Source organism: Martes martes (assembly GCF_963455335.1).
Source record: "Martes martes genome assembly, chromosome: 6".
In the NCBI taxonomy this organism is placed as follows: domain Eukaryota; kingdom Metazoa; phylum Chordata; class Mammalia; order Carnivora; family Mustelidae; genus Martes; species Martes martes.
Window position 1 is genome coordinate 24,019,241 of NC_137893.1, and position 132,099 is coordinate 24,151,339.

Sequence of the window (132,099 nt, forward strand, 5' to 3'; positions counted from 1 at the left end):
CTGTTTGAAACCATCTCACAGGGGCGCCTGGGTGGCACAGTGGGTTAAGCCTCTGCCTTCGGCCCAGGTCATGATCTCAGGGTCCTGGGATCGAGCCCCGCATCGGGCTGTCTGCTCAGCGGGGAGCCTACTTCCCCCTCTCTCTCTGCCTGCCTCTCTGCCTATTTGTCACCTCTCTCTCTCAAATAAATAAATAAAATCTTTTAAAAAATAATTAATTAATTAATTTTTAAAAATTGAAACCATCTCACAAACCATGCTAACGCTGTGGATCGGGATGCACTGTCAGGCATGAGATTCATTGTCCACATCATTGAGAAGGACAGAATTACCTCTAGGACACTGAGGGCCTGAATGGACTAAACTTCTGTTCTCAGAGCCTACTTTTTTTTTTTAATGAAATAGTTTTGTTTTCAAGAAAGCAAAAGTTAAAGAGGTAAAACAAAAAACAAGATTGACAATTATGAAAGCCATAAAAAGGAACCAAATCCCAAATAAAAAAAGTATGGTAGCTGAAATTAACTTAGTAGAAGGGTTTTATGGCAAATGAGACATCGTTAAAGAGTTAATTCAAAGTAAGTTAGAAGAGTTTCTCCAGAAGGAAACATAGAAAGAGAAAAGTTTAGAAATATAGATTGGGTAGGGGGTGGATAAGAGGTATAGAGGGGATGCATTAAGAAGATTTGATATAAATGTGGTTAAGAGTCCCTGAAGCAAAGGAGAAAGAAAATGGGATGGAAGCAATTTTTGAAAAGATAATAGCTGAGAATTTTCAAAACTGGTGAAAAACATGACAAATTAAGAAGGCTGAACAGAATTTAAAATAAACCAAAAAACCTGGTCATATTCATAGCAGATGAAAACCAAAGCGAAAATCTTATAAAACAACTAGAGAAAAGGTAAGTTACCCTTAAAAGAGCAACAATTAAACTTACTGCTTGTTTCTCAGAAGAAATAATGAAAGCCAGAAAGACAAATAGAATATTTTCAAAGTGCTAAAAGAAAGTAACTGACAATTTAGAGTCATATGCCCACCCAAAAATGTTCTTCAAAATTAAAAGGGAAAATAATGGCACGTCTGGACATAAGGACAGACAGAAAATTCTGTCCTTATGTCCAGACGTGGCCTACATATTCAAGGAAATATTAAGAACAGTTCTTCAGACAGAAATAAAGTGAACCTAGATGGAAACTCAGAGGAATTGGAAGATAAGATTGATGTAAAAGGTAAAATATATGGATAAATTAAAATAATAATGACTGCATACAATAAAAATATTCTTTGGGATGTCTATACTCTATATATTCATTTTCTATATGAGAGAATGAATAGAATAAAAACAGAACAACGGCATAAAAGTCAAGAGGGGATTATTTTTGGAGTCAAAATGTTTTAAGGTCTTTGCATTAGGTGAAAATTTATTTCTTTAGGCCGTTCCTGGAAGTAGAATGGATTGTCAACTAGGCACTGGTCAAGAACTTGGTTTTTAAGTTGGACTGAAGACACATTCTGACCTGGATCCAATTCCATTCCTTTCAATCCATCTTTTAGGATTTTCTTCTGCTCTTGACTCTTCATATTTCTTAAGGAAGCAGCTTGCCATGAAAGAAAAAGCAAGGACTTTAGGATCCATCAGACCTGGGCTGAAACTCTCGTTTTTCCCCTGACTTGGGCAAGCAATTTTCTTCTCTGAGCCTTCACTTTGGGAGGGCTGTGAAAAAGGGAGGTAGTAATACTGCCCTCGCAAGGTTATTGTGCAAATTAAATGAGAATAAGTATACCAAGAGCCTACAGTCCAATGCCCAACATACAGTACGTCGTATCACTCAGTAGGCACTCGTGTTTTCCCATTATGGATGGCACTGTGCAACTGGCACTCGATTGTACACCCTCTCCCATGGTTTCCTTGGGGCCTTATATTGATGACTATTATCCCTCCTCTCCTGACTCAATTGTAATCTTCCCCAGTTCCAGGACTATATATCTCCCTTTCCTCTCGTCCCCCTGGTTCAGTGAATGGTGTTTGGAGGAAGAGTAATACTTGCTTGAGGAAAACACATGTAAATGAGATGAAATGCATTCCTGCACTATACGTTATGTTGGAAGATGTCTTCGCAGCAGTTCTACCCAGAAGGATATTTGAGACCTTAAAGAAAAGTCCTTCAGCTGCCCGGGAGAAGCATAAATGGTGAAAACATATTTAATGGAAAGAGAGAACTGCCATTGTACCATTCAGGAACCTTCTAGTTTAAACCCTGAAGATTCTAGGCTGGAGGCAGTTCTGAGTATCATGGATTGCTGCCCTTAAAACTAGCATCTTAAGTTGTATATAATACCTTTTCTGGGCAAGGGTTCCATCTACTTACTCTCTGCTAGATGAGTATATATTAGATCTGACTGTTGAAAAATACCAAGTTAAACCAGACAGTTAAAAAAAAAATCAACATGATGCCCATAACTGGCTTAATTTATCTTTCCTTTCTGTAATCCCACATATTACCTACTTATTTGCTGTAATGAACATGCCATTCAGCTAAAATAAGATTAACTGCTTAAACCGTGGCATTACAGGCAGAGAACTTTAATGCCGCTTTGTGTTTCATTGTAAAGTTCAGCAGTTAAACGATACGGTGTTGTCGTTTCTTCCTTTGTAATCAAGATGGTTTCACTTAGGATTAGTGCTCCCCAGCCGATTCTCCTGATGGAACATTCGAAGCAGCAAATTTATATGTCTAGTTAGAGGCTGGCAGCAATAATAACCTTCAGAATCAAACCTGTTGGCCTCATCAGCTCTCAAATTGCACTGCTCTTTGTGAGGCCTCCCTCTGCTCTAATGGTGATGGAAATCTCGCCTGCCACGCAGACTTTGGTAGGCAAATTGGAAGGGGGCTTGGTCATGCATCTGGAAAATAACACTGTGATGACTCAGATGGGATCAGAGTTCAGAATGTTAATCCAAGTTCCTCCCAAGTCAATGAACATTCACCTGTTCTCTGCATCAAGGTCAAATCCCACTTCAGTGGAGCTTTTCTAGGCTGTTCCAGCCCCCACTCATCTCTCTTTTCTTTGACGTTTAATTGCAATTATAGTTCTCCCTACATAAGGCTATTTGTCAATTTATATGGTTCTTATCATTGTTCTATACGGGCTAACACTGTCCCTTTGGTTAGGAGAAGTCCAGGACTAGCATCTACGTGGGCCTGGGCCCAAAGGGGCATGTTATTTTAACAATTGCTTATTGACTGAAGGAAACACCCTCTGTGTGATGCGACCCATTATGACTCTGCCTGGATATCCACAGTGGGGACTACCAGCCCCAGCCGAGCCTTCAAGGGTCCCCTGTCTCTATCATGCCTTCTCTTCCATGGAGCATATTGCAGAGAGTGAACATGGAGACCAACAGATTTGTCCACCTATTCATTGATTTTTTTTTTTCACTCAGTAAGTATTTATTAAGCGCCTACTGTCTACCAAGTCTTTTCAGAACTCTAAGAACTGAGAAACATCTTCCTGACCATTTTGGTGGAGATGGAGAAAACAGTTTAAAAGAATTAGAAGAAAACCCCTTTCTTCTCACAGAGTACCCTTCAGCCCCAATGTTTTGGGCAGGAACACCTTCTATAATGCTTCCTTTCCCTGTTTGTTTATTTACCTCTTCTGCCCATTCTGATTTCTCCTTCTCCCCTCAAACCGCTGTGATAGATGGGACGGACAGCCCCTCCCACTGCCTCCCTAGCTGTGATAATAGCAGGCTATTGAATTTTCCTGTGTGAAACTGGTTTGCTCAGGTCTCTGCCAAGCAGGCTGCACTTCCTAGGTTGGATGGATTCCAGGTTTGCCCCTCTGGATAGGATTTAGTGTGGGTCAGAATTCCTCAGTGGGTAGGAAGAGGGTGGGGAGAGAAGAGGGAGACTAGGTTGGTCCTGCCCTCTCTGCCTAAGGAATTAGATGAATTATTTAATGAATTATAAACAGGGCCCCCTGCCTTGGATCTACTTCCACCCTAAGTCCAATAATTGTTGACCATGTTTTGTCCCCTCCAAGGGAAAGCCAAAACCTCAATTGCCCATGGGATGATCTGAGATTGTTGTGAGTGTGTCAGCACAGCTGACATCCAAGCTGGACTTCTTGGGAAAACTGAGGTCATTCTCTGGACAGCTGTGAATCCAATAGTGAAGTACCCTATTCCCCTGCTTGTGAATCCAATAGTGAAGTACCCTATTCCCCTGCTCCCTTCATTTTTCTGGCAGAAATAGGGGCTATACTAGAATGTTAAACTGTTAGAATCCAGGGGGCCTTCATCATCCTTTATTCCAGGCTTCCTTATTTTTCAGATGTGGAAATTACAACTAGTCAAAGTGGTTTACCCAAGTAGATGGAACTATAGTGGCAAAGCCAAGGCTGGGACCCATGTCCCCCGACTCCCAGACTATAGCCGGGGCTACACCGTGCCATCTCTCCACATTTCCTTTTGCATCACTCTGTTCCCATACCTCCTTTTACTGCCTCTCATTCAATTCCTTCTCTCTTGACTGACACATCTGTTTTTCTTCCTCTTAAAATTTCAAAAGCAAAAACTACCAGTGTCAGAATGGAAAAAAACAAAAATGAGCAAAACTGGTTTCTTGGACATTCTCCTAACACCTTTGATTTGTCCATTGTTTGCTAGTAAATATTTCTTAGACACTAATGTGCTTAAGCATTCATTTCATTGAATTTGCTGTGAACTCTTAAGTGTTTATTAAGTCTATTTCTAATAGGAAGAGCATACTTTCTTTCTTTCCTTCTTTCTTCCTTCCTTTCTTTTTTTCTTTCTTTCCTTCCTTCCTTCCTTCACACTCTTTTTGATTACAAGTGGCAGAACCCAACTCAAATTAGCTTACACATAAGAGATTTATTGGATTCCATACCAGGAAAGTCCAGGAAGTGATGTCACTTCCAGTTTGACTGGACTCAGGAACTCAACTGGTTGCCCTATGCACCCTTTGTCCACTTATCTATGTTGCCATCATTCTTTCCCACTACAGACAGGTGCTCTCCATGCAGTTAAAAAAAAAAAAAAAAAAGCTTGCTGGCGGTCCTCATTCACATACTTCCAAAAAGTTACACTCCTTTTCCTCCAGCTCCAAATTGAAGTCCCAGAAAATGGCTCAAACTGGCCCAGACTGGGTCACATGTTGCCCATCCCTGGGGACCAATCACTGTACCTAAGAGAACGAAGTACTATCATTGGACCTAAGGGTCTACGCTTGGTGGCCCCGACCGCTAATGCACACACTCATGTCCTTGCTCATCTGTTCCAAAGGCAGAGTCCTGCGACTTGGCAGCCTTGCCAAAAATCCTATGGAGCGGCAGAGGAACAAGTATCTACAAAGACAACATTGAAAGACAATTATCTGGAATGACGAGTTGGTAGATTCCGACTTTAAACCCCTTCCCACTGAAAGCAATCTACTTGCGAGTTCTTTGGAGTAGACCTCTACCTGTCACCTGCTTCCCATTCCCGCTTTATACCTCACCTGTCATTAGCGCTGCAGTATCTGCTCACTGATTGTCAACTCCCTTCTCTCTCTTTCCTGACCACTTAACACATTACCAGGTTAATGCTTTTGTACTGCAATTCTGATCTTATTTGCACATTACTCAAAAGTCTTCTTGACGGGGAATCTCAGTAGTCAAGATCTACTGATTGCTCAGGTTTGGAAGTTGTGATCTGAGTAGAGCTTGAGGTGGGGCAAAATAAGAGTCAGCACAACTTTCTGGTTTCTTTTTGATTTCACACTACCTGGAGCTAGTGTCAGGTCCCAAGGGTTAAGGGCTTTTTTCCATAAAACTGCCCCCAATTTCTCACTTCAGATGCCAATCACAAGTCTGGTGTTGTCCCCTATACTTCAGACTGACTGACTATATAATCAGGGTTCTCCCAATCTTCTTCTCGGGTTTGATAATTTGCTACAATGACTTCACTCAGGGAAACACATATTTATCAGTTTATTACATAATTAAGAATGTGATATAGAATACGGATGAACAGTCAGATAAAGAGATACATGGGAGAGGTCCAGGGTCCTAAGTGCAGCCTGTGTGGTTGGGGGACATCACCCTCCCCACATGTTGATGTGTTTACCAACCCAGAAACTCTCTGAATCCCCTATACTTTGGAGATTTTTATGAAGGCTTCATCATGCTGGTATGAGCAATTATTAACTCAATCTCTAGCCCCTTCCCAAAACTTCCCAGAGAAGAGGGGGTGGGATTGAAAATTCCACGCTTGTAATTATGGTTTGATCTTTCTGGTGACTGGCTCCCATCCTGAAGCTATTCAGGAGACCACCAAGAATGGCTTCATTAGAACAAAAGACACACCCAGGATATTCCAAGCAATTTTGTGTCCGAACTACAGTCAAAGACCAAACATTAGAACAAAAGATGCTCCTAGTGCTCTTATTACTTAGGAAATTAGAAGAGTTCTAGGAGCTCTGTGCCAGGAACTGGGAAGCAGAGACCAATATACATATTTACTATTATTATTTCACAAAGTCCTTTATCTTTCCCCTTTCCCACCATCCTGCTGCTTGGAATACGGCTCTAATGGCTAGAGCTCCATCTTGAAAGAAAGGACAAGGGCTGTGCAGAGCAGAGCAATGAGCCTGGGTCCTTGACACCATGGGGCCCCCTACCACCTCAGGACTGCCCACTCAGATTTTATGTGAAGGAATAATAAGCTTTCATCTTGCTTAGACTACTATTATTCTGAGTGTGGGGTTATTCACAGTTAAACCAACACCAACTGATTCAGTATATTTCAAGTGAACAGATGAAAAGAGGAATTCTGTTTTGTGCTAAGGGACAAGATAATGCATTATGTCGCTCGTCCAGGATGGGGTGAATATGTGGTAGCCTGGTGTGAAAAAGAGTGAAAAACTAGGTATATGTTTTGGGGGACTTGGTAGGAGCAATGTTACGTCCTAAAAGTAACCAAGGGCAAGGCATTGAACTCCTTTCTTTCTCTGCTGTTGGTCCTTAATCTACAGATACAAATCCCTTGAGCATCCAATGTCCGAACTGGCAAGATAATAATAATGTTCTATATTGCGTTTGGCTCTTTATCTCATAAATAAGAAATGCTAAGCAATTAATAGAGAGATAAAGATGCATTCTCAAATAGTTTGAAAATGGAAATATACTTAATAAAGATAAAAAGGAGAGCTCCAACTTATTGACAGTCTTTGATGTTTTAAGCACTGTGCTAAGTATTTCACAAACATTATGTCAATCTAACAACAATCTGATGTGTTAACTACTGTTTTATCTCCATTTTCTTGATAAGAAAACTGACATTTAGAAAGGTGAAGCATCTATAGAATCACACAATAAGAATGGATCTGCCTGACTTCGGAATCCATACTCCTAAGCGATCCTCTGAAGCTGTGAAGAAAATATGTTTTATTAACTCAAGATCTCTTTTAACAGCTTCATTGTGCAAATGAGTGCCAGTTGGTTTATCAGTCAGGTTCCCCACAAGAAACAGAATTCACCCCCAGATAGCTCGATGAAGAGACTGGAACATGGGGCTACCTTGAGAGGTACAGCCAGGGTTGAGGAAATGAATAAGGGATTTTGAGTCTGACACTCGAAGGAAGCCACTATTTCCCCCAGGGTAGAAGGGGTAAGGGGAGGAAAATGGTACTGGAGCCTGGTGAGAGCTAGAGCATGAGAGATGGGCCACGCGAGGGGAGACATAGGTGTGGAACTTCATGGCTGCCAACAGAGACACGGCTCCTAAGCAGGGAGGGCAGACAATAAGGCCTGATCACTCTCTCCTTCCACCCTCTCATCTGAGGGGATCCATCTCCTTGGGCACAGAGCAGGGCAGGGAAGGATGGAGAATGAGGTGGACTGGCTCCTCATGCCCAGGGGGAGCCTTTCAATGAATCTTGAAGGCAAGCAGAGGAATGATAACCAGCACATCCCATCTCTGAGCTACAACAGCTCTGTAATCCAGCCATCATTCAGACTTTGATTAAAAATGGCCTCTTTGGGCAATTCTAGGTACAAGTCCCACAGGATCAAGGGCAGCTCTCAGAGCTCAGTACCCCTCACTCCACTTATGCTGCTTTGCAAGGATAGCCCTGCAGAAGGCAATCTGCTGGACGGTGTGGGCAAGCTCATCTCGCAGGCCCAGTGTCTTCTCTTCCTCAGTGTGGCCTCTCCAACCAGCCTTTAGCACACTCTCAGCCTTCATTGCTGAATTCCTTCACACAAGAGGGAGGAGAAGCTCCTGTCAGAGTGTAGAAGTAGATGACGGTCAATAAGAAGCTGTTTCAAGGATTAACATCTATTTCTTATTTGGGCGTAGTGTGGTCATTTATTTTTTTGAAAAATCTATGAATATTTTATCAATAGGAACCAAAAGTTTGTTTCAAACTGTGGTAGTGGACACTTCTTCTTCTTCTTCTTCTTTTTTAAGATTATTTATTTATTTATTTGAGAGAGAGTGAGTGAGTGAGTGCTTGCTAGAGGGGGGGCAGGGACAGAGGGAGAAGGAGAGAGACTTTCAAGGGACTCAGTGTGAAGCTTAGAGCCAGAGCCAGGGCTCAATCTCACGACCCTAAAATCAGGGCCCTGAGCTGAAACCAAGAGTTGGACACCTAACCCACTGTGCTACCCAGGCACCCCAGTAGATAAACACTTCTTAAAAGACGCATGACAAGGCCCGTTCCACTCTTAGTTGTGTTTATCTCGTATTATTCACAAATTTTCTATTAAAAGGAAGCAAGAGAGGTGAGAAAACATTTGGCGTGAAATGAAGAATAAATACATTGGTAATCTACTGTCTTTTGACTGTTTAAGAAGGAAAAATTCTACAATTTTTAGATTTCTTCAGAGCATATTTTCTAGCCATTGGCTAAGAAAAAAATTGGTATTGCAAAGAGAAGGAAAAGGTAAATTCTGATCATAAAAGCCTCCAGGAAGCACAGGTGATTGATTCAGTGACACTGCCCACCTGGGGTACAATCTAGTTTTCATGAGAAAAGGTCTGGAAAAAAGTCAGCAGCCTGCACTTTCCGGTCAAGGCTTTTGTAAGCACTTATTACCACCTTTGGGGCCACTAGGACATAAAATCAAATCATCAGGCAAATTATAAAATGGTACTCTTAGGGATTATGAAGATAATGAGTAATTCTACTTTCAGATGTATGATGAAACCACATTATAACTCAGTTTTTTGTGGTTGTCTTATTTTAAAAGCATTTTTTAAAGTTATATTTTTCTAAGTTGTGTTTTTAACTTTGTGTACTTTCCCAAAACAGTTTTGTCACATTTTTCTATTTACGATGGTCCCTAAAGGGCTAGTTTATTCATAAAAAAGGAGTAACACCGATTCTGGCTGTAATAAGCAGAACACCAAAACTTAGGTGGAAAACTATTTCTTTCTTACTGAAAAATATGTATTTCAGGTCTTTAAGCTTTCATCTGGGCTTCTGCCACGCTGCACAAAAAGTAAATGAAGATCTCCGAAGAGAAAAGTGTTGACATTGATGGGGAATTTCTTCCAGCAGAAGAGTGTTTAACAGGAAGGTGGGATTACTCACTAAGTCAGTATTTTCCAAAAGCACCCTGCAGAATTCTAATCTTAAGAGATTAGTTTTAAGATTAGTCTCTCTTTTGGAGACTTCTAATGTACATTAACACATTAAAGGCTCTGAGAATTGCGACAAGAAAGATATCTGCTTAACATTTGTTTTACTCACTCTTTTTTCCCCCTTCCACAAAACCTTATTAGTCCCCCATGTAAGTTTTTAAGAAAAATTTAAAATGATATTTTGGGGAATGTGGTCTTGAGCTAAGGTGTCTCTAACTAAAGTATAATTCCCTGTAAAGATTTTTGTTATCAAATTATTTTGAAATTTTAAAGCCAGCCCAGGCTTAAGCTCATCCCAGGAAGAGTCTGGTTTCAAGAAAATTTCTTTGGGGACCAAGGCTAATCTTTTATTAAGCTGGGGGACCTGCCCATATATCACATGACCGGCCAGCACCAACACGAAGGACATCTGGGACCCCTGCTTTGTTCTTTGCCCTGTTCACAACCTGAGTTTCTGAGAAATTCCTGATCTCCTTGGCTTGAACTTTCCTTTTATCTCTTGTTTTTGGCCTCATAAAAATCCATCCGGGGAAAACCAAAACAAAGTACATTCGATACTCCTCTGATGTTGGCTTCCTTCCCTCTCTGCTTTGATTCACAATTACTCCTTAAATTCTATCTCCTTCCAGCACTTCAAAAATAATCCAACCAGATCCAGTTTATCCTAAAGGCCTGGTGCTGGATTTTGTCCACTCATTTATTCACTGAAGAGAAATTTCTGGTTCCGTAAGAGAGACAGGCAATGCGTCAGGAAATGGGGCTCCAGCAGTGACCCAGAGGAATATGGGCCTGACCTCACAGACTTTCTGATCTAATGACAATGTCAGTGAGGTGGTCTAGTGCCCAGGCCAGGAACAGGCAGGTCCCAGGTGAGAAAACCAGGAATTACTAACTTAAAGATAATGGAGACTCGACCTTAACTGAAAATAGGCAATTGCAATTTTTTAAGATTTAAAATTGTATAACCTTTTTAATAGGTTGGTTATTGTTTCTTTGGCTGGTTTAATTTTATATGAAAAGCAAAATTCACTATAAGAGCATGATGATTTCCCTCTAGATTAACTGATCTTGTAGATAATATAACCATAACCAAGTGTGCTTGGTAGCTGCATATTCTAACTTCAGTAAAAGAAGTGGAGACCAATAAAAAGCTTCTTCGGAGCTGGTGGTATAACTCAAAACATTCTTTTTTTTTTTTTTTTTTTAAGTTTTGAGTCATTTTATTTGTTTGTTTAAGTAATCTCTATGCCCAACCTGGGGCTCAAATTCACAGCCCCAAGGTCAAGAGTTGCATGGTCTGCCAACTGAGACAGCCAGGAGCCCCACTCAAATTTTTTAAATGCTAAGGGGACGAGCCACGAAAGACTGTGGACTCTGAGAAATCAACTGAGGGTTTTGGAGGGGAGGGGCGTGACAGGTTGGGAGGGCCTGATGGTGGGGACTGAGGAGGGCACGTATTGCGTGGAGCACTGGGTGTGGTACATAAACAATGAATCTTGGAACACTGAAAAAATTAAATTAAATTTAAAAAATGCTAAGTGAATGGAGGGTATTCATATGTGCCGAAAAAAAATTATGAAGAACTTTTTTATGTTCAAATTCTTTTGAACTGAAGAATGGTGATTTTTTCGCAAGGTGCTCCTCAGGATGGGTTTGGAACCACTGGGCTTGGATAACTGGAGGAGAGCGAGGTTTTGAGACTCGGATCAGAAAACCTGGCTTCAGACACAGTACAGTCTCTTTCTCTTCCTTGTTCTCCTTTGTGAATATGAAATTCTACCAATCCCTGCTTCTCTTTCTTCTCCCTGGTTTTGAGATGAATTGAGCTCCTTTTCCAGCTCCTTTTCCAGAGCGGCTTTTTGGAAGCTTGAGCTGTTCCCTGCCTCAAGGTGGATGGGTTCAGAGGTGAGGCGGCCCTTTGGGAAGGGAGTGGTGGTCGCTTTCTCATCAGCCATTGTGGGTGACACAGACTTTTGGATCAAGATGTACTCAGGAGTAACTCAGGGGAAATTCTCTACCAAATCTCATGTTCCCGGCACCAGAACCAAAAGAAAAATATTTTTAAGAACGCTTTCTCCTGGATCCTCTGTTCATCTCCAAAAATGTGGTTATTATGCCCCAGCTAGCCTTATCCATAGGCAGAGTAGGTAATTCTTCATTAAAAAATGACAACCCATACATAAGTCCTGGGGATGTAATGTATAGCATGAAGATTATAGTTAATAATATGGCATTGTATGTTTGGAAGGTGCTAAGAGTAGATCTTCAAAGTTGTCATCACAAGAAAAATAATTTTGTAACTATTTGTGGGGACAGATGTTAACTAGGTTTATCGTGGTAAGTTTCACAATAATACAAATATTGAATCATTATGTTGTATACCTGAAAAACTAAAAGGTTATGTATGTGGCAGTTATATTTCAATTAAAAACAAATACACAACAACAACAAACCCTGTCATGTGAGGGGAAAAGCTACCTTCACATCTGGGCGGACTGTGGGCTAATTATGCTAACGATCATTCCTGTTCGTCCAGTTCCTGCCTTTCTCCAATGTACTGTAGTACCTATTTGCACTTATACCAGCAGATGCGTTAGAGAAAAGAGAAAAAGCCCAGAAAATTAATTCAGCCTTGCTGATGTTTAACGAGGAGTGGAATGACTATAGGTCATGTCCAGATTCTTGTTTTTTTGAACCTTAGTTACCGTCCGTCTCTTCTTGCTTTTCTCATCTTTTAAATATTTCCTTCATCTTTTCTCAGAAACGTTTCCTTGCGTTCTAAAATCACAGACTCGTAGAGCTAGAAGATCAGGAGACTCCCCAGTATCTGGTTTGATTTCCCCTGGAGGGAAAACTGAGGCTCAGAGAGGTGAAACGGTTTGCCCACAGCAGTTGGAAAGCAGCTCTTTGACCCATGGCCCTAAATTCTTCCTCCTGTGTAATGCTGCCTTGCCTCTCTCAGAGAATAACAAGGAGAAAGAAGACTCCGGTGCTTGCAGAGGAAGGAAAAAAGTCTCTTTTATCTGGAAAAAAACCAATAACAATATCACATATGCATTTGCGCTTTCAAAAATATTTATTTTCTGAGCTACACCCATATAAAAGAATAAAAGAGAAATCCCAATTAAACTAGAAAATAAAAATACTTCAGATATAAATTTATCATTAGATTTCTGACTTGTTTCTCCAGTTAACTAATTAGCTGCCCCATATTTCTTAAGGACAAGGCTCTAATAATGTCCTCCTAATCACACTCTATTGAGCAGTGGGCACCCTCAGCCCTGGATGAATTAATTCGAGAGGCTTAGAACTCTCTTTCATGCCGTACTTGTTTCTTTACTTTCTTTTCATGGATTTGGTTCACTCTTTTTCTTCTTCTACATTTTCAGGTGTTTGAAAGGTACCCACTCCAGTGTCTCTTTGTTTAGGTATGCTATAAAAATTAAAGTTGACACAAAAATGAAAGATCAAATAGATTATACTCAATAGAAATATTCCTAGGGAGGGCTGCTTCCAATTCGGTCCTTAAGTCTAAGTTGAGAACGTAGGACCTATGGCTCAAAGGGGTTGACAGAGAAGGGCTGGAGAGTCATTGCTCACAGTATAATGGGGTTCGTAGAGACCCAGAGCGCCTTCTTAGTACCCTGCAGAAGAGCCGGCTTGTGTACAAATGGAAAGTATCCCCCAAACATTCAACAAGAGAATCCCGAAACCATGTGGTTAGCCTAAAGCCCTCCCTTTGTTTAGCCTGCATGGCCCTCATGCCTTGACCTCATCTGCTTCTCCTAGGCTCCTGGCGGACCACTGTCCTCTCATTCACCATGCTCCGGCCCAGCTGTTTTTCCATTCTACTCCTTGAATTCCGCCTGCTCTTCTCTGCTTGGGGGCCCTGGCGCTGCCCTCCCCTGTGTCCTTGACCTGGGATGCTCTCCCTTCTCAGGACTGGCTCCTCATCCCCAGAGGAAGTCTTTCGGAAGCACTTAACCTGCAGGAAGCACTGCCTCTATCCAGTTCACTTCCAGCCCATTGTCCTATTTGTTTCCCTTATAGTACCTCCTGAAATTGATTTCATGATCTGAAATTATCGACTTAAGTTTTAACTGTTTGTTGTCTGTGCCATTCCCCTCTTCCAAGAAGAGGGGAATCTGCTTGTCTCGTTCACCCTGAGTGTCCCCAGCATCTCGGATAGCACCTGGCATGTTGTAGACACTTGACGAGTATTTGTTGAATATCTGAATTAATGAATCCAACAAGCTGGAGGATTGTGGATTATTGTTCAGATAACAATGGGCTGTGCAATTACAATGTCAGCCAGACTCAGAATTGCCTGCCAGGCTCGAAACCTCCAAGGACATCCATGTGGGAAGTAAGACACGTAGACTCCTCAGCCTAAGCCTGCTTCTCATTGGAACTTTGTCTAAACCTGAGCTGTACCCTGATGGCTCTTTGTACTGTTTCTATCACATATCAGGTTAAATTCCTCAATCAAAAAAAGCCCAAGCTGTATCGGGGGGTGTGATGCACCTATTAAGGATGGGTTCTGAGGACACAGAGATGAGGAAGGCTCTATCCCTTTCCTGAAAGATCTTGTAGTCTAACAGGGGGAAGACATGAGGGGCTTCATTGTTTGTAAATGGCCTAGACCAGGCAGTTTCATTAGCACATGAAGCAGTCTTAGTAGTGCTGTACTACGATACAAGATGTTGACAAGTTTCCCGAATCTGTCACCTTTTCAAGCCTAGGACACTTTAGATTCCGCTAATGTGTCCAGTGTTTCAAAACTAATTATGATTTTTTTTTTAAACCTACCCACTACTGAGCTCCTATTATATGCTAGACCTTGCCCTGGGCATTTTTTTTTTTTACACTTTTTCTCCCAAGGTAATTCCAAAGTTGTTATACTCATTTTTACCTATGATGACACTGAAACTCAGGAAAATTCAGTATCTTGTTCAAGGTCACACAACTAGAAAGCAAAAGCTGTGAATCACATCCAGGTGTTTCTAATGCCAGAGCTCAGGTTCCCCATGCTACGCTAGAGGCTCTTGTTTCAAATATTGCAGGATGCAGTTCCCCCACTTTTCACCGACCCTGGATCTCTTCCCAATTTCCCTTCTCTGCTCATGTCAAAGAACATCTTAATACATACCAGGTCACAATTTCGTAGACCCAGTCCATCTTTTCACAAAAAGGGTGCAGTCCATTGTACTGATAGAACCATTAGAGAAGGCTGTAGGAGGGTTTTTTTTTTTAATTAATTAATTTATTTATTAGACACAGAGAGAGAAATCACAACTAGGCAGAGAGGCAGGCAGAGAGAGAGAGAGAGAGAAGCAGGCTCCCCGCTGAGCAGCTGAGCAGAGAGCCTGATACGGGGCTCGATCCCAGGACCCTGAGATCATGAACTGAGCTGAAGGCAGAAGCTTAACCCACTGAGCCACCCAGGTGCCCCGAAGGCTGTAGGAGTTCTAAGGCTACTTAGAAGACATGGGGTAAAAATGACACTAAATAATCCATTGGAGATGTGACTGACACAGACCCATAATGGGCTCAGCTTCTGCTTCCCCTTTTGTAACCACAGAGCCTTTCAGGGTGACATCATTTATCCCCTACATCTGTCCAGATTCTTCTCATCTCTTGCCTTAGCATAGGTATTTTTGGTCCTTAACAGTTACCCAGAAAGTATTCACCGATGAAAAGTAGCCGTATCTTCCAAGGGGTGTGACTTCCCCCAATGAATGGGCAAGTACTGAGCGCTTGTTTCCCGGTGAAGCCAAACTCTTCTCCACTTCAGGGATGCGATTCCACTCCTCCCAGCCCCCGTGGATATGATTTTCATAATTTACTTGGAAAAATTGTGATTTTACTCCTTCTCATTAAGTCTTATAAATATTGTGATTTGCATGTCACATCCCCCAGCGAGTTTCCCCTTTGTAAACTCTAAGCTGTTTGGACAGGTGCAGAAATAGGCAGGAAGGTTGGAGTTGGTGGGAATGAAGACAGTCACTCCCTCTCCCTTCCCCATGCCAGTACCATCGGGCCACAGGCAGGGCACTGCTGAGAACATACAAGCACAGGGAGGAAAACTTGTAAGAGTAATTACTATTCTGCTGAGGAAATAAAATTGAATTTCCTTAAAACCCCCTTGGAGCATCCGGCAAATACTAAATTGTCTTTCAGCCTCTTGAGTCTGAACTAGTTTTGCAGGTATGTGTGACAACAGATTTCAAAACAAGGGCTTTTAGAGGAAACAGGTCTCTAACAAGCCGCTCTCCTCTCTAAACACGCTTCTAAAAAGGCATATGCCAACAGAGGAAGGGGGGAAGATTGGGGATGAGGAACTGGGAAACAGTGGAAGAGAAAATGAGGGGAGATGAAGAGGGAGGAGAGGAGATAGGGAGAGTCAGAAACAAAGGACACATTGGAGTTTAAGGGTTCGGCTTCCCTTTCTCTTTCGTTAGCACAAGTAATGGGGCGACCCATGGGTTTTAAATCCACTTAAGCTCTTCTTGGGAGCTGGTGGTGGCCCGAGGCACAGGCTGACTCTCAGAGGAGAGCCTGGCAGGGATGGAGGCAGAAGTCAGACAGCGAGGTTCTGACACGTGAGCGGTCGGGTGATGTCAACAACAGCTGATCTGTCATAAGACCTTAGGAAGAAAACCAATGAGAACTTTGTTTCAGAGCAGCGAGGGCCCGGCCAGCTCCCTGCTAGGTGCTTAGAAACAGATTGACTGGCATAATGGAGTGGTTTTGTAATCTGTCATAATACCATAAGCCACAGACCCACAGACTTTGACCCCTCACAGGTATAATAAGCTCCTTTATTCAGCCGCACATGCTCTTCCTATGGGGAGGGAGGAAGGGGGCCCTTCTTCTAATTACATATCCACAGCAGATGTTTTGCTAGAGAACAAAGCATTGTATTCATTAGCAACAATCTTATAAACCAGATTCTTTTTACTGGCCCATCAACTAATTGACAGTTAAGAATTCGTATTAATAACATGCTGCAGCCAGGCATGGCTTAAGCTGACAGTTTTATTAAAAATGTAGGCAAGGTGTACAAGCTGCCATGACCATCGGTCCTCCCGGAGGAATCCCGCTTACAAAGGGTCTTAACGTGCCTGTGAAGCCATGTCACCCCAGCCGAAAATTGTTCTCTCGGGTCCAAGCCTCCGAGTCAGCAGAGTTCCTCGCTTGGGTGATTTTTTTTGTTGTTCTTCCCTTTGCCGACACTTCTGAACAGGGAAGTGATTTCGTCTATGTTTTCTTAAAATCTTGTTGGTATGGTTCACTTGTTCTGGACCAAAGTACCTGGGTGGTGAATTATTCTGAGTCTTCCTTCCTTCTTTTCTGTGTCCTCTTGTTGAAAATGTTACCTTGGGTATAAAAAGAACTATTTCTCAAGTCATTAGCAACTCCATCCAAAGTTCCGTGGTGGTAGAAACAGAGAAATCCCACACTTACCCTATCTCTGCCTTTTTCCAGTCTCTGCCTTTGAGCCTTCACCCATTTTCCAAGACCCAGTTTAAACACTCCCTCCTCCGTGACATCTCCAATATCCTTCATGGACGGAAACCAAGTATTTTCCTCTTCTACGTTCCCAGCATGTGCACCCAACTTGTCTCATGCCCTTGACTCACTGACCATCACCCCCTTGGCACACAGCCTGTCCCATGTATGCCCTTACCCTTATCCTCCTTCCCGTGATCCTTTGCCTAAAGTAAATACTTACTATTTGCTGGGTCTGATTGAATTTATTCTTTACTGCTTGCTCTCATCTCAGTCTGTCAGTCTGTAAACGCTCTTTCGACCTCTGTTGTCTTTATAACCGTCTCTAGAATCTAGTCCTTTTCTGTGGCAAGACTCACATACCTCTTCTCGTCTCCCTACTTCGGTCTCAGCCTCCTTGACTTGGAGCCTTTTTTTTGTTTTTTTAAAAGATTTTATTTATTTATTTGACAGAGAGAGAAAGATCACAAGTAAGCAGAAAGAGAGGGGGAAGCAGGCTCCCCGCCGAGCAGAGAGCCCGATGCGGGGCTGGATCCCAGGACTCTAAGATCATGACCTGAGCCGAAGGCAGAGGCTTTAACTCACTGAGCCACCCAGGCACCCCGAGATGGAGCTTTCTAAGACATGCATACGTCACTCCTCTGCTCTCAGTCCTTCCACTAGTCTTCCTTCTGTCATTCATCCCCCCAGACACTTACAGAGCCTGCACCATGTGCCATGCCCCGCGCTGGGAGCTGGGAGTTCAGCAGTGAACAAACCCTCCGAAATCCTGTGCTCGGGGAGCTCACACCCCGGTGGGAAGAATCACAATACCGAACAAGAATACCGTATGTCAGATGGCAACAAGTGCTACAGGAGAAGGAGAAAGAGGGACGGACAGGAATGAGAGATGGGAAGGTGCTATCCTGGGTCAGTCAGGAAAGGCTTCTGCACTAGGGTGACTCGGAGAGGGGGCCTGGTGAAGGGAGGGGGCAAGCCAAGTGGGAACCTCAGGGGAGAGCTCTCCAGGCCTAGGGAACACAGGGAAGGAGGTCATCTGGTGGGAAGGGGCACACCAGTGTGGTTGAACAGAACGAGGCTCAAGTAGGAGGGTGGGTAGATAATGTTGGACCTTGGGGGCATTTTGGGGACTTTGGGTTTTACTCTGAATGAGGAGAGCTTTGAAGGTTTCAGCAGAGGGCTTTGATTTAACTCGTATTGTGGGCTTTTGCTTTTTTTTTTTTAAGATTTTATTTATTTGAGAGAGAGAGAACCAAAGAGAGAGCATAAGCAGGGGGGGGAGGGGAAGAAGCAGGCTCCCCGTGGAGCAGGGAGTCGGATTTGGGACTGGATCCCAGGACCCTGAGAGATCATGACCTGAGCAGAAGCCAGACGCTTAATTAACTGAGCCGCCCACGCACCCCCTGATTTAACTTCAGTTTGTACAAGCTCCCCCGGTCTGCTCTGTTGTGTGGAGTACTAGGGAGCACTGGGTACAGACAGAGGTAGGGACACCTGGTCAGAGGCTTATGCCGCCATCCGACCGAGAGATGGCAGCCACCTGGACCAAGGTGGATCCTGCAGGTGGTGGGAAGAGGCTGCACTGGGTGTTTCTGAAGGTAGAGCCAAAAGGAGCATTTGCTGGTGGTATGCATGGAAGGAGAGAGAGAGAGGGACGGGAGGAGAGGAATCAAAGGGGACTTCAAGTTTTAAATGTTATTATTTATTTTGAGTTACTGGAAGCATGGCTTAGGATGAAGACAATGGGTTTTCCACTCTAGGACTCTCTTTGGCCCACCTCTATGTGGTGTTCCCTGCCTCCCTCTTTCTGTGTTCTGTGCTCTATTCCCACTCCGCCCTCACATTCTTTCAGATGCCTGGGTCTTTTTTCATGCTAATCCCTCCTACTGGGCAGCCAACGTGTGGACATCTGTCCACCAGGCAAACTCCTACTCCTTCTTTAAGACCTCTAAAATGACGCATCTTCTGTGAGGTCTGCTTGCACACATGCACATGCATGCACACACTCACATAACCCTAAGCAGGTGCATCCACACCCAGGTATCTTTCCCATGGCTCTTTATTATTACTTCTGTGGTACTTGGCTTGCTTATTCGGATTTCCTGCATCTGGGGCCTCCTGGAGAAAGCATGCTTCCAGAGGGGGAACCCTACCATGTTTATCCCTCCAACCTACTGCATGCAGTAAGTGAAAAGAGGTGGGGCTTCATTAATTGTTTACTAACCTAGTGAATGAACAAAATCATGGAGGGATGTGCCTCTCCCTTAAATCTCTCCATCTCCACCCCTGCCCTTGCACAAAATGTTTGGGTTCCTCCCCCCAGCCTGTAACCGCATGACCATTCGTGCTACCTGGCAGGGCTGGGATGAAGGGACTTGATGAATAAGCACTGATTTGGTTGGGAAAGGCAGGAATAAAATTTCTTTTGCACTTAAGTATGCACTTAGGACTGCTTTAACTGTCCCCCAAATTAGGCTGCGTTGCAAGGAATGACAGCTTTCAAGTTCACTCCCAGGGAAATCTCACAGGTCTTGGAACAGAAAGACTCATGGACCCAATTAAATAAAAAGATGTATTGAATCTATTTAAAACACAAGATGGAAAGCAGGGGGACAGAGATGGGGTTAGTTAACACCCTTTTGGTAGGGTGCCACCCCACCTTCATACACCTTTTGTAGGGGGCAAGCAGCATGGAAGGAAGATGATCTTTCTCTCTCTGCTTATGTTGTCCTTAGGCAGATGAGGGTTGGGGTTGCACAAGGTGGGGTGGGTCAGCAGAAAGAAGGTGCCTGGAACTACCACATGCTTGCCTTATGGGAAAGACGCTTGGCAAGTAGATCTGCACAGACCCGTAGCTTGCCAATTAGCGCGCTGAATAGTTACGTGGTTTTTTTTAAAGATTTTTTTATTTATTTGACTGAGAGAGACACAGTGAGAGGGAACACAAGAGTGGGAGAGGGAGAAGCAAGCTTCCCACTGAGCAGCGAGCTCAATGCAGGGCTCGATCCCAGGACCCTGGGATCATGACCTGAGTCAAAGGCAGATGCTTAAAGATTGAGCCACCCGGGCGCCCCACAGCTCTGGATTTTATTTGCATTTCTGGGTCAGAGCATCCATGATGCCATAAAGAATAAAACCAAGATCAGTGGCAGGTGGTTGATTTTATAACTGTCAGCCTTCACGTAGCATAACCCATACTCCATGACATGTCTTTCCATCCTTTCCTGTCTAGAAGTAACACTCTTGTTGTTCTGTCCTTTTAAATATATAGCATATTTTCCAGGTTACCAATTTACTTACTACCTAATACTGAGCACATGTTATGAATTCTCACTATGTTTTGTAGTCTCTTTGCTCACTCATCTACATTTAACAGATGCTGGGAGTTCCAGCTCTCATACCTACTCATTTACTTTCTGTCTATGCGGATCCATTCTTATGAGTTTTATCTATCTTAGGTGTTTTGCTTTCTTTTATAGCAGAATTGGATATTCTTTCTTTTTTTTTTTTAGATATTTATTTATTTGAGAGAAAGTGAGAATGTGAGAGAGAGAGAGAGAGAGAGAGAGCAAGCATGAGTGGAGGGTTGAGGGGAGTGGCAAAGAGAGAGAGAGGGAGAAGCAGACTCCCTGCAAGGCAGGGAACCTGACACAGGACTCGATTCCAGAATTCTGGAATCATGACATGAGCAGATGCTTAATGGACTGAGCCACCCAGGTGTCCCAGAATTGGATATTCTTTTTTTTTTAAGATTTTACTTATTTATTTGACAGAGAGAGACACAGTGAGAGAGGGAACACAAGCAGGGGGAGTGGGAGAGGGAGAAGCAGGCTTCCTGCTGAACAGGGAGCCCAAGGTGGGGCTCGATCCCAAGACCCTGGGATCATGACCTGAGCCAAAGGCCTAAACGACTGAGTCACACAGGCACTCCAGATATTCTTAAATAATACAGCAAACACACGCGCTTACAGGCTGGAAAAGAGAGATTCTAAAATGCCAGTTTTAGTGTATCTGTGCCCCTAATACAACACCTAGGGAGGTAATTATACCCAGTAAGTTATGCCTCTCACTCCCTATGGCGCATTCCCATGATTGGCTTCCAGAAAAACATGTTTAAGGGCAAAAGAAAAATGAAAGTCATAAGAACCTCTGGGATCATTAATTATGGAAACCCATGCTGGCTGGTTAATAATCATAATAGTTAATTGGAAAATTTTGTTTCCACTCACTTTGTAACTCAAAATCTTTTTTTTTTTTCTTTTCCTGCTTACTTCCTGATGGTCCTAAACTGTTTCCAAAATGGTATTGCTTAGCTGAAAGGAAGGGAGACCAAGGGCAGTGATGAATATTTGCATGCATGGATTATATGTATGTCTGTGTTTATAGATTCACTCTGATGTTTTTTATTGTGCAATTTGCTTTTTAAAAATAATTTTTTTGAGGTATACTTCACACACAATAAAACACACCCATTTAAGGGTGCAATTCAATGGGTTTGGACAAATGTTTTCTCCTATATAAACACCACAATCAAGACAGAGAACACTTCTGTCATTCCCCCCAATTTTCTCATCCCAGCGGCAATTTGACACAAAAGGTAAAAGGCTCTAAAATGTCCATTTTTAAAGGATTTCATTTTCCTTAAACCCCAATACTTGCCTCCGTGAGCAAATTGAGATAAATTTAGAAAAACCTCACCTAGTGGTTTCTTTCCAATAGGCGCTGGACAACACTTATCCAATTCACGGGTTTTTGCTATTGGTGTCAGGAGAATAGGGTTTTTAGTCACTGATGTCAGTCTGGTCTTCTGCCATCATCTTGAGAAATGGCCCAACCATGGTTCCAGCCTGAATTCTTCCTACTTCTGGACCCTCAGCCATGGTCTGACAGAATGCAGAGCTGCCTTTTAAATGCACCACATTTAACACAAAACAGAATGCAAACTCTATGCATTTGTTTATATGAATTCCCGGTCTGTAAAGCCCTTTCCAGGGACCAGCTCAAGCCCTGCCTCTCTGAGAAGACTTTCCCAGCCCACCGACACTTTTCAAGATCCTCTTCCATCCAGAGCATCCATATTATGTGCTGTTCAGCACCCATGGTTACCGTCATCAGTTTAGTGTTCTGAGGGTGTCTGTCTCCTCCATACCTGGGCTGTGGACTCCTCAAGGACAGGAACTTTCTTCTCAATAGCAGTGTCCAGTGCCCAGTGAATGATCAGTGAATGACTGAGCTCATGAGATTTCCTTTGGTAGAATACATCACATGAGAACAGGTCTCAGAACCCTTCTTGACTCACAACAGATAACTGGATTTTTATCCCATGTCCAACCTAGCCAACAACCTCAAAGGGACACCATGGGAGTGCTGGGTCCTGCACTTGAATGTAGAAGCCATTCTGCCTCAAGGAAACCTGATGTGTAACCATCCAAACTTACAGAGTATATAAAGCATGTGCATTTTTTGGAGAGTAGGAGGAGTGTTGCAGGAAGGAGAGGGAAGGGAAAATATCCATGATTACTTTTCTTACAAATATTGTTTCACTGTATGGGAAGCAGTCATCACCTGGCTCCCTGAGTGCTTGATTCCTTCCTCCTTTGGTCTCTTTAGTTCCCTTAATCATGCATCCTCATTGTCTCCAATTTCTTCAAACTTCTCCCTCATGCCATGAACAATTCCAGTTTTCTTGAATTAAAAAGAAAAAAGAAAAACTATGTTTATCTCTCTGAGATCCTCCATCTCCCACAGCTGCGACTATACCTTCTTCCTTCCTTTCTCACCCAGTTTTCAGAGTCACCTACCTTCATTGTCTTCACTTTCTCTGTCTTTTCACTCCTAAGCTTGCTCTAGCCTGACATCATCTACTCACATTTCTCTTGCAAAGTCTGCTGAACTCGTAATTGCCAGGACAAAAGATCAATTTTCAGTACTATCTTTGTTTCATTCACAGGGCTGATCATTCTTTTTCTCTCTCTTTCTTCCATTTTCTTCCAATTCTCCCCAAGTTTTTCAGTCTCTTTCTTGTGAGCCTCTTTGTTTTTATCTTATCTTCCAAAATATTGCCATTACTCACAATTCTCCCCCTGGCCTGTTTTTCTTTTCCTTTAGACAATCTCTTTTCCCAGTTGCATGTATTTCCAAACTTGAACTGTTTCCCGTATGATGATAACAGTGGAATGTGGTTTTCCAGCCCAGCCCAGATTTTTCATCCAAGATTTAAGCATTGTCTATCAAATCTTCAAAGTCAACATGCCCCAATTCTACTCATGCTGTTTAAACGGCACCACTATCTCTGACCCAAGTCAGAAACCTGGGTAAGTAACATCTTGACTTAGCTCTCTGCTTTCCTCCCACCCTTCATTCATGCAGGTCGCACTCCTGGTAGAGTAAATATCTTTTCTCTCAGATTTCCCATATAATGTACGTTGGAGTTGCATTTTACTTGGCAAGGACTGGGTCCCAAAGGCAATGGGCGCAATAACAATTGGGAGAGTTAAAATCAAACTGAAAGATTTTTGTTTTGGTCTATGAAGGATTAAATGCTACAGGAATGTCCATTCTACCATAAACTACTAGAAAACCGGATAACATATTTGAAACAACAGTGTCCAGACATTGGGCAACAGGTCATGCGAGATTGTAATCCCTGAGAAAAGGTAAAGAAACAAGGGAAGACTTACCAGTACTATAGCTCATTGTCTGGAGGCAAATTCTAGGCTGTAGGGCAAGAAGAAAAAACTAAACAGAGCCTGTTGATCTTGCTGAGTTGAAAGGCAGAGATCCGAGTTTGGGGAATCTGAGGTGTAGAATACAAAAGTCAAGGGAGGTGAACTTCAGAGAGCTACATAGGAGTTCCTTTGAGTCTTTGGCTGAGTACTGATCTGAGCATATATAAGAGGAAACTCCCCAGGCCTGGAAATAAACCACTCTAAAAACAGTAGGATAATAAAATGCTCAAAGTTCACGCAGGGATGAGAGTAGTTTGCATTTCTGCCAGCCGGAATAGAGGCCTCATATTAGATAAAGCACTTGTTCTTATATCGGGCTTAACTTAGTTCTAGAGTAAAGGGTCCTCTACCGTGCAATTCTTCTAGCGATGAATTCTTTCAGCTTTTCTCGGTCTAAAAGCATTTTATTTTGTTTTGTTTTCTGAAAGATATTTTGCTGGGTATAGAATTGTGGGCTGACAGGTTTTTGTTTTTTTAAAGTGTTGTTCCACTATTTTACTGCCAATGAAAAGTCTGTTCTCATTTTAATGAGAACATCTATATATAATGTGTATTTTTTTCTTTCCTGCTTCTAAGGTATTGAAAGCAATTTGAGTATGATGTGCCTTGGAGTAGTTTTTTTCATGTTTCTTGTGCTTGGGGTTTATAAATTTCTTGGACCTGAATTCATAGTTTACAAGAAATTTTGAAAAATTTTCAGCCATTATTTCTCCAAGTGTTTTTCTGTTCCCCTTTCCTTTCTTTGGAGGCTCAAATTGTTATATGTTAATCATCATATCAATATGTAATGTAAATATAATATATTCATATTTTGTAAATATGTCTATATTATATTATTATATTAATATAATAATAATATAGTAATATAATATGTATACAAAGCTGCTTTGAGTTGTCCCACAGATCACTAAGGCACTGTTTAATTTTACATTTCTTTTTTCTCTATTTCATTTTGAATATTTTCTTCAATCTCACTAATTTGCAAAGTTGAATTTGCTATTATCTTATCCAGTGTATATTTTATCTCAGACAGTATAGGTTTATTCTCTAGATTTTTGTTTTAAAAAATATTTTCTGGCAGTGCACCCAGCAGTTCCAGGGATCTGTCTCTCGCTTCAACAGTATTTGGATGGAACAGAGCCAGGAATGCTCCTTCCACCAGCCTCCAAACACCCTCCAAACTTTTTTCTAGTTGCAACTTTTGGAGCCATCTTTTCAGCCACTGTCTGCCTCCAGGTCCAGCCAATACCCTATTTTGAACTTAGCTTCTTATTACAGATCAACCATGAGCTCCCAGATTTGTCAGAATTATTCCACTGAGGTGGAGGCTGCTGTCAGCCACCCGGTCAACGTCCATGTGTGGGCCTCCTATACTTACCTCTCTCTGGGCTTCTATTTCAACTGTGAAGATGTGGCTCTGGAGGGCGTGGGCCCCTTCTTCTACAAGTTGGCTGAGAAGAAGCGAGAGGATGCTGAGCATCTCTTGAAGATGCAAAACGATGGTGGTGGTGGTGCCCTCTTCCAGGATGTGCAGAAGCCATCCTAAGCTGAGTTGGGTAAAACCCAGGATGTCATGGATGTTGCCCTGGTTCTGGAGAAGAATCTGAACCAGGCCCTTTTAGAGCTGCGTTCTCTGGGCTCTGCCCACACAGACCCCCATCTCTGTGACTTCTTAGAGAACCACTTCCTGGGTGAGGAGGTAAAATTCATCAAGAAGATGGACAACCACCTGTCTAACCTTTGCTGGGCTGGGTGAGTATCTCTTTGAAAGGCTCTCCCTCAAGCACAACTAAGAGCCTCTAGAGCCCAGCGGCCTTTGAGGGGCCCCTCAGGCATCTCCCTGGTGCCAGCGCTTCTGCCTGAGCCTCTTCCTGTAGCTACTAGGCATCTTTTTAACCACCCTGGAGCCCTCTCCCAAGCCATGGACCAAATGGAAACAATAAAGCCTTTTGCAGCAGCTGGTAAAAAAAAAAATCTTCCTTGTTTCTACTTAACGTTTTGAACATACGGAAAATACCATTTTAATACTGTCTGCTAATTCCAACATCTATACCAGGTCTGGATTGGCTTCAATTAGTTGATTGTCGTCTCTGCACAATGAAACATATTTTCTTGCTTCTTTGTGTACGTGGTCATGTTTGGATGGCCGACATTGTGGACTTTACCTTATCGGGTGATGGATATTTTTAAATTTTTATAAATATTCATCAGCGTTGTTCTGAATATACTGAAATCATTTGATCCTTTTGGGCCTTGCTTTTAAGAGGTTATAGAATAAACTAGAATAGTGTTTAGTTCAGGGGTAATAAACATTCTCCATGGTTGAGGCAATACTCTTTTGAGGATTCTACAAATGCTGTGAGCAGGAGGGACAGAAGGAGAGGGAGAAAAGGAATCTCCAGTAGGCTCCATGCCTAGTGCGGAGCCCTCCATTGGGCTCATGATCCTGAGATGATGACCTGAGCTGAAATCAAGAGTTGGAGGCTTAACTGACTGGGCCACCCAGGCACCCTATATCCCGTAAGTTCTACATCCTAAATATTTACCTGTCTCATCATTACTTCCTAATCTTCTCTCCCTTTAGACTACGACAAATCTCTCCTCCTAACTACCACCGCACCTAGTCCTTTTCTCCCACAACATAGCCAGAGAGATTTTTCTAAAACGAAAAACAAACTATGGCTCTCTTCTGGCCTCTCACTACCCTTAAGATAAAGCTCACAGTCCATATTGAAGACTCAAGGCCCTTCTTGGTCTGATCCCACCCTGCTTGATCTCTTGAATCTTTTGGGAAACCATTCTTACCTTTCCCTCCTGGTTCCACTCCTACTCTTTCATCCTGGGGCTTCTTGCCTGGAACACTTCTCCCAGTGATTTTTCACTCTGTTAATGCCTGATTCTTCATTAAGCTCCCAGTTTAAATACCACTTCTTCGGGGAAGGCTTTCCTGACCACCTTCGTCCCTTCCCCACAACTCTGGTGCCGTTCCTGCCATGCGCTCTCATATTTCTTTGCTTCAGTGATCATAGGATTTATCTCACCATATTATTAACCGTCTCTCCCCATCCCAACTGCTGTGCCTATTCCCCATGGTGTCCCAGCACCTACCCCAGTGTTTGGTTCTAAAAAGAACAAGTATTTATCCTGCATAACATATTGCACGTCTGCTCCTTCCATCCCATTCCCAGAGCCCTGTTCTAGGCCATGCCCCTATAACCCTGGCTTCCTGAAAGAGCCTCAGATCAGCCTCCCTGCCCGAGGGTCTCCTTCATCTAATCCACTCTGCTCGCAGCAGCAAGAACCATTGTCCTCAAGCATCATTTTGATCATATCACTCCCCTTCTTAGAAGCCTACAATAGCTCCAATTGCCTCTTGAATTAAATTAAAACTCCTAATCATGGGTCTCAAGGGTCTCTACCAATTAGCTGCCTCCCTTCCCCCACACCTAGCTGCTGTCATCCATCCATAGTCTCTCCAGCATGGCTTCCCCTGCTGTCCTGGAAATCTGCGGCATGCCCACCTCCCCCCTCGGCTAGGCCCTGTGGCACTCTCTCCTCCTTTCTTAGCTGCTCTCTTTCATTCGGCCAGATCATATCCTTTCCCACACTGAAAAAACATACGGCTTAATAATAATTTTCTTCATGGCTATTTCCTAAATCAACCCCAAGTGGCTTTGTCCTTTCTGGCATAACCTGTTTTCAGGTGTGTAAAATATTTGTACTTAGTGATATGTTTTCAGTGTCTCATGCCCTATGGCTCCTGCTAACTTATTTTGGGTCATGTCTTCCCTATTAGGGTCCAGCAGCTCCAAGGACAGGGATGATGTCTTTTCATCCCTTGCAACTCCCTGTGATCCTCAGGCAGGTTCTGTGCCTGAAGTCCTTGTTTACCTTTGCAGAGGTGAAGGGGAGACTGGAAAGTGGGAATTCCTAAAGGAAACTGGTTTTCCTTTCGGTCTGCCCGACCAGACTCTAGTCAGTCTGACGGATGCACCCCCAGGTAAGCAACACATAGTTTGTGCTCAGCATCCTTGTTCAGGGGGGTGGGGGGTTGGTGGATCTTAGTGTGGTGGTGAGGAACAGGGACGAAGACAAACCTGCGGGCTTTATGTATATTATTTCATGCCTGCCTCCCAATAACCTGACAAATCACAAATGATCATCCCTGACTTACAAATACATTAGGAGTCAGAGAGGTGAGTATAATCTGCTTGGTCACTGATTCAGGTCTTCCTGATCCAAAATCACCTGCTCCTGGCTTCATATCAAGGAAGACATGTTTCTGGATGAGTAGACCTTCTAGCAGGGGGACCCAAATCTAAACCATAATTAGAATATACACTCTGACACTGTTGTGTCCACACGACGTATATCCAACATATGCCACAAGGTTGTCTACCCCTTTATGTCTGAATAAGATGCTCACCAAGGCTGAGCCACAGGACTCTGCTCACCCTATTTACATGTCCAGCCCTTGCGAAATAAGGTTCTTCCGTAAGTGATGGCTTTTTCAATTTTAGTCAAAGATTTCTTTAAGAATTTGATGAAAGACAGGGACTCTCTCCCCAGAAAAAATACATAAGCATGATGGCTCCATAAGTCTTGACTTATTCAAAGATGCAAAGGCTAGCTTCAACATGGAGACCTATGAGAAAACCTGGGGATTGAAAAGAATTTAGAGAAGGGGTTTTTGGGAAAATATATTACATGAACCTTCATGTAATAGGCACAAAACTGGTTGTGCCTATGTTAATCTATGGTCCCTACTGGTAGGTTTTAATCACACCTATATTTCCAGATCGGCTTTTGTTGTGATTGTAGACAATACTAACCCGCTATCTTAGCAGGTTTGTTTGACGCTCGCACCAGTCTGCTCTATTTTCAAGGGGAGAAGCTCCTTCCCAAACAGCAAACTCATTTTCCTGGGAAACTCTTCCCTTTGTAGTTGAGGAGAAAGGAAAAAGGAAAAAACTGGAGGTTTGGGGGAGGCTGTTTGAGGCTGAAGAGTGACATCTCTTGGTGGAGAGAAAGAAGGGACTTTTATTTAGACCGTTTTTCACTGGGACATGTTGGAAAATGAGTGTCCATGGCCTCAGAGTGTCCGTGAACCCCTTAAAGTCGTATGAGAAATTTGGGATGTGAAATGTGTATTTTTCTGAAAAAACAACGGTTCAGGGCTTTCATCAGATTCTCAAAGAGTTCTTTGCTCATGAAAGTTAAAGCATACTGTGTTGGCCCTGTATTTTCTGTGTTTGAAGTCAGAAGATCACCTGCAACAGAAACACTGCAGGGTGTCCGTTAAAAAGTCAAATTCCGGGGCCCCTACACTTCATCTTCTGAATTAGAATCTCTAGGGGGTATGGCCTGGACTCTGAATCTTTAACAAGTTGTCTAGGTGATTTGGTTAAATTTCTGAATATGATAGGAGGGTTCAATGTATAACATCACCTTTTAGAATATGGCCACCAATTATTGTGTAGGGAAGTGCTTACATTTACCCAGAGGCCTGGGTTCGAATCCCAGCTCGTCTACTCACTAGATGTGTTAGCTTGGCAAATGATGAATGCCTCTGAACTTTAGTTCCCCCACCTGTAAATATGACGCTAATTTATCTGTCTTGAAATAATATTGCTCAACACATAGTAAGAGTCCAAAAAGTATTATTTCCTGTTCATAGTATTTTCCCCAAACTGTCTAGGTCTAATGTTTCTTTTTTAACATGCTCTGTGAGGCTTTTTTCATGGAAGTATTGTCAATAAACAAAACGAAACAGGTTAATCGTTTTCTACAATGTATACCCGTGTATAAAGGGGCTTTGTTATACCATCCAATATGCCTGAACTGTAAACTATAAACTTTTCTTTGCCTTAACAGACAAGTAAACAAAATTCATATTTTGCAGGCTCTATGGACTCTCTCTGTGGACTCATGGTGATTTTAGAAAATGAAAAGCGTACATGTCAGAATTTACCACAAGGACAAAGTCGTCTGTGCTTGATAGGCACATTATTGAGAATGTTTGGTTTTATTGAGAATCCATTCACTAGAACATCCCCAGAAGCAAATAGCAAAAAGAGGAAAGAAGAAATTCCTGTTGCTGTACAACCAGTCCTACAGTCCTCCGTTTGGTAAGAACACTTCCCGCCCCCAGACTCATTCCACCTCCTTACACTACCTCCTGCCCCCCACCCCCCACCCCCAGGGACATTGGATTGTTTTAAGCAAATTCCTTATGATTTTGTAGTTCTGTCCTACTACAGCTGGATGTCTTTTATCATTGGAAAATTTTTTACACAAATAGCCATTTTTACATACCAGTGAGCGGTTATCCCCGCTCATGATGTAAGCAGAAAATATGAAGGAGATATAATGTCGAAATAAAAACAACAAATTCTTTGAACTCATTTTCACAAAGAGTAACTGAAGTTCTCATAGGATCAACTAAAGAATTTCAGAATTTGTCCCTGGTGCTTTTTTTTTTTTTTTTTTTGAGGTTAGACATTTATTTCATTCAATGGTGGAAGAAGACTTGTTTGTTTGGAACATAGGAAATTCTGACTCTGTGAAGAACTGGTATCCAAGAGGTCTGCTTACCTTAGACTTACCATTTCTCAGTCCCAAGTCTATCAATGCCTTCTTGAAGATTAGCTTGGGTTTTGTATTCTTTGATTGCCATCTGCTGGTGGTCTTCCATATTGGAAAATAAAAATGTCCAGGAAGATTCCAACAACTCGGTTGTTGCTTGATTGTAGCAGTTCTTGCCATGTTACAGAGAAGACTTTTAATGTCCCACAAAGACCATGATGACACCAGAGAGCCACGCCGAAGTTCCAGAAAACATGTCTCTCGGAAACATTCCGGGTGTAGTTGTTTCCTGGGAAGATGCTTGCACAGCATCTAGGAATCACTCTGTAGGGCCAGTTGCTCATTCGTTTTTTAAAAAAATACATTTTATTTTCTAGAGCCGTTTTAGGTTCACAGCAAATTGAATAGAGAGTACGGAGATTTCCCATATATCCCTGGCACCCACACATGCACAGGTCCCCCTACAAACATCTGGCACCAGAATGGCCCATTTGTTAGGGTTGACGAACCTGCGCTCACACCTCATTATCACCCGGAGACCATAATTTACATCAGGGTTCACTCTTTGTGTTGTCTATCCCATGATTTTTGACAAACGTTATAGTATCGTACAGAATAGTTTCACCGCCCTAAAAATCCTCTGTGCTCTGCCTATTCGTCCCTCCCTAAACCCTGGCAACCACGGATCTTTTTATGGTCTCCATAGTTTTACCTTTTCTAGAATGTCATGTAGTTGGAATAATACAGAACATAGCCTTTCAGATTGACTTCCTGCAGTTAGTAATATGCATGTAAGTTTCTTCCTTGTCTTTTCATGGCTTGGTAGCTCATTTCCTTTCGCATTAAATAATATTCCATTGTCTGGGTGTAACACGGTTTACCTGTCCACCTGCCCAAAAGATATCTTGGTGGCTTCCAAGTTTTGACATTCATGAATAAAGCTGCTTTAGGCATTCGTGTACAGATTTTTGTGCGGACGTAAGTTTTCAACTTATTTAGGTAAATATCCAGGGATGCAATTGCTGGCTGGTATGGTAAGACATGCTCGTTTTTAAAGGACTAAGTGGGCAGAGTTGGCCTTGAACATTTATGACAAGAATGCTTTTTTTAACCTTTAGTCCCTGAGCCCGCGGTGGGGTTCAGGTGTTCAGGAATCCTGCCAAACTCACACACAAGCTATTGGGTAATTAATGTGAGTTTTCTGGGGAGATGCTTCACTATTTTCATGAGATGCTCAAAGATGGCTCTGGTTCAAGAAACACAGATCCCTGGAAAGTTTGAAAGGAGTATAATTGAGTTGGAATTAGAAAATAAGAAAACTAACATTCCTGGAGAACTTAACACGAGCACATGTTAAGTTCTCGGTAAGTAATAAGTAAACAGCTCCCACATTAAAAAAAAAAAAAAAGAAAGAAAGAAAGAAAGAAAACCCAAAACAAAAAAGCCATTATGCTGAAAACAACAGCTGGATTTATTGAGAATCCAGCAAGTTAAATAGTTTATCTTTATGACTCTATCTCTCAACTTATAACAACCCTATGTTTCCAAATTATTTCCGTTTTATAAAAATGACCAGGGATCAGAAATACTGCATTGCTCACGTTTGTGCAGCTAAATATGAGGCTGAAACTCAAATGCAAACCAGTTTAGACTCTGTTCGCCAATAACAAAGACAAAAACACAAAACTTCTGCTTCCAGAGCCTTTCATGAGAACACAGGAGCTGCCCCCATCTGTGGTGAAGACTAGTTACTCCCAGAGAGGAGGAGGAAATATTTGAGCGAAGTTTTGAAGGACAATAAAGACTTGGCTAAGCAGCGGAGATGGGGCAGAGATGGAATTCCGAGAAGGAAAAAGCACATGATTCTGTGGCATAGAACATGAGAAAGAGGCTGATTGAAAGTTCCAGAGCTGGTGCCATGATCCTTAGGAAGGATGAATCCTTGCCAGCTCTTGAAGCAATAGGGCCAAGTCTAATCATCTCTGGCCTTAAAAAGAAGAAATTCCAAAAGTGAATTTAAAATAGATAAATTGGACTTCATCGGAGCTATAAGCATTTGTACTTCTGAGGACACCAATAAAAAAATGAAAAGACAACCCACGGAATGGGAGAAAATACTTTTAACTCTCCTATCTAATATTGGATTTTCGTCAGAGTGTGTAAAGAACTTTTACGACTCAACAATAAAAAGACAAATAACTCGATTTTTGAAAAAGATTTAATTTATTTATTTGACAGAGAGAGGGAGCCAGAGAGCACAACGGGCAAGGGGGTTGGGGGGGGGGGCGGCGGAGGGAAACAGCAAAGGGTGAGGGAGAAGCAGGTTCCCCACTGAGCAGGGAACCCGTCGCAGGACTCCATCCCAGAACTCCATCAGATCATGATCTGAGCTGAAGACAGATGCTTAACTAACTGAGCCACCCAGGGGCCCCATAACCTGATTTTTAAAAGGACAAAGGTTTTGGATAGACACCTCTCTAAAGAGGACAGACAAATGGCCAATAAGCCTATGACGAGATGACCCACATCATTAGTCATCAGGGACATGCAAGTCAAAACTACAGTTTCATACCACTCAAGTCCACTAGAATGACTAAAACAAAAAAGACGATAGGGGCGCCTGGGTGGCTCAGTGGGTTAAGCCTCTGCCTTCGGCTCAGGTCATGATCTCAGGGTCCTGGGATCAAGCCCCCCATCAGGTTCTCTGCTCAGCAGGGAGCCTGCTTTCTCCTCTCTCTCTGCCTGCTGCTTTGCCTACATGTGATCTCTTTCTCTCTCTGTGTCAAATAAATTAATAAAATCTTTAAAAAAAAATAACAAATGTTGATAAGGATGTGAAGAAATTGTAACCCTCATACCAGATCACCACTTTCCAATGTTAGTGGGATTTTTAATGGGGCAGCCACTTTGGAAAACAGTTTGGCAGTTCCTCAAAATGTTAAACATAGTTATTGATGACCTAGCTCAGCTAGGTAGGTTCAGCTCCTAGGTACATACTCAAGGAAATGGAACGCCCACCTCCTCACAGACAACCTGTCCCTGAGTGCTCATAGCCATATTATTCATAACAACCCAAATGTCCGTCAGCCAATGACTGGATAAACAAAACGTGGAATGGCCATATTCTGGAATATTATTCAGCCATAAAAAGGAATGAAGCCCTGATGCAGGCCACAATGTGGATGAACCTTGAAAACACTGTACAAGTTGATAGAAGCCAGTCATAAAAGACCACATTAGGCAATTGTATTTATTTGAAGTATCCAGGGTAGGCAAATTCACAGAGACAGAAAGGAGGTAATAGTGGTTGCCACAGGCTGGGGGTAGATGGGGGGGATATCAGTGGCTGTTCTTGGATACAGGATTTCTTTTTGGGGTGATGGCGAGTTCTGAAATTAGATAGTGATGATGGTTGCACAGCTCCGTGATTATGTGAAAACCTCTGAAATTGTATACTTTAGTAGGATGAATTTTATGGTATGAGAATTATATTTAGAGAAAGCTGTTGCTCCAAAAGGGGGTGTATGGGGGTGGGGGGATGGGAATCATATTCGTGAAGCAGAGTTGTCCTATCCATGAAACTGTATCAGAAAGGGCAAAGTGAGGGGGGCCTTAGGGAATGACAACAATAACAATTATAACCCCTCACTTCATTCACTTAACAAGTAGCTGTTAAGGACCTATTGTGGTCTAGATGCTGGGGATACAGAGAAACAGACAAAATCTCTGTCTTCATGGAGGTTCTATTCTAATGGGGAGATAGGCAGTAGGCAAATAAGTCAATGCGGTCTCGGATAGTGCTAAGTGTTACTCAGGAAAAGAAAGAGGGGCAGGAGCTAGAAAGGGATGAGAGAGGGAGATGCTATTGTAGATGAGAGGCCTGGGAAGAGGTCTTTAGGGAGTGACACATGCACAGAGACTTGAATAATGTGAATTTTGTCAGTATTTCTCCTATGCGGCACTGAACTTAGATGTGCATGTTATTTGATCCTCTTAACAACCTACAGGGTAGGGGTACCGGTGGCTCAGTTGGTTGGGCGGCTGCTTTTGGCTCAGGTCATGATCCCAGGGTCCTGGGATCGAGTCCCCCATCAGGCCCCTTGCTCAGCAGAGAGCCTGCTGCTCCCTCTGCCTGCTCTGCCTGTCATTTCCCCTGCTTGTGCTCTCTCTCTCTCTCTTTGATAAATAAATAAATTAATTAAATCTTAAAAAAAAACCTCTATAGGTTAGATACTACTGTATTCCCATTTTACTGATGAGAAGATTGAAGTAGAGCAAGCTGGAGCTGGTGTTCATACCCAGGTTTGTCCTTTTATAAGCACTTTATAACTCTTCAAAGCTCTTTCATGCAAATGGAATAATGTATGCAGAAGTGCTTTGTGGATGATAAAGCACTATGCAAATGCAAGTAATTATAACTATTTTAATGTAATCTGGTTTGACCTCCATGGCATCCCTGGGAGGGAGATAAGGTGTGTAATGTTAGATCATTCTTAGACAAAAACAAACACACACAGCTGTGAAGTGCAAAGTAAAGTGACTTGCCCAAGGTCACCAAGTTAGTTAATGGTATAGTCAGAACTAGCACCTGTTTTTAAAGTTTTGTATTTTTGTCTCTGGGGTAATAAATTCCCTGCATTTTTCTTGCCAAGCCTATTTATAAAACTATACTAATTATTAGAGCAAAAAACAGTTTAGCAGTCCGAAGTCAGTCTTCAGATGATCTTTTCTTCTGTATCTTTGATTCCACTCACTCTACAGGGTCCTTCTTTCTCCCTATCTTTTCCCATTCCCTAACTTTTCCAGACACTGACACCCTCACATACAGACTCCAGGCATTAGAAAGAAGCCATCACATGCCTGTTAATTACCACAGGGAAGAGGCACTTTCTGTCTCAGCTGAATGAGACCAAGTCATGAGCTCTCAAGATAGAGAATCAGAGTGTACTTAGTAAGAGAAATATGGATTTCTTAAGGTGACTACATGGGGTTTGAAAATTACTCTTCAAAGTGATCATATGTGCTTGATTTTAGATGCTCTAGGCCAGAGGGAATTGACAACATCCTTTAATGTTAGGTCTGTTGAGAACAGGTAGTAGCATTTATTCTTTGCTTCATCCAAGGGAGTAGAGATGGGCCCTTCCCCTGGCTATTGAGGACCAAAACCAGAGGCTTTGAGACTGTAGGATTTCAGAAACCCCACCCCAGGGATTTTTTTCTGTGAATGGTGTCTTGAAGCTAAGGATCTGGTTAGGGACCTGAAGATACTCACCTTGACCAACTTCCTCCCCATCTCCCATCCTCTGTAAAGTTTGGTTCTGGACCTCTTTTCTGAACCTTTGGATAAATTATTGTTTAAACCTTCTGTAGGGATCGAAGATCAGGCTGTATCTAAAACTGAGGACTCAGACCCCTTCAGAGTGGGCCTAGGAACGTCATGGCTGACCAGGAGGGGCCCCGCCCCAGAGGAGGGCAGCAGGAGTCATTTCTATTACCTTCCACTTGGAAAAGCAGCTAGGCGCAAACTATGAGGGAAAGAAAATAGAAGGGCTGAGAGCATGTTATATGAACATGGCACAGTCATCTATCTTTAGAAAGAAAGAAAAAAATGCAACCATCACTTCTCCCTTGACATTGCACACACCTCCCTCCTGTGCCCCTTCCTCCAGTTCTCATTCCTGTTCCTTCTCTTCCTGACAGAATATTCCAGCTGCGGAGCACCTAAACTCATCCCTGTCTCTCCTTTCCCTTCGAATTCCTACACCCCTGGCTTCCCCCACCCCAACTATTCCATGAAATTGCTCTTCCTAAAGGCATCCAGCAGGGGCAGCCATCTTGCAGTACCTACTAAATCAACATTTCCCAGAATGCATTTCCGCAGACCCTTGTTATGCCCCTTTTTTAAAAGGGGAGAAATGGCCAAATACTTTGGGAAACCTCACATCTTATCCTTCATCTTAGAGATTAACATTCCAGTTAACATATCAAGAGTTTAGAGTTTGGGGTGTGCTTCAATCCCCTCTCTTCTCTTTGTTCTCTCCTCCTGCCTGATTCCAGTTCAGCACACCTTCGTCTGATACCTGCAGGTGAGGGGTGGGTCACCGCAGCTATAGCACGGGATGTATGACTGGTAATAAGGCAGCCCGACAGCTATTCATTTATTGGAGATGGAACTTTCCATCTGAAGCACTGGGGCTGCCCTCATCCTAGTTTTGGAACCCAAATCTGAGTCATTGACAACCTGAACAAATCAAATTGAGATTAATTTTTTTCTTCCTTTTGCCCTTTCTAAAAATCCTCTGTACCCCCTGACATTATATTAATGATATAGTCTTAGAATTTGACTATGAAGTCCAGATTCCTTATTCTGATCTTCCAAGCCCTGGTGATACTGGCTTCACCAGTATCATCTTAATCCCATAACCAGTGACTTTGCCGGAAGAGATCTAAGATTCAGATGCCCTAGGAGAGTGGAGCCTGATGAACTTCTTTACTTTATAACTATTTGCATTTACATGCATCAGAACTGAGGAGACCTTGGTAAAACACTTGAACCCCGTCCACAACTGGGGCGAAGACATGTATAGACAAGTCTGATTGACTGGGGGTCCCAGGTGGAAGCTGAGAGAGCACATTGGTAAGTAAGGGGAATCTTGGTGCCAGGAGTGGGGTAGGGAGCAGAAGCACAGAGGAACATCTCTGTCCTGGATTTCCACTGCCTGGATTCCAAACTCACCTCCACTGCTTCCCACCTGTGTGTCCCTGGGCACATTTCTTTATCTCTCTAAACCTCCTGTTCCTTGTGTTGAAAATGGGAGCTGCTCTAGTGCCTACTTCACAGAGTTGTTTGGGAATGAAATGAACTAATGTATGTAAAGTATTCAGCAAATATCCCTGTTATCAGCAATAAGGCTTTGGCATCAAGGCATTTATAGGAGCAGTTCTGGAGAGAGTGGAGATTGACCTTGGAACTGCCCTTCATTTGTGTGCTCTGGGGAGAAAATGTCTTCGTCTATGAACTGAAGGTTCTGTGATTCCTTGGCGCCCAAGAATCCTTTCTGTGGACTTCTCCATTGGGTCTTCTATTCCCCAGCCCCAACTTCAAAGAACACTCTGCTGCCATCACCAAGCAACATAGTGATACTGGGGCATATTCTTTTTGCAAGGGCAATGACATGGACTTCAACAATCAGATGCAAAGGCTGTAGCACTTAAGCAGTGGCAACAATGATGGTGAAGGCTGGGCAACGGCCTGTCTGGATTCCACTGTAGTCTGAGCCTGTAGGGTTGTAACCTACTTGGCCATGGAGGACAGCAATTTGCAAGTTCAGGATGGGCACATGAGAGAGCTCCCCTGGTCATTTGTGCAACTTCTGTATGAGGCTGGATTTCCCACAGCCTGCCAAGCAGGGATGGAGACCCATCAAAACTGGGTGAATGAACCTAAGTCTGGGGAAGCTCTAGACCCTTAGGCTACATTTATACACTAGTAGCAATCATTTATTGAGGACCTACTGTTGCCAAGCCCTTTCATTTGCCAAGCATACATGAAAAAGTTATTCCCTTTTTACAGATGAAGTTAAGCCATTTGCCTAAGATCACGTGGGTAGAAAGTAGTAGAGCCAGGTTTTGAACTGTAAGCTGATTTGGAAGCCCAAACCCTTCCCTTCTATGCTAGTCTGCTTTTCTCTATCTATACTTCCAGCCATATCTTCCAGTATTGCTCACACACTCTCTGTCTCAAATCTATCTCATCAGTTTGGTTTACAGTTCTTCTTACTTTTGTTTCCTAAAGTACTGCTTCTTTGAGGTTCAGTAGGCATATAGTGCCTTGCCTACATGGGAGTCATAGTCACCAGTGCCTTCTCTTCTAGCCATCACTATATACTTCTGCAGCTTTTATCTACTGACAGTAGATTTGGGGGAAAATCTACAGCTTTGCTACTCAAAGTGTAGTTCATGGTCCAGCCACATAAGCACGGCCGGAGTTTGTTAGAAATGAGGAATCACAGGGGTGCCCGGGTGGCTTAGTCAGTTAAGTGTCTGACTTTGGCTCAGGTCATGATTTCAGGGTCTTGGGATCGAGCCCCACTGTGTTCCCTGCTCCACGGGAAGTCTATTTCTTCTTCTCCCTCTACTCTTCCCCTGACTTGTTCTCTCTCTTTTTTTCTCTCAAATAAATAAATAACATTTTTTTTAAATTAAAAAAAAAAGAAATGAAGAATCATAGATCCCACCCCAAACTTACTGAATTAGAACCATCATTTAAATAAAGTCCCCAGGGGATTCATATGCACACCAGATTTTGAGAAGCACTAGTCTATAGCTTTGAGCAGAATCCCTGAAGTCACCTAGCTCTGGGGGTAGTTCCTGATTCAGTACAGAACTTTCTAAAGCAGATCAAGAACCCTCAAAATCATTTGATGGGGTATCACCTACTCCAGCACTTAAGCAGGCTGTAGGTTTTCATGGTGATTGAAGGCAATTCCCATGGTAAAAGATTGTGAAAGATGCTTCAACATGAAGAGGAGCTTACCTTTTATAAAGGACAGTAGTCATTCTAAAATACGGCTGCCAACTGGAATCAGAGTGGGAGGTGGGGAGAGCAATTCTGATGTAACTGGTATAGAGAACGGCCTGGGCATTGGAAATTTCTTAAGTTCCCCAAGTGGTTCTTATATGCAGCAAAGTTTGAGACCACTGACCCACTGTGAATACCTTCTTCCAGTTAACATAGTTCTAGGGTCTATGTTATATTCAAAGGTAACACAGGGTTTCCCATATATGATTTTAAGACTCACCTGGAGAAATTGCTGAAAATATAATATCAGGCCTTATTCCCACCTCACTGAGTCAGAATCACCAGGGGCCTGAAAGTTGTAGTGTTAGCCAGCCCTTAGGTGCTGTTCTCCCCCTCACAGAGGAGATTTGGAGGATACCGTTTCCAAAGACCAGTGGATTAGAAGCTCTAAAACCTGCAGCAGTTCCCCGCTTTTATCGTTTTCTTATTTCTGGAAGAGCACCTGATCTTTGCCCATCAGGAGCTCCTTGGGTTTAAAAGTGTAAAAAAATGGTCTTGGCATCATTCTACAGCTGTCTAAAGGGAAATGTTTTCTTATAAAATGCTCAGGCTGACTGTAGTCTAGAGCTTTGCACAGGTCTTGGCACAGGGTCTCAAATATTTGTTAAATAAATTTATGAGTGGTAAAATAACTCTACAAAGGAGCACCAGAGTGGCCAGGAGAAGGAACCAACAAACAGACTAACTCCCTTAATTCCTGACTTTTGAGTTGGGAAGTTTACTTCTGTAAACTTGACATATGACAAATAGATAAATTAGGAAGTGGTTCTTCACTGCACAAAAGGGTGATTTGATTTACAGATGATTCATTAGAGCAGTATGGTTCCCAGACTAAGCAGAATCAGCATCACCTGGGAATGCACGAGAAATGCAAATTTTCAGGCCACACTGTACAGCCTGAGTCAGAGACTCTGAGTGATAGGGCCTAGCAATCCGTGTTTTAACAAGCCTCCCAGGGGATTCTCTTGCAACTAAGGTTTAAGAACTACTATACCAGAGTTCTTCATAGGACACATTCCCCACCACAATGAGACAAAGGATGTCTAAGGACACACTTGCTGTCAAAGGGGACTTTAGCTGTATTCTGGGATCAAGTATCCCTATGCATCTTCAGGAAGCTTCCACACCGTAGTTGAGAATATCTTTAAGAAAGCACTTTATAAACAAATTATGCATAATTTGCTTCCATTTATGCATAATTTGCTTGTATTTAATCTGAATAGTTTTATAGGATAAGACAGGAAAATATCACAGCTCTACTGCTCAGGATGAGCTCTTTTTTGACCTTTTTTCCAATAATACGCTGAGCCGTAATGTAAAATATATTTCTTGCTATGAATAATGGTCAAAAGCAGTTTGAAAAGCACAGCTGTATATGGTACATATGCATGTGAATGGAGAGTGTCATGTAAAATAAGTAGGCAGAAGGGCTCATTATAAGGATCAAATCAGTAATCCCTGCAAAGAAAGAACATTCCTCACGTTCTAAAAAGGCTTTTGGGGCACCTGGGTGGCTCAGTGGGTTAAGCCTTTGCCTTCGGCTCAGGTCACGATCCCAGAGTCCTGGGATCGAGCCCCACATCGGGCTCTCTGCTCAGCAGGGAGCCTGCTTCCCTCTCTCTCTGCCTGCCTCTCTGCCTACTTGTGATCTCTGTTTGTCAAGTAAATAAATAAAATCTTTAAAAAAATAAAATAAAATAAAAAGGCTTTTTATTTCTGTGGTCCTGCCTCCAATTTCAAGCAGCAAGCTGCCTTCCCAGGTTGGTCAGTTGTTTTTCCCAGAGTGTCTGGGTGTTGGTGAGAGGAGATGTAGGCATTGACAGATGATTAAGACATGTGTGCTAGGCTACTAGTTTGTGCGCACTACTGAAACTAACAATTGTTAAAAGCAATTCATTTAGCATTTACCTGATGTGGAAATGAATGAAGATCATCCAACTGAGAACAAACAGAGGCTGTTTATTCAGAGTTTGCCATAGCAAGGGACTCTGCCACCATCACTTGGGTTTGGCAGAGACTTAAAGCCAGGGGAATGGGGGAGCTTTATAGTGCAAAGAAGGGAAGCCTTCGTGTATGCTCTGATTAGAGGTTGTGGGTTTGGAGAAGCTGGAGACAGGCCAACTCAGAGCGGGTCATCCTGTGTGATTGGCTTAGGCAGTGTATTTGGCTGGTTGATCCTGATTTGAAAATGGGGGGCAAAAAAACCTGGGAAGCTGGCAGTTTTTGCCCTACTCCTGATGTTCTGAGCTGATTGCTGAAGAGACTGTGTTTTGATTTCCCGAACTGGTTGCTGTAAAGTTTATGTGTTAGAGTTCTATTGTCACAGAGGTCTCCTTACCTATCAAAACAAGGCAAAGACTTAACCTGTAGGGCAAGTTTATCCATTGATTCTACACTTAGGGTCTCTTGCCAACTTGTCCAGTGAATCGGAAATGAAAATGAGGGTTGAATCTAGGCAGCCTAAAGTCCAAGTTTCCCTCCCTCTATCTGAGTAGTTAGTAGTTGCCAGGGATGACTCAGGGAAATGTGCTTTCGGTGGATTGAAAACGCCCACTGATGTGGAAATATCTTGGTTCATGGTCATTCAGCTCAAGGGTGGCTACTCTGAGTCTGTGCTAATCTGAGTGAGCCATGAGAGCTGCGGACCCCAGAGTGACCATAACCATTCACCCCTTCGTAACCCAGCAACAGAGCAGGCTCCCAATCCAGCTGCTTGCCCTGGTCTTAGGCTGCCAGGCAAAGGTTGCCAACCTTAGCAACCCAGGCAAGTCGAACTTCCAGTATCTTCTTATCTCAATTAAGGGTCTCAGCCAGATGCCAATTGAAGCCCAGGAAGTAATGGCTAGAGGATCTCACCATTTAACTGCCCACTTTCTGCAGCCCTTCCAAAGGTTGAGAATCTCCCATCTCATGAGGCAGAACCTCCATCACACCATAGAAGATACTCACTTTCTCATCTCACCAAATGATCTCATCTCACCAAATGACTGGGACTTTCCCAGTCCCCCCCACCCCAACTGCCACACGGCTGTTACCCAGACCCACCCAGACCCACCCATTACGCACAACTGTATGGCTTAACCCTCCACTCTATACAAATGCAAAAATCCCACAACACACTCCTTCCTATTTCTGCTGTTCCACAGGGTGAACCAAATAAAGTGGGGGAGAAACAGGAAAGGACAAAAAGGGGAAAAAGAGTCAGTGAAGCTTGATTTATTTATTTTTTAAAATATTTTATTTATTTATTTTTCAGAGAGAATATAAGGAGGGGCAGCAGCAGAGGGAGAGGGAGAAACAGGCCCCCCCCCCAACTGAGCAAGGAGCCTGATGTGGGGCTCCATCCCAGGACTTTGGGATCATGACCTGAGTTGAAGGCAGACCCTTAATCCACTGAACCACACAGCCATCCCAGTGAAGCTTATTTAATTATTATTACTTTTATTACTTTATTACTTTATAGATTTTATTTATTTATTTATTGACAGAGAGAGAGAGAGAGAGAGAGATAGATCACAAGCAGGGGGAGTGGCAGAGGGAGAGGGAAAAGCAGGTTCCCAGCTGAGTGGGGAAGCCCCATGTGGGGCTCGATCCCAGATCTCAGGATCTGAGCCAAAGGCAGATATTTAACTGACTAAGCCACCACGCATCCCTGAAGCTTGTTTTAAATGGAAGATTTTGATCAGGCTTTTGCTCAAGTTTAAGCAGAAAAGTTTCTGAGATCATAATAATTAACATGAATTTACATAGCAGGTAGGAGATAGAACATATAGAATGTAACAAAAATAATTTTAGGGGCACCTGGCTCGCTCAGTCAGTGAAGCAAGTGACTCTTGGTCTCAAGGTTGTGGGTTTGCACTCCACTGTGGGTGTAGAGATTACCTAAAAATAAAATCTAAACTAAAAATAAAAATAAAAATAATTTTGTCAAATAGCAGGGGAAGAAATTCAATAAACAAACAAACCAATATAGATATATTACTTGGTAAGAAATGCCCTAAAGAAAAATAAAGCAAATAAGGAGATAGAAAATGAAGGAGAATGTTACTTTATTTTTTTATTAAGAAGGCTCCACACCCAATGTGGAGCCCAACTCAGGGCTTGACCTCATGACCCAGAGTCAGTTGCCTAACCAACTGAGCCACCCAGGCACCTCAGATACTATTTTATAAGGAGATCAGGAAAGGCTTCTTTGAAGAAGCAATATTTGATCAGAGACCTGAATGATGAGGGCTTCGAACGGGACCGCTTGTATAGCTGGGGGAAGAATATTCCAGGCAGAAAAACTCACTATGTGCAAAGGCCCTGAGGACAACAAGGAGGCCGGAGTTAGTTAATGAGGAGGCAGTGGTGGTCATGGACTTGGAGAGGTGGGGCATAGGGCAGATGACGTAGGACCTTGCAGACTCAAACCTTCGGTTTTCATTCTAGTGAGATATGAAGACTGTAGAAGATTTTGAGGCAAGGAGGATTTTAAGTGATCTTACAGGGGTTTGAAGGATCTTACACGTACACACACCCGGATGTGTGTGTATATAAACCTGGGGAAATCTGAGTAAGATTTATAGATGGTACCAATGTCAATTTTCTGATTCTGATATTGTATTTTAGTTACATAAGATGTTGCCGTTGGAGGAGGCTGAGTGAAAGGTACATGGACCGCTCTCTACTATTTTTGCAACTTCTTGTGAATCTATAATTATTTCAAAATCAAAAGTTGAAAGGAGGGAAAAAAAAGGATCCCTGACTGCTACGTAGAGAACAGATGTGAGGCCTAAGAGAGGTGGGCAGCAAGACTGGAAGGAGAGGGGGAACAGGATGTGAAACAGAAGAGCCGGCCAAGTGAGGTAAGGTATGTCAAAGAAGTCTTTTCGGGGACACAACTTTTGTATTCGATCTTAAGAAGATTTGATTGATATCAAAGAGTGCAAACTATATTCCAGGTAGAGAAGAAAGAAGAAAATAATAGAAATGGTGACCTAGTTCACCCTCTTGTTTCCTGCAGGACTGTCCTTAAACCATGCTAGTTCAAACCATTCCTTTTTTTCTCTTTCTTTAAGGGAGCCCAAGGGGACTGCAATGTCTCCCACTCATTCACTCCTTTAACAAAGTTCATTTTAAAAGCAAAATTGCTAATATGTAGCTTGGACTTGGACCTGGAATGGACTTAAAAGCGTTTTTTTAACTCTGTTAGTCCCATTCACAGACAGACTGGACTTTATGCTATTCTCCAAATGTTCTTTGAGCTGACTCCCATCTGGATTTTTAAATTCAATTTCTATTTAAGTTTTGAGGCCTAGCTCAATGTCATCTCTTCCTTGAAGCCCTCTGATGTTTTCTGACAAGAGAAATGCCTCTTTCCTATGAACTCGGCAAATATTTTTATCAGTATACTTCTTGCAGCATTTATCAGTTCCTTCCTTGGGTTTTTGCTACTTATTGAGATAGTATGTCCTCTTCATTAAATCATAGGTGAATTTCCGGAGGTCATAGACTGTCTTAAACTCCCAACACTTATATTCCCTGCACTGGCTAACAGTGTGAGAGCTCTCTGGACGTTAAGCGCTGCATGACTGAATTTCTTCTTCTTCTTTTTTAAAGGTTTTATATATTTATTTATTTATTTGAGTGAGAGAGAGGGAGAGAGAGAGAGTGGAAAGTGAGCATGAGCAGGGGTGAGGGGGCAGAAGTAGACTCCTCACTGATCCCAGGACCCTGAGATCATGACCTGAGCAGAAGGCTTAACCGACTGAGCCACCTAGGCACCTCCCTGAATTTCTTCTTTATAAGAATCTGCATATTTGGAGGTTAGAGGGTACATTCATTTTGGATTTAGAGAGATATTTTTACGTAGTGTATGGTTACTTCTGTGTATAATTGTTACCGCCTTCAGGAATATCCCTTCTACCTCACCCCCTGGGCAAAGTCATGCCCTATTGTAACATGAAAGAGTGATACATCTTGATTAGAGATATCAATATATTCCAGGAGGCCTGGCACCTGAAGTACATAGGTAATAGTGGGGAAACATAGTTTGAAATATACAGAGCCAGAAACTACTCTATGGAAAATTCTTCCACTCAATAGGTGTTAAAATTGTAGGCAGAGGATTTGGTTCTCATTAAGGCTTATCAAAAAGGAAAATCTCTCTTGGTAGGAATATATTCCGTATGCAATGTATACAATTATAAATGTACCATATAGTTTTAGAAAATCCTGATGGAAATCATGCAAATAGAATTTATCAGAATTCTTCCATTTGTAGTACACAAACCTATAGCAATTATAATTATTATAAATATAACTATTTTTAGTAGACTTTGTTATTTTCTTTTAGATCAGATTTAGGTTCACAACATAATGGAATGGAAGATACAGAGATTTCTCATATAATTTCTGCCCCCACTCATGCATAGCCTCTCCCATTATCAGTGTCCCCCATAGAGTGGTACCTTTGTCACAATGGATGACCCTACATTGACACATCGTTATCGCCCAAAGTCCATAGCAAATATTAACTTTTGTACCTAATTTTATAGTCATAATTTTATATTCTTTTTCCTAATTAGGGTATCCCCATTTTATATGCTTTAGGACCCACAAATATTTGCTTTTCAATAAGATGATTTAAGTTTTTCCTGAAGTTCTAATCTCTACTGAGAATTTTTTTCCTTCTTAATCCAATACATACATTTGAAATTTGCCCAAACTCTTCTGTTTATGTATGGCCATTCTTCCAAGTTGTATTTCCATCTCGGTGGGAAATCTCATCAAGAACTGTTTTACGCCTCACTGGGCAATGTCAATCATTATTATTTTTTTTAAATCAAGCAAATTTGTGTATGTTGGTAATTAATTCATAAAAGAATGACCTGAGTTTCTTGAGACATCATTGACAACTGGTTTTAGTAAAATAAATTCTCAGTTTTGTAATCACAAAAGTAGGGATGGAATAAGGACAATGTTGACAAGTCCAACATACTCATGAAAAAAGAACCGAAATACAGACCTACTCCCAAAACTTAGGAAAGGCCACTGCCCTCAATTCCTCTTTTAAAATGTTTTCATGGGGCACCTAGGTGGCTCAGTGGGTTAAGCATCTGCCTTCGGCTCAGGTCATGGGATCAAGCCCCAGGTCTGGCTTCCTGCTCAGTGGGGAGTCTGCTTCTCCTTCTGCCCCTCTCCATTGCTCATACTCTCTCTCACTCATGCTTTCTCTCCCTCGACTAAATAAATAAAATCTTTTTCAAAAATTGTTTTCATGGTTCTGGAGTTGAGCATGATCAAGTCCCAACATCTTTCCAACCCATATCTCCCTTCATATTCTCTCCAAGTGTAAGACTGGGGTTTCATTGCATCCTGAGGTCCTTACAGGGGTAAGGAATGAAAGAATTAAAATGGTTTGATGCCTTTTATCTAGTCAAAGTTCCAACATGTAGGTCATGATCTGAAATTTTAACTGTAATAATGTCATGGAAGCTTTTTGTAAATCATAAGTCTTGTACAGATTTTACTTTGTTGATTACAAAGTTTAATGTAATGTTTAATGATTTGTCATTACTATGGGGGGAACTCTTCATCTCTGTTAAGGACAAATAAAAAAGAATTGGTTAATTTGTCTTAGAAGAGATTTAGCTCTTTTAAAAATTTTTACTTGTTTTAGAGAGAGGGCATGTGTGCAGGGGGAGGGGCAGAGGGAGAGAATCTCAAGCAGACTCTCCACTGAGCATCGAGCCGCATTTGGGGCTCAATCTCATGACCCTGAGATCATGAGCCTAAAATCATGAGCTGAAATCAAGAGTCAGACACTTAATAGACTGAGCCACTTAGGCACCTGAGATTTAGCTCTTAATGAAGGAAAATTCTAAGTCTGAAATGAAGTAATAAGGGGTTTAACATTAAGGATGATTTTCAAGGCTTTGACAGTGAAGGTTATTGTAGGGTTGGGGGAGGGAAAAAAGACTAGAAATAATTGCATGTCCCTGCCTAATTAATTCGGGTCTTTCCAGTCTCTTTGAGGCTAATTCCGTTAACTGGAAAATTAAATAATATTGATTATGGCCACACAAATGTATTTTGTTATGTATAAATGTAAGTCAACACCAGCAGTATGGGGATGATTTGGAATGAAGGACAGATTTGCTCTAAGGAAAAAGTAAATTATTAAGAAGAACCTAAAAACAGTCAGGCTTTCTATACTTGAGAGGAATGATCTACCTAGCAACTGTAATGAAGATGATTAAAACATTAATTTAAAGACACATAGACAATACAAAAATGCCCTTTAAGATATGCTGTTAGATTAAGAACAAAATGTGTTTGTAGATCTAGTTCTACCATATTCACTTACTATTACTAAATATTTCATTAAAAAGATCTCTTGAAAGAAACTATTATGTTAATTTAAAAATATCGCTGAATAAGAAATTGTGATTAATTAAAGGTATGGTTCAGATTTGCTTTAAGAATATTTGGGTGATCTGAGTTTATTTATGTGCAGTAACATTAAGTTCTAGGATAAAATGTCTTTCTATCCTTAAAAATAGAAGATACCTATGAAAAGAGAGGAGCCAAAATACAGACCTGCTCCCAATATGAAAGGACAAACTACAGCTCTTAATCCCTCTTTAAAGCTGTTTTCATGATTTCAGAGTTGAGCCTAATCAAGCCCTAATATCTTTCCAACACCTCCTTTCACATTCTTTTTTTTAAATTTTTTTCCTTTCACATTCTTTAATCTGCTTAAAAAATCATGTTTTAGATTGCTCTAGAATTTAGCAAATAAATATGATTTGTTCAAAATGTTTCATGGTTCATAAGCCCCTCTTATTTTTTTTTTAAAGATTTTATTTATTTGACAGACAGAGATCACAAGTAGGCAGAGAGGCAGGCAAAGAAAGGAGGAAGCAGGCTCCCTGCTGAGCAGAGAGCCCCATGCGGGGCTCCATCCCTCGACCCTGGGATCATGACCTGAGCCAAAGGCAGAGGCTTTAACCCACTGAGCCACCCAGGCACCCCCATAAACCCTTCTTATGCATGATCCCAAAGCTGCAGTGAAAAGATTATTCCTGCAGGAAAAAAGTCAGGAGAATATTTATCATCAATAATTTATATTGTCACAAGGTTATAAAACTGATGTATTATCTTGCACAAATGCTGAGTAAATGTATAATCAGAGTAATAAAAAATAACCTGTTCGGCATTGTTAAAACCTGGGACAACTTAATAACAAATACAACATAAACAAAAGAAACTTCAGGAACCTACCCACTTCAGCTGAGCCAATTTTATGGCTAATTTGTTTCTGAAACAAGGCAAATTGTTCTCTGCATATCTGCGTTTGGGTAATCAGACTGCCATGCTGACTTCATAGTTCAAGCCTCTTCCCCTCACTTCTCTTTTATTTTTTCACCTCTAACACAGCTTTTGAAAACTTCACATAGAAAAAAGTAAGGAGGGAAATGCAGAGAAGACGATTTTTAAAAATTTTCTTTCAAAATGGGTAGGACACTTGAAAGGGAAGAGACAATACATGTGAAAATAATCCATTATGAAAAAAAGCTTTACCGATTATGATAAATGCTAGTTTTGAGGACACAAAATAAATGACACGTGACCAGATTTCCAACAACGGAAGGCATATTGAAAGGAAGTTAGTAAATAGACTGTAGTCTTAAAACATGTTTTTAAAAGTAGTGTAATGTGTGGTATTGACTTATTACATTTTTCTAAGCATTTTCACTATAATTCCCTTTAATCTTCACAACCACTCTGTGAGTTAGGTCAGGTGGGTCTTTCCTTTTGATCCAGAGCGGGGAGATGGAGACACGGGGATAGACGTCAGGCAGGGCTGCAGTGGACCATGCGGGTCATTCCCAGATTAGGGCACCAGTTCTCTCTCTCCCAGTTCACTTGACTCTGGCCCTTGGGACCTCAGACGCAGCCAGGTGAGAGGTTCCTGAGGACAACTGCTTCCCAAGTCATCCCTTTCAAGGCACCGATCATACCCACACCTTGCAAGGAGAGCCAGCCGCTCTGAGGGAAATGTTAAGGTCCATGACGAGGTGGTGGCTAAGGGCACTGGCTTTGTGGCGTCGGAGTGATCTGAGCTTGAATCCCCAGACCTTTCTTTACTGTGCATGACTTTAGCCAACCTCTCTGAGCCTCAATTTCCTCATCTGGAGAGAGAGCATGCTTTGATTTATTCCAAGAGGTTTACTGACGATTAAATGATAATAAAGCAATAAAGGTCTTAGCCTACGGCCCGGGTCGAGGAAAACGTTGGTGATCTGGGACGGGGTAGATCACCATCTCTATCCGACTGCGGAATCTGCATCTGCGAAATGGGCGCAGCGTAGTTCGCAGTCTTTTGGTAGCAAACACTACTTTGCAAACAAACCACAACAACCCCCCCCCCCCCAATTCCCTGTGCCGCCCAATTCTGAATGATCCTTGTTTTCAAAATGTGGGGACTGGAGGAACGGATCTGGAACCTAAAGAAATGTTATTATCAACCAGGGCATTTATAAGCGAGAGGGCGGAAAGGGTGAGGTAAGGATGAGAGAAGGGAGAGACAACGCAGCCTCAGCTCTGCTCGGAAAAGCTGCGGCTCCAGGAGCATCCAGGTGAACCACGCGCACACACTGTTCCGCGGGTCTTTGCTGGGACCCCTTAAAATGAAGCCCCGAAACCCCTGTTGGGACTCTGGGAAAGGAGGCGGAGGATAAAAGGCGGGGAGAACCGGAGAACGCTATGGCTAGGGGCGGGGCTCTAGGGGGAGGAGCCACAGGAGGGCAAGGGGGAGGGGCTATAGTTTGGGGGCGGGATCAAGGGCGGGACCTCGCCGAGTTCCACGGCTGCGCGCGCCACGTCTGCCTTAGCGAGAGTGTAGGGGAGAGGCAGAGGGAGGGAAAAACCGAGCGGGGCGGGAACTGTCTCTCTCGCGAGAGCTGGCGACGGCAGCGGCGGTGGCGGCGGCGTGTCCGTGAGAGTAGCGTGGGGGCGGGGAGGAGAGGCGGCGGCAGCGTCCGAGCTACGCCACACAGGGCCGGGGTGCTGGGTGCTGGAGCGCAGAGCGGGGTCGTGGCGGCGGTGGTGAGAGGAGAGAGGCGGCGGGGGGGGTGCCATGGCGGGACAGCAGTTCCAGTACGATGACAGCGGGAACACCTTCTTCTACTTCCTCACCTCCTTCGTGGGGCTCATCGTGATCCCGGCCACATACTACCTCTGGCCCCGAGACCAGAATGCCGGTGAGTCCTGCCGGCAGCTGCCCGCGGACCAGTGCAGGCCCCGCCAGCCCCTCTGGGCCGCGCCGCCCCCGCCCAGCCCAGCCCCCCAGCGTCGGGGTGATCCAGCCAGCCTGGCCGAGCTTCGCGTCCGAGGCGTCCGCCGCTGGCGGGGCCCGGGCTCGGCGGTGTTTCCCTCGGTTCCTCTCGGGGCCCTTCTCCATCCCCGTTTCATTGTCTTTTCAGGAGTTTCGCTTCGCTCCCTCTCACCCATTGTTCTGGGCGCTCCTTGCAGCCTCCTCCTGCCTCTTTGTCTTCTCTGCCTCTGATTTTATTGGTTATTTTTCTATATGGAGGGAGCAGGATGGGATGGGGAGGATGGGGATTGGGAGGTGAGAGAAGAGTTGGCAAAGGAGGAAGCCGAACGTGCAGGCACAACTGTGAGGACCCTTAGCCACGGTCCTCTTCCCTCACACCCCCGTTTCCCTGTTGCAGCTGTCGTTACAGATGTTTTGGGCACCGTCTGAGCCGGGTGGCATGCTTGGGACTCCCAGCTGAGCTCACCAGCCGCCCCTCCCCCGTCCCTGTCCCCTGTTGCTTTTTCATTTGTTCACTAACACTGTGGGGTTGGAAGCAGTGCCGTTATTCCCCTTAGCAAAAATAGGCTGTTCTCTATTTCCTTTTCTTTGGAGTTTCCTGTTTATGGCGGAAAAAGTGCAAGTATGAAGGATTAAGTCGAGTAGGTAGTTGTGAGGTAGCTGGTCCATTCGCTTTTAGTTCTAAATCTTTTCACATTAAACACATGGGACTAGAGCACCAAATAACATAGATTCTATTCGAGGCATTTTATGTTGCGCTGTACTAGGATATATGACAAGTGATTATCTTAAAGCTAAGGGAACTGCCAGGCCCTAATAGCTTATTTAACAGTAACTAGGAGGTTTTGAGTGTTAACATTTAGGGAAAGCTTTCTGTTTCACAGGAGGTATGCTAACTTGATTAAACATCATCTTTGAAGTTGCGTGTGGTGAAAGTCTAGGCTGTCCAGGTTATATACTCTGTTTGGGGAGATTGTTAACAGGGAGGCATTGAATCAGCTCAGAACTTGTTATGCTTTAAGACTGGCTCAAAAATTCTGTAAAATTCCTGAGTTACATAATGGAATTAAATTGAATTTAGGATAAATAACAAAGGATTCCTTTTTTTTTTTTTTTTTAGTACATTTGATTGTAAGTTTAAATATCCAGTAGGTGCAGAAATCTGCCCAAAGTTGCCAGTTTTTTTATTCAGTGGACAGTTTATGAAAATTGGATTTTGGACTCTTGTGCCTTCTTTTCCTAATTGTATTTAAATTGTCTGGATTCTTTGGACAGTGGTTGTAGATAGATGATTAAGTCTTAATATTGTAATGGTTTCCCTTATCTGCAAAACCTAGGCCATTCTAATAATTTTATTTTGAGTTAAAAATGCACTTTTCAGTATAGTAGTTTATTTGCACTTAACCCTTTTTGTGTGCATCTGGTTGTGTGGAAGACAAAAGGGTATTATTGGTAGAGCAGGTAGGTTTTGTTAGAATGTGTTTTCAAGAAGCCATTTCAGAAATTAGTCATTTTAACCTACACTGGGTTTTTGAACTTTGAAAGTTCTATTTTTGTGGTGGGTTTTATATTATAAAATTTGCCTGATAACTTATTGGCAAGTTATACTTGAGCTCCTTTAGCATATAGTCGTCTTTGGAAAAGTTGTAGGGAATTAATAGTGACTATAAGTTGTGGCCTTCAAATACCACTTTATTTAATCCTCTTAAAACACATTGAAGTAGGTACTATTATTATCTCTATCCTTATGTGAAGAAACTCGAGTTTGGAGAGCATTCTCTAACTTTCTCCTTCGTGGGGGAGCCTGATCTGCTTAGCTTTAAGGTCTTGTGTTGTCTCCTTATTGCTAGATAGAAAGGTGTTGATTTGCCCCTACTTTACATCTGGCTTCAGGCTTGCCTTAGTAAATGTGTACATGTTGATGTATTTGGTTGGTCTTGCTCACAATTGCACTGTGAAAATTAAGGTGGACACTTAAATGCTGTTCTAATCATCATGAAAATTGGTGGACACCACTTGGACTGTTTTTGTGTATCTACCATAAATGAGTTGTTTTATTAGGATTACAGTGCTATTAAAAGGATTTTTTGTCATAATGACTTCTTTCTGAAGTTCAGTTTGCAATGTCTTGAATATCAGAGAGAAATCTTAAATTAATAGGTTCACCCAAAGCTCTGAAAAAGAAAGTTTTTTTTTCAGGTGTTTGCAGCAAAATCGTATAGTGACTTGTATCAACAGGAGGCTACTTAAAATCTTGATTCTTTTCACTTAGAAAATAGTTATTAATATGGCATGTTAATTTGGAATATTAATTTGTTTGATTATTGGTGCTGTTTAAGACCCTCAAGGGCTTGTAAAGGTGGAGACACTGTAATGTCTTTCTGAAATCTTAAAAATTCTGAGGTATTTCCTCAAGGGTATTGAATAAAGGATGTGGACCTATAGTAGTGTTTTTGATTAACACAATGGGGTATTTTAATATTTGATTTGAAGCTTATTTTATTTCATTTTCCTGTGAAACTGTAACCAGATACAAAAATGTAGGCATAGGAGTTTGAATTTCAGAGTTCTTATGGCAATCTTGACTTTTCAGAGATACTTTCTGTAGGAAAGCACGAAAAGGGTTTTTTGCCAGTAAGTATACATTTTTAAAGTTCAGTGTAAGTAATCTTTGTTTAGTTTTTTAAAATGATAATACATGTGGGTATTTTTTTTTCTTCTTTTTAGATTTTATTTATTTATTTGACAAAGACACAGCAAGAGAGGGAACACAAGCAGGAGGAATGAGAGAGAGAAGCAGGCTTCTCACTGAGCCGGAAGCCCAGTGCGGGGCTCGATGTGGGGCTCTATGTAGGGCTCCATGGGGTGCTCAATCCCTGGGCCCTGGAATCATGACCTGAGCCCAAGGCAGACGCTTAACGACTCAGCCACCCAGGCAGGTGCCCCTCATGGGGGTCTTTTAGTTTCAAGGTTTAGTTATTTCAGTGTTGCTCTTCTAGGATTATTGGGCTCTTGAGTCCGTTAGAAAGCATGGCACCATTTCACAGATGGTAAAATCTAGGGTTTGAGAAATAGAAGTAGCTTGGTCATTGGTATATTTGATATGTTAATTGAAGTTACTCTATTATCCAGAACACTAATGGAATCATTTTGCCTAGATTTTTGCCTAATCTACCTGGCCAAGTGCACTTACAATTAATACCCCTTTTAGTAGTTGAGGGGCCCTATTTATCTTACTCTCCTGGTTGTTTGCAAATTGGCTGAATAAGTTGACTGAATGGATACTTTTTCAGACCATTATGGACAAAAGCTCTGGATGAAGTAATAACAGAGGGTTTAGATTTCTTTAAAACTGTGGTTCTCAACCCCCGCTCCACATTGGAATCACTTGGGGAACTTTTAGAAACGCTTTTACCCATCCCCCAGATATTCTGATTTATTTGGTCTGGAGTGGGTGCCATGTATTGGGTGTTTTGTTTTTTTTTTAAGATTTTTTATTTGTCAGAGAAATCACAAGTAGGCAGAAGTAGGCAGAGAGGCAGGCAGATAGAGAGGGAGAAGCAGGCTTCCTGCTGAGCAGAGAGCCTGATGTGGGGCTCCATCCGGGACCCTGGGATCATGACCTGAGCCAAAGGCAGGGGCTTAACCCACGGAGCCACCCAGGCGCCCCCATGTATTGGTTTTTTAAAAGATACCTACGTGATTGTAAATTGTAGCTAGCAAAGAGAACTCCCTTGGTAGTGGTCTTTTGCTGGAGTTGTCATTTTGGGAGATAGTGAATTTTTATATGTGCTCTTTCCTAAAAACAAAAATCACTAATGCCTTAGCCTTTTTGTTTTATATGGTTAAGAAGCACTTATTGTAGAACAGTTCTCTAAAGTTCTTGTAGTTAAAAGCCGAATATATTTGTTAAAACAACGTTAATAATGTAAGCTTACAATGGTATTGGACAAGAGAAAACTGCTTGTAATTATTAGAATTTCAAATAATCAAGAACATGCTTTTATTTGTTCCATAGGTGAAGGTCTATTGATCCTTTGAATTGAGATAAATTATATCATTACTTTTTCCAAGTTTTTGTTTTTTTAACTCCTTGACCTTATTTTTTAAAAACTTCTTTGACCTTACCCCTTATTTTACTTTTTCAAAACTGCCTGGTTTTGAAACCTGTCTAGATGTGCTGCTTTACTAACAGTGTGATCTTAGGCGGGTTATTTAACTTAAGTGTTTTGGTTTACTCATCTATAAAATAGACAATGGGTTATTTGTTTAACAATTAAAATGAGGATTAAACAAATAGATATACTCTACTCAGGTTTTTTTCCCCATGGTTTGAAAGAATTTATGAAATTTAAAAAAAGTTATAGGGGCACATGGGTGGCTCAGTGGGTTAAAGCCTCTGCCTTCGGCTCAGGTCATGATCCCAGGGTCCTGGGATCGAGCCCCGAATCGGGCTCTCTGCTCAGCAGGGAGCCTGCTTCCCCCCTCTCTCTCTGTCTGCCTCTCTGCCTAGTTGTGATCTCTGTCAAAAAAAAAAAAAAAAAAAGTTACATTTCTTTATTCTTTGCTTGTTCCCCTCTCAAACATTGATTCAGCTGTCCCCCTCTCAGTGATTCGGCTCCTTGACTGGGGAATGTGAGTAGGAGTCCAATTTTTAGTGCTTAGTAGTGTGGTAAGAAAACTCTGAATTTGGGAGTCAGAAGTTTTGGTTTTAAGTTCCAGCCTAGTCCCTATTTTGTTATTTCTGAATTCAGTATCATTCTCTATGAATAATAATAATGATATGGCCTATAAGAAGTGACTATGAGAAACAAAGCAATAAATGTTATCTAAACGTGCTTGCAGGGGCGCCTAGGTGGCTCAGTGGGTTAAAGCCTCTGCCTTCAGCTCAGGTCATGATCCCAGGGTCCTGGGATTGAGCCCTGCATCAGGCTCTCTGCTCGCCAGCGAGCCTGCTTCCCTTCCTCTCTCTCTCTCTGCCTGCCTCTCTGCCTACTTATGATCTCTGTCTGTCAAATAAATAAATAAAATCTTAAAAAAAAATAAACATGCTTGCAAAGTCAAACACACTGTAGAAATTCCTTCATTTAGTAGATGTTTATAGAGCATGAATTTTGTGCTAGATGCTGCTTCTAGGTGATGGATCAGACTTTTCAGTGCCTATAACATTTTTCCTGTACACAGTACAGAAAAGCACACACACAAAAAACAGAACAAACATTGCTTGTAATCCCATCACTCAAAGGTAATGGAACATTTTAGTGTATGCACCTCTCTTTTTTTCGTCCTGTGGGGATGACTTTAGACATGGTCCTTCCTCTTGGTGGCTAAGGCACTACACCCCAGCTCCAGCTTGAGACAGATAATTATGATTCTCCTCATCTCTGCTCTACTGCTGTCTGTTTGAATATTTGCTAGCCCCAAGGCGGGTGTGCTGAAAGCACTCAAAATAACACTTTGAGCTAGACTCAGGTATTACCCAATTTTATTAATGAGAAAACTTAAGTCCTAGAGAAGGTAACCAATTTACCTAAAGCCATATAGCCTTTAATTGGAAGATTGGGTGTTGGATCCAAACCTGCCTTAATGCTAGAGTTTTTCTTCTTAACTATTACTCTTATACTGCCTCCTATAATTAATATAACACATTATAGTAAGTATTAAAATGGTAAGTGGAAAGGATTATGGCACAGAGGAAGGAATGAATAATTTTGTTTGGGGATTTGGTGTTTCATGCAGAGAAGATGATTTGCGATAGGTCATAAAAGGTAAGTGGGGAAGTGTATTCCTTATGTAGGAGAAAGTATATGGAAAAGCACGGAGATGTTCAATAAATGGTAAAAATTGAATATGCACTTAAAAGTAAATTGGCCATTTTAGGAAATTTATACTTTGTTTTGTAAGTTATTGGGTAAACAGTGGAAGGTTCTAAGTAAATGACATGGTCAGCTTTGCCATTTTAGGAAGCTTATATTTTATCTTGTAAGATATTGGGTAAACAGTGGAGTTTTTAAAGTAGGGTAATGACTTGGTTAGTTTTGCTTTTGTGGAACATTATGTGGAGAGTGATTTGTGGGAAGTGGTGGTTGCTGGGTAGGGAAAAACTAGATGGAGAAGGAGGACTCCTTTTCAGAGGCTTATTAGTCTTTTGACATGCAGGGGAATGGGCAGATTAGAAAGAATTCTAAGACAGTTTGGACTATTTATATAGAATATAAAAGTACCTTGGAGGGAATGAGAGAGTGGAGTGCAGATTTAAAATTTTCACTTACTCCTGTCTTTCCTTATTTCTGTCTCTTTTAAAAGCTGTTTGGTGATTGGCCCAATAATAACCTACTTTGATCAGTTTTGGGATTGAGTGCATGGAAAAGGATGGGGATGATCATTTTTATTTAAAATAAAATATTGGTCTTATCTATTGATTTATCTAGGTTTCTGATTACAATAGAATTGATTATCTCAAGCTCTTATTGAGTGGATTTGAACAGAAAAAAACGGGCTAGTATCAGCGTTGTGTTCACAGGAGTATAGTTTATGAATGTCCATATTTTATTTAGAACATATGTTCTTCATAGGACTAGATCTTGGGATACTAGAGATCTGAGAAGTTTGAGTAATTTTTTAAAAAATTTTAAAGATTTTTTTTTTAAATTTGAGAGAGAAAGATAGCAAGAGAGAGTACGAACAGGGGTGGGGGTTGAGGGGTGGGAGAGGGAGACTAGGGGCTCCATCCCATAACCCTGGGATCTTGACTTAAGGGGAAGGCAGACACTTAACAGCCTGAGCCACCCAGGTGCCCCAGTTTGAGTCCTTTTAAAATAAAGCCATTCTCCTCTGTGTTCTACCCTGACAGAAAGGGGTATCAGACATGTGCTATATATGCGCTTAAGTCCTACACAGTAGAGGGAACCAGCAGGCACCTTGGCAGTATGAATTATGGTACATTTAGGCTTTGTAGATGTGGTGACAAACACTGGATTAGTAAATGCATTGTGTAAAATTGTTTTTATTTTAGTCTTTTTTTTTTAAGATTTTATTTATTTATTGACAGAGAACACCAGTAGTGGGGGGAGCAGAAGGCTCCCTTCTGAGCAGAGAGCCTGATGAGGGGCTCGATCCCAGGACCCTGAGCCATGCAGGTACCCCTTAAAGGTCGTTTTGCATACTTGCTTGACTTTGGAAGAACCTGAAAAAGCAGAGATAGGCTTATTTTCATTTTCTCAGATGTTTGTTCCCTTAGTCATACTTTTTATTTAGACATAGAGGAGGTCACAACAAATATATCTATATTGTACTTGGACTTCCTTTTAAAGAATGTTTCCTATCATGAGATTATCGGTAATAAATGTTGCACCATCTTACCATCACATTGTTTCTTTGAAAAGTGTTGTTGGTTATTCATTCTCTTAAAAAGGTGTTCCTTACATTTTGAGAATTGCGTTTGTGTCAGTGTGGATGGAAGGGATTTTGTCATATAGATTCTAGATTTTTTTGGCTTTAGGTTTTTTGCTTGTTTAGTTAAATCTAATAGTTATTGATTGAGCCTTCATTGTTTGCCCATACTAGGAGGGCAGAAGATAGGAATATGAATGCAGTGTAAATCTTGTTCACAAGACTTTGTTTTGATAGAGTTTGTAATCTAGGTAGGGTGGGAGGATTAGGATTAGACATACATGGATTATTATATCCAGAGCACAACAAAGGAAATGTAAGAAAAGTGAAAACAGGTGCTGTTCAAATTAGCTAGATAAAGTATTTGTGTCTAGTTGGGAATGATATTGGGGATCTAGAGGTATTTTGACTAAACAGTTAAAGGATAGGAAAGATTTAATGGGTGGAATGGTGGGGATGGGTAGTGTGAAGAAGAAATCACATGAGGGAGGCACCGGGCTGGCTTAGTTGGTGGAGCTGTGACTCTTGATCTCTGGGTCATGAGTTTGAAGCCCACGTTAGGTGTAGAGATTACTTAAAAATAAAATCTTTAATTAAAAAAGGTCACGTGAAGAAAAGTACAGAGACTGGAAAGCATGGAATGTATTCAAAGTACAGATCTGCTGAAGCAGAATTCATTCAGTGAGTAAGTGAGAAAAGGTTAGAAAAGTTGATTTAAGTAATATGGTGGAGAATCTTATATGCCTAGCTGAAGAGTGTGTGATTTGGTTGGCAGTATGTCATTTTTGGACGTTTTAGAACGTATTTTAACAGTTGTGCTATATACAAATTAATGTAATAGCATCTCATAGAATGAGAAAGAACAGAGGTCATGATCCTGGGGTCCCAGGATAGAGTCCCTCGTCGGGTTCCCTGCTCAGCAGTGGGTCTGCTTCTCCCTCTGACCTTCCCCCTCTTGTGGTCACTCTCTCTCTCAAGTAAATAAGTAAAATGTTTAAAAAAAAAAAAAAAAAAGACAGGAGATAATGAGGGTTTGAACAGTGGTGGTGGCAATAGGAAGATAAGTGACATACTTGAGATATTACTGAGGTGGAATCTTTTTTTTTAAATTATGTTGGTAAATTATATATAATGTAAAATTTATAGTTTTAGCCATTTTAGATGAACAATTCAGTAACAATTACATTTACAATGTTGTGCAGCCATCACTGCTGTTTACAATGTTTTTCATCACCCCAGACAAACTCTACCTATTGAACAATAACTCCCCCTTTTTTAAAAATTTTTAAAACATTTTTTTAAAAAGATTGTGTTTATTTGACAGAGAGGTTAGTGGAGGGAGCTGAGCAGGGAGCTTGACACGGGGCCCGATCCCAGGACTCTGGGATCATGACCTGAGTGGAAGGCATATGCTTAACAACTGAGCCACCCAGGTGCCCTGTAACTCCCCATTCTTTCTTTCCTCCAGCCCCTGAAAAACCCATATTCTTTATACATTTGCCTATTCTAGATATTTTATATAAGTGGAATCATACAATACTTGTCCTTTTGTGTCTAGCTTATTGCATTTGGCATAATGTTTTCAGGAGTCATCCATGTTGTAGTATGTATCAGAACTTCATTCTTTTTATGGCTGAAAAATATGCCATTGTATGACTATGCCACATTTTATTCACCTGTTGACAAACACTTGGATTGTTTCCCCTCTTTGTCTATTGTGAATAATGCTGTAGTGAACATTGCCATAGTATCTGTTGAAGTCCTTGTTTTCAGTTCTTTTGGGTATATTCCTAGGAGCAGAATTGGCAGGTCATATGGTGCTTAGCTTTTTGAACTGTTTGCCACAGAAGCTGCAACATTTACATTTCTACCAGCAGTATACATGGGTTCCAATTTCTGCATATCCTCTTCAACACTTATTTTTCATTTTTAAAGAATTATAGCCATTATAATAGATATGATGAAGTGGTATTTCTCTATGGTTTTGATTTGCATTTCCCTAGAGGCTAATGATGTTGAGTAATCATTACATTTGTCTGTTGGCCATTTGTTTATGTTCTTTGGAGAAATGTCCATTCAAATCCTTTGCCCATTTTTAAATAGAGTTGTTAATCTATTTTTGTTGACTTGTAGGTGTTCTTCATATATTCTGGATATGATCCCTTATTAGATACATGGTTTGCAAATATTTTCTTCCATTCTGTAGATTGTCTTTTCACTTTCTTTTTAAAAATTTTATTATTATTATTATTTATTAACATATAATGTATTATTAGCCCCAGGTCTGTGAATCGCCAGGTTTACACACTTCACAGCACTCACCTTCTCCAGTGTCCATAACCCACCACCCTCTCCCTCCCCCCCTCCCCCCGGCAACCCTCAGTTTGTTTTGTGAGATGAAGAGTCTCTTATGCTTTGTCTCCCTCCAGATCCCATCTTGTTTCATTTATTCTTTTCCCGCCCCCCCACATTGCATCTCCACTTCCTCATATCAGGGAGATCATATGATAGTTGTCTTTCTCCGATTGACTTATTTCACTAAGCATAATACCCTCTAGTTCCATCCACATCATCACAAATGGCAAGATTTCATTTCTTTTGATGGCTGCATAGTATTCCATTGTAGATATATACCACATCTTCTGTCTTTTCACTTTCTTGATTATGTCCTTTGATGCACAAAAGTTTTTGTGTTTTTTTTTTTTAAGATTTTATTTATTTGACAGAGAGAGAGAGAGAGCTCACAAGTAGACAGGCAGGCAGAGAGAGGAGGAGGAAGCAGGCTCCCTGCCGAGCAGAGAGCCCGATGCGGGGCTCGATCTCAGGACCCTGGGATCACGACCTGAGCCGAAGGCAGAGGCTTTAACCCACTGAGCCACCCAGGTGCCCCTGCACAAAAGTTTTTAACTTTGATGAAGTCCAGGTTATTTTATCTTTATTGCTTTTGTTTGTTTGTTTGTTTTTTTGAAGATTTTATTTATTTATTTGACAGAGATCACAAGTAGGCAGAGAGGCAGGCAGAGAGAGAGGAAGGGAAGCAGGCTCCCCGCTGAGCAGAGAGCCCGATGCGGGGCTCGATCCCAGGACCCTGAGATCACCACCTGAGCGGAAGGCAGCGGCTTAACCCACTGAGCCACCCAGGTGCCCCTATTGCTTTTGTTTTTGTTGTCATATCTAAGAATCTATTGGTGAATCCAAGGTCATGAAAATTTATCCCTACGTTTTTTTGTAAGAGAATTACAGTTTAAGTGTTGAGTTATGTAAGTTCTTTATATTTTGGATAATAACCCCTTGTTGGATATATCATTTGCAGATGTCTTCTTCCATTCAGTAGGTTGCATTTCCTTTTTGTTGGTTTTCTTTGCTGTGTAAAAGCTTTTTATTTTGGTGTAGTCCCAATAGTTTATTTTCATTTTGTTTTTCTTGTCCTCTATCCCTTCTTTAATAATTATTTGCTATTCCTTTGTACCCTTCATAACTGTAGGCAAGTTACTTAACCTCTCTGAGCCTCAATTTTTTTTTAAGTATAATATGTACATACATATCCCCAGGGCTATTGGAAAGTCTAAATGAAAAAATTCATATATTTAACAAATATTTATTAGGCACCTACTATTTGCCAGGCATTGTGTTAGGTAGTGGAATGTGGGGTAAACAATGTAGATGGGATCTCTATTCTCTTGAAGCTTACATACTAGTGTGGGGGAGATGATTGACATGCTACATATAAACAATAAAATACTAGATAGTGCTATATACTGTGTAGAGAAGTAGCATTTTCAGAGAAAGTCTTCCTGAGAATGTTCCTTCAAGCCAAGTGACATAAGGAAGCCAGTCATTCAGAGATCTGAATTGTTCTTTTGGCCTGTTACTGGCTGGATGAACAGTCGTGTGTATACAAGAGCCTTTAAAGCAAAAACAAGTTGGGCATATTCCATGAACAGAGAAGACCAGAGTGGCAGGAGTTTGCCAGGTGAGGAGAATAATCTGGAATAAAGTCAGAGAAGGAGCTGGGATGCAAAGCATGTCTGTAAGGTAGGGTGAGAAGCTTGGAGTTTATTTAAGTTCAGTGGGGAGCTATTGAAGATTTTTAAGCAGAGAAGTGACAAGATCTTGACTCAATATTCTCCTATTTCTTAATGAGATGAAAATAGTTTTTGGTCACTTTGCTTATGTATTCTTTTACAGATGATATCTTTTCTACTTAAAATGTTTAATTAAAAAATTTTATTTGCATATTTAAAAAGTCACATACTATAAAATAGCATACAGATTGTCCTGGGTTATAATGGTTCAACTTAAAATTTTTGGACTATAAAGTTTGAAATTAATACACACTCAATGGAAACTGTGCTTCGAATTTTGAATTTGGTCTTTTTCTGGGCTGATGATAATGTGGTACAGTACTTTCATGATGTGTGGCAGCAGTGAACCAGAGCCCCCCTTGGCTCTATGATCGTGAGGGTAAGCAACCATTCCATACCATACACACATTCTTTTTTTTTTTTTTTTTTTTTCTGCTTTCAGTACAGCACTTGATAAATTATCTAGGTTTCCTTCTCTGGTGTAGGTGACAGATGAACCCAAGTTCCTGAAACCTTTCAATTTAGGTAACCTGTGATTGTGCTGGCAGTGGAGAGTCGTGTTTAGTCAGTCCCTCTCTCTGTCCCAAATCCAGATGGTTGGTTCTGACCTCGCCTTGAGAATGACACATTTTGGCTGCCTGTTCAGATTCAAGTTAAGATCATAACAGCAGCTTAAGTTTCTCTTAGTGTACTTTGAGATTAGGATGATTTAAGGAAGCTATGGTTTTGGTGGTCTAGAGCAGTGATTACCAGTTTTTCACTAACAAATTATCACTTTCATGCCTTTCCTCTTTTGCAGCATTCTGGGAACCAAGCCACACTATTATAGTAAAACGTGTTTTCCTATTTTTAAAATTAATAAAACAAAATTGCCCCAATGGTGAGTGAGCCAGTGTCATCATGGTGAGGTAATATATTCTCAACCAACTGCAGAAAGACTTTGGGCAGCTAGAAAACTGATGTATAATGTCTTTTAGACTTTTTGGATTATTGAATATCACCGTTTGACTCTTGGTACTATTTTCTTGGACCCCTGAGGGATTTAGGAATAGTTTTAATAGCCACTGAATTTTGGAAAGAGAAATGTGGTACTTTTTTCTTTTAAATAAATGATGTCCTCTCTATATCATTTAGCTTTATTAATTTAAGTCATCTGTATTATTAAGGTATGTTGTAAAATTTATTTCTCAGTGATTTTAAAATTTTCAAAATATCAGTGTATTTGTATATTTATTTGAACTGAAAAAATGGAGTCATACTTTTTTTTTTTTTTTGACCAAGTTTGATTTGTCTAATTGATTTAACAGTGAGGGCTGCCTTTGCCAATTTAGTTATAGAGGGGATATTTTCTGTAAATTGAATGATTCAAGGTAATCTGCAGCTTCCAAGTTTTAACAAAATATACTTAAATTAGAAGATAAAGCTATTTTGTCTAATATTGGCAAAATGTACTTTTCACTTTTAAAAATAAGTTTTGGTATTTATGGGATATTTATAAGCTTATAAGTGACAGCATAGCAGATATTTTACTCTAATTTTAATAATTTATCAACTTATAATATTTATGTTGTGTTGATAGCACCAAAAAAAGTAGCATCAAATTAACATCTAAAAGCATATAGATGTCAAACCTGAGTATGATAAACTTAACTATGTTCTTTGGCACTATGTGCTAAAGCATTTAGAGGTGAAGCATATTGACGTTTGCCGTTTACAGGAAGATAGTTCAGATAAAAAAGAGTGGGAGGAGAAAAAGGAAACTAGAGGTAAGGCCGAGAGTTGCAAAATGTTAACATTTGGTGAATTTAGGTGAAGGGTATTGTTCATTGTAATATTCTTTCAGCTGTTCTGAAGGTTTGAAGATTTTCAAAATAAAATGTTAGGAAAAAATAGTCACGGGGAAGAAAAAATTAATTTTAAGAGGTATTTGTCAGTATAATAAGAAATGACTTATCAGGATAAAAATATGCTACATTAGGATAGAATTATGTGGGGGAAGTAGAATAAAGGGTTGGTTTGTTCATGAAATTTTGTAAATGTATGATGGTGGCTATGAAATTGCTGAGGTATTTAGATTGCATTGGTGTGTTTAAAAGTTATGGAACTATTCTATTTTAAAATGTTAACTCCATGTCAAAAATGACATCTTTTGCAACTCTTCAGACTTCTTATAAAAAATTTGAGATGCCAAATTGGAAATCTACAAGTAGATAATATGATTTTTAAAAATTCTTTTTGACAATCAGGCAAACAGGTTTGAAAACTTCAGTTCTGGCTAGCATTCTTTCAGCTCTTTGGGTTCTGGGAATATGGTGCTAAGAGTTCACTGAGATATACTGTACCCTGTCAGATCATTCTGGCATGGACAGATGGCTGTGACTATTTTAGCTAAGACATTGTATAGCTTATGAAGCACAACCATAATAACTTTCCCCCAAACCTGTACTGTTCCCATAGACATAAAAACTTTATGTTCAGCTGCTGAGAGCAATCATAATATGTTGTTACATTGTTTTTTAAACCACAGAATTGTTTTATGAGTTTGTAGTTTCCCTTTTCTATAAATGTGGATGATTTCTTTAAAAACTCTGTTAGGGACGCCTGGGTGGCTCAGTTGGTTAAGCCGCTGCCTTCGGCTCAGGTCATGGTCCCAGCGTCCTGGGATCGAGTCCCACATCGGGCTCCTTGCTTGGCAGGGAGCCTGTTTCTCTCACTGCCTCTGCCTGCCTCTCTGCCTGCTTGTGTGTACACTCTCTCTCTGGCAAATAAATAAAATCTTTTAAAAAAAATTAAAAAAGAGATTTAACTAAAAACGCTAAGTTAATGGTGTTATTAATATAATTTTTACTAGCCATGACAACTAGAAGTTTATAAATGAACTTTTTTTTTTTTTTTTTTACATTCTAAATATCTTGTAAAAAACTTACTGGAAGGACTTCACTTGTGATATTTACTTTGACTTGAGGTCATTCATGTAGAGATTTGGAATGTGTGCTCTGAATATTCAGTTGTGCTGGAAATCTAAATGTCATTGTGTTACTGTGTAAATCATAGCTTGTAGTACTTATTGATTGACTTCAATGTTATCCTAAAAAATTAAGATCTTCTACGTTTTGGACTGGAAGAGTGAGGCATAGAATGTACGTGTACACATTGTGAAAAACTATGGGGCTGAAAATCACGTGTACTTTTTTTGGGCCAGAGACATTGGGAGAATATCATCCCTTTGAATTGATCAAGCCATCTGGTTGATGGAAAATTCAGCATTGTTTTTATAACCTTTTCAAACATTTCCTTGGTTTTATAGTTGAAATGGGAGACTGTGGAGGCTTAATATAATGAAATACAGATTAAAAAGTCACCAGTGATATTTTCAAAAGTGTCCATAATTTAACCATGAAAATAAAAATATTAACATTAGCACTTCATTCTCAGACCCTATTTAAGTTTTGTCTCAGTGAAGTTCTTTATAGCAGAAGATCTAGTTCAGAATCACACATGACATTTAATTAACATCTTTCTTTAATCTCCTTCAGTCTGGAACAGTTCTTCAGCTTTTTGACTTTGAAGATTATAGGCCAATTATTTTGTAGAATGAACCTGAATTTGGGTTGTCTGGTGTTTTTTCATGATTAGATTCAGGTTATATATCTTAGGCAGGAATTTTACAAAACTGATTCTGTGTGTCTCTTACTGCATTCTATCAGATGGTATATGATTGCATTTTGTTCCAATGCTGTTGATGTTCACTGATCATCTGATTAAGATAACGTCTGCCAGGCTTTCTGTGTTAGTTTCCTATTGCTTCTGTAACAAATTTCTACAACCTTAATGACTTACTGCAACACAAATTTATTCTCTTACAGTTCAGGAGGCTGGCAGTCCAAAATTGCTTTCTCTGTGCTAGTCATGGGGTTGGTAGAACTGGTTCTTCCTGGAGGCTCTAGAGTTGAGTCTGTTTTCTTGCCTTTTCTAGCTTCTAGAGACAGCCAGTGTTATTGGCTTGTGACTCCTCCCTCCATCTTCAGAGGACATCACTCCAACATCTGCTCCCATTGACGTATCACCTTTGTCTTTAACCCTCCTGCCTCCTCCTTATAAGGACCCCTGTGATTATATTGTGCCCATCCAGTTAATGTAGGATACATCTCCCCATGTCATCTTAATTTAGTTGGCTTTGTAAAGTCTTTTTTGCTATGTAAGATAATGTATTCACCGGTTCAAGGTATTAGGATGTGGACGTTTTGGGTGACGGTTGTTCAGCCTACCGTATTTTCCCACTGTAAAGTTATTCCTTTCCCTTTTATAATATTTTGTGAAAGACACTTGGACCCCTTGTTCCCATTAGTGGAGAATGGTATTTAGAAACTAGATCTGGATGTTAATGTGCTCACTGCTCTTGATCTTACCCACTGCTCCTAGGCTCCCTTAATAGTGTTAGGGAATGTATATGTATAGAATACATCTGTATTTCTGTATTGAAAGATATTAGTTCATACTGATATCTTTAGTTCCTATTCAGTACCCCATGATTTGTTCTTATTTTCGATTTTTTCGTATGTGTAACTCCCTTCTCTGATGGTGAAAAACTGGACTCCAGTTATCTTTTATGTGTTAATTTATTTGATCAGTCCCCCTGTGTAGTACCAGTCTCCTTTGCTGTTGGCACTCCTTCCCGTTTATGGATCCCACTTCACACTTGCTTCTGATACCTCCTGCCACGTACCTCTCCTATGTGGATGCTTTCCTCAAAGCATGGTGGTGACAGGGTAGTTGGACTTCTTGCGTGGTGGCTTTGGAGCATTCTGTTATATGCAAAGTTCTTTTACTTATCATCTCATTTAAGGACTCCAGTTTTGTAGTTTCTAGTATTGTGGAAAAATTTCCATTTAGTATTAGCCAGCTGGATTCAGTGTAGGTGATCTCAGTTTTGTTGGCAACAACCAAAGCATTATAGTCAAGAGCCAGTGGACCACATGTCTTCTTCTCCCATCAGGCCTGATCAGGGTGTTGACCTTGGCCCTTGACAATGTCATAGAGGTTCTTCATAATCTGTTTAATCTGGTGCTTGTTGGCCTTGACATCCATAGTGAACACAACAGTTATTGTTGTCTTCTATCATCTTCATGGCTGACTCATTGCTCAGGGGGAACTTGATGGCATAGTGGTCAAGCTTCTTGCTCTTCCAAGGAAAATATTTGGGCTGCCTTTGGAGTGTCTTGGGCTACCAGAGGTGGGTGACACACAGATTTCTTTCTTTTTTCTTACTTTTTTTTTTTTTTTTGGTGGCTGTCATTGCCTTTCAGCACTGCCTTCTTGGCCTTCCAAGCCTTGATTTTGGCTTCAGCTTTGGGAGGGGGATGGTTTTTTCCTTTGCCTTTCTGTATGCCATCTTCATGAAAAGGTACATTTTTATTTTAAAACTTAATTTTTTTTAAACTTGGGAAAGTTATTCAAGTGATGATAGTGAGTTTAGTAAAACAATACATGATATTTTGGCTTTGGTTTAATGTCTCTTTAATTGAATTGAAGATTTTTCCTGGCTACTAAAATAATGCCGTTTCTTTAACTCCTATATGAACCTAATTTAAGTTCTTATGGGTTTGGGTGACTTCTCTAATTTAACATAATTATTCTCATAATTGAACAATACTGTTTCTCTTTAGCTTCCTTAATAAGCTGCATGTTTCAACTATTTTATACTTTTTGTGCCTTCTGTAGTAAAAGGGAAAGGAAGGGAGCATTTCTCAGAAATTGCTGATTATGTGACTAAATATTTTGGGTTCAATTCAGTTTTTGCATTTTTTAATTAGGAATTATTTAAGTCGCGCATGAAAATGGTTGCCTGGTAGTTGAACAACATTTTCTAGATAGATCATTTGTTCTGAGTGGCAGAAAAATTAACCAATATTCAGTTTTTGTTAAAGATTATTTGAGTAGGTAGTATTTTATACTCCAGTAAAATTTTAGCATGGTAATAAAGGTTAGCGTGGTATTAACTGGTTTTGCCCTCAGTGTGACAAATGCTTTAACTTACCACCTTATTTATTTTTTTTTGACAGAGCAAATTCGATTAAAGAATATCAGAAAAGTGTATGGAAGATGTATGTGGTATCGTTTACGGTTATTAAAACCTCAGCCAAATATTATTCCTACAGTAAAGTAAGTAATTGGTTTCAATAAAAAAAGTACATAGTGCTTATTCTTTGCTAGGTAACATAAAATATGGGTATAATGATGAATAAAACATGTGTTTAAAGAAATTGTAGCATTAGGTGGGGGTTAGATGTGAATTTGGGAGCGTTCTAAACAGAGTGATTTAGAAGTTCAAAGGAGAGAGAACGTACTGACTTGGGAAGGAAGGGAGAAGGGGAAGTCAAACCTTGAAGGAAGACCTGTGCATCTTGTCAGGATTTGGATTTTGCCTTAAAGACTATGGGGGAATCTTTAAAAGATTATCAAAAGCAGGGAGGTGACATAATCAAGTTTGCATTTTTCATAGTGATAATTAAAGTTTATTGAGCACATACTGTATGCTAGATGCTGTGCTAGGGCTTTGTGTGTTATCTCATAATTTTATTATTAACTTCAGAGTAGATGTTTTTGCTGTTTTGTCAGATGAAGAAATTAAAAGGAAGATGAGGTAACTTGACCAGGGTCCTGGAGCTAGAAGTGGTAGAGCAGGACCTTTTGTTTTGGCAGGCCAGTTTGATTAAACAGGTCATTAGCATGTTTAATTAGAGCAGGCCTGTTTGACTTTATAAGGCTATGGGGTATGCTGGTTTAGAGCCTAGGCTTTGGGTCTTCACCCTGGGTCATCAATTTTGCAGTAATAGGTGAATCTGATAGGTGAAAGAGTTGCCATTTTTGGAGGATTGTATCTTGTGAATTACTTCTATCTGTCTATCCAGTAGATAGGAGGGAAAGAACTAGCAGAGGAAATTAGTAAAAGTAGAACCATTTATTTTTTAATCGGGCTTGAATGATGATAATTTCAACTTATCCGTGTAACTTCATGGGGTTTAAATGGTTTTTCTTTGTAAGGTTTTACTTTGCTGAGTTTAGTTCCTCTGCAGAGGGAGGGAAATTTTAGCTTTGGTGTTAAGAGTTCTTCATTGGTGCGAAACTAAAAGGCAAAATTAGTTTTTAGAAGAGTAGTTTTATGTTCACTGTTTATTCTGTGCTTTTGCTTCTCATTTTAAATTATAGTTTCAGGAAGTAGCAAGGCAAATATTTTTGGCCTCCCAATATCTTCCTTTTTGGGTTTTGATCAATACTTTGTGGGTATCTGAACCCCAGTTTTCAAGGAAAAAAACCAACTCTGTGAAGTTCTGTTCAGTGATTAGTAAACTGCTTTACTTAAATGGAAGCACAGATTAAGGGATGTTTGTAAGTGAGGAAGAATTAAACAAATAACTGGGTAACAATTTAGATAAGGTCGGAAACTTCAAAACCTTTGTGCTACTTAACCTTAAAGCATTGTTTCACAATTAAGCAGTCATTGTGTAATGCTCTAATTTCTGGAAGTTGACTTTTAAAGAAAAAGCGCAAGACTTCACAAAGTTGATCACTGATGCTTTATGTAGGGAAAAATGCTTATCTTTTCACAGGACCTAAATATGTTTTTAAAAAATTGGGTGTAGATCATGATGAAATCCATTCTGTTTCTACCTTTGCTTTAGCTTTCGGGAAATTAAAGTGTGATTTTATTGGTGGTTAGTTTTCATCAGCTTGGGGGCTTCTGTTATGAGCTTCTCTAATCCTTTCTTCCTTCCTTCTTCTCAGAGAGCCAGGTGCAACATGTGGAGCATCTCTCATGGGTTATAGTTCATCCTAGGTGTTTTGATTTCCTCTCCCTTCTACCCTTGTTTGCTTTTAAGTCTTGTTTTAGTGATTTTCAGTTTTACTTTTATCTTTGTTTTCTGAGCTTTCTTAGCCTTTGGGGCACTGGCAAAACAAAATGTGGAATTATTAACTTACAGATATTCACATGTTCTGTAGCATATCGAAGGTATGGCAGACTTTGGGTTTGAGTTAAAAATTACTATGTAAATTATTTTCATTATTCATTCAGTAAGTAGTCATTGTGTGCCTATTATACCAGGAACTGATATATTGTGATTAACAAATAGATGTGGTTCAGCAGCTTAACATTGTGGGAGAAACCGGCAAGTAAACAAGTAATGATAATAGAGTTTAGTAAGGGCTCTGGCCGGGGTGGGGGGTGGGGTGGGGTGTGGGGGTGTTGGGGGGTGGAGGGGTGCCATGACAGAGCAGAGGAAGGGCTTTCTGTCTTGGGACAGGAGGTTTGGGTAAGACATACTGAGAACAGCTAACAGGGATCGATTGTTTACTATCTGTGAGGTACCTTCTAGGTGCTTTACATACCTAGTCTCTTTTAATTCTTAAACACATCCTAAAAATTAGAAACTGAGTTGTAAAGGACAAAGCAACTTCCAAAGATCTCTAAGTTAATAAGTGGTAAAGCTGGGATTTGACCTCAGGTAGATTTGTTCCAGAGCCTGTGTTCTTGATTACCTCTCCCTAGATAGCTAGGTAAAAGCGGGAGTGTTCTACGTAGGGATTCTTTTCCCTTTGGGGATATAGGTAGTATGGAAAGCAGTTTGCAGTATTAGGTACTTAATAAGGATTAGAACGTTATTTTGGCCAGATGGAAAGATATTTGTATCTGAATGCCAACTTTGTTTAAGCAGTTAGTCAAAATTTCAGTAAGTTAGTCAAAAATTCATTAAGGTCCTGTCCACGTGCTCAGGGAGCTTGCAGTGAGTTGGAGGAGGAAAGTCATGGGTTTTGCTTCTTTGTGAGTAACTCGGGTTTCCCCACTGATCACTTTGACAAGGGTAAGGATTGCTTTGAGGTGAGTCTTGAAGGATGAATAGTTTGGGTAAGTAGAAATGGGGAATGGGAATTCTAGATGGAAAGATTGAAGAGCAAAAGCATGTTGGTAGGAAAAGCTTAGGGAACTTTGGGAGTGGGTTTTTTGGTTTTTGTTTTTTTAATTTGGGTGATAAAAGTCAGTAGGTGGATTGGAACTTGATCCTGAAGTTTCATTCCAAATAAACATATTTAAACTAGGTTTTGACCAAATGAGCTTAAACACATGTAACATTTTCTGTCTTTGAAAAAAACGTCTCTCCAGTTTTGTTTGATTAGGCTCATAGGATTCATTTTATGTGTTTAACAATTCCTCCTTAGCATAACAAATTGTGATATAAAGAGTATAAAAAAATAAAAATTACTCAATTTCATCACGGAATATGGCCACTATTAAGATCATTTTCCTTTAGTATTTTTAATAAACTTTTATTTATTAAAAATAGCATATTATACATGTATCTTTGAAAGCTGATTTTCTTGTTTTAATTTAGCAAGGTAGATAATCTTCCACAGCAGATACCATTTTTATTGGCTAGGTGGTATTTCACTTTATTAATATACCATTAATTTATTTGTTTACTACTCTATTGATGGGCATCTCTGTGTGTGTTTTCTGTTATTATTTCTGTGTATTCAGTGTATTATTTCTGTTCTATATCTGTAATCAGCTTTTTATACTTTATATGCTTAATTCTAGTTTATTTCCTTCTAAATTTCTTGAAATAGATAGTTAAAAGGGTTTGTATACTTCTTTAGGGTTTTGATACCTTATTGCCAGATAGTCCTTCAGAGTGTAAAGGGTATAAGTGTTCCTTTTTTTTCACCCTCTCCAACACTAATAATATCAGTCTTTTAAATATTTTTACTAAACAGAACATATTGGAGAGGAGGAGTTAGTTGTTTTTTTTTTTAACTTCTGTATTCCTTTATATCCCTTTTTATCCTGTTATTTACATCTTTTTATATCTGTATTGGCTAATTATTTGGCTGTGTCTTGGTTTATTAGTCTCCTATAAATGGTTTATTTAATTGGTTCCACATAAATGGATATTTAATTTGTTTCTTAAGTTTCATAAACAAGGCTATTCATTCTTCATTGCACAATTGACCCATTATTTTTTGCAGTTTATCTTACTTAAAGTCTAATTATTAGGTTAAGAACAGCTCTTGTTTTTTTTTTTTTTATTACATAATGGTTTACTGAATACTTAGTATATTTTGATCTAATATGAGACCAATAAGTTAATAAATTGAATTAAGTTCTATACATAAATTTCTGCAAATAGTAATGAAGGAATATTACATGCAAGATTCTAGATGCAGACTGCTAGATTCTAGAGAATTCAGAATAAAAAGTCAGAGGTTGTGACAGGAATTTACAACTCAGATTATGAAACTGAATCAATATCATAGCGATGTAAGACACTTTAGATTGTTTTTATAGCCTTGTTTGGTCATAATGTCTTTATAGACTCCTAAAGGAAAACCATATAGGTATATTTATTTATACTTTACCTATCTTTTTCCTAAACAGGAAAATAGTTCTGCTTGCAGGATGGGCATTGTTCTTATTCCTTGCATACAAAGTTTCCAAAACAGACCGAGAATATCAAGAATACAATCCTTATGAAGTATTAAATTTGGATCCTGTAAGTAGTATTTTTATACAATGCACAATAGTTTATTGACCCTGTGAAAATACTGTAAGCCCATATCCTAAAAGGAATTGGGTTATGCCTAAAGAAATCAGACTTTGGATATGTAATCCATTGTTATTCTAATGTATATATGTTTTTTAAGCTACAGATGTTAATTTCCATCCTAGTAAGGCTTGGTTTGAAATTGCTAAATATAAGAATATTGGAAGATGAGATGAGAAGTTAGGATATTTTTAAAAGACTTTTATAAGATTGGTTTAAATGCAAAGTTAAAACCAGGAGGTTCATTTATGTTAGTTGGATGGTAAAAATCTCATGATCCTATGTTAGTTGACACTAAAGCAGTGTGTTAAGTCTTTATGTCTTACAAAGAACTGGTTTCATTGTTAGTGGAAATTGAGGTTAACCTTGGATATACTCCCTAGGTAATCTCTTGATTGAACGTGATTGAAATGGGTCCCAATAGAAAATTAGTCTTTTATCAGTGGAAATTTAGAACTGAAATGAATGCTGGAGACCATCTAGCCTTTTTTTCCAGGTGGAGAAAATGAGGCCTGGAAAATTTGTGTCTTGTCTGGAGTCAAGCTGAATCTAGTGCTCTTTCCATTTTTTCACCAAACCACTTTCTTTACTTCTAGTATTTGCTCAGTAGATGGCTTTATCCAGGTATTCATGTAATACCATTACAAAACACGTCTTCTAGTTTTCTGTTTTGTAAAAGCCGAATTTGTATCATATCATCTGATTTTTCTTTTTGTGATGATCATGGTCATCAAGAGAGATTTTTTTAAGATTAAAAGATTTGGGGGGCAATTTAATGCCATAAAAATCAATGTGGAAAATTTATTAATAGAAATTGAGTCTAATTAGGAAACAGCTAAGGTAAACTTCTTGAGTGTTTAATATTAAAATATTGGTAAACAAATGAAACCAGATATTCTTCTGATTATTTCTTAGAAAAGAATTTAACCTTTGATTTGAGAATTTCTTGACAGACTTAATTTACTGTGATCATTTAAATGTTACTATCCTTTTATTTTATTTTAATTTGGCATTGTGTGGTTTCATTCTTAAATCATTGGTGCCTAGTATACCACAAAACACCTAGTGGGTGCTCGATAAAATAAACATTAGACAAAATAAGTATATTTTTATTTAAAAAATACATGGTATGAAACTTATGGGATAGCATATAGGAAGAAAACATTTTCTCTTTCTGAAAATGTTGAATAGTTTATGTTTAAAGTTCAAAATGGGATGAATTATGTTTTTACAGCATTGTGCTTATTTTTACTGAAACAAAGCTTTCTTTTTAGGGGGCAACAGTAGCAGAGATTAAGAAACAGTATCGTTTGCTGTCACTTAAATATCATCCAGATAAAGGAGGTGATGAAGTTATGTTCATGAGGATAGCAAAAGCTTATGCAGCGTAAGTATCATAGGACCCATTACACATTTTTAGGAGTGGTAAAGATAGTTTTTTATTTGAATAAAATAGTTGTCATATGCTTTTAAATACTGACCTTATATGTTGAGTCTGTTATTTATGGAACTGCCTGACAACCCTAAACTACTAATTTAACTAAACTTGAATTCTAAGTATCTTAGAGTAGTGCTTTTGCCCTGTGAAGTTTAGGTTAAATTAAGTATATGCTTAGAAGATTATATATGCTTAGAAAATTAATTAACATTATTACCTAAGTATTAGGTACAATGAGAATACCTAAGTAGTACATGATAATGTTAATTAATTTTCTAAGCATTCTGATTAGAAGAGGATATATTTATACCTTGTTTTCATTTCTAGCCTTTTTTTAGACTAGCTCCATTTCTCTTATTTTGGAAAAGTAGCTTGTCTTATTAAGTTATCTGAAGACTAGTTTAATTTTTGGGAAACAAGATAGAGTATATAAAATTAGAGGTAGTTTTTCCTTGTGTGTTAATATGACAAGAGATAAACGTTAGCTGGATTTTTCAAGACTTACAGGCATGTCCCCATTCAGCTCTTATGTTAAATTAAAGAGTAAAATACAGACAAGATGTTGTCTGTTTTTAGAGGACTCAGTGATGTATAATTTTGTGCTGATTTTAAAAATAAAAGTAAATAATAGAAAGGGCACCTGGGTGGCTCAGTAGGTTAAGCATCTGCCTTTGACTCAGATCATGATCGCATGGTCCTGGGATCAAGAGAGAGAGCCTGCTTCACCCTGTTCCTTTGCCTGCCACTTCCCCTGCTTCTGCATGGTCTCTGTCTCTATGTCAAATCAATAAATACAGTCTTAAAAGAAAAAAAAAGGAAGCAAATAGGATACTCAGATGTGATAGCAAGTACAAGTGATATATGACTTACAGAAGTTTGGGAAATGCTCATTTGTGCTTAATGAAAGTATATTAACTATGTTTCCTTTCCTCTCTTTTTTTGTGAGTTGCTTGTTATATATATATGATTCTGCGGTAAAGCAGTGTCTTCAGGAACTTCCTGAAGCGTGTACTACATTTTGTTTTCTGCATAGCAGATGTTCTCCAGATTGCTGTCTTTCAGTTGGTCTCCCCCTTTTTCCATTGTGTCTTCTCCAAGCATTTACTCTCATTGCACAAGTGTTTCAGTGCTTTAGTTGCTGTCTTCAGGTAATTTGAGAAGAACTGAAGATAGCTAAGATTGTTTAATTGGTAGTTTTAATTTTAGTGCCTTTGATTTTTTTTTCCCCCTCTCAGTTTTCAGGTATTGTAACGTTCTTAAGTTCGTGATTTTGTTCTCAGGTTACTGGAAATCTGACTCTTTATCTTGTATGGTCTCTATCCTAAAAAGTACAAAAGAATAATATATGGCCTTTGGTTTTAACTTAATTGTATGATCAAGCTTTAGGATTTTTTTTAAGTAGGGACACCTGGGTGGCTCAGTCATTAAGCGTCTGCCTTCAGCTCAGGTCATGATTCCAGGGTCCTGGGATGGAGCCCCGCATCGGGCTTCTTGCTCAGTAGGAAGTCTGCTTCTCCCTCTCCCACTCCCCCTGCTTGTGTTCCCTCTCTTGCTGTGTCTCTCTCTGTCAAATAAATAAATAAAATCTTTTAAAAAAATGTTTTTTAAGTAAAATGTATTAAATAGTTAATGGTCCATCAGACACATGAAGGAGTAAAATGATTATGGGACCTAGAACTTTGAGATCTTGTAACTTGTGTAAGTATAAATGGATTAGATAAATATAAGTTCTGGCTGATTGAAGTTCCCATTTTATGCATAGCCCTAGCAGCCTAAGTATAACTCAGGCAGCCTTTGGAATGCATTTATAGGCTTTGAACTGCAAAGTTTTTTTAGAATTTGCTTTGGCTATTCAGGATATTTTCTCTTCCCTTATTTGCCCATTATAATAACAAGCTGGGTCATTCCTATTGCTTCATACTGGTTTCTAACTTAAAGGAAAGGAGGTCTGGTTATTTTTGAAGAGTTAGACCAACTGTTGGATTTTCTGGTTCATAGTTTCTGGTTTCTTTTGGATATAGTTGGGATTTGGTATTGGGTAAAAAACCCATGTTTAAGCTACTTTATAACAAGTGGAAAATGTAGATGTTACTTTAAAGCTCAATTTTTTAAACGTATGTTTTCATGTGTTCCTATGCATGAATATGTAACTTAGCTTTATGTAGTGAACTTGGGGTCATTCACCTATAATTTAATGAAAACATTCTCTAGATCAGGATGTAAAATCTGGGCCCCTGAAACTATATACAGAATTTATGTGTATTTGTAACTATGCAATTTTCCAGGGCTAGAAGGGTTAGAGATTTTTGTCAGATTTCTAATAGGATCTATGACACAACCTCCCACCTGCAAAGTTAAGGGATATAATCATGTTTAGGAAACTTTATACTCATTGAATTTTAAAAAATTTTGTTAATATCATTGGTCTCATTTAAGCTTATTATATATGAATTATACTAAAATGACATGACTTTTTAAAAAGATTTTTTATTTATTCATTTGAGGGAGAAGGAGCAAGAGAGCCAGCACAAACAAGGAGAGAGGCAGAGGGAGAGGCAGACTCCCCGCTGAGCAGGGAGCCCTACAGGGGGCTTGATCCCAGGATCTAGAGATCATGACCTGAGCAAAGGCAGACACTTAACCATCTGAGCCGCCCAGGCGCCCCTAGAATTACATGACTTCTAAGTACTTTAGGTCTTAGGAATGGTGTTATACTGAAGCACTAATGAGTAACCAAAAATGTTGCTTTCTTAAAAAAGTTTATGATACAGTTCCTTTAATTTGATTGAGTATGGAGCATGGTGCCTGTCACATACCAGTTGTACAAAGTTAGCTTAATGAGTGAATTATTGGAATGGTAATTAGCTGTGTGTGTAGTTTGAAAAAAAGTGCTTTTATGATGTGAGCTATACTTTATTTTGCAAAATCTGAGGGCCTTGTATAAAGAACAGAGCAGTTTATTATGCTGCCATCATCAGAAAGGTAGAGCAGACAGATAATTATTTTTGGGAAAAGAATCTGATTAGAAGAAAAATAATAGCAAAAGCCCTGGGTAAGTGGACAGTTGTACAGGGAAACCGAGGCAAAATTTTTTGAGAAATATCCCTCCCTTAGCAAAAAAGAGCCACCATAAGCACCTCTCCTTACAAACTTGCAACCTCTCTACAGTGCTTTTTGTTGGCTTTTGTATTTCTCTGTGGACTTAGGTCAAATGGTATAAGTGGAGTTAAAGTTAAAAGGGGACTGAAGATGTCAATGTACTTGTTTTCATAAATGACCAAATTGTAAGTTTAAAATATTTTCAATCCCTGATGAACATAGGTGCAGAAATCCTCAACAAAATATTACCAAGTCACATTCAACAATACATTAAAAGGATCATTCACCACAATCAAGTAGGATTTATTCTGGGGATGCAAGGATGTCTCAGTATTTGCAAAATCAGTCAGGGTGATACACCACATTAATAGAAGGAGGAATAAAAATCAGATGATCATCTCAATAGGTTCAGAAAAAGCATTTTTTAAAATTCTACATCTGTTTTATGATAAAACTCTCCTCAACTCTTAGAGGGAATATACCTCAACATAATAAAGGCCATATATGAAAAACCCACAGCTAACATCATATTCAGTGGTGAAAAACTGAGCTAAGACAAGGATGTCCACTCTGACCACTTCTATTCAACGTAGTACTGGAAGTGCTAGCCAAAGCAGTCAGACAAGAAAAAATAAATAAGTAAAAGACATCCATGCTGGTAAGGAAAGAGTTAGACTGTGACCTTTTGCAGGTGGCATGATACTATACACAGAAAACCCTAAAGACCACCAGATCTTCTAAAAGTAATAAATAGATTCAGTAAAGTTGTAGGATACAATATTAATACCTAGAAATTGGTTGCATTTTTATGCACTAATAATAACGAAATAGTAGAAAGAGAATTTAAGAAAAAACAATTTCATTTATAATTGCATTAAAAAGAATAAAATACCTAGAAATAATCTTAAGGAGGTGAAAGACCTCTGTACTCTGTATAAAACACTTATGAAAGAAATTAAAGATGATACAAATAAATGGAAAGATATTCAATGCTCATGGATTGAAGAATTAATATTCTTAAAATGTCTGTATTACCCAAAGCAATCTGCGAATCCCATATAACCCCTATCAAAATACCAATAGCATTTTTCACAGAACTAGAATAATTCTAAAATTTATATGGAACCACAAGAGACCTCAAATAGCCAAAGCAATCTTGAAGAAAAAGCTGGAAGTATAACAGTTCCAGGTTTTAAGATATACTACAAAGTTATAGTAACTAAACTGTATAAAATAGAACAAAAAATAGAACACAGATCAGTGGAACAGAATAGAGAGCCCAGAAATAAACCTGCATTTATATGGTCAATTAATCTATTACAAAGGAGGCAAAAATACATAATGGGGAAAGTCAGTCTCTTCAAAAATGATGCTGGACAGTTACATGCAAAAGAATGGAACTGGACCACTTTCTTACATCATACACAAAAATAAACTCAAAATAGATTATAAAGACCTAGTTATGAGACCTGAAACCATAAAACACCTAGAAGAACATAGGCAGTAATTTCTTTGAGATCCGCCATAGCGGCATTTTTCTAGATAAAAATCATAAGGCAGGGGTGCCTGGTGGGCTCAGTCAGTCAATAGAGCATGCAGCTCTTGATCTCAGGGTTGTGAGTTAAAGCCCCACATTGGGCGTGGAGCCTATTTAAAAAGATTTTTAAAAAGATTGTAAGGCAAGGGAAACAAAAGCAAAAATTAACTATTGGGACTACACCAAAATAAAAAGCTTTTGCACAGTGGAGGAAACCACTAAAACAAAAAGGCAACCTGCTGAATAGGAGAAGATGTTTGCAAAGATATATTCAGTAAGGGGTTAATGTACAAAATATATAAAGAACTTACATAATGCAACACCAGAAAACCAACAATACAATTAAAAGAAGGGCAGAAGACCTTAATAGACATTTTTCCAAAGAAGACATATAGATGGTCAATAAACACATGAAAAGATACTCAACAGCACTAATCAGGGAAAAGCAAATCAAAATCACAATGAGTTATCACCTTTCACCTGTCAAAATGGCTATAATCAAAAAGAAAAATAAGTGTTGGCAAGGATGTGGCAATTTCCATGCACTGTTGGTGGGAATGTAAATTGGTATAGCCACCATGGAAAACAGTGTGGAGGTTCCTCAAAACATTAAAAATAGAAATACCGTATGAGCCAATAATTCCACTATTGAGTTTTTACCTAAAGAAAGCAAAGACATTGATTCAAAAAGATATATGCACCCCTCTGTTTATTTCAGTATTATTTATAATAGCCAAGATATAGAAACAACCCAAGTGTCCATTGATGGATGAGTGGATAAGGAAGATGTGGTACACACACACACACACACACACACACACGACTATTATTCATCCATAAAAAAGGATGTGATCGTGCCATTTGTAACAACATGGATGGACCTAGAGGGTATTATGCTAAAAGAAATAAGGCAGAGAAAGACATACCGTATGATTTCACTTATATGTGGAACTTAAAAAACAAAACAAATAACCGAAGAGCAGAAACAGACCCATTAATACAGAGAACAAACTGAGGTTGCCAGAAGGGGCAGGGATGGGGTGATAGGCAAATTGGGTAAAGGGGAGTAGGAGATACAGATTTACAGAAAAAATAAGTCATGGGAATAAAAGGGGATTTTTAAAAATAAGTCACAGGGAGCATAGTCAATGGTATTATAATGGCATTGTGTAGCGAAAGATGGTAGCCACACTTGTGAACATAGCATAACTCTTAAATTTGTCAGTCTCTATTTTGTACATTTGAAACTAATGCAATATTGTGTGTTAACTCTACTTCAATTAAAAAAAAATTAGGGGGCACCTGGGTGGCTCAGTGGGTTAAAGCCTCTGCCTTTGGCTCTGGTCATGATTCCAGGGTCCTGGGATCGAGCCCTGCATCGGGCTCTCTGCTCAGCAGGGAACCTGCTTCCCTTCCTCTCTCTGCCCGCCTCTCTGCCTACTTGTGATCTCTGTCTGTCAAATAAATAAATAGAAAATCTTTAAAAAAAAAATTAGGGGGCACCTGGCTAGCTGAGGCAGTAGAGTATGCAAGCCCCATGTTGGGTGTAGAGCTTACTTATAGAAATTATGGTTTAGAGAATAAAAATTGAAGTCACTGAAAATTTTTGCTATTTTTTAAAAGGTATTTTTTTAAAGTTATTTTCTCTCTTGTTGAATACAAAACTACATTCTATCCTATGTGTGTATGTTCTGGAAAGGTTAAAATTTGATTTGGACATGAATATAATCTTTTGCCACTTGATCTTCAAAAAATGCCTTTCTTATGATGTTACTGGTCATTTTGTGTATGTCTACCTTGTCTGCTTAACAACATTGTAAAGTTTTTGAAGGACTTGAAATTTTCTTTTAGTGTGTTTTTAACATCTATTTTGGGACCTGGAATAAAACCACTTTCATTCTGTGCCTTGGCCATGGCCCAGATCAAGAGTTATATTTCTTTTTACGTGTTCGAAAAATCACCCTGTCATTTTTATATTGCTGGGTTAGGAAACTCTTGCTTTAGCAGGTATTTTCCAAGTCCTTCTGGCATTTGTTTTAGGAGAAAATTGTGACCTCAGCATAATGCAGATGACCTTTTCTATAGCAATGGAATTTTATAGGTGTTCATTTTTCCCTTTGAGAATGTGGTACCAGTTTTGGAGGGATTATTATCAATTTCTATTAAGTTTATAAGTAGGTACATATTATTAAAGTATAAATAATGGTCACTGAAGAAATTTTGGAAAATATATAAGGATATAAGAAAAAAGTCACCTATAATTCTCCCTTCCTTCTCAGAAAAATGTAGTAACCTTTAAAGTTTTATCTTCCAGCTTGAACTGGCAAAACTTGAGAACCCATGGGCCAACTAGGAATTTCTGTGAAGGCTCAGTACTTCTCATTTGCTTTAATGTAGAACTCCTTGCTTTCCTCTCTTTTTTTCCTGATTTCAGAGAGGCTTTTCTTGATTTTCTAAAATTAATAACTATAAGAAATGAGTTGGTTAATTAATAGAATTTGTATATATGAATACTTTTCAGATGTGGCTTTCTAATTTTGCAATTTTATTCTTTTAATGATAGTTTAACTGATGAAGAGTCGCGGAAAAATTGGGAAGAGTTTGGAAATCCAGATGGCCCTCAAGGTGTGGTAAATAATAATTAAAAATTACTGGTGATATGGCGTGTGTGTGTATATATGTGTGTGTATGCGTGTATATATATGTATAAAATGAAAATATTAATAGATTGAAAGGAATATTTTGATCTTTAGTTTGTGAATAGGAAAATTATAACTCAAAGAGTTAAATAGGGATATAAATGAGTTCTCTTTAGCTAATTTTTACTTTATTTTTCTTTCTGGCAACCAGTTTGAAAGATAGAACTTAGATTGGATTGATGAGACAAGTAATCACTGTAATTATTCAGAATTTCCAGCTAGCAGTTGATAAAAGTTGGATGAAAACAATCTGTTTTTCTTTATTGACTTTAAACATTTTCTTGTATATTCATAGTGTTTGCATACCCAGGAATTTAGATTTACTAAGGAGGAATTCATGTACTTTGGTTGATTTTCTTTCCCCCTTCCTGAAAAATCCATTAACTTTTATGTAATGGGAACACACCTTATATAATCTTTCTCAAAGCTTTTTTTGGGGTGGGGGAAGTTGGGAGGCAGAATTTCAGGATATAACTAAATAATAAAACTGAAAGTGGAGATTCTTCTGAAATAACTCTTTCTATTTTAGCCACAAGCTTTGGAATTGCCTTGCCAGCTTGGATTGTCGACCAGAAAAACTCAATTTTGGTGAGTTCATGTAAATAAGACACATTATAATGTGTTAGATATATCTTAGTAATATAAAGAGAGCTATAACAAAATACTGATGTGCTGTTTTTAATGTAACTGTACTGTGAAAACTTTTTATGTGATAGAAAAAAGAATTGGTTCTCATTAGGTTGCTGTTTGGGCAGTGTGTTCTAAATGTAGTTTTAAAACCTTAAAGTTTTGATTTCTTTTGGAGCAGTTTCAGGTCAGGTCTTATCCTTGGTTTGGAGAACTGTGATTTTATATGGTATCCTAAATAGTACTCAAAATTTAAATTATCCTTCATTTCACATTTATCCAAGCTAAATTATAATGTTAACATATACTAAATTAATGCTGTATATATTCCATATGGTACTTAGGGAGGCAGTAGGATATCAGAGTTTCTTTTTTTTTTTAAGATTTTATTTACGTGGGAGAGAGAGAGAGGAGGGACAGAGGGGGAGGGAGAAAGAATCTGAAGCAGACTCAACCAGCTGAGCCACCCAGGCACCCCAGGCTATCAGACTTCAATCGGTGATAATGCTGCAACTCTAAAACATCTTAAACTAAGATAAACTAAGACTAGATGTTTCCCTATTTCACATTTCTTAAAAACAATTAGGGGCTGTCTTTGCAGCAATAAAAAACAAAATTCATATAGTCTATAATTTGTTTAGAAAAATGGCTGTTTAATGTTATTTCATGGCTGACGAACATTCATCATCTTCAGGGATGAATGGTTTTATATATAAGAGAGTCTGTCATGCTTAGAATTACTGTGGGAATACTGGAGAAGAGAAAGATAGTTAGCTAACTGATTTGGGATCAAGTAGTAGTAGAAGAATATAAGACCAATAGATAGAAATTACTTGTCAACAAAACATTATGAAGTTGCTCCTTGATTGGGAACCAGGCTTCTATTATTTATTTCTAAGACACTAACTACTTGCTAAGGTGTGCATCTGTAAGTATCTGACTGGGTGGAAAATATCATTTATAAAGCTGGTTTGATGGTGTTATCTACTCAGCAGATTAAAAGATAATTTATTATAGTGGATAAAAGCATACATTTTTAGAGTCGAAATGCCTGGATTCCGCTCCTGGCTCCACCACTTAGTGGCTATGTAACCTGCGACAAGTCAGGTAACCTGTGTGTGCTGCAAGTTCTCTACTTACAAAAGGGAGATAATAATGGTACCTTTCTCACTGAGTTTGAAAATAAGGATTAAATGAAATAATATGTGAGGAGTGCTTTTGAGAGTGCCTCCCCCACGTAGGCCTAAATAATAAGTGTTCTTAAATGTTATAATTGACGTATGAAAACCGTAATTATTTTCTTTTCAATTCTAGGTTTTACTTGTATATGGATTAGCATTCATGGTTATCCTTCCAGTTGTTGTAGTAAGTTCTAACTCTTTATTAACAGTTTTTGGAAAGGGAATTGATGGCATGCTTTGGAGTCTCCCTATAAGATTGCAATTTGTATTAGAATATAATCCATGGATCCTTGAATTTTAAGAATCTTATATTCAGCTAAACTTTAAAGGTCTTCTAAAGGTGATACCATTTGAGTATGTTGAAGTATATCTCCTCCTGATACAAAAATTACACACCACTGAAGTAATACAGGTGTATTTAGAGTTTAGAATGTCTTCCTTTATCACTTTCATCAACTTCAACTTCATTTCTTTGTTAGGATAATCACCAATAAGTTTGGTATTCTCCCTTTGAGATTAAAAAAAAAAAAATTATTTATTTTTGAGGGGAGAGTGGCAGGGGGAGAGGGAGAGAAAGAATCTCAAGCAGACTCCCTGCTGAGCATGGGGCCCAGTGCAGGGCCGGTTCCCAGGACCCTGAGATCATGACCTGAACAGAAATTAAGAGTTGGATGCTTAACCAGCTGAGGCACCCAGACACCCCTTTCAGATAGTTTTCTATAGATTGTATATACATACACCCTTTAAAAAAAATGTCATCTTATTGTATGTATTGTTCTGTGACTTTTTTGCTTCCTATATTGGAGCTATAACATACAGAGCAACCTCATTTTTAAAAACTATTTCATAATACTCAATATGGAGATAACATAAAGTTTGTGATTTTACTGTTTCTTTGGTGACTGGTGGTTTTCTTTCTGGGCTTTTAGTTTCTCTGAGTCCCCATAGTGAGCTTGATAATTAACTTGTCTTGCCTTCTTCATAGGTTTGTTGTGTGAGGATCCAGCTGTATGGAATCATGTGAATGGAAATAGCATATCAACTATAAAATTGCTCCTGCACTATAACTTACCAAATATTTATTAAATATAAACTGTGTCAGGAACCAGCTTGTTGCTTTTATGCAGTGGGTTGTTTTGTTTCTGTTTTGTCTTCAGCTTCTAACTGAACCATAAATGTTTTAATCCTACATATGTAGTGAGGTAGGTTGATGTTTAGGTGTTGGGCGGTATAAATACTAGCTGAATAATTTGAAATATGTAACAAAGCATTTGTTCTTAAGTTCAGGTATTGTTACTTATGATGCACTGTGCATCAAACCTAATATTTATTGTGATTTTGATGCTTTATTTATTGTTTATTTGCATTTTAGGGCTCTTGGTGGTATCGCTCAATACGCTATAGTGGAGACCAGATCCTAATACGCACAACACAGATTTATACATATTTTGTTTATAAAACCCGAAATATGGATATGAAACGTAAGTAAATTTAAGTAGCTATGATATTATTTTCTGAATCATTTATATGATACATATTCAACTGGAGACATTTCATTTCAGTTTTGTATTCTGTTCATATAACTAAAGCTGGAGGAGAATGCTAATACCCTTTGTCCACATGTACTGTATTTCTATTATTAACACGTATTCAGCTATATATATATTTTTTTCCCTAGAAATTTTATGGTAAAGCTTCATTTGGTTAATTTTGTAATAATACTAGCTAACATTTCTTGAGTATTTTGTTGCATACCAGGCATTGCTAGGGAATATGTATGTGTTAACTCATTTAATCTTTATTTTGCTTTCATAAGTAAGTTATTGTTTTTAAGCACATTTTGTAGATGGGGAAACTGAGCTTAAGGATACATACAGTAAGTGGTAGAGTTAGGATTGAACTCAAGTAGTCTGGTTTCCAGGCCCTAAATCAGTGCATTATACTGTATTAGTTTCAATAAAATAAGTAGAGGTCTTGGATATGTTGAAAGAAATTTGCCAGAGTGTTTCATTCCCAGAGTCTTATTTCATAATTTCTTTATGGAAAAAAAAATTCCATCTAAAATACTTTCTTTGATTCTATAAAGTTAACATTATAAATTTCATCCTTGGAGCATATAGTGTTGCCTTTCAGAATCACTGCTCCGCAGAACTTATAGACATATAGACAAGCCCTCCTTCCCCTCCTTAGGGAAAAAAAAAAGGAAGATACAAATTTTAAAAAAAGGAAGGTACAAATTTTAAAAAATTTTTGTTCCAAACCAAAATTGAGTTTTCTGTAGTTTGGATTTGCCAGTTTAATTTTTTTTGATAGAAAAGGACTTCTCAGAAAGAGACTTCTCAGAATCCTATGACTATGTGAACAGATCTTTTATTTTTGGAATGAGCAAATCTTTTACTTCTGAGGAATAAGTGGCTGTTACTTTCCGTTTTGCACACATATATCACTTTTCCTTATGTTGAATTGAAGTATTAATATAGAAACCCAAAGTGTTTCATGTTCATAATGTGTTTTAATGTGTTTTTTGCATCAGTGATCTTGATTTCTATTTCTGATGGTGACACTTTTCCTTACACAGTTCTGCCTGAAAAGCATTGTTTAGCTGCTGGTGGGCTTGGTTATGTATCCTTGATTACTTTAGTGTTGGCATCATTTATTGTATAGCTGTTTTAGGAGTAGTTATTTAATGAAACGTTTTAGGGTAGTGATGGCATACACGTATACTGTGCTTACTGTGTGTCAGGCATGTCCTTAGAAAGTGAGGCCCATAGAGAGGTGAAGAACATTGTCCTAGGTCATTTAGTTAGGGAGTGAAACTCTAGGGTCTATGCTGTTAACCTCTGTACTGTCCTGCTTTTTGTGAATACATTGTATGTATTTTCTGCTGGAAGATAAGATTGATAACTGTAGTGCCAGTCTTTAAAGAGCTTGCACGGGCTAACGAGTAATGCTAATAGTATATGTGGCTGCGAATCATGTGTACATCAAAGAACACTTCCCACAAACCCTCCAGAATTCCATAATAAAAATTTCTGTAAATTACAGAGTATTTCAGTTTACTTCAGACTCTGAGAAGTCATGAAGTAAAGACACCTAAAACTCTTCTTAACTCATTGTTTCTCAGCCTTGCTTAACTATGGAGTCCCCTCTTTTTCACATAATAGTTACCAATAATTACTTAATAATTACTTATTAATAATTTAATAATAATTACTCTATAATTAATAATTATTCTATAGAAAGTTTCAGTGGAATACATGCTTAAGTCTAGAAACAAATGCTATTTGAACTGATATTCATGCATCCAGTGCTTCGGGGCCCTTAATTTGATGTGTATTTCTATTTACTTGTGTTTGGTAATATTGTACGTGTTTTAAAAAGTGAAATGTTTTTTTATGGCAAAAATGAATACTTGTTAGTGGAGTTCAGATGATTTTTAGCTTTACGTGCAAGTGGAAAATTGCCTTAGTGTAGGATTAATGAAATATCATAGGAGAGGAAATTATTAGGTGAGCAAATGTATTTATTTACCTTCATATTACTTTTCTTTTCTTAGGTCTTATCATGGTTTTGGCTGGAGCCTCTGAATTTGATCCTCAGTATAATAAAGATGCCACAAGCAGACCAACAGATAATATTTTAATACCTCAGGTTAGGCCTATCACCCAGATTCCTTGATATAAGCATTTAGGTATTAAGGTTAATGCTTTTTTAGGTATATATTTTTTAATAATTATTTTATTTACTCTAGCTAATCAGAGAAATTGGCAGCATTAATTTAAAGAAGAATGAACCTCCACTTACCTGCCCATATAGCCTGAAAGCCAGAGTTCTTTTACTATCTCATCTTGCTAGAATGAAAATTCCTGAGACCCTTGAAGAAGGTATGATTCTAATATCTGCAGGGTTTTTTGTTTTTTTAAGATTTGTTTTTTTTTTTAAGATTGGGGAAGGGAGAAGGAGGGGGAAAGACTCTCAAGCCGACTTGAAGCTGAGAATGGAGCCTGGGGTGGGGCTCCATCTCACAAACCTGAGATCATGACCTGAGTCAGGTGCTTAACTGACTGAGCCACCCAGGTGCCCCTCTGCAGGGTTTTAATGGTACAAAAGCAGTGCATTTAATTAGACCTCGTGGTGCAGTGTTTTGGTCCTGTTCTTTTTTCCTCAAATAATTGCTCAAGGTCCTTTTAAAAAGAAATCTTTATGCTGCATAATTCACAAATATTTTGAAGGTCTAAAGTAAGATATTCTGGTAAATGTTAAAATTTAGTATTTCAAGGTGAGAGAATACTCTGAGAAATGTTTATTCAGTTGCAGATTATATAGTAATTTCTAGTGACTTTTTACAAAAGATTTTATAAGCTTTTCAAGCTGTTTGGGGGAAGAAAAATGGATTTCACAACAAATATCTCAGTCAACCACCACTACTACCATCACCTCCAGCAGTGATTCTTGATAAAGGGTTTAATCTTTATTGAAAGCTTCCTAAATTGCTTGAAGCCTCCTCTCTTTGTAAAAGAGAAGGACTGGATAGGACAGTGCTGTTTCCAGGGGTGTCATGAATTTGTCATTTCTTCTTTACTTGGTATTACTTCATTTGAAGTTTCAAAAGAAAATTATTATTCCTAGGGAATAAATGTTCTTTCTGAATAAAGCTCTTCATCTGTCCCTTTTTGAAGCCAATAATATAATCAAATGCTTCTGAAAACAAGGCTTGTTGATGCTCAGTAATTGGTGATAAGATAGGATATTTGTGATGGAATGAAGGATCGCTATTTAGGCATTGTTGGAATTGCAAATTAATCAGTAATTCTGGTTTTCCTAATTTTCTATACAGATGTGAATCCACCTCCATTTCTTACCAATTATCTAAGAAACAGGGAACAAATACTTTTTTAGGTTGAGTACTAACCCCAATGGATGATCTTAATAGTTAACTGTTACATGCAGTAAAAATGAGTCTGTCTCTTTCCCCTTCCTCCCCCTTCTCTTTCTGCATTGAGTTAACTTTTATTCTCAGTCTTAGCCTTTGGACTTATTCATAGTTATAGAAACTAGGTACACAAGATTCTTAAGGTTCTTAAATATAGTAAGATTAGAATTAAGTTTAAAACTGTTCTTCTAGAATCGGGAGGTAACTTACAAAGCACACCACCATAATACTAAAAATTTGCCTTCGAAACATCTAATTCGAGCTAGGGTTCTCTGACTGATTTTTGACAGTGCTGCTTAGGAGAAACTTGTGTTCAACCTGTAAAATTCTGAGGTCATGTGAAATATTTGTGGGACAGCTTAAATTTAGTATTAGTCTAGGACTATAGATGATAAAGATGTTTTAACTATAAAAGTGGAATGATTTGTTTCAGGTTTTCTATTGCTTTGCAGATCAGCAATTTATGTTGAAAAAATGCCCTGCCCTGCTTCAAGAAATGGTTAATGTTATCTGCCAGCTAATAATAATGGCTCGGAGCCGTGAAGGTGAGGTGGGAATGTAATTAATTATGTTGTCCTTTTTCTTGCAAGCTTCTGCAGAGTATACTTCATAGTTTCAGGATTTATGAGCACCAACAGTAATTCTGCCTGTAGAGAAGTTGAATCGGCTTTCCAACTTCTGGTTCATGGTTTTTCTTACTTCTTTCCTATATTTTCCATTATGCAAAGTCTTTATCACACTCATGTTTTTGAATTTATTTATTGTCTTATTGTTTGTTGTCACTTATTGTTTGTAAAGATTTAAGATACCTTTTCCTTCCTTTGAATATTTTTAGAGTTAGGTTTTTCTGTATTTTAACAATGAGTTTGAAATAATTTAAGTGATGATGACTCATCTGACATGTAGTATTTTTTGCATGAAGGGAAAAAAGACTGAGGGGAAAGAAAAAAGAACGAGAAAGTTTGTGGTTAGTAATGGAAAGGGAGACCCTTAAGAAAGGAGATAATGGTTGTGGTTTGTTGTTATGGCTGATGTCAGTTCTTGGCATGGTATCAGTTTGTTATTGATACTGATAATTTACTGTTTTGGGAGGTGATGCAGAGAATTATTCTGTTAAACCAATGCTTGTTGGATAATTATTGTTGCATTTGAACATGTTTATATATTTTTGGTATCTTACAACTTTTTTTTTTTTAATTAAATTTTAGGAAGTAACATACAGTGCAACATTGGTTTCTGGAGTAGAATTCAGTGATCATCACTTACATACAACACCCAGTGCTTATCACAAGAAGTGCCTTCTTTAATACCCATCACCACTTAGCCCATCCCTCACCCACCTTGTTCCATCAACCCTCAGTTTATTCTCTATCATTAAGAGTGTCTTAGGGCTTCTCTCTCCTCCCCCCCCCCCACTTCCTATATGTTCATCTTTTCTTTCTTAAGATTCCACATATGGATGAGATCATGTGGTATTTAATCTTTATCTGACTTTTTTCACTTAGCATAATACACTCGCTCTGTCCACATTGTTGCAAATGGCAAGATTTCATGCTTTTTGATAACTGAGTAATGTTCCATTTTGTATATATACACACCACATCTTTACCCATTCATTGGTTGATGGACATTTGGGCTCTCTCTATAGTTTGGCTATTGTTGATAATACCACTATAAACATTAGGGTGCATTCTCCCTTCCAATCTGTATTTTGTATCCTTTGGGTAAATACCTAGTAGTGCAGTTGCGGGGTCATGGAGTAGTTGTAGTTTTAACTTTCTGAGGAACCTCCATACTGGATCTTACAACTTCTAAAGGAAAATCAACACTATGATCTTAAAATTTGGGGTGTTAATGATATGCGTATGAGTCATGTTTTCGTGATGAGTTGTATACTCTGGAACATATAAAAAGTCCAGCCTTGTTTTTTCTTTTGCTCCTATTCTTTCTAAGAAAGGGAGTTTCGTGCTCCAACTTTGGCATCCCTAGAAAACTGCATGAAGCTTTCCCAGATGGCTGTGCAGGGCCTTCAGCAGTTTAAGTCTCCCCTTCTACAGCTCCCTCACATTGAAGAGGACAACCTTAGGAGAGTTTCTAATCATAAAAAGGTAATTCTTTGCCACTTTAAAATCTGCTTTAAACAGTTTGTCATGTTACTTAAAGGCAACACGAATGAAAAGTGTTCTAGAAGGGTTTATTGTGAATTTCTTAGATTTAGAATGTCTTAAACACTCTACAGCTATCCCTAAAGTGGTTCTGTTAGCATTTTCTTAATTAGGTGTTTTATACTATTTACCTGCTATAAGTGATTTTACTACTTTGGGGGGGGGGTCAGTGCATTTTAGCAATTAAGACTTTATATTATGGTATCAGAAATAAATGTACAAAGTAAAAATGCACTGTGTGCTTTCCAGTCATTTCATGCCTGGCTTTAAGGTTGGGCAATGGTTTATTAGTTAAATAGGAACAAAAAAAATTAAGTTCTCAAAACATAAGTAGATCAAATAAAGATGCTTCTAGTTTAGGTAATATATAGTAAAGATCTGATAATCTTAAGATATGGCAAAAATATGTATAAATGAAAAAACTTGAGGAAATATAAGAAAAAGCAAATTATAATTCTGATAGGAGATTTTGAACATTACTTTGTATACATTAGACAAAGTGGGTGGAAGATAGACATTGGATTTGGTAGCATATTAAGGTAGAACTAATGTGTATTAGAGATTCACATATGGGTTCTCTGTCCTTTCAGGTAATTGTATTGCCCTTATAAATTTGTTCACATTTTTAATTGTAAACTGTGTAATCAAAAAGTGGGCATTCCCCATTCTTCATGATCTAAGCCCTGTCTGTGAAAGTAAAATATTAATAACTAGTACCAAATACCTGGAAATTAACACTCTTCTAAGTATCCCTTAAGCCTAAATGGGTATTACTGGGTATCAGACAGCTGTATTTAGAAAATAACAAAAATGAGAATATTGTATAATAAAACTTTAAGGGTGTAGTTGTACTTGGAGATAAGTTCATACTCTTATGGGTTTTTATCATTTAAATTGAAAATATGGGTCAGCAAACTGAACATATCAAATGACAGTTGTTCCTGGTTGGGTCAAGATTCTATGAATATTACTGTTTTTTCCCCAACTTTATTTTTTCTAAATGAAAAAAATAACCCTGTATTAACTTTGTAATTAGAGAAAAATCCTAAATTTTAATTTCTTTGGATAAAAGGCCATGAAATGCTATAAAGTTGTATTTTTTGCTTTGAAATGTGTATGCAGATCTTCCTCAGCTTACAGTGGGGTTACATCCTCATAAAGCCATCGATCGTAAGTTGAAAATATCCTAAGTCGAAAATGCATTTAATACACCTAGCCTACCAAACATCATAGCTTAGCTTAGCCTACCTTAAACATGCGCAGAACACTTACATTAACCTACAGTTGGGCAAAATCATCTAACACAAAGCCTGTTTTATAATAAAGTGTTGAATATCTGTCTCTTGTAATTTATTGAATACTGTACTGAAAGTGAAAAATAGAATGATTGTATGGGTACAGAATGGTTGTATGGATTGTTTACCGTTGTGATCGCGTGGCTGACTGGAAGCTGCAGTTCGCTGCTGCTCCCCAGCATAATGATAGTGTGGTATCAAATATCATTAGAACTGGAAAAGATCGAAATTCAGGGTACAGTTTCTACTGAGTGCATTGCTTTCTCAGCATTGTAAAGTTGAAAGATTGTAAGTAGAACCATTGCAAGTTTGGGACCCAAAATAATGTTAGCATTTTTCTAAAAGTTTCTGGATTTTGTTTTAGTGAAACATGCTAATTTTCTTTTTGTGAAAAATTCTATGACTTTGGAATTTATTTTCTTTCTCTCTCTCTCTCTCTTTTGAAATTCAGTACAAAATTAAGACTATTCAGGATTTGGTGAGTTTAAAAGAATCAGATCGTCACAATCTACTGCACTTCCTCGAAGATGAAAAATATGAAGAGGTTATGGCTGTCCTTGGTAGTTTCCCATATGTGACTATGGATATAAAATCACAGGGTAAGTGGGAGGTTTCCCTGTTGACCATTTTTCCCTTTTGATAGATTGGCTTTTGTTTATGTGGGTAAAAGTTCTCAAAACATTTGATGTCATAATGTAAGATTAGACTTCTCAGAACTGTAGTTTACCTGTCAGATTGGCTGTAATAGAATATGATATATGCTTAATAGTTTTGAGAACACTGATAGAATCCCATAGAACCTTACTTTTATCTTCCTCAGAATGGGATTAAGCTTGAGGACTCTGCTTTGTAGTTCAAGTTTTAGGAATATCTTAACTTTTCAAAGAATGAAAGATTTTCAGGTACACTGAAAAATACTTGAAGTGTATATTGTTAGTGTAGAAGAAATAGCTGCTTAGTTCTAAAATTAGTTTTAAAAAGTCCAGTTTACTTTAGTAAGCCTTGGAAATTGCCATGTTCTGTACCTCATTTCATGTGTTTTTCTCAACATGTCTCTATGTCTGCTGGGGTGAAAAATTGATTTTTCTACCTACACAATTGTCCTATGAGTGCCCATTTTAATAGCTGAATAATAGTATCTTACGGTGGCGACAGAATTAGAGGTTGTTGCTCCATGCCTTCAGTGTAACATTATTCTGTATTTTGACATTTATTAAGTTCCTGTTGTGAGAACATTCTTGTGGGACCAAGAATACAAGGATGTATTAGGAATGGTATCTGTCTTTAAACAGTTTATAGTGTAGTTGAGGAAATGGGACGTAGACATAGGATTAAAAACAAAGAAACATAAGGCAAGTGTTAAGTGAATGACGCAGACATTGTGTGGTCCATTCATTCAACAGCTGTTGAGTGCCACTCATTTTTTTGGGTTTTGGGGAAATACCAGTAAGACAAAGCTTCTGCCTTATTGAGTTTGCATTCTAATGGAATTGAAAAGAGAAAAATGGCTTTCAAAGACTGGGGTGTTTAAGAGGTAAGGTAAACTACAATCTGGTTTCATTTTGGCTGGCGTGTAGGATACATGTAATAAAAACTGGGACTGTGGGGAGTTTGGATTTCCTTGTGATCTCACTGGGAAACTTCGTGATGTATTGCATTCTGTAGCATCTTGCACAGACAATTTATTATATTTTCATAGTGCTATCCAAATGTGTAATAAGAGTAGTATAGTTAATGGAGGGAGAGTAGAAGAATTTTAGAAGTAGGAAAGGGGCATCTTCAAGAACCAGTGCTAGAGATGGTGGATCACTTTCCCACATTGCTTAGAGGCTGTATAGAATCTCCTATAGGCTTTTTCTCCACTTGAAAGCCTCAAATGGCAGGTAGATATTGTTAGAGCTGTTAATTCGCATATGGTGCTCATGCAACTGTGAGTTGTTGTGCAGTGTTGACAAATGTGTAGCCCACATTTGATACGAGATAATGGAGACTTCCAGATTGAAGAAAGGATATTTTATCCTTCTTTTTAAATAATTATTATTATTTTTTCTTTTTTAGAGCTTGAGGCAGGTGCCGGGGGGTTGAGGGGAGATGGCAGAGAGGGAGTTGGGGAGGGGCAGAGGGTGAGGGAGAGAGAATCTTAAGCAGGCTCCATACTCAGCTTGGAACTGACTCAGGGCTTGATCTCCATACCCTGAGATTGTGGCCTGAGCCGAGATCAAGAGACTGATGCTTTATAGACTGAGCCACGCAGGTGCCCCAGGATATTGTATTGTTCTTGATGCCCAGCTGTTGCACCTCACAGCCGGTAATGGAGGAGAAAGCAGTTACAGTTTCTTGGAAGCTATTCTTTTCCAACTGATGGTGTGTTAATGTAGGCCAACAGAGTATGCTAATCTAAATCTGTGTAAAATAAACATAACCAACTTAGAAAAATCTGTAGGGAGAAATACAAAGTGAAGAAAACTCTTACAGATAAAATTTGGAGGAAAAATGAGTTTGAATAAGATAGGATAATTTATTTTATGTATTAATCTTAACATTAATGTTTATTTTAATGTTTATTAATTTTAATGTTAAGTCTATTTCAATAGCTTTTAGCAATATGTGTAGCAAATGTGGTTTCAAAAAAATTAAATTGCAGAAGCTTTTTAAGCTTTTGTTTTTACTGTAAACAAAACTCTTAAGTTCTTGCCTTAAGAAATAAATTTAATGTGACTTGGAATATTAGTTCTAATTATTTTATTTTTGACAGGCAGACCGGCATTGATCATATAGGTAAAATCTTGTGAATACAGGTTTGCACAATTTAATAGAGTGACAGATTTTTATATCACTAAGAAAGCAAGCTGTGGTACAGTCGTCCTCACATTATACTTTGTTTTAAAAGACCAGGGTTTGAAGCTTGGCAGAGCCAATATAACCATGATGTGACCTCAGGCATTTTACTTTAGTTTTGAACCTCCCTTTCTTTAAAGTGGAAATAATCTTCAGAGAGCTATTTTAAAAAAATTAAATGAGTGCATTGTTGAAGGCATCTAGTGGAGTGTTTTATATAGAGTAGACAGTCAAAATATTTGTTACTAAGTTTAAAATATATTTGAAATACTGAAATACCAAATTGAATTTTATTGTTTACTGTGATTTTTTACTCTCTCTTGTAGTATTGGATGATGAAGATAGCAACAACATCACAGTAGGATCCCTAGTTACAGTGTTGGTTAAATTGACAAGGCAAACAATGGCAGTAAGTAATCTCTTTTTATTTTTATGCTTTAACAGTTATGTGTTTAAAAAAGTTACGTGTTGAGGGGTGAAGGGGAAAGGAGGTGCAGACTTCTGATTATTGAATAAGTAAGTCATGGGATTCAGAGTATAGCACAAGGGTATTATAATGTTGTTATATGATTACATAGTGTAACATATGGAGTTCTTGAATCACTATGTTGTACTCCTGAAACTAATGTTTAACATTGTGTGTCAACTATACTTCAATGAAAAAAAGGGAAAAAAAGTTATGTGTTAAAGCTCTAATATGTGTTTTCTCATTTTAAGTCACATATTCTCAAAGTCAAAACTATTACAGTAGTAAAATCTAATTTTGCAAGTCCTATTAGTTGTTACATACAAAAAACCCTTGAAAATAGATTAATTCTTCATGTGATGATTTGTTAATTCCCTATAAAACATTATAATAATAAGGTAATATGAGTATAGTATTTAAAGTACTGTACAAAGATTAATTATTGATTATTGTTGGAAATTTCATTACCTATTCCTTCTTGGTCAACTCTGAATTTACTCTTAATTTTTTAAATTATAGTGAAAAAATTTTTTTTCTAATTATCTGAAAAAGTCATGCTGGCTGGGGAAAACAACTTCAGGTAATGCAGAAAAGTATAGGAAGAGATTAAAATTACCTAAAGTCCTGCCACTCTGACATGATTGATTTTGAAGCTCTTCACCTAAGATACCCTAATGCATGAGTACCTGTGGGGTTAAATGATGTTTTCACTATCATGGATTCCTTCTCTCACCCACCTCTGTCAGGAAACCCCTTGTCAGTCCGAGAGGACCAGAATTGAGCCTTGTATGTATCCTTCCATCTCTTTCTCCGAGCTCATATTTACTGCTTGGGCCTTTACACTTTATGTATATATATACCAGGGTACTGTTCTGATTTCCTTTCATTAAATTCAGTCACATTGTATATGTTTCCTGTACATCTTGTTTTTCTTAGTTTCTGTTACATATTTATATTACCTCCCAAGTCAACTCTTAACCTCCCAAGTTAGAACTATAGTTGTAACTCATTTTTAATATTGACTGTACTGTTTTTAACTCTGCATATTCAACTAGTGGGAGATTTTAGCCTGTTCTACTCTGGAGCCTGTGAATATCTGCAGGAAACATACTCTGCCTTTAAACCCCATCTCTAAGACCTCTGGTCGGAAAAGCATACTTTGTAGTCGGATATATCAAACCAAAGATGTTGATTTTATGGTAACAAGTGTAAGGAAACATTTGTGTTATGGACGCTGGATGAGAAGTGGGAGAAGAGGAAACCTCAAAGCCAGTGGCTAGAATTGGGCATAGAATCCAAATTTATATTACCTACATGCTTTGGAATTCCCAGTCTGAAAAATGAGTAAAAATTGGTCTTGGGCTGTTGACACTTCTGGGGTAATTGGTAGGGAAAAAAAACAAAATGGCCCTGGAGAAGGGAAAAAATAAAATATTTATCTTCAAGTTCTTGTATGAACTGAACCTCAGTGTAATTAAGTATTAGAACCCAGCTAATAAATGAAGAAATGAAGCAGAGATGGTAGAATTAGACTAGGGATTGGCACACTTTTTCTATAGAGGTCCAATTAATAAATTTTTAGGTTTTATGGGCCACTTGGTTTCTGTAGCAACTACCGAATTCACAAATGGGCATGGTTGAGTTCCAGTAAAAGTTTTATTTGAAAACCAGGCAATGGGCCATAGTTTGTGGACCCCTGAATTAGGCTAACAGTTTAAAGCCTAAGTTATCATTATTTTTACTTGTTAACTTTAGTAATTCCAGGAAGTTTATTAAACAGAATCAACATCACTTATGATCTTCTAGTATAGATTCTCACTGATACGTTACTGGAATTTAAATCCTAAATTTCTGCCTTTTATTCTGATCCTAAGTGGATTATATGGTGGGTATGTTTTTAGATTATATGGGTTTTCTCAGTGTTTTACCCCTTATGTATTTTATTTATATATGTAATTAATTTTAAAAAATTAAAAAAAAATTTTTTTCTTAAGTAAACTCTACCCCAGTAAGGGGCTTGAACTCAAAACTCTGAGATCAAGAGTCTCACACTCTACCAACTGACCCAGCCATGCACACTTCCATAGTTATTTTAAACAATGAAATATTCTTGAATTTATAGTGAGTTTATGTATCTTAAGTCATTGCATTTGTAAATTCAAGTAGAATGTACTTTTCAAAATGTATTCAAGACAGATGTGAGGTATTTCTGAAGGTAACTTTTGAAGTGTCATTGCTGAATTTGCACACATCATTTAGTAATTGCTAAAAATCTGATCTTCTCCCTCCCCCCACCAGTTGTCACAAGTTAAAAAACTTATTGGTCATCTATTTTGAAAGATTACTTTATCTGAAAGGTAAATATAGGTTGATAGACTTCATATTTTTTTTCCCTAGGAAGTATTTGAAAAGGAGCAGTCTATTTGTGCTGCAGAGGAACAGCCAGCAGAAGATGGGGTAAAACTTGATTTTTCTTACCTCTCTTTCCTGGTGAAGGAAGTGTTTTGTTAGGTTTTCTGATTGATTTATATTGTGGGAGAGTAATTCAGTTTGTGAAAGCATTTGGTTTAGCCATTTTTATCTAAAAATTACTCTGACTCCCAAATGAAACTATTGCTATAAACTTCTGAGCGTGTATGTGTGTTGTGATTTATAGCAGGGTGATACTAATAAGAACAGGACAAAAGGAGGATGGCAACAGAAGAGCAAAGGACCCAAGAAAACTGCTAAATCAAAAAAAAAGAAACCGTTAAAAAAAAAACCTACACCTGTGTCCTTACCACAGTCAAAGCAACAGAAACAAAAACAGGCAAATGGAGTTGTTGGGAGTGTAAGTTTATTACTGTTATCATCATTATCTTTGAGTTATACACTAAAATATTCAAATCCTATGTGTTTAGCTCCTCAAATTTTACATATGTATGTACCTGTGATACCCAGATTAAGACAGAAAACCTTAGCACCCTAGAGAGCTCACTTGTGTCCCTTCTTAGTCAGTGACCCCTCCATCTACCTCTACCTTCCAGTTCTGGCTGTTATCACCATAGATTACTTTTGCTTATTCTTCAACTTCATTTAAGTGGAAATATGTTTGTCTTGGTTTCATTCAGCATTATGTCCGTGACACTCATGTGTGTTGTGTGTAGCAGCTGTCCATTCTTTGTGTGTATGTGATACTCCATCTTCTGAATACACTAGTTTTTCTATCTGTTCTGCAGCTGGTGGACATTTGGGTTGTTTCTAGGTTTTGCCTGTTATTGAATAAAAATGCTGTGCTTATTCATGTACATGTCATTTTGTGGACATTTCATTGTCTTGGGTACGTACCTAGCAGTGGAATAGCTGGGCCATAAAGTAAGTGTGTGGTAGCACACCGGAAGATCCTGTTTTCCAAAGTTGTGCTAGTCTGTATTCCTACTAGCAAAGCATGAGTTCAGTTGTTCCGTATCCTCACTAATGCTTGGTTTTATCACTCTTTTTTATTAGAACCACTATAGTGGGATCTGTAGTGGTATCTCTCTGTGTGGTTTTTATTTACCTGATAACTAATGATATTGAGCATCTTTTCATATATTTAACCAGTCATTTGAATGTCCTCTTTATCTATTGGGTGGTCTTATGGATTTGTAGGATTCCTTTATATATTCTGGATATGAGTCCCTTTTTACTCTCTTAATGGAAACTTTTGATGGTACTTAATTTTAAGGAAGTCTTTCATTGATTTTATGGTTAGTGCTTTTGAGTCCTGTTGACATTTCTGCCTATCAACGATTTTAATATTTTATTTATTTATTTGAGAGAGAGCGAGTGAGTACAAGCAGAGGGAGAGGGAGAAGCAAGCAAGCTCCCTGCTCAGCAGGGAGCCCAATATGGGGCTCCATCCTATGACCCTCAGGTCATGACCTGAACCCAAGGCGGATGCTTAATCGACTGAGCCACCGAGGTGCCCCACAGTATTGAGTCCTTTTATTCATAATCATGCTTTATCTTTATTAACTTGGATCTTCCTTAATTTTTTTCTCAGCAGTGTTTTGTAATTCCCAGTGACAGAGGTATGACACATCTTTCATAAGATTTACCCTTTTGTATTTGATACTTTCTGGTGCTATTGCAAAAAACATTAAAAGAAACCCATTCTTCAGTGTTTATTGCTGGTGCATAAAGTTACAGTTGTCTTCTAAATATTGACCTTGTATCAAGAAGTCTTGAACTGACAATATGGGTATACCGTGTTTTATTGTGCGTCAGTTTCTTGCACTTGGCAGATACTGCATTTTTTACATATTGAAGGTTCATGGCAACCCTGTGTTGAGCAAATCTGTCAGCATCATTTTTCCAGCAACGTTTGCTCATTTTGTGTTTCTGTCACATTTTGGTAATTCCCTCAATAATTTCAAACTTTGTATTATTGTATTTGCCATGGTGATCTGTGATCAGAGATCACAGCTCGCTGAAAGCTCATATAATGGTTAGCATTTTTTAGCAGTAAAGTATTTTTTAATTATTTTTTTAGACAGAATACTGTTTGCATGCTTAACATACTATAGTATAGTGTGAATATAACTTTTATATGTAGTAGGAAACAAAAAAAGTCATTTTGACTTTATTGCGATAATCTCTTTACTGCCATGGTCTGGAACCGAACCTGGAATATATCCAGGGTATGCCTGTGATTCCGACCATCAGTAGGTACTTTTAGATTTTCTGTGTACACAGTCATGCCGTCTGGGAATAAAGACAGTTTTACTTTTTTCTTTAATCTTTTTGCTTTTTCTTCCTTTCTTACTGTATTGGTTGAAACTTTCAGTGTAATGTTGGTTAGGTGTGAGGACAGTGGTCACCCTTGTCTTCTTGTTTATCTCCAGGAGAAAGGGAACAAACTACTAAGTGTGATGTTAGCTACAGGGTTTTTGTAGATATTCTTTATCAGGTTTGCTGAGAATTTTTATCTTGAGCAATACTGAATTTTATTAAATGCCATCTCTCCATTTGTTGAGGTGATGGTGCGATTTTTCTCCTTTCTGTAATATAGTGAATTATGTTGAAGCATTTAGAAATTTTAAACTGTCCTTGCATTCCTAGAACAAATACAACGTATTATCCTTTTTCATATTTATCTAGATTTCATTATATTTGTTTAGGATTCCTACATCTATTTTATTTTATTTTTTTCCTACATCTATTTTTATGAGAGAATATTGTTTTCATTTCTTGTAAATACCCTTGCCAGGTTTTGTATCAGGTTTATGCTTACCTCATTAAACAAGTTAGGAAGTATTCTTTCTTTCTCTTTTTCCTGGAAGAGTCTGTATAAGATTGGGTTTGTTTCATATTTGGAAGAACTATCTAGAGAAGCCATCTGGGCTTGGAGTTTTTAAAAAGTGTTTTTAGTTTTAGAGTACACTTCTTTTTCTTTTTTCTTCTTCTTCTTCTTCTTCTTCTTCTTCTTCTTCTTCTTTTTTTTTTAAAGATTTTATTCATCTACTTGACAGAGAGACACAGGGAGAGAGGGAACACAAGCAGGAGTAGCAGAGGGAGAGGGAGAAGCAGGCTTCCCGCCAAGCAGGGAACCCAGTATGGGGCTCGATCCTAGGACCCTGGGATCATGATCTGAGCTGAAGGCAGACGCTTAATGACCGAGCCACCCAGGCGCCCCTGGAGTCCATTTCTTTAACAAATTCTTCTTTTTTCCTTATATCAATTTTAGTAAATTATACTTCCCAAGGAATTTGTCCATTTCTTCTAAGTTATCAAGTTTATTGACAGAGTTATTGATATTGTCCTCTCTTTGTAATTTCTTTTGGATCTGTACTAATGTCTCTTTTATTCCTATTATTGTATTCTCTTTTTCCTTTGCTCAGTCTTGCCTAATAAATCTTCTCTCAGTTTTATTAGTCTTTTCAAAGAACCAACTTTTGGTTTTGTTTAGATTTCCCTTTGCGTATCTGCCTTCTCTTAAATTGATTTCAGGTCTGTTTTATTTACTTTGAGTTTTTTTGTATTTAATTTGCTGTTCTTTTTTCTTCTTGAAATGGATTAGTAAATATTTCGTCTGGGATATTGGCTTTCCTTACTACATTATGCTGTATCAGCTATAGAAGATAATATTAAATTCTCAAAGCAGTACTTTTCTATGAGCTTTCCATTTCCTCATCTCAAATAAAATACATTGTATTAGTGGGGTGCCTGGGTGGCTCAATTGGTTGAGTATCTGACTCTTGTTTCTGCTCAGATCGTGATCTCAGGGTCATGAGATGGAGCCCTGTATCCTCAGGCTCCGCGCTCAACAGGGAGTCTGCTTGAGATTCTCTTTACCTTTGCCCCTCCCCCCTCACTCATGCCACATGCGTGTGCTCACTCTCTCAAATGAATAAGTAAATCTTTAATTAAAAAAAAATATGTATTATATATTTGATGTTTTGAAAGATGAGCCATGTTGCCATTGTGGTAGTAGTATACTTTATGCTTTAAAGATAAAACATTTTTTATTTTATAAACATGAAAAAAAAATAAAATAACTAACAATAGACAAATAAGCCAAATGTTAAAGTCTTTAGTCTGATTACCACATATTTATAAATACGTGTGTTTATAATTCTTTAAAATTCTGTATGAATAGTGAAATTATAATCTTTAGCTAATTTAATTATAATGACATTAAGTTAGCTTCAGGGACTCAGAATTCGCTGAGATATTCAGAACTTTTGTGGTTGCTTTTTTCTTTCAGGAAGCTGCAGTAAAGGAAGACGAAGAAGAAGTTTCTGACAAAGGCAGTGATTCTGAAGAAGAAGAAACCAATAGAGAATCCCAAAGTGAAAAAGATGATGGTAGTGACAGAGACTCTGATAGAGAGCAAGATGAAAAGCAGAACAAAGATGATGAAGCAGTAAGACTTATAGGTTTAAATAATTAGAATTATATACCTCTGATAGTTACATTTTTTGTTTTTCATTTGTGTACTTGTTTGTATGTTTGTCTTAAATAACACCAGTATATTTTATAATCTTCTCTTATTTTGCAAGAATGTTTGTGGGATGGTGGCCAGAATTATAAAGAAGAATAGTTTCTAACAAGGATTTGGCTCTCTTAATTTTCTTAAATCTTAAATTGCTGTTAGTGTAGGATGCAGATCTGAGGTGAATTCAGTTTTGTGTCTTACAGTAATTTTCACCATTGGAGCTGAGTCTGCAAATCAATTAGGAAAGGTGGGTTATGGTCTAAGCAGTTACTTAGAAGAGTCTCTCAAAAGTTCCAGGTAGTGTTTAAAAGTAAAGAAACGTTACTGTGGACTCTAATGTCAAGAGGTTGGTTAAGGAGAAGACTAACATTTACAGAATGCCCCTTGTTTCAAGAGGTATATAAGACATTAAGGAAAGGAGGAGTCTCTTAGGGACTTATTAAGATTGTGAGGGTAGGGAGAATAGAAAAAAAAATCTCATGGTGAGGCATTAAGTTGCACCTGATTTTTGGATGGGTTGTAGAAAAGAGGGTTTGGTGCACAAATAATGGGTCCTTAGAGACTTACTGCAAATTATCTGTAAACTGATCAACCATTCCTTTGTTTGTGTTGTTCTGTTTTTTTCTGACTGGGCTAAAAGTTACCCTTGTGGATTAGGAGAGAAAAGGGGATTCCCTGACTAGCCTGTGAGGCACAGGTAGAGGCGGAAAAGAGGATAAAAAAGTAAAGGGCAAAGGATAAAAGTATAAGGAATTGCAGGCATGCCTTGGAGATATTATAGGCTTAGTTCCAGACCACCACAATGACACCAACATCGCAGTAAAGAAAATCAAATGAATTTTTTGGTTTCCTAGTGGATATAAAAGTTATGTTTATACTATTTTGTAGTGTAGTCTAACATACATGCCTTAACAACATACATGCTTTAATTAAAACATTCTTTATTGTTAAAAAATGCTAACCATCATCTGAGCTTTCAGCGAGTTGTAAACTTTTTGCTGGTGGAAACTCTTGCCTAAGTGTTGATGGCTGATAACTCTTCAGTGGTGCTTTCTGAAGGTTGGGGTGGCTGGGGCAGTTTTTAAGTAAGATGACAAAGTTTACTGCATTGACTGTTCCTTTCACAAATGATTTCTCTGTAGCATGAGTTGCTGTTGGATAGCATTTTACCCACAGTAGAACTTCCAGAATTGGAGTCAGACCTCTGAAATCCTGATGCTGCTTCATCAGCTAAGTTTCTGTCATATTCTGAATCTTTTGTTGGCATTGCAGCAGTCTTGACAGCATCTTCACCAGGAGTAGATTCCATCTCAGGAAGCCACTGTCTTTGCTCAGCCATCAGAAGCAGCTCCTCATGAGAGCAACCTTTTCTCATGAGATGGCAGCAGTTCAGGCGCATCTGCAGGCACCACCTCTAATTCCAGATCTCTTGCTGTTTCTACCACATTCGTAGTTACTTCTCCCACTGGAGTCTTGAACCCCTCCAAGTCATCCATGAGGGTTGGAATCAGCTTCTTCCAAACTCCTGTGAATACTGATATTTTGACCCTTCACATGAATCATAAATGTTCTTGATGGCATGTGAAAGGCTGAATGAGAAGATTTTCATTATACTTTGCCCAGATCCACCAGAGGAATCACTCACTGTGTGTGGCAGCTGTCACCTTAAAAAAAGTATTTCTAAACTAGTAAGACCTGAAAGCGGTAGTTATTCTTTTGTCCATTTGCTGTAGAATGGATGTTGTGTTAGCAGGCATGAACACAGCATTAATCTTACTGTGTATCTCCGTCAGAGCTCTTGGATGACCAGGTGCATTGTCAATGAGCGGTAATACTTTGAAATTTTTAGTAGTTGGTCTCAACAGTGGGCTTAAAATATTCAGTAAACCATGTTGTAGACAAATATGCTGTCCTTCAGGCTTGGTTGCCATTTAGAGAGCACTTGCAGAGGAGATTCTGCATATTTCTTAAGGGCCCTAGGATTTTCAGAAAGGTCGGTGAGTAATGGCCTTCACTGAACATCACCAGCTGCATTAGCTCCTAACAGGAGAGTCAGCCTGTCTTTTGAAGCCAGGCATTGACTTCTCTCTAGCTCTGAAAGTCCTAGATGGCATCTTCTCATTTAAGGCTGTTCTTCAGTATTGAAAGTCTGTCATGTAGTGTAGCCATCTTGGATTCTCTGAGCAGAATCCTGTGGAGAGCTTGCTGCAACTTCTGCCCCCGTGCTTGCTGCCTCGCCTTGCCTTTTCCTGTTACGGAGGCACCTTCTTTCCTTAGACCTCATGAACCAGCCTTTGCTGGCTGCAAGTTTTTCTTCCGCAGCTTCCTCACCTCTCTTAGTCTTGATAGAGTTGAAAGGACAGGTCCTTGCTTTGGATTAAGATTTGGCTTAAAGAAATATTGTGGCTAGTTTGATCTTCTGTCCAGACCCCTAAAACTTTCTCCATACGTGCACTAAGGTGGTTTCGCTTTCTTACCTCTCATGTCTTCCCTGGAGTGGCACTTTTAATTCCCTTCAAGAATTTTTCCTGTGTATTCACAACTTGGCTAACTGTTTGGCAAATGAGGCCTAGCTTTCAGCCTATCTCGGCTTTCAACTTGCCTTCTTCAGGAAGCTTAATCATTTCTAGCTTTTGATTTAAAGTGAGAGACTCAGCTCTTCCTTTCACTTGAACACTTAGAGGCTATTGTAGGGTTATTAATGGGCCTAATTTCAGTATTGTTGTGTCTCAGGGAGGCCCAAGGAGAAGGGGGAGAGATGGGGAACAACCCATTGTTGTTGCAGTCAGAATACACATGTTTATTGACTAAGTTTGCCATCTTAGCAAATATAATAAAAAGGCTTAAAATATTGCAAGAATTACCAAAATGTAACACAGAGACTCAAAGTGAGCAAATGAGTGCTGTTGGAGAAATGACAGCAATAAACTTGCTCAACACAGGGTTGCCACAAACCTTCACCTTGTGAAAACCACAATATCTGCGAGGCACGCAGATGTGCAAAGGACAGTTAAGTAAGGTATGCCGTAATGTGGTGGGGAGTTTGCCATTGGGAGTGGTGGGGGAAAACAAGGATGACTTTTTAGCAGTTGCTGGCCCTTGGCTGTTTTTGTACTTTGGGAATTAAATTGATTGCCAAGAAATTAAAGCCTATTAAGGGAATTATTTCTCCAGGCATGCTTTGAGAAAGAGTTGACATACTCCTTTCTGAGTATAGTATTAGGATTAGGAGAGGTGACAGACTAGTTTCTTTAGATACCAAAAATACATTCATTCAGTTGTCAAATAATTATATAAACAGTTATTCATTATCTGTCACACGGCAAGCACTGTGTTTGATGAGAGAGGAATGCAAGCCAAATGTAAAACAGTTTCTGCCCTTGAATGGATAGTAGGCTAGTGTGGAAGGCAGACATGTAAGTAAACATTAGGGTACAAAAGAGATTATGCACAGTTTGTGCAAGGTACAGTGATAGCACAAAGGAGGGAATGATCAACTCAGTTGAGGGAGATTTCTGGTATTCAGGAGCTCCTGGTTTAGGTTTTAGCAGCTCCTCAAGAAATAATAGTAGGAATTTGCCAGGTTAGAGAAAGAGAAAACAAAAATCCAAATATGGTTTAGGAGGAGTGAAACAGCTTGGTGAGAAGTCAAGGTAGTTAGAAGTGATAAGAATAGAAAGTGCAAAATAAATAATAATAATAATAATAATAATAAAAGAATAGAAAGTGCAAAGAGACAGGCAGTGACAGGAGACTGAAGAGATTGGCCCAGGTCAGATCATGACTGTGTAGTTCATGCTAAAGGGCTTAGATTTGATTTATGAAATGATATGTTGTAACAGTTTTGAGCAGGGAAATGATCAGGTCTGTGGGACTGAACTCGGTGGTAGTTAGCATTGTCAGGAATAATAGCTGGAAGAAGGATGGAAACTCTTCAGTGAGAACAATTGAAAACATACTTGATTTCAAGTGTTTGATTTTTACTTTACTAGGAGTGGCAAGAATTGCAACAAAGTATACAGCGAAAGGAGAGAGCTCTCCTGGAGACCAAATCAAAGATAACACATCCTGTTTATAGTCTTTACTTTCCTGAGGTGAGTTATTCATGTTTTCCTTACTCCATTTACTTTCTCGTCAGGTATTTTTCAGTTGCTTGTTCTCCCTCTGTGGTGTATACTGGCTCAAATGTGCTAAAGATGATCCATTCTTGATAGGCCACATTATGAAGGATCCCTTTCAGTGCGAATCAGATTTAGTGAACGTGTCATTTAATAGGGGGATTGTTAACTCTGTAAGTACTTCTGCGGTTTCCTGGGCTTCTGTCTTTTCTGTGCCTGGATGACTGGAGGTTGTGCTGATGATTTCTCTTTAGCAGTTCAGGCAGTCTTTCAGACAAGTACGTATTTTGTCCTCATCGTAGGTCTACATGGCTTTTGTGAATCCCTCACGTCTATCAAGTTTTGGGTAGGAAGAAAAAAGTTCTTAAATATTTTTCTCATGGGTTTTCTCTGATGGTCCTATACTGGCCACCTGGAGCCATTACAGTTCCTCTGGCCCTCGTAATTGCCCCAGTCCATGGGAATAGCCAATGGCTGTGGGACCAGCTAAGTTTGGTAAAAGTTGAGAGTGGCTGAGCCCCAAGCTTAGGACAGATTGATCAGTGCTCTTTGTTCTCTTGTCCTTATTTGGTTTGTGCTTTTGGCCTGCTCAACTGTGGATGTTGAGTTTTTTGTCTTTCCAATGAATTTGGGAATTGCATGAGGTTTTGCTTTTGCCACGGTTCTGTCTATGGCCAGAGGTCAAGAACTGATTGTCTCTTAGTTCAGGGAAGCTGTTCCACAGACTGCTTCACAGCTTTGCCATAGAACCTTCTGCTCAGCACTCATGTTTGGCAGGTGATTTCATGTATAAATCTGCTTTCTGCTTTAGAATGTCAATCCAGAGTTGCTGGGGGCTGCTGAAGGCAAAATTCCCAAGTAATTTGGCTTTCCTAGTAATAAATGAATGGTTCTGCACAGACTGTTGTTTTGACTTGGAAAGAAGTCAGCCCAGGATTCCACGTTAACGCGCTTGCTGATCTTCTGGCGTGTCCTGAGCTCTAGCCCATCTGTTAAAGGCATTTTGCCCATTGCAGTAGTAGCCTGCCAACCCCAAGGCTCCCGAAGTCAAGCGAGTGAATTCCACTCATTGATTGGCTTTAAAAGTGCCATGGGATGTTATAAGCTGCATAATTTGTACCCTTATAACAGACAGTTCATTTTAGACTGTGCTTAGTTAATAAGCAAAACGTTCATTCACTGCCTTAGAACATTTAGCCTTGAAAATGCCTTTTTCTAATTTAAGCTACAACTGCACTGTAAACATCTCAAAGTACCATTTATCAGATAAAATTTATTTAGGATTTTCCTAACATCTACCTGTCTACCTTCCATGTACCTACCAGACTACCCTAACAGCCTTACTACCCACTTAAATTGCTTAAAGTTTTATGATTATAATTGACTTACATGTTACTGAAACTCATTCAATGGTGAGGAATCTCACCCAGCAGAAAAACTGTTATATCGAAAGTACAAATAACTCATGCTACAACGTATTTTCCACTTTTACTATGTGCATCAAAGAGTCTGTGCATAAGTACAGCATAAATATTCTTGAATGAATTCTTGAATGAATCTCATTTTAATCAAGTAACCTGGGAGATCAGAGGGAAAGACATTCTCTTAGTGAAGAGGTAAAGAAGAATTGCACATTCTTGAGTGCTTCTTATATTACATATATGTTCTGGTAATGAGATTTCAGAAAATGAAATGTCAGAACTAAAATGATTGAGGTATCTACCTCATTTCATTACTAATCATGATTATCATTTTTTAAGAAGATTTTTTTATTTAATTGACAGAGCGGGCTTGTGCACACAAGCCGCGGGAGGGGCAGAGAAGCAGGCTCCTAGCTGAGCAGGGAGCCCACGACAGGATGATGCGGTGCTCGATCCCAGAACCCTGGGATCATGACCTGAGCCAAAGGCAGATGCTTAAGGACTGAGCTGCCCAGACACCCCCATGATTATTATTTATCATGATCAGTGTTCTAGACATTCTAACATTGCTTGTATTATCTCAGTTCATCCTCACAACACGTCCCAAGTTAGGCACTCATCATTTAACAGAGAAGAAAAATGACATTTAGCGAAGTGAAATAGTCCAGGTCTGTGTGGCTTTGAAACAGGAATTGGCTAAACAACAGCCTGCAGACAGGTCAGCCTCCCTGCCTGTTTTATGAATGATGTTTTATTGGAGCACAGACACACTCATTGTGTTCATGTTACTGTGGCCAAGTTGAGTACTTGTGACTCAGACTCTGGCCTGCTTTGAGTCCATTATGTTTTTACCCACTTTGTGTATGCAACACATGGAGACAAACACACATATATACACATATATCTATTGTGGTAGTCCCCCTTGGGTTAAGCAGAAGTTAGATTAAACATGTACTTCTGACTTACTTATTCTGCTTATTAATGTTGTTGTAGTGCTTTGAAGTTTACAAGAGTTTTTAGTTGACCTTAGTGTAGCATTCTTAGAAAGATAATCAAATTTTAATGTCTTGTGGATAAAATAAAATAGAAAGTGTGAGTGATTTTGGCTTAAAAAGACATTTCCCTATGATACTATTTTCAGTAAAAAGTTATTTTTTTTAACTTTCTTTTGGATAGTTGAAAATTTAGAACTGTCTAGTGTTGTTTTGGTTGAGTATTTACAATAGAATAGAGTTTGTTTATTCTTCAGCTCCAAAACATTTTCTTTAAGCCATTTTAGAAAGCTGTCTTCCCTGACCAGTTCTTAAGCAGTGGATACCAAGAGATGACTAAACAGTTACCGATGTGTCCCACATAGCAGTACTCACTGAGCACATTGAAGCTTGGTGCTTCCAGACTGTGTGGACTTCTGTGGTAATTTCTTTACTGACCTCTTTTTCTATTCCTAATCTTTCATGAGGTTCTACTAAAAATGCTGCCCTTATTAAAATCATATGCAGTGAAAAGTATAGATAGACTTTTAAATCTGAGATGCTCTATTATGAGTGATATATTTTAATGATTTCTGATTTGGTTGCCCAAGTCCCTTTCACTCCTACTTTCTGGCTTTTGCTTCTTACTAGGTAAGATTACCAAGATTATTTGCTAGATGATTTTGTAGTGTGGTTTATAATGTTTTATTTTTTAGGCTGTCTTTTGTCATTTAAGGCTAATACAGGGGTTTTTAATACAGAGGGCCATCATTAGGGCTTTTTAATGGGCCATTTGAAACCCCCAAATTACATGCAGAATTCTTTTGGACAGCAGATCTACAAATGGTTAAGAATGATTTATTCATTCAGTAAATATTAAATACCTATTTTGTACCAGGCACTGTATCTATGCTGGAAATACTGCAGTGATAAAACCAGAATAATATGTCTAAGACGAAGCAGAACAGTTATTTCTCTAGTTCTTTCTGATAACATAAACTTTTTTTTTTCTTTGCAGGAAAAACAAGAATGGTGGTGGCTTTATATTGCAGATAGGAAAGAACAGACATTAATATCTATGCCATATCATGTGTGTACACTAAAAGATACAGAAGAGGTAATTATCCAACAACATTATTTCAGTTTTTACAAACATATGGCATCTCACCATCATGCTTCTTCATAAAGTCTTTCTTAGAAGTCAGCTTGTCATATTTGGCTAATTGTATTTTATTTGTTAAGGCATATTTTATAACTGTTCTCTAGTGTCTTTTGGGAGTAGCCGATTAGAAATTTATACAGTGTTGTTAAAGGTAGGCAACTTGATCAGTGTTAAAAACTTGTTTTCAACTTATTTTTGGGAGTTTTCACTGTTAGTGTCTGAGAACATACGCCTTTTGTTCTCCTGTCCAGAACTTAATTGTGTTTTACAAAAATTTATGATTTTTATCCTCATTGGATTAGTGCTAAGGTAAATATCTTTGGTCTTAAAAACAAATTTAAGAACTGGTAATTAGATTTTTAGAATCCAATTTTTGATTATGTGGCATTATTCATTGTTAATGTCATCACTACTGTATCATTGTGATGAGCGTGTTTTATCTGTTTATCTTGTTTTTCTTGATTGTTTCATGCTACTTCTCTAGAAAGAGAAAGGTTTTTTAGAATTTCAAGATAGTTCTGTGATATTGATTTTTAATCCAAAAGTATTTTTCCCCTTTTATAACCAAGTAGTAAATGTATGAAGTAGTTTGTTGTTGTTTATTTGACACTTAGAGTTAATGTTAGCTTAAAGGATATTTCTTGGATAGAGCAGTTTTATTACTATTTTTTAAATTTAAGTTTTACCTATTTTTGAGCAGATAATAAATTCACCTAGTTAATATTTCATAAGATACACAAAAGTGCATCCATTGAAACATCCCTCTCAGTCACCCATTTTTCTTCCTGGAGGCCAATGATGTTAAACAAAATTTTTGTGTATTCATGTAATATTGTATATAAATTACAAGGAAATATACATATGTATTTTCTCCAATATTGCATACAAAATAGCATATACCTTACCTTTTTCTCTCTGATCTTTTATTTTAAAAAGTTTCAAACCTATAGAAATGTTGCAAGCATACTATTATGAACTCCCATATCCTTCATCTATACTGATCAGTTAACATTTTGCCTTATATTTAAGATAGTTTAATATCTTCCTCTGCATGTGTGCCTGTAGACATCACGACATTGTAACCCTAAATACTTAAACATGTATCTCCTAAGAACAAAGGTCATCTCCTGCATAAGCCCAGTTAAATTACTATATTCAGGAAATTTAACATTGATATGGTATTTATCTAATGTGCAGTCCATATTCAGATTTCCTTAATTATTTCACTAATGTCTGTTATAGTTTTTGTTTTGTTTTCAAAATTCAGGATCCATTCAAGGATCATGCATTGCATTTGGTTGTCAGTCTTCTTTATTCTAGAACTCTTGGTGTTTTGTTTTTAAATTTTTCATGCCATCAAAATTTTTGAAGAGTCCAGGCAAAATATTTTGTAGAATATCCATCAGTTTAATTTGTCTCATTGGTTAGTCATGATTATATTCATCTTAAATATTTTTGGCAAAAATACTACATAAGTGATATAACCTTCTTATGGGGCACATTATATCATTTTGCCCCACACTGGTGATACAGTGGTTAGACATTTAATTAAGGCTTTTCTCTATTTATAAGAGGTATTTTTTTCCTCTAATCTTTCAGGTAATACTTGGGCATATTAATGTTAATATTCTCTACTAGTCTTTTATCTGCTCATTTTAATATACATTGATGATTCTTGCCTTAATCACTTTTTACTATGCTACTTATACTTAGCGTAAGTGTAAATTTTGTATCTCAGGAGTGAAACTGAATGTCTTCCAGTGTATTTGAATTGTACTTATTTTTATGTCTGTTTTTGACCATTGTTCATTTTTGTTGAGTTATTGGTCTTTTAATTGGTTTGGGGAATTGTTTTAAATGTTACATCCCTTTGTGATATTTGTTGCAAATACTTCTCCCCAGTTTGTTTTACTATTGCAGTTGTTTTTACCAAGCGAAAGTACAAACATTATTTATTTGGGTTTTTTTTGTAGTGTGATTTAGTAATTTTTTTCTTTTATGATTTCTGGGTTTTGTGGTATATTTAGAAAATCAATTTGTGAGATTAATGTTAAAAAATAATATTCCCATGAATTTTTTAGTTCATTTTTCCTAGTTGGTTTTTTTTAATATATAACCTTGCCTACAAAATCTGGATTTTGGAGATTGAAGACAGATCACCAGAACATCCAAATGCCATCTTAATAACTTATTCTTCCTTTGTATGAGTGGAAACTAAATTTTTTCCTTAAGTTTTTATTTTAATCACCTGGTGCTCATCACAAGTGCACTTCTTTTTTTTTTTTTTTAAAGATTATTTATTTATTTGACAGACAGAGATTACAAGTAGGCAGAGAGGCAGGCAGAGAGAGGAGGAAGCAGGCTCCCCGCTGAGCAGAGAGCCCGATGTGGGGCTCGATCCCAGGACCCTGGGATCATGACCTGAGCCGAAGGCAGAGGCTTTAACCCACTGAGCCACCCAGGTGCCCCCACAAGTGCACTTCTTAATCCCCATCACCTTTTCACCCATTCCCTGCCCACCTCCTCTCTGATAATGATTGGTTCTCTGTAGTGGAGAGTCTGTTTCCTGGTTTGTCTTTCTCTTTTTTACTCCCTTTGCTCATTTATTTTGCTCCTTAAATTTCACATATGAGTGAAGTCTTACAGTGTTGTCTCTCTCTCTGACTTATTTCACTTGGCATTATATGCTCTAGCTCTATCCATGTCATTGCAAATGGCAAGATTTCATTCTTTTTCTGTGGCTGAGTAATAGTGCATTGTATGTATGTGTATACCCCATCTTTATCCATTCATCAGTTGATGGATATTTGGTCTCCTTCCGTAATTTGGCTATTGTAAATGCTGCTGTAAATACAGGGGTGCATGTATCTCCTTGAGTTAGTGGGGTTTTTTTTTTTTTAAAGATTTTTTTATTTTACAGAGAGAGAGAGAGCAAGGGGAGGGGCATAGGGAGAGGGAGAGAGAATCCCAGGCAGACTCTCTGCTGAGCACAGAGCCCAGCATGGGGCTTGTTCCATGACCCTGAGACCATGACCTGAGCCGAGACCATGACCTGAGCCGAAACCAAGTCAGATGCTCAACTGACTAGCCACCCAGGTGTCCCTGAATTAGTGTTTTTGTACTTTTTGGGTAAATACCCAGTGATATGATTGCTAGATTGTAGGGTGCTTCTGTTTTTAACTTTTTGAAGAACCTCAGTGGTGTTTTTCACAGTGGCTGCACCCATTCGTAGCCCACCAACAGTGCAAGAGGGTTCTGTTTTCTTCATATCCTTGGCAATACCAGTTGTTTTTTATGTTTTTGATTTTAGCCATTCTCACAGGTGTGAGGTGATATCTCATTGTAGTTTTGACCAGTGTGTCCCTGATAAGTCATTTTGAGCATCTGTTCATATGTCTGTTGGTCATCTGTATGGCTTTTTTGAAGCAACGTTCATGACTGCACCACAGTCGATACATCCAGCTACATCTGTTCAGCCATCTCTCACCAAAATGACTAGGAGGAGGAATGCCCAACAGAAGAAAAATTCAGAGGCTGGGCCTTCTGCAACAGAGCTAATGGCTGTCGACATAGACAATATGTTGGAAGGGGAATTCAGGCTAACAATTATCCAGGCAATAGCTAGGTTGGAGAAAGCCATGGATGACAAAATGGAATTGATTAGGGCAGAACTGAAAGCCACTAGGAATAATGTTCACCATGTTCTCAGTGAGTTCCAATCTAATCTAAATTCTCTAAAAGCTAGGGTAACTGAGACAGAAGATAGAATTAGTGATCTGGAGGACAAACAGATAGAGAGAAAGGATCAGGAGGAAGCCTGGAACAAACAGCTTAGAAGCCACGAAAACAGAATTAGGGAAATAAATGACGCCATGAAATGTTCCAATGTCAGAATTATTGGAATCCCTAAAGGGGAGGAGAAAGAAAGAAGTCTAGAAGATATAGTAGAACAAATTCTCCATGAAAATTTTCCCAATCTCACGAATGGAACCAGCGTTCATGTACTAGAGGCAGAACGGTCTCCCCCGAAGATTATAGAATCTCGAAAGTCCTCGAGACACCTGATAGTAAAAATGAGGAATCATAATTGTAGACAGGCTCTCTTGAAGGCAGCGAGGACAAAGAAGCTCCTTACATACAGAGGAAAGCCCATCAGAATAACGTCAGACCTGTCCACAGAAACCTGGCAAGCCAGAAAGGGCTGGCAAGATATATTCAGGGCACTAAATGAGGAGAACATGCAGCCAAGAATACTTTATCCAGCAAGACTGACATTCAAAATGGATGGAGAGATAAAGAGTTTCAAAGACCGGCAAGGCTTAAAAGAGTATGCGACCACCAAGCCGACACTGCAGGAAATATTAAGGGGGGTTCTATAAAAGAGGAAAAATCCCAAGAATATCATTGAACAGAAATATATGGAGACAATCTACAGAAAGAAAGACTTCAAAGATAACATGATGTCAATAAAAACGTATCTATCAATAATCACTCTCAATGTGAATGGCCTAAATGCGCCCATAAAACAACATAGGGTTGCAGATTGGATAAAATGACAGGACCCATGCATATGTTGTCTACAAGAGACCCATTTCGAACCTAAGGATACACCCAGACTGAAAGTGAAGGGATGGAGAAGCATCTTTCATGCCAATGGGCCTCAAAAGAAGGCCGGGGTAGCAATTCTCATATCAGATAAATTACATTTTAAACTAAAGACTGTAGTCAGAGATACAGAAGGACACTACATCATTCTTAAAGGGACTATCCACCAAGATGATCTAACAATTGTAAATATCTATGGCCCCAGTATGGGAGCAGCCAGTTATATAAGAAAACTATTAATCAAGATAAAGAGTCATATTGACATGAATACATTAATAGTAGGAGATCTTAATACACCTCTCAGTAATAGATCATCCAAGCAGAAAATAAAGAAACAAGAGCATTGAATGACACATTGGACCAGATGGGCCTCATAGATATATACAGACTGTTCCACCCTAAAACAACAGAATACTCATTCTTCTCAAGTGCACATGGAACCGTCTCTTTTGTCCATTTTAATTGGAATACTTGTTTTTTGCGTATTGAGTTTTATAAGTTCTTTATATATTTGGATACTAGTCCTCCCCCCCTTTTTTTTAAGATTCACTTATTTGAGAGAAGAGGGAAAGAGAGCAGGAGGAGGAGCAGAGGGAGAAGGGAGAGAAGCAGACTCTTCTGAGTCTGGCTGAGTGAGGAGCCTGACACAGAGCTCAGTCCCATGACCCTGAGATCATGATCTGAGCCAAAATTGAGAGTTTGGACACTTAATCAGTTGAACCATCCAGGTGCCCCACTGGTTACTAACCCTTTATCAGATAAATCATTTGCAAATATTTCCTCCCATTCCGTAGGTTTTTGTTGATTGTTTACTCTACAGAAGCTTTTTTATTGTGATGATGCCCCAATAGTTTATTTTTGCTTTTGTTTTCCTTGCCTCAGGAGACCTATCTAGAAAAGAGTTGCTGTGGCCAATGTCAAAGAAGATATTGCCTGTCTTCTCTTCTAGGATTCTTGTGGTTTCAAGCGTCACATTTAGGTCTTTAATCCATTTGAATTTATTTTTATATGTAGGATAAGAAAGTGGTCCAGGTTCTTTGGGCACGTTGCTGTCCAAAACCATTTGTTGAAGAGACTTTTTCCCACCAGATACTCTTTCCTGCTTTGTTGAAGATGAATTGACCATATAATTGTGGGTTTAATTTAGAGATTTTCTGTTCTGTTCCATTGATCTATGTGTCTGTTTTTGTATCAGTACCATACTGTTTTGATCACTTCAGCTTTGTAATATAACTTGAACTCTGGAATTGTGATGCCTCCAGCTTTGCTTTTCTTTTTCAATATTACTTTGGCTATCCAGGGTCTTTGTGGTTCCATATAAATTTTAGGATTATTTGTTCTGGTTCTGGAAAAATGCTGTTGGTATTTTGGTAGGGATTGCATTGAATGTGTAGATTGCTTTGGGTAGTGTAGACATTGTAACAATATTTGTTCTTCCAATCCAGGAATCTAGAATGTCTTTCCATTTCTTTGTGTCTTCAGTTTCTTTCATCAGTGTTTTATAGTTTTCAGAGTATAGGAATAAACGTCCTTGGTTAGATTTATTCCTGGGTATTTTACTGCTTTTGATACAGTTGTAAATGGGATTGATTCCTTATTTTCTCTTTCTGCTGCTTCATTTTTGGTGTATAGAAATGCAGCAGATTTCTGTACATTGATTTTGTAGCCTGCGACTTTATCAGTTCTAGCAGTTTTTTGATGGAGTCTTTGGGTTTCCTATGTATAGTATGATGTCATCAGCATATACTGAAAGATTTCTTTCTTTCTTACCAATTTGGATGCCTTTTATTTCTTTCTGTTGTCTGATTGCTATAGCTAGGACTTCCCGGTACTATGTTGAATAAAAGTGATGAGAGTAGACATCCTTGTTGTCTTCACGTTAGGGGCAAGGCTCTCAGTTTTACTCCATTGAGGATGGTGCTAGCATTGGAGTTTTGCATATATGGCTGGCCTTTATTATGTTGAGGTATGTTCCCTCTACACCTACTTTATTAAGGGTTTTTTTGGTTTTGTGTTGTTTTGTTTTTAAGTAGGCTCCCCACCCAGCACAGAGCCCAGTGCAGGGCTTGAACTCATGACCCTGAGCTGAGATCAAGAGTCAGACATTTAACTGACTGAGCCACTCTGGTGCCCCTTGTTGAGGGTTTTTATCATGAATGGATGTTTTACTTTGTCAGATGCTATTTCTGTGTCTGTTGGAATGATCGTATGGCTTTTATCCTTTCTCTTATTAATGTGATGTATCACATTGGCTTGAGAATATTGAACCAACCTTGCAACCCAAGAAAAAAATCCCACTTCTTCATGGTGAATGATTTTTTAATGTATTGTTGGATTCGTTTTGCTAGTATTTTATTGAGGATTTTTGCTTGTTTTCATTAAAAGTATTGGCCTGTAGTTCTCTTTTTTTGTGTTATTTTCATTTGGTTTTGGTATAAGGGTAATGCTGTCCTCCTAGAATGAATTTGGAAGTTTTCCGTCCTTTTCTATTTTTTTGAATTGTTTGAGAATAGGTAGTAACTCTTCTTTATGTTTAGTAGAAATCTGGTCCTAGACTTGTTTTTTGATTACTGGTTCAATTTCTTTGCTGGTTGTCATTCTGTTCAAGTTTTCTAATTTCTTCCTGTTTTAGTTTTGGTGGGCTATATGGCTCTAGGAATTCATCCATTTTTTCTAGGTTGTCCAATCTGTTGGTACATAGTTTTTCATAATAATCTCTTATAATTGTATTCCTGTGGTGGTGGTTGTTAATTTCTCTTCCTTCATTTGCAATTTTATGTATTTGGTCTTTTCTCTTTCTTGATAACTGGGTAGAGGTTTATCAGTTTTATTGTTTTTTGTTTTTGTTTTTAAGGACCAACTCTTGTTTCATTGATCTGTTTATTGTTTTCTTTAGTCTTCTGGGTCATTAATTTGTTCCTCTGCTGCTTCCACCCTGCCATTCATTCCATCAAGTGTGTCTAATTTTTTTATTGAGCTCCTTATCTCTGCTATGTTATTCCTTATCTCTGTGTTAATGGTCTCACTGATGTCTTCCACTCCTCACTCAAGCCCTTGAGTGAGTATCCTTATGATCTTTGCTTTAGGTTCTCTACCAGGCATGTTCCTTACATCTGTTTTGCTTAGCTCTTCTGCCATGGCCTCATCCTTTTCTTTCTTTTAGGAGAGATTCCTCTGTCTTCTCATTTTGTCTGTGTCTCTGTGCCTGTTTCTCTGTGTAGGAAAGTCAGCTATGTCTCCTGTTCTTGAGAGTAATGGCTTTACTTAGAGGAAGTCCTATAGTGCTCTACAGTGTAGTGTCCCTTGTTCCCTAGGGCCTGGTGTCTCCAGTCTGTGCTGTGTGGGCTTTGCTTTTGTGTTCTGGCTGCTTTATTTTTCAGGCCAGTTGTCTGCAGAGGGTCCCTTTGCCTCTTGGTGGGCAATGTTTGGTCCCTGGCCTGAATGTGGCAAGTTTTAACTAGGTGTGTTCTGGTCTGCTTGTGAAAGTCCTGTTGCCACCACCGTGGGAACTGAGGCCCTGCCAAACTTGGGGCCCACTGTGCTGGGACTGAGGCAAGTGTGACTTCCAGGAGGGGTGGTTCCACTGGAGTACAGGTGTTGGGGGGCTTGGTATAAGCAAGTTAGGTAGTGAGTATCGGCCCATCGCTGCTTCCTGCAGGTGGCCCTATCTTATGCTGAGGGGTGAGGGTAGGGGTAATGGCCCCAGAGGGGTCTCTCTGTGGTGCCCTCTGAGATGAGTGAATACCCTCCCCACTGTGTGCCCCATGCGCTTTTCAGGTCGCTGTTTCCATGCTGTATGTCCATGGACCATTTGCCCTGACTTTTCTCCGAGAGCAGCCCCAGTGCCCTCTGAGCTCTCCCAGAGCCAAGCATGCTGACCTTTAAAACTTGGGGCGCCTGGATGGCTCAGTCAGTTAATTGTCTGCCTTCGGCTCAGGTCATGATCCCAGAGTCCTGGGATTGAGCCCCACGTCCTGCTTTCTGCTCAGCAGGAGCCTGCTTCCCCTCTCCCTGTTGCTCCCCCTGCTTGTACGCTCGCTCTATCAAATAAATAAATAAAAATCTTTATAAAAGGAATAAATAAAGCTCCAGGCTTTAAGCCCTGCTGGTTGCAAGAATTCCCGAAATTTGGGCTCTCTTGCTCTCTAAGCCCATTGCTATGGGAATTCCTTTTCCCCCTTGCACTCCCCGGTGTGCTAGGTTGTCTCATGCCCTTCTCTCCAACTGCCGCTCCCTCCCTACTACAGTGGCCATGATCCATTTCTCTTCCAAACTGTCTCTCTACACTTCCTACCTTCTTCGACATGGCCTCTTCTCTCTCTCTCACAGCCCTTAGCTGTTTGATTGCCGTGGTATTTAGAATGATTAGATGGTATCTAGTTGTGTTCATGGGATGTTGTGAGCCTAGGGTTCTCCTACTTCCCTGCCATCTTCTTTCCCTGGAATTGAAAGTTTTAAGAATTTGTAACTCTTTGTGTATGGAGCTTATGATTTAAAAGGAAATAAGTATCTTCTTGACATTTTAAGGCACTAGGCATGTTTTTAAAAAATTTCTTTCATTTGAGTATAGTTGACATACAATGTTACATTAATTTCAGGTATATAACAGTGATTCAGCTTCTCTATTTGTTATACTATGTTCACAATGAGTATAGCTATAGCTACTGTCTATCACCATACAGTGCTATTACAATATTATTGACTCTGTTTTCTATGCTGTACCTTTTGGTTACATGACTGACTAATTCCATAACTGGAAGCCTGTATTTCCCATTCCCCTTCACCCATTTTGCTCATCCCCTCATCCCCCCCAACATTCCCTCTGTCAACCATCAGTTTCTTCTCTGTATTTATAGATCAGGTTCTGTTTTTTGTTTGTTTATTCATTTGTTTTGTTTTTAGATTCCATATATGAGTGAAATCATGTGGTTACTTCCAGCACTGGGCATTTGTAAAGGAAAAACTCATCTCTGTGTGTTTCTCATTTACTCACACTACTGTCACACAACACTTTTGACACCAGGTGTGTGGGTTTTTCCCCACACCAAGCAGGTGTCTCTCACACCAGCTGAGTGTCCTGCATCTTAGCTCAGTGCTGGCACTATATATCTGGAGTTAGCATCAGATCCCACAGGGTAAGGGTTAGGTCTTAAGGTCTTAAGGTCTTCCTTAAGACTCCACCCCCCAACCCCTCACCACGTGCTTCAGAATGCCAGTTGCAAGTCTCAAGTTGTCTGTACTTCTGACCAGCTGGCTATGAATTGGGGTTTCCGTGATCCCCTCCTTGAGTCTGATAATTTGCTAGAATGTCTCATAGAACTCAGGGAAACACATTTACTAGTTTATTATTAAAGAATATAATAAAAGACCTAGATGATGTTCTTTCTTCCGTTTCTCAAAATACGGATGTTAAGTGCTGTTCTTTTTCTTCTAGGTAGAACTGAAGTTTCCTGCACCAGGCAAACCTGGAAATTATCAGTATACAGTGTTTCTGAGATCAGACTCCTATATGGGTTTGGATCAGATTAAACCCTTGAAGGTAAGAATAGTGACTCTTCAATAACTATGGTTGCCTGTTTGAATGCATGCTTAATATACTAGGAAAGCATTTCTGGATCTGAAATGTAGAATAGTAGAGGGAAAAAGATGTCCTCTCATACTTTGTATATGATACACTCAGTGGTCTACTCTTTAAATAATAAACTAAACTTGTTGAGCTAAAGGAGCGTAATGCTTTAGAACCTTGAGTATAAACTATTAGACTGATTTAGAATATTAAATATAGATTACTTAATTGATACTCCTAATGTCCTCTAATATACTGTGACTTTATAGGGCCTTATCAACTAGGTTCTGGGTTTTGGGGGGTTTTTTGTATGTTTGTTTTTTAGAAAAGTACACATATTTTCCCACAGATTCTGTTGGAGTGTTTATTAGTTTCTGAGATTAGTTTGTTTTTAATCATCTTATACACTGTATCTGAAGCATGTTCCTGTCAGTGTTTACCAGTTTCACTTGAAACCATAAAAGGCCTTCTGTTTTGTAAACTCTGTTGGAGTATTGTTGCGTGGTGCACTGGAGTCCCAAAGTAAAGGGAGCTGGGAGAGGCAGGCCTGTGTTTTCCCGCAAGGGTTCCGTATTTCTTTCCATTGCTTATAGAATTTTACTTTATGAGTATGGAGGCTGCAAAATACCTTTTTGAAAGTCACACTTGAGTTTTTCTTCTCTCAGCAGACTTATTAAGACATCAGACATACTAAGACATAACTCAGTGTTCTTGCTCAAGAATCACAATTAGTCTTTCATTGTACGGAATTAATAGTATAGCTTCTATAGAATTAAAATGTCAAACCGTATTAGAAATTTGACTGTATTTGTATGTTAGTAGATTACCTTTTTATTTCTGGGATGAATATCTATTTTAAATAAATATGTTAAATTTAGAGTTAACAACCATTTATGGTCTATTTCTTTATAATTGCTGTGGTCAAAGAAAACTTTTTCTTTATCAGATATTTCCCAAAATTTCTGATGTCTGCATTTAATTCTTCTTTGTAGTTGGAAGTTCATGAGGCTAAACCTGTACCAGAAAATCACCCGCAGTGGGATACAGCAATAGAGGGGGATGAAGACCAGGAGGACAGCGAGGGCTTTGAAGATAGCTTTGAGGAGGAGGAAGAAGAGGAGGAGGATGATGACTAAGCCGTGCTCTGAATGGACCACAGTATTTGCAACTCTTTGCTGTTTTGGAAGTGTATAATAAACCAGAAACAGTGCGGAACTGATGTTGAGGGAGGTGTTAGTTCTTTACTAGAAATGGGTGCATAATATAACTAGGCTGTGGGGAAGCCTTGGTACAGTCTGAAAAACGCTTCAGGCTTGTTAAATCCTTTCAGGTATGGGATGGTGCATTTATTTCATCGGCAAACGATAATAAACCCTTTGTTATAACTGTCCAGAGTGTGGGCTATGTATTATCTGATCAATTTATGGTCCCAGTAAAAGTAAAGGTACATGAGAACCAGTCTATTAAGTGAGCAGTTTTTCTTTGTTTAGCTTTAGTTTTCAGCAAACATTAAAGTGTGATAAACACCACACAAATATTTTAAGTAACATCTGCTCAAGTTTTAATCTTTTGTTAAGCTCTGTCATTCATTTATTGACATTTTGCAGTGATACAAGACTATTTATAACAGCTCCATTCATAGCTTTAAACTTTTTATTTTTACCTGTCTTGGTCATAAGTTGGCATTCTGTCACATTCCACATAATATAGAGGGCTACATTGGGGAATTTCCTTTTCTTAATTGCCCAGAGTTATCAGACAGATTATAAACATGGCTTTTAATGGCTTAAAACATTTTTAAGCCTCTATTTTAGCAGATCAGTGCAGGATCTAATTCTTTTTATAAGCTATAGGTCTAAAAACGATTGTGGGACCATATGTTCTCTGATGTTGGTGACTCATGTTATTAAACCTTTTTTAAAAGGTTCACTATAAAAGCTGAAATACATTCTTAGCTTTTAATCTACCTGACTCAGAAGCCTTTTAAGGAAAAAAAAAAAACATAACATGCAAAGGAGGCATCTTTTTGTATTCATTTTGGACTCCTGTCAATAAAATAGAAGTTTGACTCATTTTACGTTTGTAATGGTGTGTGTCTTTTTACTTCCAGGGAAGGGATATAATAGGATAATTCACACTCTTATTTTCAACTAAAAATTTAATAATGTACTTTACTGCAGAAGTGATCGCTATTTCTGTATGGTATAGAGAAACCCGTGTGTGGGAGGAATTTCCCCCTTACCCATTGCAGCCCAGAAGGATAGTGCTTATAAAGAGTAGAAATGTATACATGATGAAACATTGAGGTAAGATAAATATTTTTATCACTAGATACTGAAGAAGTGTATGTCTGTAATATTACAGGACTGATTGTAATAATCCTCCCCTATCAAAATCTCCATAGTCCAAAGTGCTGTTGGAATACTAATTTGTGACCTTATTGATTTAAAAGGTTGCCACATTCCATGCAGAATTATCACTGGTATTTTGTTACTGCAGTAGATGGAAATAAAATTTGAAAACTACCAAAAACATGAATGGTTTTAGGATACAATTTCTACAGTATTCTCAAAGCAGTTTCTTCACTGGAAATTCCATCACTTGTTTTTTTGTTTTGTTTTGATTTTTGTTTTGTTTTTAAAGGTGTTAATGAGACCCTTCCTTTTTAGGCAGTAGTGCCACTGAGTGTTTGTTTCATTTTACAAGTGGAGGGTGGGTTCACTTGTTGAGTCAGGTGTTTCTGGGGAGCTGCAGTGTCAGGTGAGACGGGCTGGTCACTGAAGCGCGAGAGACGGGAGTGAGGCCAGCCTGTAGCAACAAGCAAAAGGGGGTGCTGGGAAATGTGAGCGAACAATGTGTAATGTGCTCATGTTCTGGTTTTCCCGAAAGATAATACTCAAGAAAAATACTTCCATTCTAGTGGCTATTTTGTCTGAGGTTTTATTCTTTCAAACAGCTGGCTTTCTGTGTTCAAGACTCCAGAGGGTGATTTCACAACCTAGTCACTCAGCACAGTGCTTAGAAAAAACCAGCATCACCTTGACCTTAGAAGATCCCACCAGTCTGTTTTCCTTTCCCTTTGGGTGGTACGTACGTACTTCCCAACCACATAAGTACATTACCCTCTAATTAGTATTTTAGGTTAAAAAAACCTTTCCACACTGCAATAGTGAAAGAACTGAGCCTTCAGTTTATGACTCCCGTCTCTCCAGCAAATCTCTGAACTCCATATCCCTTCTTTTGATCAAGATTTGATAACCAACCCTGGTTTGCATTTAACCTAATGGAAACAGTATAGTTTTAGTTTAGTTTTCATCAAGAAACCCACATTTTTGTCAACAGAATAAATGAACACGTAGGTGAAAACATACAGTGTGTACACAAAGTGAAACTGGTTATTAATGAAATCAAGTTACTTAAATTGTGTAATATTCTAATCTTTTTTAAATTGGAGAAGAACCTATTAAAAGATAACTCTTCCATGAGGAGGCCACAGTGGAAGGTCTAGCAGTGGTTGGTTATGTGTGTATCTCAGTATCAGAAGTCAGATGTTCGTGTCCTATCTAAAAATTGTTAGGTTTTCATGAATATTTTTAAAAACTAAGCACTTCAAGCAAGGTTCTCTGTAGAAGACAATACTCTTCTAGGTCTCCCAGCTTGCACTGAGGGGTGGAGAAGGACGAGACTGCCCACGGCACTCCACTGCCTGGTAGGAAGCTCAGACCTCGGTGTAAGCATCAGGGATAGGGGGTTGCCAGAGGACTGATGGGGACCGGGGCAGGGGTGGGGGGGGGGCGCGGCGGCGGAAGGATGTTGAGGAATGTAATGAAGCTCTCTGAGTGCATCATTGACCATGACGTTTATCTAGTTATTTGCTTCAACAAATCAAAACCAGATGCTGGAGTGTTCTTTAGCAACAATTATTTCAAAATGTGATTCAGCACTCTACATATATTTTGAGCAGTTGTTCAACGTTCGTCATATATTCACTGAGTTTCTATGTGCCTGGGTCTGTGATTGGATACTGGGGCTATAAACATAAGAGAATCCATGTTCTTAAGGACTCACTGGTATTAGGACAGGCAGAAGTGTGGCAAGCCATTCTAATCCATCTGCATTAGCTAAAGGCCGTTGTTTGGAATCCTTTTTTCTTTTTTTTTTAAGTCTTTTCCACTGTAGGTAAGGAATTTTTTTTTTAGAAGCTAGCTATTGGCTCTTTATTTTTTTAATAAGCAATCCTCATCCTTTATGTTTAAGTATTTCTTTAAAGCATTTTTCTCTCCAACTATTCCTACTCAACTCCATGAAATCCCCTATTTAGTTTGCCTTAAAATGGAACTGCTATCAGTGAACCATAAAGTAACATTTCACTAGCTGTGTTGTGATTAGTCCAAATAGGTCTTAAGTTAACATCAAACATCTTCACACATTTAAACTAGATACTGGGGCTATTTTGCAAAACTTTAAAAAGCTGTGATCTTGTACATTTTCTGTAACCCGAGCTAAAAATCCAAATGCAGCGATCATTGGCATGCTTTAGGACTGGTTTCAGGTGGGAGTGTGTTCTATCCCTGGGGTATGCAGATAATCAGTGCGTGGGGGAAAATGGGAAAATGGTTATTTGTATTTACTCTCATCCTTTTAAATTTCTATTTTTGTGTGTTTTATAATGTACATAATATATTGTACAATTGTACACTTCTATAATTCATAAATAAATACATTTATTGGTGCGTTATAATTTTTTTTCCAATTTCAGTGCATGATCGAAACATATGGATACATTGATTTTAGGTATAAATAGGGTGGCACTTAAGCTAAAATGAAGGTTTGCACCTTTGGCACTCACTACTTGAATTTACAATGTGATGTTACTCTGCTGGGAGCTGGCATTCACTCTGTCTAGCCCAACTGTAGTCCCTGGGAGCAAAGTGACACTAAGATGGAACTGAGTAGGTTTCATGATGGGGTTAAGAAATGAGGGAAGAGTTCTAAGCAGATGTCCATGGAGTGGAAGTGGCGCAGGTAGAGGTTGAAGTGCTAGGGACTGCTTGCTGGGACGTCCAGCAGAGGCGACAGCTGTTAGAGGTCCCTGTAATCTGGCTGCCACAAATTAAAGGTGAGTATGGGAAGGACTGTCCACTTTCTTCTGCACCAGGTGTTTCAGCATTAACCTGTCAGGCTGCACACACAAAGGGAGCTGTGCTCCTTTATCTTTCTGAACACCTGAGGTTTACACTTTAAAATCTGGAAAATGGGGGCACCTGGGTGGCTCAGTGGGTTAAAGCCGCTGCCTTCGGCTCAGGTCATGATCCCAGCGTCCTGGGATCGAGCCCCGCATCGGGCTCTCTGCTCAGCAGGGAGCCTGCTTCCTCCCTTCTCTCTCTGCCTGCCTCTATGCCTACTTGTGATCTGTCAAAAAAAAAAAAAAATCTGGAAAATGGTAGCAATAGGTAACAGAAATGTGAGCAGTTTCCCTAAAGAGCTGCTTCAGACTATTTCCCTGTAGTTTCCAGCCTGGTTCCGGTAGAGGGCGATAGGGCTGCAATTTTCATTAGCAAAGACTGGTTTAGCTGTGGAACTAAACCAAAATTAAAGACATGCTTTGTAATTTATTCCTATTTCCACCTTCTAGGACTACCTCCTTCCCCTTTACTCTTTTAGCCCTATCTAACCTTTGTCCTCCTTACATGTATCCTTTCATAGATTATATTTACTTCTCAGTTTTCTAGCTGGAAATGCTAGGTCCCTTTGCAGCAAAATCCAGAAGACAATCTGTATTTATTCATTGTGCTGGAATTGTATTAGATCATTTGCGAGAGAGGTGGAAAATTAGGTCGGACTAAAAAATCCTGTTCTGGGGCGCCTGGGTGGCTCAGTGGGTTAAAGCCTCTGCCTTCAGCTCAGGTCATGATCCCAGGGTCCTGGGATCGAGCCCCGCATCGGGCTCTCTGCTCAGCAGAGAGCCTGCTTCCTCCTCTCTCTCTCTCTCTCTGCCTGCCTCTCTGCCTACTTGCGATCTCTGTCTGTCAAATAAATAAATAAAATCTTTAAAAAAAAAATAAAAAAAAATAAAAAAAATAAAAAATCCTGTTCTATGAATTTAAATTTGGGGGGTGGTTGGTATGAAGAACTATGAAGGGTCTGAGATGCCATGTGCAGCCTAATGAGTTAACCTGCCACAATTAGGCTCCTCTCTCAGAAGAGTCCCGGGTCAGGGGCACCGCAGGCTGTGTGAGCTTCACACTCCCCATCTGCACCTCTTGGCTCCCCACTTCCACGGGGCTACACCGAGCCGCCAGCCCAGGCAGATACTGCACATAAATATGCTTGAGTCACGGCTGAGGAATTTCTAGCTCAGGAAACCTCGTCTTTTAAAGGGTATACAAGCAAAGCTGTCCAAGAGGGAGATACTCTGTCCTCCAAGCTAGTTTCCTATATAAACATAAAAAGTCTGGAACAGGGGCGCCTGGGTGGCTCGGTGGGTTAAAACCTCTGCCTTCGACTCAGGTCATGGTCAGGAGTTCTGTGATCGAGCCCCGCATCGGGCTCTCTGCTCAGCAGGGAAGCCTGCTTCCCTTCCTCTCTCTCTGCCTGCCTCTCTGCCTACTTGTGATCTCTGTCAAATAAATAAATAAAATATTTAAAAAAAAAAAAGTCTGGAACAAAAGCTCAATGCCTCTGCTCACAACTTGTGCAGAAATATGAGACCCCTGTGGAAAACTGTCTCTCAAAAGTTGGAATTCAAAATACATAGGTACCTCTATTTACGGGGAGTCTTTGGACCTTTGGTTAAAATTGAGGAACCTCTGAGATATTCTGGACAGTCGTGCTGGCACCTGTGATCATCCTTTGAAGGAAGACTAATTTTTGGTTTTGACTGTGAAAAGTTGCCCAGAGATGATGCAGATGAACGGCAAGGGTAATCAAATTTGGTGATAGCCATTTTGATCAAGAATTAGGCACGTGACTAAAATTCAATGAGAGACTTTAAAAATCTTGATCCCTAAACTGCATTTGAGGCATCCAGTATTACCAGGATAACTAGAGCCTCCCCTCATGTATATGCATTAGTCTGCATCGATATCTTTATAAAATTAGTCTACTTACTTTATAATCACATCCAAAGTTTCTCCAGCTTTTTCAAAAAATTCCAGTGTAATTAACATATAGTGTTATGTTAGTTTCTCTCCAGCTTTTAAATTTCTTGATTCTCGGGGTGCCTGGGTGGCTCAGTGGGTTAAAGCCTCTGCCTTTGGCTCGGGTCGTGGTCTCAGGGTCCTGGGATCGAGCCCCCGCATTGGGCTCTCTGCTCAGCAGGGAGTCCACTTCCTGGGATTGAGCCCCGCATCCGGCTCTCAGCTCAGCGGGGAGCCTGCTTCCTCCTCTCTCTCTGTCTGCCTCTCTGCCTACTTGTGATCTCTGTCTGTCAAATAAATAAAATAAATTAAATTTCTTGATTCTCTGCCACATTCTTAGGATTTGTCACTGGCTCTGCCCTATGTCACTTTCCAAATTTCTCCAAAAGCCTGCAGTTCCTCTTCTTGACGTGACAATATACACAGAAAGAGGGGGGAGTACCAGGAGGGGCGCCCTAGCTGAAGGGAGGCAAGGAGTCCCTTCCAAGGGTCTTGGAGTTCCAGCTCGCCCCACAAGCCTCTCCTGGTTTGGAACTCTGCAGCTACACTTCTTCCCACCATCCCAAGGAGCTCTTGCCCCACTACTCCAACACTTGATCTGGGCCCATTATCATGGAAGTTAAAAGGATTAATGCGATTTTCATCAAAGTGCTTTTGAGAATTGGAGATCAAACTATAGTGTTATGATTCACAGCATTATTTCTTTATACACCAAAAGCCCCCACATCTTTCAAGTCTGCTGACTTAATGACAGGGTATCTCAGTAAATGTCAGGAGTGACACGTCAGGCGCAGCACATTTCATACGAAAACAGAGTTTTGAGTAAAATTTTGATTGTGTGTTAAAAAGAAAAATTTTCAGAGCAAGGAAAAAAATCTTTAAGAAGCCTTCCTCCATCTCAGTAGGATTTATCAAGTTTACTTTGCATTGGGTACAAGGGTACTGCCTCCCAAGCCCTCCACGGAAGCCAGAGCTCAAATGTAGGGCTGGGAGCGAAATCCCTGGGGTGCTGTGTTGGAGCCCCCTGTTGTGGGGCGGCATGGGCGTGGGAAGTTAGGGATGGTCTGCGCGGAGGTGCTGGGACCTGGTGAGATGCCCTTTCTGCAGGGGGAGGAAATGGCACTCTCGGTTTGAGCTGGCAGCGGGAGCCCCATCGCAGAGCTCCTCGCAGGCGCCAGCTCCGGAGGTGGGGGGGGGGGGGTTGGGCTGGAGGGAGGAGCTATTGCTTCCTGGCCCAGGTGCTTGGAACCCAGAAAGAACAGGAACAGCGGAAAAAGATCCCTGCCCTACATTCTACAAGGGGGAAAAGAATGAACAAGAAACATGATCGATAAGCGGTGTGATCGAGAGTGGTAAGTGGAATGGAAAAAAGGAGTAGAGAAAGGTAAAGAAGGTAGCGAGAGGGCAGGTTTTGGTCTTCAGGGTCAAGATGGAGACTCCTCTTAAAACTGACACTGGGGTCGAGGCTGGAAGGGATGAAGAAGTTAGTGGTGCAGGTACTTGGGGGCGAATGTTCCAGACCCGGGCTGTCAGGAGCTGTCTGCCCTGTTGGCAGATCACCAGCGGCCGCATCAGAGTGAATCAGGGGAGAGAGAACGAAGCCGCGGCAGGCTGGGTCTTGCAGGTCCTTGTAAGGACACCCGCTTCTACTCCCAGGAAGTGGGAGCCATTGCAGGTTTTTGAGCAGGGGAGTGATGGGATCTCTTCCTGTCTTAAAAGGATCCCTCCCGCTGTTGTGTTTCAAACAAAGACAGAGCGCCTGGGTTTCTCCGTTGGCTAGGCCACCGCCTTCAGCTCAGGTCATGATCATTGTGGAGTCCTGGGATAGAGTCCTGCATGGGGCTCCCTGCTCAGCAGGGAATCTGCTTCTCCCTCTGACCTTCCCCCTTCTGGTGCTTTCTCTCTCTCTCAAATAAATAAAAGCTTAAAAAAAAGAAAAAAAGACAGAACCAAAAACTAGACTAAAGAGAGAGGGGCTGAAGCAGGAAGACCCAGTAAGAAGGTTATGGCAGAAATCTTCTGGGAGTTTTTACCTACGTTAAAGGCAGCAGGTGCTGTGCGTTTGTCCATATGGAGGCTCTGCGAGGACGGCAGCTGGGGTGGTGGGGTGCAGTGTTTGGATTTGGGCCGTGCAGATTTGCAGGTAAAGCTGGCAGGATTTCCTAACGAATTGGATGTGGTTAAGAGAGAAAAGGAAGAGTAAGGATGCTGCTAAGAATGTTCCTGAGCGAGTGAGGGATGGAACTTGCCACCTGCTGAGAAGGTAAAGGCAAGATGTGGAACAGATCTGGGGGAAAGATAGAAGTCAGTTTGAGATCCTTCAAATGGAAAAGTTAGGGAGGCAGCTGGATGGACGAGTCTGGAATTTGCCAACAAAATCTAGTTAGGAATACAAATTTGGGGCTAAATGGCATTACCATGCTGAATGAGAACCCCAGAGAAATAAGGACGGAGGTCTGGGCCCCAAGGGGGGTTGACATTATCAGACTGGGGGTCAGGGGAGGCAAGGGCGGACGAGTCAGAGAAAGAACACACGGTGTGGTCACAGGAAAACCAAGCGTGTGGTGACCTGGAAGACACTGTGTCAGGAGAAGGGGTACTTCTGGTGTCACCTGCCGCCAGTGAGGTGACAAGTGAAGAAGGCAAGTGAGATGAACATTGGCCTTACCCAGGAAGAAGTGTTGCTGATCTCCCTAAGAGCAGTTGCAGGGGAACAGTTGGAGACAAAACCCCGTTCCAAATGGGCTTGAAAGAAAATGGGAATTAGGGCAGTGTGGTACTGGGACAAAAGCAAAGAGGTCAGTAACACAGAATGGAAATCCAGAAACAGGCCCACACATGTGGACAGACTCATGCACAGGGTGTATGTGACAAGTTGGCGTTGTAGTACAGTGAAAGAAAATAAGGCATTTTCAAAATATGGTCCTAGGAACAATGGGAAACCCATTGGGAGGGGAGTGGGAAAAAATGCACGGACCCTGTCTCATCCTTGATGCAACAATTAATTCCAGGTGGCTCGGGAGTCTAAATTTGAAAGGCAAAACAATAAAAGCTTTTAGAATATAGGAGATATTTATGACCTAAGGGTAGGCTACAAAGATCATGTCTAAAAAGGAAAAAAAAAAGTTGAGAAATTGAATTACAACCAAATGAAGGACTTTTGTTCTTCAAAGACACAATAAAGAGATGAAAAATGGAAGCCCTCGCGCGGGAGAAGATATTTGCCATACACACAATTGACAAAGCACTTGAATCCATACTAAACAAAAGACTCCTACAAACCGGTAAGAGAGAGAGGAAAAAAAAGACAACTCAATGGGAAAATTGGCACTAGGCTTAAAAAGACACTTGGTGTCACAGATTGGGTCCTTCGGAAGCAGACACTGAGAGGGGGTTTGCGGTGTCAGATGTTTATTAAGAACCAAGATGTTTATTGTGAACAAAAGAGGGAGGAAACAGGATGGGGCAGAGAAAGGAGCTCAACTTTGACGTAGGCCTAGCAAAGCCTGGGCCAACCCAGGAGGGTTGCTCAGTAGTGAATATTGCTCATTAGTATGTCCCGTGCTGGGCTGAAAAGGTTGTGTTTTTATAATCCTGCCTTGCTCAGTGAGCTTGGGCTCCTCAGGAAGAGCATGACCTTGCCAAGGTGGTTCTCTGTATCAAGGTCAACCCTGAAGGAACCGTTGGCTGGAGGCTGTGTGGAGACCACACTCCCTGCCGCCAGGCAACATGACCTTCCTTGAAGGAGGATCTGAGGGCCATGTCTACTTCACAAAACACTATATCCGAAGGGCAAAACAAATACATGAAAAGCTGTTCAAGTTCTTTATCCATCAGGGAAATGCAAATGAAAGCCACAATGAGATATCACTACCTGTTCACCAGAAGGCAGAAGTTGAAGAGTTGGCGATACCAAAAGGTGGACACGTAGCACCTTAAAATCTTACCTGCTCCCAATAAAAATATAAATCCTAGATTGCTTTGTGAGGTAGTGCGCCTTTGTTACTCAAGTTGAAGTTACGCACAGGCAGGGGCATAGTAATTGTAGTTTCGGGTATTTACCGGACAGAAACACATGCACGTATGTACCAATAGACATATATTAAGAATGCTCGTAGAAACAACCCAAATGTGTTGTATAAATAAATTTTTTTGTGTTTATACAAAGGTTGTGATGGGCATCCTCCTATAGGTTCCGCAGTGATCCCCTGCCTCCCGGTGCTCACATCCTGGGCTGATCCCCTGCCACACTGGACCAGCTTGGTCTGTGTGATCATTAGCATACAGCAACAGTGATGGTGTGTCACTTCTGAGATTTGGTTATAAAAAAATTGCAGCTTCCATCGTGAGATCCTTCTCTTATTTTCTCTTAGACTATTTGCTCTGGGGAATCTGTGTCACGAGGACACCTACGGAGAGGCCCACGTGGCGAGGACCTAATCTCTTGTCAACAGCCATGTGAGTGAATATGGAAGTGAGTTAAGGCTTCAGAGAATACAGTCTCGGGCAACAGCTTGACTGCCACCACTTTGAGAGACTATAAGCCAGAGCACCCAGCTAAAACACAAATGACTCCTGACTCTCAGAACACAGGTGATATAATAAATATGAAAACAGATGAAATGCAGTTACATATGTCAACATGGGTGAATGTTACCAACACAATATTATCCAATCACCGAAACCAATCACCGAAGACATTTTTCATCATCCCATTTTTTAAAGCTCAGGAAACAGGTGAAACTAAAGTACGATATTTAGGGATGCATGCCGACATGGTAAAACAATCAAGTCAATCAGGAAAGTGGTTTTCCTAAAAGGATGATGGTTACCTTTGGGGGCAGAACGGGGTCAGAAGTGAGAGGGGCTGCGAGGATGGCTTCGGTCCTCTGGCTAATGTGCTGTTTCTCGACCTGGATGGTGATAGCAAGGGAATTTGTTGTGGATAAATCACTAAGTTGTATGCTTTTGCTTTTACCCTCCACTCTACCTTTTTGTCTTGTGTCAGTTTCACAATGAATGGGCGAGCAAAGAGGACAGGATGAGAGCAATTAGGGACAGAGAGCACAGATAACTCGTTAGAGGATTGTTGCAAAAACGACCAAAGAAATGGGATAGTAGGGAGAAGAGAACTAAGATTTCCAAAATAAGACTTTTTTAAAAAAATTTATTTATTTGACAGATAGAGATCACAAGTAAGGAGAGAGGCAGGCAGAGAGAGAGGAAGGGAAGCAGGCTCCCTGCTGAGCAGAGAGCCCCATGTGGGGCTTGATCCCAGGACCCTGGGATCATGACCTGAGCCGAAGGCAGAGGCTTTAACTCACTGAGCCACCCAGGCACCCCCAAAACAAGACTTTTTAAAAGATGCAACAACAGTATGTTTTATGCAGAAGGAAATCATCTACTGGAGAGGAAAAACTGGTAAGGCAA

At 39.3% G+C, this 132,099-nt stretch overlaps 1 protein-coding gene and 1 pseudogene across 2 annotated transcripts; both read left to right on the top strand.

The window, feature by feature from the left end:
• The first annotated feature begins 25,172 nt into the window (after window positions 1-25,172).
• Window positions 25,173-25,707, top strand: LOC308344589 (ferritin light chain-like; annotated as a pseudogene). Its single transcript has one exon. The product of its transcript is annotated as a ferritin light chain-like (transcript).
• Window positions 25,708-49,970: 24,263 nt separating this feature from the next.
• On the top strand, window positions 49,971-121,611 carry SEC63 (SEC63 homolog, protein translocation regulator). The gene is made up of 21 exons (XM_080806029.1): window positions 49,971-50,302; window positions 67,916-68,015; window positions 72,286-72,400; window positions 73,726-73,838; window positions 81,089-81,150; window positions 81,754-81,812; window positions 83,166-83,216; window positions 84,405-84,513; window positions 86,589-86,683; window positions 86,784-86,916; window positions 88,418-88,510; window positions 89,919-90,073; window positions 91,877-92,024; window positions 94,590-94,672; window positions 97,127-97,186; window positions 97,386-97,559; window positions 101,457-101,615; window positions 105,680-105,781; window positions 109,216-109,314; window positions 119,399-119,503; window positions 120,523-121,611. Exons 1-21 carry the CDS (start codon window positions 50,179-50,181, stop codon window positions 120,664-120,666), a joined length of 2,283 nt encoding a protein of 760 aa, XP_080662155.1. The 5' UTR covers window positions 49,971-50,178; the 3' UTR covers window positions 120,667-121,611.
• Window positions 121,612-132,099: the final 10,488 nt, after the last annotated feature.

Bases quoted from the DNA above. Each gene is read 5' to 3' on its own strand.
- SEC63 (XM_080806029.1), top strand. From the start codon at position 50,179: ATGGCGGGACAGCAGTTCCAGTACGATGACAGCGGGAACACCTTCTTC. The intron at 81,151-81,753 runs GTGTGGTAAATA...TTTCTATTTTAG, and splicing joins AAATCCAGATGGCCCTCAAG to CCACAAGCTTTGGAATTGCC. The intron at 109,315-119,398 runs GTAATTATCCAA...TTTTTCTTCTAG, and splicing joins CACTAAAAGATACAGAAGAG to GTAGAACTGAAGTTTCCTGC.